The 132,960-nt window shown below is 33.5% G+C and overlaps 14 protein-coding genes and 2 non-coding genes across 20 annotated transcripts; 9 read left to right on the forward strand and 7 right to left on the reverse strand.

The window, feature by feature from the left end:
• Positions 1–3,604: 3,604 nt before the first annotated feature.
• LOC129875350 (U4 spliceosomal RNA) lies at positions 3,605–3,756 on the forward strand. The gene has a single exon (XR_008763150.1). It is a non-coding gene; the product is annotated as a U4 spliceosomal RNA (small nuclear RNA).
• Positions 3,757–8,920: 5,164 nt separating this feature from the next.
• On the forward strand, positions 8,921–10,592 carry LOC129873466 (protein FD). The gene is made up of 3 exons (XM_055948566.1): positions 8,921–9,552; positions 10,019–10,097; positions 10,216–10,592. The coding sequence occupies exons 1-3, from the start codon at positions 9,053–9,055 to the stop codon at positions 10,285–10,287; spliced, it is 651 nt and encodes a 216-aa protein (XP_055804541.1). The 5' UTR covers positions 8,921–9,052; the 3' UTR covers positions 10,288–10,592.
• Positions 10,593–15,518: 4,926 nt separating this feature from the next.
• TRNAE-UUC (transfer RNA glutamic acid (anticodon UUC)) lies at positions 15,519–15,590 on the forward strand. The gene has a single exon. It is a non-coding gene; the product is annotated as a tRNA-Glu (tRNA).
• Positions 15,591–17,881: 2,291 nt separating this feature from the next.
• On the reverse strand, positions 17,882–24,180 carry LOC129873465 (protein MID1-COMPLEMENTING ACTIVITY 1-like). Of its 2 annotated transcripts, none has more exons than XM_055948565.1 (10): positions 24,059–24,180; positions 23,601–23,681; positions 22,630–23,419; positions 20,057–20,469; positions 19,815–19,924; positions 19,547–19,618; positions 18,679–18,785; positions 18,490–18,583; positions 18,161–18,266; positions 17,882–18,067 (listed from the first exon to the last, which is right to left on the reverse strand). In XM_055948565.1, exons 3-9 carry the CDS (start codon positions 23,035–23,037, stop codon positions 18,214–18,216), a joined length of 1,257 nt encoding a protein of 418 aa, XP_055804540.1. In that variant the 5' UTR covers positions 23,038–23,419; positions 23,601–23,681; positions 24,059–24,180; the 3' UTR covers positions 17,882–18,067; positions 18,161–18,213. The 2 variants fall into 2 exon arrangements, with proteins under 2 accessions (XP_055804540.1, XP_055804539.1); XM_055948564.1 differs by lacking the exon at positions 24,059–24,180 and adding an exon at positions 23,948–24,022.
• Positions 24,181–33,805: 9,625 nt separating this feature from the next.
• Positions 33,806–39,110, forward strand: LOC129874941 (F-box protein At4g35930-like). Its single transcript, XM_055950335.1, has 5 exons — positions 33,806–34,132; positions 35,080–35,582; positions 38,198–38,272; positions 38,362–38,471; positions 38,555–39,110. The coding sequence occupies exons 2-5, from the start codon at positions 35,214–35,216 to the stop codon at positions 38,814–38,816; spliced, it is 816 nt and encodes a 271-aa protein (XP_055806310.1). The 5' UTR covers positions 33,806–34,132; positions 35,080–35,213; the 3' UTR covers positions 38,817–39,110.
• An 879-nt stretch (positions 39,111–39,989) lies between these two features.
• LOC129873110 (protein FREE1-like) lies at positions 39,990–46,243 on the reverse strand. The gene is made up of 10 exons (XM_055948119.1): positions 45,231–46,243; positions 44,972–45,058; positions 44,758–44,889; positions 43,416–43,544; positions 43,227–43,292; positions 43,013–43,123; positions 41,513–41,602; positions 41,156–41,189; positions 40,936–41,003; positions 39,990–40,406 (listed from the first exon to the last, which is right to left on the reverse strand). Exons 1-10 carry the CDS (start codon positions 45,972–45,974, stop codon positions 40,329–40,331), a joined length of 1,539 nt encoding a protein of 512 aa, XP_055804094.1. The 5' UTR covers positions 45,975–46,243; the 3' UTR covers positions 39,990–40,328.
• A 4,176-nt stretch (positions 46,244–50,419) lies between these two features.
• On the forward strand, positions 50,420–51,912 carry LOC129873957 (heavy metal-associated isoprenylated plant protein 26). Its single transcript, XM_055949158.1, has 2 exons — positions 50,420–50,907; positions 51,337–51,912. The coding sequence occupies exons 1-2, from the start codon at positions 50,815–50,817 to the stop codon at positions 51,727–51,729; spliced, it is 486 nt and encodes a 161-aa protein (XP_055805133.1). The 5' UTR covers positions 50,420–50,814; the 3' UTR covers positions 51,730–51,912.
• Positions 51,913–53,458: 1,546 nt separating this feature from the next.
• Positions 53,459–63,049, forward strand: LOC129871993 (vacuolar protein sorting-associated protein 35A-like). Its single transcript, XM_055946814.1, has 22 exons — positions 53,459–53,710; positions 53,790–53,886; positions 53,986–54,109; positions 55,702–55,887; positions 56,057–56,144; positions 56,344–56,400; positions 56,500–56,589; positions 56,689–56,811; positions 57,287–57,361; positions 57,435–57,494; positions 58,144–58,260; positions 58,532–58,771; positions 58,857–58,922; positions 59,054–59,143; positions 60,623–60,712; positions 60,998–61,087; positions 61,343–61,411; positions 61,492–61,572; positions 61,685–61,792; positions 61,884–61,987; positions 62,121–62,234; positions 62,324–63,049. The coding sequence occupies exons 1-22, from the start codon at positions 53,618–53,620 to the stop codon at positions 62,532–62,534; spliced, it is 2,373 nt and encodes a 790-aa protein (XP_055802789.1). The 5' UTR covers positions 53,459–53,617; the 3' UTR covers positions 62,535–63,049.
• Positions 63,050–63,432: 383 nt separating this feature from the next.
• On the reverse strand, positions 63,433–65,347 carry LOC129871994 (ubiquitin-conjugating enzyme E2 10-like). The gene is made up of 4 exons (XM_055946815.1): positions 65,142–65,347; positions 64,692–64,819; positions 64,461–64,565; positions 63,433–63,973 (listed from the first exon to the last, which is right to left on the reverse strand). The coding sequence occupies exons 1-4, from the start codon at positions 65,209–65,211 to the stop codon at positions 63,830–63,832; spliced, it is 447 nt and encodes a 148-aa protein (XP_055802790.1). The 5' UTR covers positions 65,212–65,347; the 3' UTR covers positions 63,433–63,829.
• Positions 65,348–72,827: 7,480 nt separating this feature from the next.
• Positions 72,828–76,379, reverse strand: LOC129872244 (rac-like GTP-binding protein RHO1). The gene is made up of 7 exons (XM_055947163.1): positions 75,764–76,379; positions 74,899–74,986; positions 74,664–74,773; positions 74,519–74,582; positions 73,579–73,643; positions 73,406–73,471; positions 72,828–73,313 (listed from the first exon to the last, which is right to left on the reverse strand). Exons 1-7 carry the CDS (start codon positions 75,860–75,862, stop codon positions 73,212–73,214), a joined length of 594 nt encoding a protein of 197 aa, XP_055803138.1. The 5' UTR covers positions 75,863–76,379; the 3' UTR covers positions 72,828–73,211.
• Positions 76,380–77,372: 993 nt separating this feature from the next.
• Positions 77,373–82,202, reverse strand: LOC129872242 (3-dehydroquinate synthase, chloroplastic). The gene is made up of 8 exons (XM_055947162.1): positions 81,729–82,202; positions 79,852–80,002; positions 79,595–79,762; positions 79,228–79,454; positions 78,641–78,764; positions 78,197–78,259; positions 77,895–78,038; positions 77,373–77,813 (listed from the first exon to the last, which is right to left on the reverse strand). Exons 1-8 carry the CDS (start codon positions 82,037–82,039, stop codon positions 77,682–77,684), a joined length of 1,320 nt encoding a protein of 439 aa, XP_055803137.1. The 5' UTR covers positions 82,040–82,202; the 3' UTR covers positions 77,373–77,681.
• A 4,680-nt stretch (positions 82,203–86,882) lies between these two features.
• Positions 86,883–94,434, forward strand: LOC129872241 (cell cycle checkpoint protein RAD17). 4 transcript variants are annotated; one of them, XM_055947159.1, is made up of 13 exons: positions 86,883–87,381; positions 88,698–88,755; positions 89,497–89,576; positions 89,656–89,703; positions 90,447–90,500; positions 90,666–90,768; positions 90,883–91,190; positions 91,491–91,821; positions 92,438–92,563; positions 93,088–93,286; positions 93,372–93,432; positions 94,017–94,256; positions 94,370–94,434. In XM_055947159.1, the coding sequence occupies exons 1-12, from the start codon at positions 87,172–87,174 to the stop codon at positions 94,230–94,232; spliced, it is 1,794 nt and encodes a 597-aa protein (XP_055803134.1). In that variant the 5' UTR covers positions 86,883–87,171; the 3' UTR covers positions 94,233–94,256; positions 94,370–94,434. The 4 variants fall into 4 exon arrangements, with proteins under 4 accessions (XP_055803134.1, XP_055803135.1, XP_055803133.1 ...); XM_055947160.1 differs by having other exon boundaries at positions 94,375–94,434; XM_055947158.1 differs by having other exon boundaries at positions 94,017–94,434.
• An 816-nt stretch (positions 94,435–95,250) lies between these two features.
• Positions 95,251–99,206, reverse strand: LOC129872240 (protein ALTERED PHOSPHATE STARVATION RESPONSE 1). The gene is made up of 4 exons (XM_055947157.1): positions 97,859–99,206; positions 97,586–97,770; positions 97,286–97,509; positions 95,251–96,339 (listed from the first exon to the last, which is right to left on the reverse strand). The coding sequence occupies exons 1-4, from the start codon at positions 98,571–98,573 to the stop codon at positions 95,562–95,564; spliced, it is 1,902 nt and encodes a 633-aa protein (XP_055803132.1). The 5' UTR covers positions 98,574–99,206; the 3' UTR covers positions 95,251–95,561.
• Positions 99,207–117,158: 17,952 nt separating this feature from the next.
• LOC129875023 (L-ascorbate peroxidase 3-like) lies at positions 117,159–120,937 on the forward strand. Its single transcript, XM_055950455.1, has 9 exons — positions 117,159–117,424; positions 117,501–117,625; positions 118,340–118,389; positions 118,542–118,607; positions 118,706–118,754; positions 119,527–119,609; positions 119,709–119,788; positions 119,886–119,988; positions 120,499–120,937. Exons 1-9 carry the CDS (start codon positions 117,312–117,314, stop codon positions 120,691–120,693), a joined length of 864 nt encoding a protein of 287 aa, XP_055806430.1. The 5' UTR covers positions 117,159–117,311; the 3' UTR covers positions 120,694–120,937.
• A 3,495-nt stretch (positions 120,938–124,432) lies between these two features.
• LOC129874749 (L-ascorbate peroxidase 3-like) lies at positions 124,433–126,783 on the forward strand. The gene is made up of 8 exons (XM_055950098.1): positions 124,433–124,812; positions 125,273–125,322; positions 125,430–125,495; positions 125,731–125,779; positions 125,870–125,955; positions 126,043–126,089; positions 126,195–126,285; positions 126,460–126,783. The coding sequence occupies exons 1-8, from the start codon at positions 124,518–124,520 to the stop codon at positions 126,670–126,672; spliced, it is 897 nt and encodes a 298-aa protein (XP_055806073.1). The 5' UTR covers positions 124,433–124,517; the 3' UTR covers positions 126,673–126,783.
• A 34-nt stretch (positions 126,784–126,817) lies between these two features.
• On the reverse strand, positions 126,818–129,145 carry LOC129874748 (protein POLLENLESS 3-LIKE 2). Its single transcript, XM_055950097.1, has 4 exons — positions 128,868–129,145; positions 128,326–128,538; positions 128,053–128,208; positions 126,818–127,949 (listed from the first exon to the last, which is right to left on the reverse strand). Exons 1-4 carry the CDS (start codon positions 129,039–129,041, stop codon positions 127,053–127,055), a joined length of 1,440 nt encoding a protein of 479 aa, XP_055806072.1. The 5' UTR covers positions 129,042–129,145; the 3' UTR covers positions 126,818–127,052.
• Between the last annotated feature and the right edge of the window lie 3,815 nt (positions 129,146–132,960).

Raw genomic sequence — 132,960 nt, forward strand, 5'->3', positions numbered from 1 at the left:
TCGAATTCTGTATGTCACACACACACACACATATATATATATATATATATATATATATATATATATATATATATATATACCTTTCTTTTCCATACTATATGTCTAAACGAGTATACTATAAAGAATATGAGTACTCCATTGAATATATTATAGCCACACACCATTGGGAAAGATATTTGGGGACCCACTGATTCTTTTCCTCAACTTTAAGTCAATTTTATCCTATTTTGGTTACTAGGATAAATAGCCTTTCAAGCTGGCTATTTATCATATATATGCAGCATCGATCGACTGCAATCACGTCAACTAATTAGCTACGTATGAACATTCTTAGGATGAACAAATTAGATTAACTTAATTGTGTGGTCCACTTGTTTTAATTAGATGGGCCTCGAAATTTGTAACAATAGAGTGAAGAATTTAATATAAACATCAAAATCTGGAAGAAATGTGTTATTATATACTTGTACGTAAAATGTTAGCAAAAAAACTAAAGTAACCAAAAGTAGGTTCTGAATTAATTATCTAGAGTAGTACAAACCTTTCGATTGTTTTGTTTATAAAAGGTCGCAACTATTTACCAATATATTTTATTTCTGAATGATCAGTTTCTTTTTCCTTTTTTAAAAAAAATTAAATAAAAAACAAAGGCAAAAACCATTAATCAAATTTTATAGGTTCAAATTTTCATCACAGTTCATTTGATTTATCGAATCAAAATTATTGAATTACCACAAAATCCACTCCTAAATAGAAACCAAATCCAAGAGACACAAAAAAAATTACCATAAAATTTATGGCTTCAATACATGACAATACATCACTTCCTCCTCCTTTTGCTTTCTCTTCCTTCCTTTTAATATTTGGTAACTTCCTGATCTTTTTATTCATTTTCTCCCCTTCACTTTCATAATAGAATTTGGCACTGTAACACTTTGAATTTTCAAACTATAATCCGAATCGTTCTTTAAATGTGTACTGATCTCAAATTCAATGATTTTTATTGTTGCATAGGTATTGAAAATAATTTTTTTTACTGTGGTAAGAACTTTGAATATGAATTAAGGTCATAAGGAACTTCCAGTTCAAAGCTAAGTTAAAAGCTTCGATTGAATTTTCGTATAACATTTTACTTGAACAACTTCAAAAGATCCTATCTCTTAGAATATGAAGAGTTAGGTGACTAATAACCTATCAAATCAAAGATTTATGAGTCGAAAATTGGTGCCAACATGGAGACAAAATAGATCTCACTGTCCGCTCAAATTAAGTTTTAGTGAAGTTTCAAAAAATATTATTTTGTACTTGTAAATTCTAAAATTTATTTTAAATACCCATAAGTTTGTGTAATCATTTTATAATGAACATGTTACGTTAAAAAAATATTATAACATAATTGACAACAATAAAAAACAACAAAATAACAATATGGGCAAGAGCAATGCATTAATCAAATTAAAAATAAATTATTTTTTTCTCAATCTTGTCACTCAAACTATTTTTTTCTGGGATGTAATAACAAACTATTCTTTTATAAAATCTTATTACATTGTACGAACAATCTCTTTCCAACAAACTTTCATTTCTAGATTAGATGATCGAAAAGACGAAAAATAAAGTAAGTTGGTAGATAAATATTTAGTTAAAATTAAAAAACAATGGGTGTTTTTATAAAATATAAAAGTTAGGGGGTAATTTTTAAAATTTTAAAATTTCCAAGTTCCCAAGTTCTAGAAAACTATAACTTGGAACTTTGAATTTTTTCCAAATATATTTGTCAAATAATGACAAATTATATGGACAAATACTTCTAAAAATGTTTCAATTTTTTTTCCAAAAATTACTTGGATCAAACGGTTAGTTAGCATTGCGGTGAGTTTTCCATTCTTCAAGTAGAATGTTCTTTTTTCAATCTGTTTTTTATATTTTTATTGAGTGAAGGGTCTTTCGGAAACAACTGTCCTATCTTGATAAGAGTAAGATCTGCGTACATTTTACTCTTCTCAAATTCCACGTTGTGAATTTCACTGGATTGATATTGTTGTTATTTTTTATTATCTTCATCGTATGTCGGAGGCCATGTCCCTACATTAATATTTAATTTGATATTTATTTTGGATTATTTGAATTAAGCAGGTTGGCGTCATGTCATGTTTAGAGTGGGGTCTCGGACGTGACAACCTCTTGAATCTTGGGTAGTTTTGATAGAATTTTTGGCATGGATGTCATATATCTTTTCCATGGTTTGATCATGGATATTTTTTTTTCTCACATTCACATTTTACTTTTATCACCACAATATTTTAGGATTTGGACCAAAAATATCTCTCAATTATAAAAAAAAGTTTAAAAATATCTTTCATTCATTTCTTGGTCTACAAATATTTTTTTATTTATTTTTTGATCTAAAAAAATCATTTCATATACCTTTTTGACTAACTTTAACTCTTGAAACTAACAATTCTCTTTTTGGCCTTTTTTTCCATTTGTCTTTTATTGATATATTTATTAGTTAAATTTTGTTTTTTTTAATGAGCATTTTGATTGAACTGAAATGTTTGTCATTTATTTTATAAGTTCAATTTTTTATCAAAGTCCATTTGATTTATCTAAGTAAAAATTATTGAATTTAGATGAAATTCATAAACTTGGCTGCAAGCATGGTGAATCATCAAAAGTCCTAAAGGAGGGAAAAATTTGCCTTCTAGGCACAAGACATGACGGACCATCGATGAGGACTTTCATGCAAAGTTGTGTTATAACTTGGAATAAATTGCTCACAAGTTTCGTCGAAATAACGAGGGAATAATACACCAAAATTTGCTTTGTCATGAGTCATGACGATTATTAGTGGGGTGGAAGAAATTGCGATATTTACATAGAAATTATCAGATTTTCTTTTTCATGCTGCACGGTTATTAGTGGAGCGTGTATTTTTGAAACAATAGGAGTTTTAATTGTCCTGATATATAACATAGCATAGAAGTAATATAAGCCCTTTTATATGAAATTAATAAATTTGCAAACTTTCTTCGAACAAAGGCCCACCTCAATGGTGGACAATTTTGTGAGTCCACCCAAAGTCCCGAACAAATTGGGCCACCTTTTGCTAGTTCAAATCAAGGTACTTGAAGTTAAGTAACTCGTATAACTTCTTCCGGTCCAATTTAAGTTGAGTAATTCGTACTACTTTTTTTATTCCAATTTAAGTGATGTCGTTTAACCTTTTTGTTGGAATAAATGAGATTCGACATGAATAAAATATTGATAGTGTCATTAAATATTGAGATAATACATAAACGTATCATTCAACTTGAATTTGTGGACACATTTATGCCTTCAACCGATATAGAAAAGGTAGGTAAGCAAGCAAGTTGCTGGGTATATCATTTACTTTTAACCAACGGCGTCCCCAATACTCACCACAGATTTGGAGGAATCGAATCCTTTCACCTACTAACGGCCTTCTCTATTAACTTTGGTTTAGCTACATGGCTTGTGGCACCCATGAGTCGGTTATTAATTCTCTCCCACATCGGACACATCAAGATAACGTTCCAGGAAAGACACATATAAAAGGAGAGGTTAGAAAGATAGAAAATTCATCTTTGCGCTTGGGGCAATGACGCAGCTAGTGAGGTTCTAACCGAGGCGCGTCTATTGCTGGTTGAAAACTATTTCCAAACCCCCTCTTTGGCCTGGGTTCTGCCTTGGCCATTGAGAATTTTTGAAAGGGCTTCCCTTTTGGGTAAAGCCCTCCAATTCTCAGTCTAATATTTTCTTTCTAATTGTATATTCAACTGAAGTTGACATTAATTATAACAAAGAAGCAACAGTGAGATTATGATTTTTTTTTTCCTATTGCTTCTAAAAGATTAAAATGATATTATTGTATCTAAGAAAGCACACACATGACACAAACCAAAAAGAAACTCGCCTTTTTCCTCTTATCACTTTACTGGCCAAAAAACGAATCCTCGATGTTCCAAGACTTTATGTTTTTACTAATTAGACTTTGGGAGAAAACAAGCATTGCAATCCCAAGATGAATAATCTATTAATTAGGAAAACTGTAATTTCTATGTAAAAAAATAAACAAACTATGTTTTGAGTAAATATACTTGAAGCAAATTAGTTGTCTATATGCATCATTTTCTTGAATCTATTGATAAGCGGCAAAGGACGGGTATAATATGGAAGGCAATAATCCGATAGTTGGGCTAATAACAACTAACAAATGAATAGTACTTCCTGCGTCTAATTTAACTGGACATAAAGATTAACAAATATTAAAAAAACAAACTTTGCAATATTTTAAAATTATTCTTAAAATAAACGAATTCATTAATAAAAGAGTTGTGTACTTTTATCCAAGTGACATTCTACGTAAATAAAATATTGATTGTGTCATAAAATATTTGACAAATAAATAAATGTATCATTTTTTTGCAACAAATTAAAAATAAAATGTGTCATATAAATTAACAAATGAGTATAATAAAGAAAGTTTCATATATGGATTAGATACTATTACGATTGAGAAATAGTAGATATATATACAATTCCCTTTTTCTTCTGTTTTTTCCATCTACTAAGGTTGATCCAATTAATAGTTAAATATCTAAATTCGAAATCCTATACTTTGACAGATTCTCTTTTTTAAAAAAAATTATAGAAAATTCATGGACTATAAATTAAGTTTTGTCTGATTAGAATCTGAAAGATTTCTATGAAAAGATCTTCAATAATGTTCAGGAGTTGGTGCCACAATCCAAGAGTCACAAACAGACAATCAAATTTTTAATACCCAATGGAATTAACGCTGATATCTGACATACACCACCCTACTAAATATATTCATACATTTAGATATTCGATATTTTACCATCGTTTTCTGAGTTTAATTGCCTATTTTCTTAGGTCGAAATAGCATAAAATTAATTTGTATAAAATGACATCATTGAACTTTATTAATTTACTTGAAATTGAGACATATGTTTAATTTTTTCATTATGTTTGGATTATTTTATAAGTTGTTTATAACTTATTTTCAATTTTTTTGAGTGTTTGACTAACTAACTTAAAGTCATTTTGTGCTTTAAATAATTGAGTTTGCTTGGATTAACTTATTTTAAACAGCTTATAAGTTGAAAACACCTTATAAATTAAAAAAGACAAATTAATTGTACCTACTTATTTTTTTTAATTTTTAATTTATTTAAAATAAATTCATGCCAACGGAATCTTGAATCTTGTTGGGGTGACAATTAGGATGTGTAACTGACTAAATTGCAACCCAAGAAGGAAACTGGATAGATGGAAAAACTCCTATCAGATTTTCTGCTGGACAAAAAACAGGCTATGAATAGTGACAAAAAGGCTAAATAACAGTTGGCAAGTGCTTCTCTGGATTCTCCAGGGTTATTATTACTTCATTTGGCAGGCGTAAAACTCCATTCTCATAAATGGATTTTACTCTCTCTCTCCCCACTTGTTTCCTTCTCTCTTTGCGTGTATTGAAGATTCAACTAAATTTGAATTACATGTAAATTTATTTATAAGAGATGTTTCCACAAAAAAAAATTATACCCTAGACTTGAATTCGAAATTTTTAATTAAGAATCAAATAGTTTTATTACTGCACCACAATTCATATTAATTCTCTCATTACTCCACCCCTTCATTCATCGTTAGGTGTGTAAAAAAAATCTATCTAACCAATAAATCAAATTGAAAAAACATATTAATAAACAATTTATCATTTTATTGAATTAATAATTTTTAAACGATTTTGTAAGGAAATTTATTGAGTTATTTGTTCTATTTTTTATTTTAAGGTTTTAGTTAATAATTAAATTGCTAACCTAATATAATTATTTTAGAACTATATTTTATTCTCTAATTACTAGTATATGATAGTGACTTTAAATTTTAAATACAAATTCTATTTTGTTTTGCAATTTATAGCAAGTATCTTTGTGCTGCTGTTTTCGATCTGAAGTCGTTGACTTGATGGAGTTCTACCCATCAGCGTGAACTCTACAATGCTACTATATTCATGTTTGCTATTTTATAAGAAAAAAAAGAGTTTGTTTTAGCATTAAAGTATTTTAAATGTGTTTCTGTTTGTAATTTGTGTAGACTTTTATGTACAATACAATGTAAATATGAATAAATAAAAATAAAAAAAGCAAAAAAATTGTAGGAGTTATTTCTTAATGGTTAAATTGAAAATTAAACTATTTAGATCTTAAAGACCAACATTCAAAAAGAAATATCTTATTGATTTACGTGTTTACAAATTAAAATTAATGTAAATATGAATAAATAAAAATAAGAAAAAGCAAAAAAAGTAGAGTAGTTATTTCTTATTGGTTAAATTGAAAACCAAACTATTTAGATCTTAAAGACCAAAATTCAATAAGAAATATCTTATTAATTTACGCTGGGGCGGAGCCACATTGTGGCTAGGGATTAATCCGAACTCCCTTAAGCAAAAAATTATACTATTTATACATGATTAAAATAATCTTTTATATATAAATTGTAGATGTCGAACCCGCTTCGATTAGTTCGTGTGTCTAATTCTTCAGATTTTGAACCCCTTATTGAAAATCATGGCTCCGCCATTAAATTTATGTGTTTATAAATCAAACAAGTAATTAATACATAAAATTGCATCGAACTGATTAATAAATAATACCTTGATTCTTCATCCACCTGAAAATGATAAAAATAACTAGACTGGGTTTATAATAATCACTTAAATAAATTTTTAAGCATTACTAATTTTAAAAAAAATTTAAAATTGAGTGTTTTTGGTCTGTCAAATACTTAAAATTTGACAACTTTTGGGTATTGTGATTTTTAATATTTGACTAGATTTTCCCGATAATTTTTGGCCATTTTTTTAAAAATAAAATAAAATCTAACAGGTAAATTTCCTTGAGAGAGAAAATATAATTCATCTCAACTAACACTTTTTTGTCGCTTTGTAGCTTATTTTCATTTTTATAAAATAGAAGAATTACATTACCTAGTATAGAAAATAATTCATCTAACTTTTTCATCTATGCGGTAGAAGCAGGCTAGCATAGAATTAGAACGACGCAACATTATTGGAGTGGTCCTGTGGTTTTAATAGTTCGTTTGGCCAAATATTTTTACAAGTTGTAATAATTGTTTATTTTTCAAAAAAAAAATAATCGGAAAAGTCATGTTTATTTATTTATTTATAATGTTGAGTTGTTTAGCTTAAGTTATACTCCATTTATTCCATATTAAGTAAATTTTTGAGTAATTTTTTATTGTTCAAAATAATTAAATTCCTTAAAGTTCAAGATAAATATTTGAAATTATTTTCATATTTACCTTTTCATTTATTAAAGTTTTATATTTTTTAGAAAATAAATCACATTACTTGCAAAGTTATATTTATGATTTTACGAAGGACAATAATGAAAACTGAAAAGTATTGTTCGAATTATTTTTTTGAATATTTTTCTTAATATGTATGTATTGCTTCACAAATTCAATTAACTGAAAATTATAATGAAAATATAACAAAAAAGGAAAGAGAAAAAATAGCGACGAAAACACAAAGTCACCTGAAACAAAAGCACGTGGACACCTTTGAATTATGATGATTCCAACTTTAGAAATTCCACAAATAACAGCTGATGAATTCATGTATATTAATGCTGTTGGTCGTTTAGTATTTTAATATTAATATTTAGTGTATTAATTTGCTTATTTTGTAGTTAAGAGTATTGCACATAATGCTGCCGTTGGTACCGTTGGTGCAATTTCAGTGTCATTAGGCATTATGTGCCTTTAAATAACTCCTTTTTGATTCAATGCACTGTTAGGCTTGAATGCCTTTTGTTTACACTGAATGGACGTGGACAATTACTCCATTCAATCTCCATTATCTCATTCTTTATTTCAACATTATTATAGCTTCTAACTTATAATCTCAACTCATTTATCTTCTCTATTTACTTTATCATTATCTTTATATTCATTACTAGAAAGACTTACTCACCTATAAATAGAGATGATCTTTTTTTGTTATTGATACAAAAATATATAAAGTACATAAAAGTTAGTCAAAAAGAGAGTTCATATTAATTGAAGTGAGGTGTTCTTTTGTGGAGTTTTGGACTATATTCTTTTTCGAAATTTGTTGAGTTATAGACAAGTTAAGAGGATTACTGAAAAGATATTCGCACCTTATCCTGAAAAGATTTTATTTTCTTTTTTCAATTATAATATGTAATCTTGTAATTTCACCAATAAATGTTATAGATAGTAAAAAAAAGGAAAATAATTTGGTAATGAATTATCTTTTTCACTCTCTTTAATAGTTGTAGTAGACTAAGTTTGTTATTAGTATTAATTACTTCTTGACATAATATATAAATAATATACATTCAAATTTGTCACATCACTTAATAAGTAAACACTTCAATTTTGAGAATGTTTATATAAACATCTTAACTCAAAAACCTCAAATGTTAAACTAAACACTTTAACTTGTTATCACTGGGTCTCACGAACACACCATGCTCACGTAACACATAAATTTTAAAAAAGTCTAGACGATTATTTTATTAGTTTGAGTGTACCAGTGAATACAAATTAAGATATCTAGATGTACATATTCAAAATTAAAGAGTTTTTACTTGTAAACTTAAAACAAATTAAAGTGTCTTTTTAATATTTGGCCAACAGCTGAAATGAAATGGCTTTTGTTGGCTCATACTGGTTCACTCTTGAAAGAAAAACCCTGTCCCATATGTCTTGTTATCCCAAGTTGGTACTTTTTAAGGTGGTTTCTGAAGAAATGGTACAAAGCGCCACATATTTGGGCACGTAGATCATTGTACGTACCACTCCGACATGACAACACAAAACTTTCTCTTGTAGAGATTGCTCCCTGGTTAGTAGTATAGTAGTACTAGAAAGAAAACAGTAATGGTAGAACATAATAAAAGAGTACGTTCTTATTTTCCCTTTTTATTTTATTCTAAGTTTTTTCAAGAATCAAGTCATGTGGTTATCAAGCAGTGACAACAGGGGACTTTCAGCTTATTCTAAATCAACATCATCTACTTTTTCTTCATCTCATTCTCCATTTTCTTCAAGGGTCAAAACTATGGAAGAAGTTTGGAAAGACATTAATCTTTCTTCTCTTCAAGACCACAATACTAATTACTCTAGAGATCATGATCATCATCATCAAAATGCTAATTTTGGTGGCATGATTTTACAAGATTTCTTGGCTAGACCTTTTGCTAATGAACCATCACCAGTAGCAGCAGCAACAGCAGCAGCCTCCCCTGTTTTAGCAACAACTATGCTGAATTTAAACTCTGTTCCAGAGTTTCATTTCTTTGATAACCCTTTAAGGCAAAACTCAATCTTGCATCAACCAAATGTTAGTGGAAGTAAAAGGGTTGTCCCTGAAACAGAGGACAATTCTACAGGGGATAGGAGAAATCAGAGGATGATCAAGAACCGTGCTTCTGCTGCTAGATCAAGAGCTAGAAAGCAGGAAAGCGACACTCGCTTTATCTTAATCATTTACTTTATACTTGAATGTTTTCGCTTGTCCTGACAAGTTTTAGCAATAAATTATGTTTCTTACCTTTTGTATATGCATGTTTGTGGTTTAACTTATTTTAAGAAGGTGCTACATGTTGAAATTAACTCAAGCTAAAAAAAAAAAAATAAGTCAAACGGACCTAATTATTTTTTTAGAATTACATGCAGTTTTCAGTTGTTTTAGATGAATTAAGCAAAACAGACCTAATTATTTTTTTGGTGCTTATTTTAAGCCTAAAATAATTTTAAGTTGGCGTCAAACACGCAAAAACTTTGAAAACAGTTTATAAGTAATTTATAAGCCAATCCAAATAGATTCTAAAAGGAACTGAATAGGACAACAGATAAAACTACGTTTGGTGTTCTTGATTTTGACAATATGCTGATTTTCTTCTTTTTCCATTGATGATTTACAGGCTTATATAAACGAGTTGGAGATGGAAGTGGCACATTTAGTCGAAGAGAATGCAAGACTCAAGAAGCAGGAACAGGTCCTTTATCTTTTTTTAATTTTATTATGTTTATATCAAATGATTTCTTTAATTAGAACTAAAATAAGGATATAGATGACTCATAATTTATTGGTATTTTTTTTCTTAATTTGGGCAGTTACGCTTAGCTGCAGCTGATAAAGTTCCCAAAAAGAACTCTTTGTATCGGACGTCAACCGCCCCATTTTGAAGGGGGGGACGGGGGAATGGGTTTATTAGTAGTAAAATTTAGAAGATTTGTCTAAGTGATGCTCGTTTTAATAGTATTTAAAACAATTTCTGTTACTCTTCCCATTTTGCTTTTTTTGTTTGTTTGTAATATCAACTCACTGTTGTATTGATGGTGGCCTTGTGGGCCGATGAATATTACTAGTACTAGCAAGATTAAAGAAAGAAGGGAAAAAATAGGTTGTGGTTTAAGGAAAGTGTAGGGCATTATTATCAAATAGGAAGACGGTTTAGTCTTTTATGGCAATGAAAACAATCAACAACAAACAAGCTGGAATTTTTTTTTTTCTCTCTCTTTGTATTCATTTGTTCCAACTACCACTTTCTTTACTAAATTGAGTTGGCTGGTTATTTGTGCCTACTACCATATTTAAATACCACCTTTGATTATCATTTTATAACTTCACTTAAATAAGTTAGAGTTAATTTATATATTATTTTATATATAATTAAAAAATAACAAAAATCTGGCATAGTTAATTTTTGTTATCTAATCAACAACCAAACGATTCATTATTCAATAGTTTCGAGATATATGAAAAATTTGGTTGTGATCCTCTTTGCAAAATATAATTTTCTACGAAAAAAAGTTTTAATGAGACCCTTCTCATCTCTCCCAAATGCACTACGAAAAAGAATCACTATTTTTCCATCGGAACTTTTCAAGAATCACTATTTTTCCATCGGAACTTTCCAAGAATCACTATTTTTCCATCGGAACTTTTCAAGTTGTAATTGAATATAAATTCCAAGTTTGAGTTCAAACGGTAAAAATATAATAATAATTGGGCAAGAATGATATCCTCTCCGTTAGACCATCTTCATCCAAACATCAAAATTTACTCCAAATTTGGTCTCTGAATAGTGTTACATCAAATTTGATGTAATATTATTCATCGCACCAATTTACTTTTTAAATATTTAAATATTATTTTATTATACAATATTTTAATAAAAAAATTATATAAATTGTATGTTTTAATTAAACATTTCATTATTTTTTGTAATTTTTTATAATATTAATTTAGATTGAAAAGTTATTTTTTTATAAATTATTTTTCTATACATAACTTTCTTAAAATTAAATTTATGTTAATTCTACTATAAATTTTAATTTGATGTAATTACAATTAACCTTCACAAAAATTAAAATTTGCAAAAATATAAATTGATGGACAAATAATACAATGTACTTTAGAATTATCGATTTCAACAATTTCTTGCTCGATATAAAAAAATTAAGGACAAAAAGTTCATTTTGAACTACGTAATGCATTAATAGAGCATTTGTGAGGGCACTGTAGTGATTTTGAAAGTTGAATATTCATGTAGAATTTAAAATAAAATTTTTAATTGTGTAATGTTTATTTAATTATTTTTCGTTAATAATTTCACTTTTATTTGTGTTTTTCATTATTATGTATAACATGTAATATTTGCTAGCAATTTATATTATTTAAAAAATTATGATATAAAATAATTTTATATCAAACGACTATAAAAGAAAATAATATGAAAATTATATATAATGAACGTTTTAGAAAGAATTTTGTTTTATGAAATAAGAAAATATAATCATAATGAACAGAGTTAAAAATATTTCTTTTTAATATAATTTTAATACGGTGGATTGAAGTTGATTTATAAATATCAAATTTAATGTAAAATGTAGTGTTTGAATTAGATATGCCCTTATTAAACCCTACATTATGGGAATTCAGTATAATTGGACAATTGAATTTTGAATATTAAATGCATGAGAAAAAAAAGTAAATTGAGTGGTTGGGAGAAGACGAGGCCTTGTATGTCGTATGTGAAGTTGCATCGTACAGTCAAAAAGTTTGGAATCATATGTTATTTGGGGTAGAAATTGCTTTGGCTATCACTTTCATTATTATTTGTCACTAATTTATGGCCCAATATTTTGCTAGGAATATTATTTTCTTTCTTCGTCCATATTATTAGTATTCTACTGTTACTTGATGGTGATGCTTGATGCTCTTTTTTGTTGCATTTTGAAGTATTTCTTCCAAGAAAGAATGATGGTCTTGTTACAAACGTGAAATTGGACATTTATTATTCAGATTTTTATAACTTAGTTTACGTGCACTATAAAGTGTAGTAATTCCAATGTAAAATTTGGGATTCAATTTGCTTAACAAACTTATAGCCTCCATGTTGGAATTTATCGTAAAAATTTAAAAGTTTGAATCTCAAATTTTTAACTGTATCACATAAATTGAGATAGAGTGATTATAATTTCGAAGAAAGCAATCCATGAGTGCGTAAGCCCATCTCCAATCCATGCCAAATTTTGCATCAAATGCTATATTTGGTGCAAAGTTGCTCCTACTCATGTCAAATTTTGCACCAAATTTAGTGTGTGAATAGTGTAGCACCAAATTTAATGCTACACTATTCATTACACTAATTATCCTTTATTATAATTTTATTATACTATATTTTTAATTAAATATTATATAAATTGGTATGTTTAATTAAAATATTTTATTAGTTTTACGTAATATTTTTATAATATTAATTTTAGATTAAGATTTTAATTTTTTTATATATTATTTTCCTTTACTTGAAATTTTTTAAAATTAAATTTATGTTAATTCTACTATAAATTTGAATTGGATATAAGTACAATTAACCTTGACAAAAATTAAATATGCAAAAATATAAATTGGTGAATATATTAACTTCGTGTATTATATTGCACAACATGATAATTGACGATGAGCGTGATCTTAACTCACCAATTCAAGATGCTTTAGATGGTTTAACTGCAGCGATAGAAATGACAGTAGATGAAAATTATAGATTTCAATTATTTCTTGCTCTACATAAAAAAAATTAAGGACAAAGAAACTTATTTTAAACTACATAATGCATTAATAGAGCATTTATGGGGAACTTAAAATAAATTTTTTTATTATGTAATATTTATTTAATTATATTTTGTTAATGATTTCACTTTTATTTGTGTTATCCATTATTATATATAATATGTAATATTTGCAAGCAATTTATATTATTTAAAAAATTATGATATAAAATAATTTTTATATTAAACGACTATAATTTAAAACAATATAAAAATTATATAGTGAATATTTTTTATAAAGAATTTTATTTTATGAGATAAAAATATATAAATAAAATAAATAATAATAATAATAATAATAATATAATAATAATAATAAGAGAAAAAAAATTAATATAAAATTTGATCCAATGATTTGGAATTACTGTACATTAAATTTAATGGAGATCCTAAGAGACAACACAAAACGAGTGGAGTCATTTTCAAGGGGCATAGAGAACAGTCATCCTTATCCATTGTCTATTGGAACCTTAGCCCACTGTCGTCAACAGATATATGTTAATGTGGGCAGCAGGGGGGGCAATTTTTTATTTTGTTTTAAAGAGAAAAGAACATTTTTATTTTTATAAAAAAACTATTTACAAACAGTTATCTTTTTATTTTTAACTAGTAATTCGTGTTTATTATTTGATATCATCGGAGTATATATATATTCTGATAATATCAAAAAGAAGTAGAGAATAATACTCAGTTACTCTTTGAATATAATGCACACATAGTGATTCATTGAATAGAACATGAAACAGACAAGTAAATAATTTGAGTCGTAGCTTCTAGGACCCACTCGGGTAATTAATTCAAGTCGGGTTCAATTTGAGCAAAATATTTTGACTAATGAGTTGAATTTATGTAGTGTTTTCCCTTTCTCTACTACCACAATGAATGTGAACATGCTCTTTCCTTTCTCTTGTGTTGCATCACTTAAATACGACAAAAGCAGTTTTGTTTTGGTACACAACAGTGAATGCATGGGTCCAGTCTCGTCAATGGACTACTTTAGTAGTACCATGCTTGAAGTTGGAGATCACTATTGCAAATGAAAAATATAAAGTGGCACAAAGGTGGAAAGCTTCTACACAAGGAAGCTATTACTATTACAGTACAATCTGTAATATTCGATAAAGTAATAATCTCATTAAATAAATATTTTTTTTAATTTCGATTTGAGCCAGTTATATTAAAATAATATTTTCGCTAAATGCATTTGAGGTCCAGAAAAAAATATAAAGTAATAATTACTAGAATACATCAAAAATTTATATATATTTAATCAGCCAATAATACTAGATTAATAACTATTTCTTTTTTAAAATATGATTCTATAGTTGATTGTTTTTTCTTTCCAACAAAATCAAAATTAATCTCATCCTTAACTTTTTGAAGAGCGAACACAATTTTTGAAATATTTTGTTCGTGTTGTACCAAATAGTTTGACAATGTAGTCATTGCTTGAAATGCCTCCTTTGACGATATATGTGGGACAATACTACTATCATCTTGTTCAGAATCATTCTCATCATCATTATTCATTACAGATTGAATAATCTTTTTCTCTGTAGGTGATTCCATAACTGTATCATTTCGTTAGGGTAGTTGAAAAGATGGTCTACATCCATCATATTTCATATTATATATCCATGAATACAATTAGAAACATTAAACTTCACTAAATTAGTTTACCTTTCCTAGATTTAAATATTAAATATGCTAAGACTACACTTTTTAGTTTCTTAGATTTAAACTTTTGAAATTATTAATTCAATTATTTTTCCTTTCTTATGGCACATACTGCAAAATACTCTCCAAAATAATAATTATCTCGATAAATAAATATTTTTTTTCAATCCCAAATATATGCATTTATAGAGATTTTACTGTACTCCATTTCAATATATTTCCCCCTTTTTTTTTTCTTTTTTTTTCTGTGTTGAAGCTCTTCTTTTATATATAAATAAATAAACTATACACAAAGAATAAACAAATTATTCCTTCACAAAAGAATAGAACATTTTAAGAAATTTCTGAGTTCATACGAACTCGTAAGCAAGTTCATAAAAAGGCTCGAATTCAATTATTTTTTATGTATAAATCATAATCAGAGCTCAACTCGGTTGGTGTAGAATTATTATAGAGTAATATAATTACATAGAGATTAATATACGGCTCGGTTACAACTCTTATCTTTAATACTTCGTAAATAAGTTTTAATTGATGTAAATTTCTGTCTGTCAATTAATTACCAAGGATTTAGTGTGTGACAAAAAGAAAACTAATATCTTTACTGAGCTCACACATCACCAAATTCCGTTGTCGTCCAGCGGTTAGGATATCTGGCTTTCACCCAGGAGACCCTGGTTCGATTCCCGGCAACGGAACCTTTTTTGTTTTCTGCTTTTTATGAAGAAAAAAAAATGATCTGTTATACCTAGGATGTGTTTGTCTTTTTTTCCAAACAATTTGTTCTTGTTTAAATGATACTAATAATCGACGAATCTTTTTTAACAATACTATTGACAATTTTAAGTATCAAAGGTGCACAACGAAAATTTGTGCCTTCTCTTTTTTTATACCAATGTTTCGTGACCAAATATAGTGTCATGGAAATACTTCCCACTGCTACATTGTCAACACGTTATCACTAAGTACAGTTGATCAAAAGCCAGCAACATGAAATGAGGAAAACCATATAACCATTTCCTCTGTTAAATCCTCTGCTCTGAGAGACAACTTCTTTCCATCTTCCATGGAAAACCTACAAACTGGACACGTTCTCCGTGCACCATTTAACCACCTATCGACACATTCGCGATGAAATTCATGTAGACAAGGCAACACTCTATTATCATCTCCATCCTTCAATCTTGATAAGCACACGCAACATCTTTCACCAGCCACTTCATGATGAACTCTTGATTTATTCTGATTATTACTGGCTTGAATCACCTTTAACATCAACACATCCTTGAAAGTACAAATTGAGATGACCAATTTCTTGAAAGCCATTTTTGGTTTAGGAGAAGAGAGGTGGGGAAACATTTTTATGTGTGATTTATAAGTGGGATTAATTTTATATAGGCGAAAGGTCAAGGAAATAATGGTTGATATGTTAATTTGCGTGGGTTGGAAGGGTGGTTAGATCAATTTTTTTTGTTTGTTTTCAACATAGGAGTAGCACCAACAACGACTGCAACTTCTAACCATTATTTTAGGACATGCAACTATTGAGTTCCAACTTTTTAAAATTAATTATTCAAGTCGTGTATCACATAAATGAATTTCTTTGAGTTCCTAAAATTGTCTAAGTTACTTAAAATTATGAATTTATAAGGTTACTTGAACTGTCACTCTCGTATTCATATTTTAAGACATGCGAAAAGTCTTTCCGGACTATTTGGATATTTATTGGTAGAAGTTTTCTATACATATCTCTCACCAAACCTTAGTAGCAGTTAATTAGAAGCATCAAAATTTTCTGTTGCTTGAAAACGACATCATCACTGTTTCACCCTTCCTCTTCTTTGGGTTCCCGTCACATTTTGGGGTTCTAACTAACTTGAATTCAGTTCCACTTTGATATATACATGGCACTCTTTGTCAAGACGACTTTAATTTCAGGATTTGAGCCCGTAACTTCTAGTTAAGGATGAAAAATTGTTATAATTGCATTACAACTTTGGTGGCCACTTTTTCTCATTTCAAAACAAGGATATTTGACGTTAACAAATAGTTCCATATTTGTCTCATAGACAGTATGATTTTGTACAAAGGGGAAGATCAAAATTTGCTCCTGTACTGTAGTATTTGAAATTGCTCAAATTTGCCTTCGGTGAAACTTTTGTTCTATTCATATATTTATCTTTAGCAAATTGTTTCATATTTGTCTTTTCTATTGACAGAGCTTTTAAATGCCCCGATTGGGAAAAATTTGAGAATGGACGGATTGAATTGATAAATGAACTGGTTAACCCATTTAAATGTCATTTGGACTGAAGCGGATTGGGCAAAAATGAGCTAAAATGTGGATTATAACTCGACTCATTCAATTCTTACTAAGTTTTAAATTTAAAATTTGTTTTCTTATAATTTGTTTGAGTACCAAATAAAACTTATTTCCTTATATAAATGACTATAGAAAACATATCAAATTTTTTAAAAAATTAAAATATTTAGACAATTTCTCATGGATCAATTTGGATGGCATATTAACCCAATTTTAAAATGGACTAAAATAAACGGGTCAAAATGAGCTCAATTAACAAAATAAGTGGGTTATTAACCTATCCAAACAGTAACGGATTGGGCAGGTCATGATTATTTGGGCCGACTTTGCCACACCTAGATTATCAGCCATAGTGGACTTACTAATCTTTTTGTCTTGCTGAAATTTCAACATGATCTCCTATGATTTTCATCCCACCTATTGACCATAAGCCATGAATCCTTAGGTATTCCATAATGGCTGGATATGCCTTTATCGGACATGCATTTGTATTAAAATTGGAATTCGAGTTTCATTCCTTGATTTATGCTACATGGCTTCACTCAACAACAGAAAAATGGGTGTTTTTCCTTCTAATTTTGTGTCCCGGGAGGGGGGAGATAATAACTTCACATCGTCTAACAAAGGTAAGAACTGCAATAGTCTAATAGTTGCCGGGAAAAAAAATTTAGCCTAATAGTTGTTATCCTTTATTTTCACAAGAAATACGTCATAATATTTCATCCATCCACCATAATATTCCCTGTATGTACACCATCACGAAACAGATTCTTACATCACATATATGTATAGTCGCCAGTAACCATGTAAACGAATGAACAATGAACTCTGGGTCATTTATACACACTGAACCTGTGCATCAAAGAATAACATTATGTCATAGAAGATTTAAACACACAGAGAAACTCTCACGTATCAAGTAATAACAATAGCAACGAACCATACCTCCGTATAGTGCTTTCTGATATTTTTAATGCTAAAAAGCCAACTTAAGCTTCTTAGGATTCCATGAATTGAGTGGTTGGAGGGCTTATCTTCGTCTTCTCTATACCTGCATGTGGTAATATACATCTGCGTCATTAATCCGTGAATGATTTTATTAAAAATATGAACTTAATACAATCAAAAGGAAGTCAGACTCGGAATCCACATCTGCTAAATGTCCAAAAAGCCAATTAAAAAAATTACTATGCAATTCCCAGCCAAATCTTGTTAAAACATTAAATTATCATAAACATATGAAATAGGGAGTGGAATTTTCCTGTGAAGCATACCATGTGTCCCACGTATCTTGACTTCGCGCAATTCTTGGACAAGAGCACAGCAACAGCACATTAAATGAGAAAGAAAATCATCAACACAACCTCCCTGAAAAGAAAAGAAAAGAAAAACAAAATCACCAGGGCACATGAGGTCACACAGCATGCATGATCAGGTACTTATTTTTAAATAACTCTCTTTACCCTGATGTTTAGCTTTTTCCGAAGCTTCTTTCTGATGCAACATGTGTAACAACAGCAGGATAGTATCAAGGAATAAGCCATTAACTCATTACAAGCATCCGCTGAAGCTGCATCTCACACATTCAAAAGTTTCTTTTTTGTTAGCTTCAACATATCAAAAGGAATAAACTGTAAAAAAAAAAAAAGCAGAATTACAGCAGTTGATACAGAAGGCAAGGAAACAGTGCTTGAATTTTCAATTGAAGAAGATTGCAATGAGATATTTGATTATGCCCACAGAATTTGAATTATAATGCTGAGAATTCAATTTAAAGTTCAAGATTTTATGTGATTCAACTTAAAAGACATAACGATGGCCTTGAACTTCTTTTCCTTGCAGGATCAATGTAATGCTAGTTTAGAAAGAGCTATTGACCAACTTTTGATGGGACCAGTGATTTTTTAAATCGAACTTCAACGAACCAGTTCATCTAGTTCCTAAAGTTGAAAATAGTTGACAAGGCTGCTTATAAATAGTTCTGCTAGATTACCAAAGATCAGAAAATCAAACCAAGGAAACATAAGTTTCATAATATCTGACTGTACAGTACAGTGTAATGTTAGATTTAACCGCAAACTTCTAGAGAAAGAAAACATGACGAGTTACTATATTGCGACAGAGGGAGGGAGGTATCATAATAGAGTCAAAATCACGATTAGAGTCGGTCCGGATAAAAGGAAGAATCCATACCTGTTTCATTCTTTTTAAAGAAAGAGAAAGAAGATTAATGAAATTACGAAAAGGATTGGCTCAGTTTTCACTCCAAATTACTCACAACTAGAGCAATAATAGACAAAAAAGTTTTAAATGGAATATAAAGCCACTTACATATATGCCTGTCCGCAGCAACACTGGCAACTCTAGAAAATGTACCACAAGGAAAGAAAAGGGTTTTAATACCTGCATAGCAAATCGGGCATTACCTATGATTATCTTGATATTGCACCTAATATAATGATATCTTCCCAAAATAATGATGTTTGCTATCAAGCGCTTTCAAGCGTCAAAACATTGCGCTTTCTTTCTTAGCATAATGGGAATTAAAAATCACAAGAAACATGGCATGGAGAATATAAAACAGTATCCTGGAACATACATAAGAGAGGTTCTGAACAGCAGCCCAGCAGATCCGAATGCCACTCTTCATATCGATGTGAACCCTTCGAGGACAGCAGGTCATGTCTTGACGTAACTGATGAAGTATTTCTGTAAATATTTTAAGCATTAAAGAGAATCTGTTGAAAGCAGGCTATGGACCCTAGCCTCACACTTGATTTAAGAGATACTACAGCTTCCAACAGAAAATTACAGTTTAGCTACCATACTTTAGCAACTTACCTTGAAGTGGACTGCTTCTCATCACTTGTAGCATAATCGTCATAATATACCTTCTCATTATCAACATTTGAGTAACTCTGATCCAACTTTTTGAGAGGTTTGGCAGGTGAACTCTTCAATGATAGAGAGTTAGTGGCAACTACTTCTGTGACATCCAGAAGATGCTGAATGAATTCACACTGACCTACATCTAAATTAGCTTGTGAACGCTGTAATTCTAGTTGGAGTTTTTCATTTTCTTTTTGAATTGCCTCATCGATAGGCACTCTTGGGTAAGAACAAGAAAGATTCTTCGTTAGTATTATTGTATCATCTTTAGAAGGCTCTGGTTTCATAATCACTTCTTGCACCTTCATGTCTTCAACCTCCAGTGTGTATTCACGCTGGTCCATTTCAATAAATTCCAACCTTTCCTGTCAACATATGGAAAGCAAGATCTATCAACTTGGAAGACAAATAGATATAGAGTATTGTGAACACAAAGTGTGTGTATGTAAATACTCTTTCCAATTGTGACTGATTGCAGTCAAATAAAGCTTAAACATGCTTGAGCTGATATTAAAAGAACAAGAATACTAGGTAAAGTAGCAGGTTACTCTTATTGTAATAGATGCACTGTCTTATAACCAATGCAATTTTCTCTAACTCAGACATGATAAGAAGCTCTCACTTTAAGAGGAAAGACATTCTACCTAGATGGTTGAAATAGTAAAACAACACTACTGCCTCCTTCTTTATTGTAATTGACTCAAAATAGTCAAGGGTTTAGGATGTGGCCAAGTGATCAATGAAGTTAGTGTAAAACCTTGGATACTCGGGTTTAGATCCTGGCGAAAACAAAAAACTCTAGGTTATAGCTTCCCATCAGCCTAAGCCTAGGTGAGGAGTTACCAGATAGCCATGGGCGCTGAAGGGAGGTAGCAGGTACCTAATTCAAGCTAGCCCAGACACCACCATTATCAAAAAAAATAAAAAAAGACTCATAGTAGCTTCACTTTCCAAAAGTGCATGGACCTGCTATCGTTTATATTCTGAGAAAAGATTGCTTGTCCATATGGAGAAGTACCAGACATTGGTTTCCATAGTAACGAAAAGAGTTGATGGCTGTTAAAAGAACTCTGTACACCCTAGCCTTCAACTGTACACATCATCTGGAAACATAAATGTCTTCAAACCTTTGATGGATGATTAGTTAAAATCAAACAAGTATTGGAGACGAGACAGTTTTTGAGGCAATAATCCCACACATACGCACATGGACCAAAAAATGACGTCAAGCTCTTTATTTGATCAAATGAATCCCATTTCCATATTTTCTACACCAACTTCTTCACCTTGATTGGTATTAAGAAACAACTTTTAATTAGAATGGCAATGCCATGCATTTGTGGAATCCATCCGGGAGTTTCAAAAGGACACATCTAGTAGACCGTCTGCTCAAACGCTCACGTTATTCTGAGAGGCTACAGTTTGACTCTGCTGTCTCATGCTTTTTCTTTCCCTCAATCATCTCACTGATTGTAAACCAGCCCAAATCTCCAACACATGACCTACCTGATAACCTTAATAAAGAAAGGACTATTTATCATAGATCTCTATTTTGCGGCAACCAAAATGTAATAGAAGCTATTTTCCAGTAAAATCTGTGATAGTTGAACCCACTGCATAATTTCCACAGGAAAGTTATTACGAATATAGTTGTCTCATGCTTCTTCTTCTTTTTTTTCCAAAATCATATCATAGATTGTAAACCAGATCCAAATCTCAAACACAAGACCCACCTAATAATCTTGTGGAAAGGGGACTAGTCATCAAATAGCTCTATTTTGCAGGTAGCAAAATGTATTAGAAGCTATTGTACAGTAAATTTATGATAGCTGATGCAGTTTATGCTTTCCATAAGAAGGCTGTAAAGAATATAGTTGTCTCATATTTGTTTCCTCAATTGTCTCGTAAACTGTACACCATCACAAAATCTCAAACACATGATGTACCTGATAACCTTAGTAAAACTGGACTATTTATCATAGAGCGCTAATTGGCTAGAACTAAATATTTGTATTAAAAGCTATTGTACATTAGTTGATCCCACTTTGTGGTTTCCCCTGGAAAGCTATAAAGAATAAACTATTGTATTTACTGTCACTATTGTTGGTTTATTGTTACTTGTTCCCTGATACAAAAATATTCATGTTTTATTGGCTTTGGCAAAGCAAGGAAACAGGGATCAAACGCCAAATCTGTCTCTACTTTTCCTCAGTACCATAAAAGAAATATTAAATAGCAATTAATCGATCAAGTAGTCTCTGATGATATAAAATGGGTGCAAGATTTGCAGGATAGAAAAACCTCATATCATAGCTCATAACATGGTACCAAACAGATGTCCAGCAAGGCTACCTAACCAAGATTTACAGATATCAAACTCATATATATCTTTACCATGTCATCAACAAAAATGAGAAAGAACAAATATAGATCTTAAGATGGAAGAGTAATGAAACAAACAGATAATGAAAGCATATAAAGCTGAAGGGAAAATACAATGGACAAATAGAGCAAAGCCTCCATACCCTGACTCGGGCATTATCCACCAGAGTGATTAGAGGAATAATCTTCAAGTATTGGTCAATCTCATTCTGAGCCCTGCGAAACTGGTATACAATGTTCCACCCCATAGCCAAAAGATAAAGATAGCTCCTGTCCTGGCAGCTGTTGACCAATATATAAGACCTCCTCAATGCATCTTCAAGATGTTCCAATGGCTCTCGGGTTTCCGGATACCTCTTAAGTTCAGTAATCTTGAGCTGCTCCAATAAATTCCCAATCAGCTTGAGATGCTGTGCAAATTGCCTGCAATTCTTCTTGTGCATCCGGGCTGTGGCAGCAGCTTTCACAATCATCCCAATTAGCCTCACTGCATCTATGCCAGTAAGCTGGGCGATATTTGCAACGTCCCCAAAATGGTCCAATGAAGCCATATGTATATCCCAGACTATTCCCACAACTCTCTCTAAATTTCAATTCAATAAGAAGCACATCTCCGGATCAGCAGAATGAGTACTATAACAACAGCAACTCGCTCAAAACTTTTAACAAAAATCAAGCTATCTCCACCAGCTCTTTTACTCGGGTAAGTCGAATTCATTAAGTAAAAATCGGACAGAACAGCATTGCCGACTGAATATAGACTTCTATAAACATCTGTTTTGCATAATTCATCAGATTAAAGCTCAAGTCAATGTCGCAGATATGCAGTACCATCAAAATACACTCAAAAGCACCGCATGTGATCAGAATGCACCCAGAAGGATTGCTTCCAACAGATCCTGTAATAGAAGTGCAGCTATCTGCAGTATTCAGCTGCAGTGGAATCTCAAAAGAATGAGTCAACGAGATATCAAAAATAGCCTCAAAGATTCTATTATACCTGTTCACTTTTTCTTCTCCAAAAAAAACTGAATGAATAATAAAGGAACTAATAAAATGGAAAGGAATTGACACATTTTCAATAGAACTCCATCAAAATTGCAACAAACAATACCTGAATTAACGGTGACGCTGTCAACCTCACTGTACTCCACCGCAATCCCGTGGTCCTTTCAGCATTCCTTCCAAGCTAAACCTATAATAGAATTCAATTCACCATTTACATCAAAAAAAAAATGAAGAAAAAAAAACTGCGCATATCTCCATGCATATATACACACTAATGCTACACTCGATTTATGCAAATGTGCAAGTTTTTCAAACTAAATTACAAAAAATTCCGTGATTTCACGTTTCGATACAGACAAGATATAAGAAATCGTTAATGCAATTTCCTATGAACCGAAGAAAAAGAAAACGTAGAAAATTGAGAGGAAATGGACATCGTTTTCTGTGATTTACAGTCATAAGTTTGCGAGAAGAAGGTTCAGTTTTTGAACGATTTTTAGTTCCCAAAAACTGTTTCTCCGTGAACCAGAGAAGAGAGGAGAGAGAGAGATAAACAGGACTCACGTTTCTCTTCGGTGTCTCTTGTCTGGGAGCTCCGTTATCTGCACTGTTACAAAGTGAGAGAATGGATGATACTTGTGCGACTTCTATTTGGCCGAGACTGCATACATTCATTGTGTTGTTACCTTTAATTGACGAAAAAACCCTCAATTCTTTTTGTTTTTTCGTATATACCATAACCTTCACGGGTTCTGCACTTTTTCTTTTCTTTTTTTAGACTTTTTAGGAATCAGAAGCACGCCTTATCTATTGATCTATTTTCTCAAATGGATATTTAGGGAGGGCTAATTATTATTATTTTATTTTTTTTAATTTATAGAATTTTTTTAAAAATATAATAATTCGGATACATTAATTCAATAATTTAAATATATTAATTCAGTAGTACGAATATATTAATTAGAATTTTATGTATCGGTAGATAATATTTAAAGAAAAAGAATAAATTTTTAATTTTTTTTATAATGAATAAAAATAATAAAAATATAATTAGATCATTTTTTCATTTTTTTCGTAAAAACCGATTTCGCAATTTTTCTCTACCAAAAGAATACGGTACCTTTTGGTCACAGTTTATCTTTTGACTTAATTTTTTTCTATTCCAGACAACATACAGTGAAACTCACATGATATGCTCATATTATTCTTTATTTCTCTATTTTTATTATTTTTTAAAAGTTACATATATAACAGTAAGTAACTAACATTTTGTTGATTTATTATATAATTGTCATCTCAAAAAAAGATTCTTAATTGTTTACTTATTTGACAGTGAAATGAAAATTAAATTGAACGTAAGTAAATTGAAGACTATCCGTAATATTTTGACATTAATAAGCAATTTGAAATTCTTTTACAATGCATTGTTGTTTACCTATGGAAAAATTTAATAAGGTGTTAATTCAGCCAGAATTAATTGATTGAAACATGTATTTTTGTTCTCAACTTATCATAATAAATACAAAGTAAATTCCATTATCCATACTTTTTTTCTGCTCGTTATTGGGGAAGAGAAATTCGGTGTTGAAAAGGGTCAACTAAACAAACTCATTGTCATGCACTTTTAAGTTTCAATATTATCTAATGATATAGACAATATTGAAAAATAATAATAAATCTTTATTGATTTAATAAAATAGACCATTAAAATATTTCTAATATAAAAATCAAATAAAATAGAGCATAAGAAGTAAATAGTAATGTGATATAAATAATACTTTCTCTATCTCAAATTATATAACACAGTTTTATTTATAGTTAGTCCTAAAAAATGACATATTTTTTATTTGATAAATATTTAATAACGCTATTAATATTTTACACATATTGGATTTCACTTATTTGTAAAAAAAACACATAAAGATATACTCTATTTAATAATTTATTTATTTTATGATCCATAAAGGTATACTTTATTTTAAAAATAATTTATTTTATCATCGTTTTAAAATATAGCAAAGTTTTTTTATACTTTTTTAAATTCTGTGTCTAGATAATGTTAATCTACATTACAAAAAAATGAGACAGATGGAGTAACAGTTAATCAATTATACAAATAAAAATATTTATGCTGGCTGTAGTATGATTTTTTTACTATGATTTACAGTACTGGGGTATATAAGTACAGTAACATAGATGAGGAGAGAATATTTGAGTATAGCAGTATTAATTTATTGTTTCCACGTTGGTAAAGAGGACCGTAAGACAGCTGGTCTGTAGTAAATATTTCGATAGTCTCCCCAACCATCCAAATTGATTAAAGGCTCAGTTTCCTTCCCCTCCACCTTTTAGCCTTTTGAATCTTCCAGCATTTGCTTCAAATAGAAATTTGGAACTCAAAATGTGCCTTCATGAGGCATTTTATGTAAGTGTTTAATTCTTTTATTTTTGTCAAATTGAAGGAAAATATTTTATTTATAAACTCAAAATTTCTTAAATCTTACTTTAAGATCTCTTTTGATCTTTCTATTCTGTATTTTCTATATTTTTCTATGTATTGAAAATAATAGAGCAACATCCTAATTTATAATAGTAAGAAATCAAATTAATCTAAGACTATAAAACTTATTCTTATATAAATTAAGACAAAAAAATTCTAACTAGACATTAATTAAATAAATATCAAAAATAACAAATCCTAAACAACTTACGATTCTTATTCCAACTTTGAATTATCATTCCAACATTCTCCTGTAGTTCAAAGTTGTATATTCTTGTCATTGTTGTTGTATTAGAAACACTTCTCTTCAATCTTCAATTTCATTCTTGTCGTTGTTGTTGGATAGAAGACTTCTCTTCAATCTCCATTTTTTTTCTTGGTTGTATTGAAGCACTTTCTCTCCAACTTTCAGTGATGCAAAACATATATGTTGCCATGCAGGTACAACCTGCCCCGATCCATAGGATCAGTCTATCCGGTCCGAAGTCACGATCCACCCGACCCTTAGGCTCGGTCTACCTGGCCGCTAGGCTCGGTCTAGTATTAAAGCACGTCTCCAATTTTCGTTGATGTCTTCCCACCAACTCTTTTATTTTTTTTACTTTCTCCGACTTTTAATTAGAGAAAAGTTTTTTCCTCTTGTACCATGTTTGCTTGCACTTCTTTAACTCCGCAATATTTTTGTAAGTTCTTCACCCTAGCATGGTGTTTTCATGCATATATCATTTGTTCGGCGTTTGCCATCTTGATCATTGGCTAGACGAACGACATATATGGGCTATAGCTGCCCGCCGGCAGCGAAAACTCTTTAATTCTCTACCAGAATCGTAAAAGCTATGATACCAATTTGAAGAAAAATATTTTATTTATAAACTCAAAATCTCTTTAATCTTACTTCAAGATCTCTCTTGGTTTTTCTATTCTGTATTTTCTATATTTTTTGTGTATTTTTGTGTATTGAAAATAATACAGCAAAATTCCTATTTATAATAGTAAGAAATCAAATTAAACTAGGACTATAAAATTTATTCTTATATAAATTTGGACAAAAAAATTCTAATTAAATATTAATTAAATAAATATCAAAAATAACAAATCTTAAACAACTTAGGATTTCTACTCCAACACAAGTTATTTTTTATATAAGGTGAACAGAAATCATATCAGGAGAGATGGAAAAAAGGCATTTGCGTCATTTGGGCAAGCAACTTAAAACATGAAGGAAACTGTTCCAGACTTCCAGTTAGGAACATTCATTTATTTGACTTCCTTACATGTATACATAATGTTGTAAATTCTCTTATAAAAATTCTGATTTCAATACTTCTGGTTAATATGAGTAATTTACAAATTACAGTTGTCAAAATGGGACCATTAACGGATATCCTTTGGAACAAGGGGTACATGCGTCCCTAGGACACGTTCCCATTACTTTAGTGCTTGGTTGTTTTCATCAATTTCTCACTCCTTAATTTCCTTAATTATTCAATTTTTGTTCTTTTATCCTATTTGAATGCGAAGAAAAAACTATATAAGCCATATAATCCCAATCCGCTGCACTAAAGAATCTTTTTTCTAATGTGCATACAATTTTAAATATATATAGAAAAATCAACATAAAAATCTCGTGAAAATATTCACTCTGACAGATTTAGATAATTAACTTTCACTCTGACAGTATACTTTATAGTTGTAGAGCTATATTATTTGGAAAAAAGTAGGCTATTTACTGCATATTATACACTTTCTATCTATTATTGGTGATTAATAAGATCTCATTATTCGCTACATTTATTCTTAATAATGAGAACATTCTCATTATAAATTTAAGGAAGAAGAAAAAATAAAAATAAATCTGATATCTGGCATAATTATAGGAGAACGTGTTTGTGAAAAATAAAATAAAATTACTCCTCGGTTAAATAGATGTGATAGGATACCTGACATAATTATAAATGACTCAAGCGCATCATATATATCCGATCCCTTTAACCTAATATATTAATATTATTTGTTTCATAATCTAGGTTGATTGTTAAAGTGATATAGCATTTCTTTATTAATAGATAATTAGCTTCGACGTACGTACGTATTGAGAAGGAATTAATCCATGATAGAGAAGTCTATAATGTTAATGTAGACTTGTATATAGTGCCTAAAATTTTAATCTAGTATGCAATGAGAAATAAGTGAAATATATAGGTGGTCCAGTTTGTCCAATGCCACAAATGTTAAGAATTTAACAGACTTTTATGTATTCCAGACTTTATCATGTTATTTGGAACGCTTCCACCATATTAAAATTCACAATAAACTCATGCATGATTTAATGGGAAATTAAGGAATTAACTTATAGCAAAAATTAATACTCTGTCACTAGCTAATTGAATACAACTTAGTTACTAATTAATTAATGATGATTGTTTACCGTTGCAGAATGTTAGGTATTGAGGATATATGTCATTTCCAACGCCAAACTTGATTGTGATAAATGCTGATGATCATCTAAATTTGGACTATGTTTAAGAAGATGATTGGTCATCTTTTTTATCTAACATGACAAGTCTCCTAGAATATATCACTAGAAAAAAAGGAAAAATAGTTATTTTGTTCAATAATTGATCATGAAAATAGAAAAGCCCGTTAGAAATGTTCAATAAAAAAAAAAAATTCACCTTCTTTAGTGGTTGCTCGAGAAAGGTTCTAATTTGGTTACTATTTTTGCAATTTGCAGCATAGAAAATGTGCCGACAGAGAGGTAATTGACACTTTGACAGATGCAACAGGATTCCTTGCTTTAGTTATAGTGGATAGGAAGAAAGAAAGGAAATATATCTATCAACTAAAAGTTTCGAATTTGAATATTCGAAAGAAAAAAAAAATCTGATAGAAACCGCTTTCTTCTTTAATAGCTCTTATTTCAAGTGAATCTAAATCAGCCAAGATATGGATATCAAACGCTGAAGGGAGAAGTACCATCATTAGCAGGTACCAGCCTTAGAGCATATTTGGAATAATTTATTTTAGATGTTTTTAAGCTTAAATTATTTTTAAGCATTTTGTGTTTGAGCACTAGTTTTAAAGTCAAAATTTTAAAAATGTGTTTTAAGTTAATCCAAATAGGTTCTCTGAGCTTATTTGGATTGACTTATAGGTCAAAAGTCATAAATTAGAAAGATTTTTTATTTTATTTTATAATTTTAGGTTAAAATCAAGTGTTTATAAACCCTTTATAAATTTACCTAAATACTTCAGAAATGATTAAAAACTATTTTGCCTAACCAATTCGCGCTTAATTCGCTCAATAAACTGTTATTTTCTTCTAGATGCTTCAAATGGGACTTGTGACCAAACTTAGGTAGCTTATCCGCAAATCTATCATGCGAGGATGGTCTTTCTAAACAATTGCTAAAGCGCTATATGATAATACTTCAATAACTTTGCTTATTTATTTATTTGTTGGGTCAAGGAATAATAGATGGGAAAATAAAAAAAGAAAGGAAAATGCTCAGATATACAACCCATCGTTCTATATATTCTCGAGCAAACGAACAAAATGAACAACAAAATACAAGGATTGATTAGTCTTATTTTATGTTTTTGGCTTTTATATTGGGAATACAGTCTGAAAAGCTGTACCATAGTGCCTATATATGTTTAGTTTTTTAAACCTACGAAAGGATGGCTTTTTCTGCTGGCTGTTTTATACTCCAAGTACTTTAAAACCTTTTTTCTAATTTTTAAGAGACTTAAGAAAGGGGACTCTTTCAGGTAGTGGAATATCACGGGTGCGATTCCACAAATGTCGTAACTCATATAGTGGAATTAACGTAACCAAAGTTGCACGCCTTTATATATATTCTGTTTGCAGCTCAACAATCATTGTCTTATTCTACTCTTCCACTATAGTATTAATTAAAATTATTCAGTCGCCTATATTTTTTTTTTAAAACTCAGAATATTTCACAACTACTATAATTTTTGTCCTTTGAATGAACATTTTGTACGCGCTAGATAAATTTTTTACTGTGTAATAGACTAATAGTCTACAAATCACACAGAAGGTGTAAATTGCATTAGGCAAGTCCTCTATGCGGTAGGCTCAATGTCTCAAAAGGCATTGAAAATGGATCGATTATTTTTTGTTTTGTGATTTTTGAATTTATTTTATTTTTTGGAAAAATTAAAGAAGACTAATTCGATGTATGTTAATAACAAATGATTCCAAATTGTATCTTTTCATCAAATTTCCAATTCACATAGAATTGTCAAAACGTAGTCCAAACTCGCCTTCGTTTGGTGATAAATTTAATTTTCTCCCGTAAGTAAAAAATTAGTCATTGAGGTGAAGATTGTCAGGTAAGAAAATCCAGCAAATATATACCCCACTGGTGTGGGATTCAATACTCCCTCCACACGCATATAAACTCCCATTTGAATGGTAGACATCAAAAGTGTGTATAATATAAGTCCTGGACCTAATATCAGGTAAGTAATGAGTTAAATTAAGTTAGACTTTCGTAAGCGTTTGACACAAGTAGTTTTTGGAAAAAAATTGATTTTTTTTTGGGAATTAGTGTTTGTCCATATTATTATTCATTAATTGGCAAATATATTTAGCAAAAATTTCAAGTTCCCAAGTTTAAAAAAAAAAATATAACTTGGGAATTTGGAAAGTTTTAAAATTTTTAAAATTATTTCAAACATTTATATATTATTTATAAAACACCCATCATTTATTAATTCTAACTAAATATTTATCTACTAACTTATTCTATCACTTCGTCTTCTCAGTCATCTGATCTAGAAATGAAAGTTTGTCGGGAAGAGATTGTTCGTATAATGTGGGAAGATTTTATAAAATAATAGTTTGTTATTATCTCTCCCGAAAAAAAATAGTTTGACTAACAAGATTGGGAAAAAGAACAATTTGTTTTTAATTCGATTAATGTATTGCTCTTGCCCATATTGTTATTTTGTTGTTGTTGATTGTTATTAATTATGTTATAATTTTTTTTAACGGAACATGTTCACATAAAATGATAACACAAACTTATGGATATTTTAAATAATTTTTAGAACTTACAGATACAAAATAATATTTTTTAAAACTTCACCAAAGCTTGAAAAATTTTGTGGTCAAACGCATGGTGAAATTTCACCAAAACTTCACCTAAAAATAACTTGCCGATAATATTTGAAAACTTAAGGCCAAACGCAAAAATAATTTATAAAGATGCTCTTTCTAAAAGGCTATATATCATTCCGCTAATTTTTCATTGATTCCATTAAGTATGAAGCAATGAATGTTGTCTTTGTTTGGTAAATATATAATTCACTTTCTTTAGGCGTGATTGTGATAGAACCAATCATATCAAGCATGGTAATGAAACAAAAATTTCCAGATCATGATTCCATTTGGGATCATTCCTTCGTACACAGTGGACCCTTAGTGCTCCAATTTTTTCGTCACTAATTGCCTTATTAACCCAACCTTTTAATTAGGGTAGTGAACAACTTTTTGAAGTAGTATCCACGACAAATTATACAGAGCCTACATATTTTCTTTTTGAAATAATTGAACAATATAGTATATGGTAAGGAAGTTGGTCTAGGAGGAAAATAAAACCGCAAAGTTTTGTCGGTTGTCCCTTTTTGAATAGTTGTTTAGTAATTTCTTTATATTATTATTTATCTTGCAACTTATGACCTTTTAGATTATTGTTTAAAGTCTTGTCTGAAAATCTTAGAAACAATGCTAGGTCATGTTTTTAATATGTTGTAGGCCTAGATGACAATCTAATTAATGTTTTATCAGTTCCAAGGACTATATTGCACAACTTTTAAAAATAAAATTTAAGTAGTGACCTTAAAAGGGATATTTTAGTAATTAGACCTATAAAACTCCTAGTAGACGTGTAACGACGGTCTAACAAAGCTCTAATAACTGATTGTTGAGCCCATTTAGTTATACTGACTTGAACAGATTCTTGGAAAAATCGGACTGTTTATTTCTGGATCTTGGAATGTTTATGGGCCTCTATTGGGCCTTTTGAGCAAGATTGGGCTTTTTTCCAGATGGACTTGGCCAGCTTCCATCACTGCTGTGAACTAGATTCTATAACTATTCCTTCCTTTAGGGTAATCTTTGCGGATGCAAGCTTGCCCCCTATGTTGGAAAGTTGGGAGAAGAGTGCATTTCAATCATGAAAGATTCAATCCAGCCACAGGTTTCATTTGGTATGGAGCATGATAAAGACAAAGTTATTCTATGAATTGATGCATTTCAATTATATTTTATTTATTCTTTTGGAAAAAAATACATTATATATTTAAATACACATAATTAAATGCATCTGTTTAGCATATATCTGAGATACATGTGTCTGGATGAACTAGATACATACATATGGGGCTGTGGCGGAGCCAGAATTTTTATCAAGCGTGTTCGAGAATAATCTTTTTTGATAAATGAGTTGAATTTTATTTGTTTAACCTAGTGCTTGTACCATGAACAATCCTAACATTTGTTACTATCAAATATAAATAATCGAGTTTTTTTCTTCTTCTTTTTTTCTGATGCATTAATTTTATATAATTAAAAATATATAAATTATTGTGTATAAAGTGAAATATGTACAATCCCAACATTTGTTACTATCAAATATAAATAATCAAGTTTTTTTTTCTTCTTTTTTTCTGATGCATTAATTTTATATAATTAAAAATATATGAATTATTGTGTATAAAGTGAAATATTGATTGAACAAATGTGTCTAGTTTTATACGAAACACAAATCACACCATCAAAGAACTTTTTTTCTTTTAAAAAAGAAGAGAAAAGAAGAAGATAATACACATGTATCAATTTTAGCTTTGGATTTAAAGTTGTTTATATATATATATGCGCACAAATTTTTAATGTAAAATATTAGCGATTTGTTTTTTTCACTCTTCGAAATTGCATTATATGTTAGATAAAATTAGAAATACATAATATCTATGATTAAAATAATTTATTCATATATGTTTCTCTATACTATTAAAATTGTAATATTAAGAATTTAAACTTGAGGAGCATTTAAAAATTTCAGGTAAGTTAAAATTAATAAATAAATTTTTTTGATGCAAGAATGATGGAGTGTACAAATGTAAGGTTGTGACATGCTCTTCAAATAAAACAAAAAATATTGTGCGTTCAGCCATGGTAGCCAGTACTCCTAAGACCATAAAAGCAATGTTGCATGAAAAGAAGATTTAAGGTTCGAACCCGGAAACTGTTGGATTTAAAATGAATAATCTTAACCATTGCACCAAATGAAAGGAAAAGATTATATCAAGGGTGTTTGACATTAATTATATATTTGTTAAAACCAAAATTTGACCATACATGATGGCGAAGGGTGTTCAACTAACCAACTGGCTGTAGCGCCGCCCCTGAACTGGGAACTAGTAAATGGTAGGAACTGTGATATCGAAAACTCATGGAGAGATAAGTAATTAGCCACTTCAACTAGTGAGATTTGTGTTGTTTCCTAAGATTATTATCATAGCCCTTCGTGAAATTAGTTATCTGATCATATATATGAGATAATTTATTCTATCACTATAATACAAATAGTGGATTAACTAATACCACTAATCAAGCACAAATTAAATAATTATACATTTTGTCATGAGATTAGTATCATAACCCTTTACAAACTTTGTTATAATTTTATATTTTTTTCTTTTTCTACTCATAAAAGCTTTAAAAATATTATTTTCTTTTATTCTATTTGCTGAGTGGTCATTAACATATAATTTCCACGGAACTCAAAAAAATATGAAAAAGTACAACAAAATCTTAAGAAGTACAACGAAACTCCGCCATAAGCGGAGAAGCCCCAACATAGGATTCTAAATTGAGCCCAGAAAACACTTCCAATAGCAAGACAGCACGTGGAGCATTATGACACACTGACGAAATACCCGAGCCCAAGTGGATCCCACCGTGAAAAGCTTTTTGGCGGGTCATTCACAACAAATTCAAACAAAGCAGACTTTAGCAATCCCTAGGTCAAAAATCTTTCCCTCCAATCCATCAGTCGCTCCTTCGACATCTGCTAGGGCTAGGGTTTTTGCTTCTCTGTTTTCAGGTTCGTAATTTCTTACTCTTCCTTTTTGTTTTGTTTGATGTGTGTGTTTGTTGAATTTTGGGGTTTAGCTGTTTATTTTTGATTGTTTATATGTAGTTAAGTCGTATCAAGTTAATTAGCGAGGAATTCGTGCCTAGTCTTTGTAAGAATTCATCAGCCAGTTATCTGAAAAGCATCAAATTTCTTGTAGTTTCATAATTTGTTGCTTCATGTGAATTTAGGTTGCATTTGGTACTTTGTAAAGTTATTTTCTCTATCAGTTTCACGTTTGACTTGTTATGAAATAAGGCAACATATGGTAGTTGTACGAGGCGTGTGTTATGGTATAAGAATAGCTCTTGGTGGTACTTTTGAATGTCTGAATGCAACAACTTACCCAGTGTAATACCACAAAGTAGTTATGAGAAGGGTAGAGTGTACGCAGAACTCACTCTAACTCAGAGTTAGATAGGTTGTTTTTGATTGACCCTCAGCTTAAGAAAAAAAACAGTCCAGAAAATTAAGCAATGGAAGTATAAGAAATAATAAATAGTAATAAAAACAACAGATGGTAGTAGAACAATACTACAACAAACTTATATGAAAGTAGAAGTACAAGAAACAACAGATAGTAGCAAAAATCAAAGGACAAGAAACTACACAAGTAATAATACGACTACTAGTATGGATGGACAACAAGACAATGCACTCCTAATAAGGACGGTTTGAGGTATTTTTAACGAGAAATGACTTCTTACAGTATATAATAGAAGTCAGTTTACCCTTTTGTTAATAGTGAACTGTATTTTCCTAGTAAAAAACATTTTAAACTATTCAAATTTCAAGGGCAATGAAGCATTGTAAATTTATTTCTTGTGGCAACAATTTTTTATACCAAATAGCTCTGAAAGTAGGAATGTTTTCCTGTGTTGATAAGTCATTTCCTTTTGTCCTTTTCATTTTTTCAGGTTAACATGGAAAGAAATCTGGGTCAAATGTAATCTTAAATTGGATACATTAGAGCGGGAGTTAAGTGAACCTTGAGGGTAAAGGAGATCCCTGAACCTAATTTCCTGCCAAGTATAGAAAACAGAATAGTATTATGGGGAAAGTATCTCCTAAAGATGGACAATCCAACACTTCGAAACAGAAAAGGCGGTCGAAGAGTACAAAGAGCAAGTATCTGAGACCAGGTGCTCTTGCACAACTTCGGAACACCAAGGTTTCCGCTGATAAATGTTGTACTGATCTTTGGAAGGTAAGAGTGGTTTTAACGAATACAGATGATGCTAATAAGGAAGTTCTGTTTCCAAATGATGTTAATGATGAGAGTCCCATATTTCTATCTCCCATGAGATATGGGGACATGGATTTAGCCAAGCAGAATTATTTGCAAATGACACCAAAGACACCCGGAGCTGCAGAAGGCATGTTGGAGTCGAGGCTTGAGTCACTTCCGTTGGATTTGTTGGTATTGAATGCGCTCTTCCTTTTTCTTCAACCCAATCATCTAGTTTCAAACTTTGTTTATTATATCCTTGTGAACATTAGTTTTCTTGGTTTGCAATCTGTTAATGTAGATGTTAATAAGAGTCTAGTTTCACTTTAGGTTGAGAATAGGAAAAAATATTGGCAATCTTTGGAAACACAAGAGGGGGCTGGATGTGCTAATAATTGGTCGATTTTTAAAGTGTTACTGTTGAATCAAATTGAATTCGTTTGATTGTATTCAGTATTTGCTTAGAAAGATTAGTATGTATGGGTTTGAACAAGTTTAACAGTGTGCAACAAAATGTGGAAAGTAAAATTGACATGTGATATTTTATAGTGGTTCAGCAAGCCATTATCCAGTTCTCTTTAGATACAAGGGAGTTAATACTTGAGTTCCTTTGATAATGAGTTTCATACAATTTCTAGTGTTTTTCAAACACTCACCACCGACTTTTGGTGGTTGGTTTTCACTTTCTGATCAACTACGAAATTGGATGTTGGTTTTCACACTTGCACACCAACAATGAGATCCCACATGACTCAATTTTTTCAACTCACTCTCTACAATAGAAGGTCTCTGTCTCCTCTTGTACAAAAAAGGATTACCTTTTTTAGATGTTCTTCAAAAAGCTGTCTTTTTTGTGTGCCTCTCGGTTGCCTTTATGGCAATTCTCTTGAACTTTGAAGCTCAGTGTTTATCTGCAATTAATCATGGGGCGTGATTCAAGGAACAACTGTTTCTGGGATTAGAACTATTTCAGACGTTTCCTTGCCTCCTTGCAGAATCCTCGAACTTCCTTCAACAATTCTGAGACGTGAGCCCTTAGTCTTAAGGAATTTCCTTGATTGCAAATCTTCAAAGTGATATCTTCCCTTTGCAATTTGCATGCATAGATTCTGACTCACCGATTGTGCCCTTATTTGTGTGCTTTTTCCAGCATCTTTCCCTTCCCTATTGATTTTCTAAACCTTCCATAATCTTTTGTTTCATGCCAATCAAGAAATTATTTCACCAGTGCAAGAAAATTCTTGTCAATTATATAATCCTTAGTTCAAATAAATATGTTGTATGTCAACTATTGTCATCATTAAAATCTCAGTACCTTTGTCAATTTTTCAGTTGCTTGTTGACATTTTTAAACTGAAAATGATTCTATTCTGATCTGATTAATTTGATGTAAACACCTTCATGGATGGAAGCTCCTAGCTGTCTCATTCCATTACAACACATCAGTTGCATATCTGTTTTTAATTTCTCTATTAGCATGCTTAATTTCATCAGTTCACATTTTGAAGCAATTTGTGAATGTTACTGCCTCCCCATGCATAGGTCTTTTGGTTTCTTTTCCTCACTCTCTCCACCTAACTTTTAAGGGCAAGTTCTACATAGTGGTGGTTAGACCAGCTATGTTATATGGGGCGGAGTGTTGGCCAGTTAAGGTCTCACACGTGCAAAAGATGAAAGTTATCGAGATGAGAATGTTGAGATGGATGTGTGGGCATACCAGGAGCGACAGAATTAGAAATGAGGCTATTCGAGACAAGGTAGGAGTGGCACCGGTGGAAGACAAGATGCGTGAAACGCGACTGAGATGGTTTGGGTATGTGAAGAGGAGAGTCCCAGAGGCACCAGTGTGGAGATGTGAGAGGTTGGCCATGGATGGTTTCAGAAGAGGTAGGGGTAGGCCGAAGAAATATTGGGGAGAGGTGATCAGACAGGACATGACGCATTTACGATTTACCGAGGACATGACCTTAGATAGGAGGGTGTGGAGGACACATATCAGGGTAGAAGGCTAGTACATAGTGGCATTATTCCCCCTTATCCGTAGGCGTATTAACGCACTATGATTTCTTGTACTCTGATTTATGTTATTTATGTTATGTATGTTATGTTATCTTATGTTATTTATGGTATTTATGCTATTATTTGACGATATCTACTGTTTTTTGGTGCTTTGATTATACTATTGTTTGGAACTCTTCCGTTATCTACTTTCCTACTTTTAATATTCTCGTCTGACCTTTTTTCCTATGCTTCTATTGAGCCGAGGGTCTTTCGGAAACAACCGTCCTACATTGGTAGGAGTCAGGTCTGCGTACACTTTACCCTCCGCAGACCCCACGATGTGGGATTTCACTTGGTTGTTGTTGTTGTACTCTCTCCACCTAACTTATTAGCATCACCCGGTACCTGGCTACTTAATCAAATATTAATGTTGCAGAAAACTTGAATTCTCGAAAAAATGATAGCAAAAAACTGTAAGAGAAATAGGCTGAAAGGATGAGCAGATAAGCTGAAATAGCTATTTGGCGAATGGTATGACCTATACTACAAGGACTAGAGGAGTATTGTGTAACGACAGTTGGTGTGTTACTTATTGTTCATTTGTTTTTTCTGAAATGGAGAAGAATAATCTAAACTAACCCTTATGTCACCGAGGATAGAATTCAATTCCTGTTGTTTATTGCCCACATGAGTTGTCTTTTTGCGGTGATTTAGGAAATTTAGTTGTTTAAAGAATTATTTTTGTTTTAGGTCATATAATTGTCTGGGTTGTTTTGCTAATAGTTTTTATATATATTTTACTTTAGGTTAACATACTTTGCCACTTGCAACATGATCAGCTTAAAGCAGTTTTCCATGTCTCTCAAAAGATCAGGAAGGCAGTGAGTCATTCTCTCTCTCTCTCTCCATTTTTCGTCTTTTTAGCCACATAAGATGCTGTGATGTCTAATTGTTGGTGCAAATGGAACAGGTAATTTTGGCAAGACAATTCCATTTCAATTATACTACTCCAGATAGAAGGCGACAAGATATGTTAGGAACCATGACTCCTCACCCCACTGATCAGCATCCTTTTGCAAGGTAATACTATGATCTTGCAACCACCCTTTAGCTGGCTAAGTGATTTATATGTGTTAAATTGTAATATAGCTGTCACTTTGCAGCAAAGGGGATGGGAAAGGTGCATGGGATCACACCCCTCTTACTCCTCAGGCTCCTAAGCATGGTCCCAAGCCCCCATCTCGACTCAAGTTTATAGAGATGGAGCAAGTTGCAGCTGTTCTTTTCCAGGAATCTGCTTTTCCTTCAAGGCGTTTGGTGCCATCTGTTATACCAAAACCCCTTTGTAAGTCCTTGGGTTCTAATAGAGTCCTATTTTACGAGGATGAATTATGCCAGGCTGTTTCTCAGAATAAACTTCGTTAGCTTCTGTTTTAGTTTCTCATCTCCTAATGTGTATAGTAGGAATCTTGGTAGTAATACAGCCATGACGGAGTTTTGTAATATTATCAAGCTGTTCGTTGGAAGTTGTGGTGTTTGAAGATTGCAATAGGTTATACAGGTTTGCTGGTTGTGATGCGAATAATACATTGATATTGGTCGTGTATACTTCCATATAGTTTCCTTGTATTAGGTGTTGGAGTGGCAATGATTGTTGCTATTATCTGTAGCAGTGAAGTGAAAGGAATATATGCAATGTTTTAGAGCAGTTGATTGTGAGGATGATGCTCATACTTTTTACAACACAGTTTTATATCAAGATCTCCACATTGAAGAATTAGCAACTTCATAGTTGCTCAAGAAATACCTTATAGCACATTTTATTTTTAATATCCAACAAGGAGTGTTGGCATGTATACTGTATGCAATGATAATTGCATACCATTCGGGGTGTTGAAGAGAGAACACAAATTAATTGAAGCCTTTTGCACTTCGTAGCCCTATTGTATCCCAACATCTTTCGACCTTTACATTAACCTTTGCCCTATAATATATCATTTCTTTGTATAATCAGAGAAAATCTCACTTTTTTAACAGGCAAACTAGGAAGCAACGATTAAGAGAACAAATAAAATTGGGTTGTAAGGGAGGCTTCGTTCTCAAAGCCACAACTCTAGTGAAAATAAAGATAGCTCTCCTGTAAAGGATCTGTCTATCACATAAGCTTAGTGCCTTTGAATGGTATCAACAAATAACCATTCTGCTTTTTTATTTAGCATTAGTTGCCAAATTCATTCAATAACATCCTTGGGATAAAGCAAGTCCTTTATTTTCATTTGAGAAATAGGCAGCCACTCTCTCTTACTTCCTTTCATTTATTAGATAGGCGGTGTAAAGGATCCTGCTCGATAGAGACTCTTCACCGACTCAATTGGAATGAGTCTCACCCTCACGTATCTCTTTACTCAGACTCGGAGCTATTCTCCGGCGCTGTGTCTTCTTTCTCCTTTTACTCTGGGAAAGAAGCCATAAGCCGAATAGAATTAAGGACTAGCTTGCTCTATTTAATTCAGGACTTATTGTTGCTGTCCTTAGCTCATCAATAGATGAGTTCTTCTATGGTTTCACAATGATATGAAATAAAAAAAACAATATATGTAAAGGATTCAAAATGCAGAAAATTGATTAATTTGCACAATGAACTGAACAAGTTAGTTTCATGCCCTTCGCATCATATTATGTGGGAATCACTTTTGCAAGTGCTTCACAACATGAAGCACGTGTACTATACATGCACACAACAAAGTAAAAGCTCGTAGAACTGACTACCGTCTATAAATCTACATGATTGAAAGAGAGTTAACGCAAAAACCAATAAATGCAGATCTTGATACCCTTTGAAAACAATCATATAAAAATGGAAGGACCATTGTGGTGGCTTCTAATCCATCCCTGCATATAGGATAATTGCAGAGAAAACCATACAGACCCTGCCTGTCAATGAGCACTAACAAGGAATGGGTGCTGACAGATGCTGCACTCTATCGTTTCTGATCCAGAAGCTGGGACTTCAACCTGCAAAGTTAACTGCATTAGATACTCCCCAAGCGGAAGTTGCTGGGTTAACACTATAAGAAGTCTCAACTAAAGCAAATGTTGTTTGCATTTCATATTTTACCATGACCATGTAATATGAAAATACATATTTCACCATTCTCTTAACATCTTTTTTCATTTGTTAAGAAGTTCTAAAAGGTTTGGCCTCACGTTTTATTCTATATAGGTCCCAAAAACTTTTTCAATCATTTCAACGGTATAAAATCTGCTAAGCTAGGTAGCACTCCTTTCTTTGTTCCCATTTCCCCTCCTTTTGGCCAACTGTTTAAACTAGTAAATTTTATATGTTTAGAAAGATGAATTACTTTCTTAGGGACGTAGACACAACAGGACAATGTGAGCCCACCTTTAGTTATAGCAGATCAAAGAATGTTTGAAAGGGAAAATAGGCAATTTCATTCAATGGAATAGAGGTATGAAGTTATGTAGTGTGAAAATCAATCTGCTAGGTTCAACCATAAAGCAAATAGGGATAAGGGTTCTAAACCTGCAAATGGACTGTACAAGTTGGGCATGCAACCTCTCTCATCCTCCTGGATCCTTGGGATGTATGACCTGAACATAATAGCTATTTTCAGTTCAGGTAAAGAAAATCACCAAATTGCAGACGCCATAGAACTATGCATTTCAGTTCCAGACATCATCAATCCATAGAAAAACTATGTTATTTGAATTGAAAAAGAAATTGTCTCGGCAATGGCTAATACCTGCTGATTTCTTCCACTTTTTGTCCATCTCCTCCTGTCGATGAAATTCAAATCAGCAATATTCACACTAAATGCTTAAGATGCAACCACAAAAAATTACTTTAAATGAACCATCAGCCAAAAGATGCAACTCTAAGATGCTATGTAAACACAAAAACTCATGATTCTGTTTGCTAGTATCGTATATCCTATTTTTACAATTATGTTGTCCAAAAATAGTTATCCTTCAATAACCTCAGAAACTGCTGATGCAATACTACTATGAGTCCTCAAACTACTGTTTCCATAACCCATCTCAAAAGAACGAATCGCTCAACAAAAATAAATAATGATAGAAACTTCGAAGTGCATATCCACCTGGAGTTTTTTGGCAAGATCTACATGACTCGGCAATGCAGCAACTCTGACTGCTGCTTTAGCATTGCTGAGCCTTTGAGTTACCTCAGCCTGCAAAATGAGAAGCAATATTAAGAACACTAGAAACTTTTCGAACTCAGTACATCTTGTGAAGGTACTGCTAAAAGCTCTTATGGCCAATAACATAAAAGAATGCAAACATACATAAGATCCAACATGTTGAATAATGATAACAACAATAAAGAATGTAAACATTGAAAACCATCATCAGGAAAGAGTGGCAAAGCTTTGGATAGTACAATAAACATCATATCAAGATCGTAAAATTCATAAAAAGCTGAAAGTTTTTGATGCCTCATTTTTTTCAGAAAGAAAATTCCCTAAGATCAAGCTGGCTGATGGAATGTAGTTGAGCATCACATCTCTAATCTCAATGAAACTTTTCTGACAAGTTCCAATTTCTCAATGATTACCCAAAGGGTTCTTTTCGGCAGAAAATCTTATGCACATAAATTGTGACCTTTTATAACCCTGTGGTAGAAAAGTTTCTTTAATGAACTTACTGCATAAAAGCAGCTCACGTCTTTCTAAGGCCCCATTGCAAGCCAAAAGAAAAGGAGGTACTGAGATTTGTTGGCTTTAAGCACAAATAAGACTCAACTCTTAACGGAAAAAAGATAAAATGAAGAAGGAAAAAAGATACATAAGATTCTAATAATAATAACTATAGCACAACAATGATTATATAGACAAAAGGAATTGAAAAGATTAAAACTGTATTGCAGCTATCACTTAGTGTTGCCTTCTTTGAGACAAACCCAATAAGTGATTAGATGCACTCCTTAGTACCTTGCTGCCTGAATTGGTGCTCACGGGCAAGACTTGTTTTGCACCTATCTTCAGTGGTAAAAAAAGCCTACAACGAACCTTCAACAACACTTTCTACACCTCTACATGTTTGACAAATTCTACTCTTTCCACTTGTCTTCCTATTAAACTATCAAATCGGTTAGCAGCCAATTGTTATGAAGAATAGACACGTACACCTGACACTAGACATCATATTTGTGTCGCTTCAGATCTGGGCCACTCAGTCCAGAGAGAAAGACCTCAGTGATTTGCTCACTAGACATGTTACGGCTGAAGGATAAAGAATGAGCATGAGTGAATATAATCACTTTGGGAATAATATGGGGAAAGTCCTACAACCAAACTTGATTAGTAGGAGGCTGAGTTTTTTTCCTGCAAAAGAGGAATTCTTCAATGGCAATGGAAAACAATATTGAAGCTCCTATTAAGGGTTCCAGCAAACAGAACCAAAATACTTGATACTGATTGAGTCAATTGAGAGCTCATTCCACCAAAATTGTGAGGAAATAAAGATTTGTTACCGAAGAGAACTAATGGAAAAAAGCTATGTGCTAGAAAAAAGTGCTAAGATGAAAATAACAAAGAAACTTAGAGAGAGTCATAGGTGGAGATATTTTTATGCAGGCATACCATGCATTGGTCACAAACTCGAACTGGTTGGGCATCTTCATCTGCAGTCAAAGCAGTTCTACCTTGAGTACATTTGTCACAGAAGATATCCCCACAATTTCTGCAGTGGTGCTGTAACAAAATTTATAGGAGTATGAGTGAAAAATCCAAACATGCAATATAAGATGCAAATGAAGACATTTAAACCACCAAAACAGTTAGAATAAATGTTTACCCTTCGTACAAAAGCACTAAAATCTGTCCCACAAGCAGTGCACTTTCGAACTGCTTCATCAGGAACCTGTACGAGAAAAAATGAGGCTAGTAGAAAATAGACGAGTTGCCAAATTTACATCTTTGCACAAGTTTCATTCAGAAGAATGCTGCAAAGAGTAAGAAAATAGATGTTAGATTATAATCTAACCCAGTGATCTTTCTCTTCATTTAGTGGCCTCATCAACTTCATCCAGTCAAAACCTTTCTTCTTCTCAGCATCTGACTCGGATCCCTTTATTGCATCTGAAGGCATACTACTCTCGCCCATCTCTTTGACCTAAACACCATCATACCAGCCTGAGTACATGATTATTACTAGTTTGAGAAGAAATATTAGTAAAATAACAAAGATATGAACCCAATATACAGTTGATAGCAAAGAAAGATCAGAAAAGACCAATTTCAAGGTCTCAAAATCATGATTGCATCTAAATCCTAAGCAACAAGATAAGAACACCAACTAAAATTAACACAGAAAAATCGTTAAACCTTTGAAGCTTAATGTTTGTATGTAGTGGTTGCTTGATAGAAGAATATGAATCAACTATGAATCTTATAAAATATCAGTAAGGAGGGCAAGTGGCTACCAGATATATAACGGTTGCCGTTATAAGAAAAAATGGCTACAGGCTATATATATTTAGTTATAACTGAATTCTTCTGATTAAAACCCTGGTGGTTCTCTTTTCTCTTGTATGGATGAGAAAAATTAGATTTCCGTATACATACAGAGTAAACCTCCATAACTCATCTAATTCAACATGTGAGCTAGTCGAAGCATACCCAAGAAGGGGGGTAAAACATCCGGATCTAGGATAAAAATGGGTCAGGGGTGGGGTGTACATGGTAACATCCACAAACCCTCCACCTACATCCTCCATCTATAATGGTACACTGACCTCCTAACGGTACTCATCACTCATAAACATTCAATAAACTAATGTAAAACTTGATACTTTGACATGTGTAACTCAAAAGAATTCGAAAAATCACACATTTCAAGGAAGATATCCCGGAACAAGAAAACCAACAGCTATGTTCACACAAAAAGGATATTACAGTAATCTTTGTCAATATGGATGTAAATATATTACATAAACTAACAGGATGGGTCATGTGGCTGCTTTCCTATATAATGCTTTCCTATATAACATTGACACCCGTCTACCACCTACTGGTCTGACAGAGGCAGGTATTAGTTATTAGCCAAGTTGGTTAACATTTACATCACACGTCAAACACTTCTATCCCTAGTAAGTCAAGGAGAAGTGAGCGCTTCAAATGATGATGCACAAAGTCATCCCAGAAGAAGTGGTTAGTTCTTTGAATCCCAACTTTGAGGAGTTGAATCGGTGTCGGCATATGCTACCCTAGATGCTGGATTAGTTATATAAGTTGCATTTGATTAGGCCTTGGTCTCTGGGGTTAAATGAATTAAAAAAAGACATACACAGAGATGCAAACAGAATTTTAAATACTGATTGCTTAACCTGAATACTTGCTGCTGTCACTGCATCAAGAATATTATTTGTGGTATAGCTATTTGATTTCATCCTGATACGTTTAGCTTCATTGTCGACAGAAGTTTTAGCCCAAAATGCAAATATATATGAATCCAACACCTGACAAAAATAATAAGAAATTAACTTGATTCACAAATATCGATGCCTATCAGAACTAATAAGCTCAACACAACAAACTTACCTCCATTTTTGTCACGTTCTCGAGTGAATATATCCTCAGAGTTCTGCTAGTCGCAGGCTCAAGTATGCGAATCCCGTCTAGACCAATCTGAAACAAAAAAAAAACTCAATCAAAACTCATAAATAACAAGTAGGAGTAATTGCCAAATGGTGTACTAAATCAACATCAATAAGTAGGCAAACTGAAAACTACAAGGCGAAAAGTTAGGCCTTTCTGCCTGATTCAAGATTCAAAGACATCAACAATGCTATACTCTAACCTGACAGAGCACATCCATGTCAGTCTGACCAATGCCTTCTGATAAAAGCTTGACACGGAACTTCAGAACACCACCTGTGACGTCGTGTTGGTCCTCAACCTTAGGTGTAGCTTTCACAACTTTAGGAGTATTCACAGGCCCCTGCTGCTCCCTCCCACTTTGAACATTGATAGGTCTTCCATAATCATCAAACATCAAACCCCTACTTGATTGTGATCGATGATTTCCACTATATGACTCCTCTTTTTTCCCATTATACTTGTAAACACCACTCTCGTATAGCCCTTGGTCTCCATATGAACCATAATTCGAGTTATTGTCAAACGAATTACCATAATTAGTCCCTGTGGACGGAGCTAACGAATTCAATGAATTATAATTAGGTGGATTTGGTGTGTGGTAATTAGCGCTAGAGGCAGTAAAATCATAACTCACATGTGCTTGATTTTGATCATAGGGGTAATAGTTGGGCTGCGGAGGCTCAAGATGGGGGAAACCATAGGACGATTCAGAGCTGGGGTTTGAAGGTAACGGGGCATGATCGGCAGAGGGATGAGAATAAGGCGGATAAGTGGACGCGTAATTGGAGTAATCGCCGGAAGCAACCGGCGGGGCAGAGGCGTATTGGCTGGGAACGGCAACCGGATTGTAGGGTTGATCGGCAGGAGTAGAGCTAGGGTTAGGGTTCTGAAAGTGAGGCTGGTAATGTTGGTAATACGTAGAGCTAGCGTCTCCAGGTTGCATGTCAGAATATTTATAACTGATCGGAGAGAAAGATTTGAACGGCCGGCGATTGTCTGATCGATTGAATTGGTTTTGAGAAGAAGATAGGTATTGAGATGTCGATTATTGTAGTTATGGAGTTGAGATGGAGAATTTGGGTATGGAAGAAAGTAGAAAGAAAGGAAAGGAAAGTTCCTTGACAGGGGAGGGAGGAATCCGGAAAAGGCTTGTTGATCCTTACCCGCCAATGGAATATGGATATCTTCGGTTTGGATACAAGTTGGACCGGGTACAGAAAAGGAGAAGGTGCAGGCCCATTTATATGATGGACCTATTGCCCGTTGCCGCGTTAGGTGGCAACTGTTCCACATAAATCCCCGGGAAATGTCATCACGTAGCCACTTTTGGCATTGTTGTTTAAATTTTATCAATACTTATCATCATCATTATATCCAATTTAATCTAAATATAAGAAAAATGATGTGTATGTAGACTAGAGAATAGAAATTGTCTCTAAAATACCATCACCTCAAGAAAAGCAAACAAATAGATGAAAAAAATAATATAATAGTGAAAAGATAAAAAGAATAGTAACATCAACAAATAACATAATAACCAAAAAAAACAAACAAGTAATGATAAAATTGAAAAATAAGATAGAAAGAGAGCAATAATAATAATAATAATAAATAGACAATGTTCGACTATCTATAATCTTCTACCCTAGTCCTCGGCTTTCATATCCTTTTATTTATGAGTATTTTTTCGATAAACTGTAGGTGTATTATTTCTTGTCTAATTAAACTCATCTCCTCAATATTTTTTCGACTTAACTCTAACTCTCTTTAAACCGGTCACCATAGTCAACCTCTCACACCTCCTCAGTGAGGCGTTTGTGTATCTCCTCTTCACATATCCGAATCATCTTAATCTTATTTTCTTTCATATTGTTCATCATGCTCGGAGGCCACTTTTATCTTGTCTTGAACATTTTTATTCTTAATCACATCTCTCTTATTATGTCCATACGTCCATCTCAACGTTCTTATTTCTGCGATTTGCATCTTTTGGACGTGCGAGCCAACATTTCACCTTATATATATGATGTTAGTCGGTTAGAACTCACTTTTAAGTTTTGATGACACATTTTTATAAAAAAAAATATAGATGTGAACCTCCATTTCATCCCCATTTATTTTATCAATAGTTATAATTTATTTAATATTTAACCAAAACTTTAAAAAGCGAATATATATTGCTTCTTTTTGGCTTCCTCAAACTTCACGTCAATGTGTCATAAAGGTCAGTTTTTCAGTCCAATACTTCAAAACACCATGTTCGAAAGTTCAATTTTTATAGTCATAGCTAGTATTCTGAAGTTCATTTTTTAAATTTCAAAAGTTTAGTTTTTCAGCTAAAAACTTAAAAATACTGTCCCTATGTTTTCCGGTCCAATCCTTCAGAACACTATGTTCGAAAGTTCAATTTATTAGTCCTGAAGTTTAGTTTTTCATCAGTTAAAATTTTAAAAATACTGCATGTCCTTTATTTTTATTTTTATTTTTCAGTTCAAAAAATACTTAGAAGTCATCTGGTAGCTAGTAAAGAAGTAATATATTCACGTATTAATTTTTGTTTAAGTTATATATCATGTTTTGTAGCTAGTTATTAAATTAATTATTTATATATAAAATTAATATGACGTTTGATTTGCAATTTATAAATTCAGATAAAATATATATGTATAAATTATGAAGAAACTATTATATTACTTTATGTGAGGTAAAAAATAAAATAACTAATATCGATGTAATAATAACCAAATAGCTACCAAATGACCCCATGTCCACAAATTCAGTTTTTTTTTTCTATTCAAAATTTCAAACACATTACATCCTTAAGTCGAAGTTTTTAGTCCAAACTTCAAAATTAAGTTTTAACTTCAGCATCCTTAAGTTCAATTGTCATAGTTTATATTTAAAGGACATCGTGTACTAAGCTTCAAGTTTGTGTCCTAAAGATTAGTTCTTTTGGTTCCAACTTCAAGAGGACGACGACTATTTTGAGACAGAATAGTATTTAATAACCAGCTTTCATAATAATAGTTCTGGAATAAATCTGCTTAACCGTTGACTTCACTTTTCTTCTTCTTCTTTTGTCGTCTTGTTTTTATTTTTTATTTTCGTGGAGTTCCGACTAAATTCGAATAGCGCACTGCAGGGCTGATTCGGAGGTGACACTCCAACACAATTTTTTTCATATTCAGGACTTGAATCAGTCTCACCACTGCACGATAACCCTCTTGGTCGTCTTGTTAACATGCCCCACAGTAGGCTTTTTCTTACATTTCTTAGTAGTTAAGATAGAACAACGATTCCAATAAAAAAAAGGACGTGTAGATATTTTAGAGTATCAGTTTTTAATTTTTGTGATTCTCATAATTTGCTCGAGTTTTATCATATTTAGTTGGAATTTCTTGTAAATTTAGTTTGACATTTTTTATTCCCATTTTTTTTGTAATATGTAGTCCAAGTACCAAAGATGGATATGATAAATGTTGAAACATAACTTTTGATCCGTTATCTTTTACTCTTTTCTTTTGGCTGATCCGTATCTAGTTTGTTTTTTTTTCCTACTAAGGGGACCAGGAATAAAAGCTAAAGTAGATTCAACTATGCGGACCTCGTTAAAGATTCTTGGCCTTTAGATGTGGTATGCATGATAGAAGTTAATCTGTAGGGTACAGTAAATGAGAAGAGTGCTTAATTAGTACATGATAAATTGAATGTAAATCCTACTGTTTGACAAAATTAGTTTATACTCTTATTTGTTATTTTAAAAATTAAATTTTATTTTTATTTATCACTTTTAATATTTTAAAAAAAAATAAATATTTTTTTATCTTTTATTGTTCATTAATTACTTATTCTCAAATTTTTAATATTAAACATCAATTTATATGAAAATCATGATAAAATCTTTATGTGATTTTTTTTTTAAAAAAAAAATGTGTAAAATTTATAGTGAATAAGTAAAAAATAAATGGGGGAGAGAGAGTATAGAATTTGCGTGCTCAAGCAAATTATGGTTTTGATAGAAGAGGAAAAAAACAATCAAGAAATCCCTTCTATTTGCCCAGAGTACTGGTTGATGTGACATAGTAATTATCTTTAGAACGGTGCTCAAGTGATAAGACCCCCACCCTCCCTTAATTAAATGGGTGATTAGGTGCCGCTCTGAGATGGAGATAAATCCGCAAACATTAGAATTATATTGAATTTAAATTCATAAATTAATTTAAATTATATTAAATTTAAGAAAATAGTCTTGGCAATTCAAGTCAAATAAATTATCATTATATGTCAAAGTTATGTGGCAATTCAAGTCAAAATAAATGAACCACTAAAATCACACTACGTGTCAAATTTATATGGCAATCCAATTCAAATTAAATGAGCCATTAGAATCATGCCATGTGCCAAAATTATGTGGTAATCTAAGTCAAATTAAATAAGCTACTAAAATCATGTCACGTGTCGAAATTATGTGGAAATCTCAGTCAAATTAAATAAGCCACTAAAATCATGTCACGTATCGAAGTTATGTGACAATCTAAGTCAAATTAAATGAGCCACTAAAATAATGTCACGTGTATATGTGACATGTTCTGACCAATCAAATTAAAACTCTTTACCAAAGAAATCACATCCTCATACCACTCCCTACAACTATAAATAGGGGTCCTCATTATTCTGAGAGAGGGTTTTTTTCAAGAACAAGAAGCAAGAAGAGAGCTCGTGGATCAAAAACCGCAAATTCTCTACAAAGCTACAAAGTTCAAGTAATCAAATTTAAGTTCAAGTTCAAGAAAGAAGAAAAATATCAAGAAGATCAAGATCAAGTTACTTGTTCATATTTACTATTCGTCATAATCATACAAGTGTTCGTGACGAATAATTCATATTCAAATTTGAAGACGAAGATTCAAAATCAAGCTATTCAAGCCCTTGACTCTAAATCAAATTCAAGTTCAACGTGTTTCATATTATTTGAAGAATCAGAGAATTATCCTAGAGATTGTAACACGCACTATATTTTGAAATCAAATATTATACTTTGTTACTTCAATTTTTCGGTCTTGATTATTTATTTTTCTCGACTCAAAAATTTATTGTTTACAACATCATTTAATACGTCTCTGGAACAATTATTAGATGTCTGCCACTATGACTTTTTGGCTAAGATTAGTACCATGATTCGAGTCTACTTGACCGGCCAGTTCCAAATGTCATTCGCTAGCTGGATCATTCTCTCCATGATTTGGTTTTTTTCTAATTACATTAGGTATCTTAAACATATTGGTCCATATATAGTACGATTTAGCTAGACGAGAAGATCTAAGAAGCTTTGCAACATCATTTAATTTGTGTGGTCTAAACAAAATTACATGATTTTAAGTCAAAAACGGTTGGAGTGGACAGAGTCGCAGGCTGTTAAGACTGTGATGACATTTGATTTTCATCATTAACCGCGTAAATGACATAAACCATTTTATTTTTTTGGGTTGCTACAAGAGAGGATAAGGCTAAGATTCTCAGTAGATGAAGTACATGACCAATGTAGGGACCCCAGAATTGCCACATATGGTTCCGCCTGCACGGCACCACCCATGGCTTTTTAACCCGTGGCTTATTTGTAGAAGCTGCACGTACAAATCAATTGTTGATAAGCTGCTGCCCCTACTTACATATATTCTTATAATAAAACCGTCTTGGTTATTGTCCATATACTAGTACTAGTATTTGTTACGTTGCCAAAACTAATTAACAGTACGTACTTGCTGATTTGTGCGCAACAGGAAATGGGTTTTCTAGATCATCTTTCTGAGCTATTCGAATTCCATCGAGGCACCAGCAGAAGGAAGCTCAGCAAACTTAGAAGAAATCAACTTGAGGTATATATGCTCCCTAATTACGTGCATGCTTCAATTCTAGACTAATAACCTATTTAATCCAGCTTCAAATTTTATTTTATTTTTTCAAATAAATGTTAATTATTTAGAGATGATCAAGTTTTTATGAAAAAAATAGTGTTTTTAGATAATAACAAAAGTTATTTTTCACAAGATGAAGAAAATTATTTTTTCTCTTAAAGTAAGTATTCTTTTTCTTTTGAAAGTTTGCACAGCTTTTCTTCACAAGTACTTTTGAAAATTTGCACAAGCATAAGTTGTCATTCTATAATATTGATAAAATTATTTTTTAAATTGATTAGTCAAACACAAATTGTTATTTTTGTCTTCTGAAAAAAATTCAATAAATAGATTTTGAAAACATAGCCGAACATGCTATATATCTTACTTCCTCTGATATTAAATGTGTAGCTAGTGGAGATAAGAGTGAAAATGGACTGCGAAGGATGCGAAAGGAGGGTGAGGAAGTCGGTAGAAGGGATGAGAGGGGTGACGAAAGTAGAAGTGGAGCCAAAGAAGCACAAGCTGACAGTAACTGGCTATGTTGATCCAGATAAAGTATTGCGAAGAGTAAGACATCGTACGGGAAAGAAGGCTGAATTTTGGCCATACGTTCCTTACGATCTGGTGGATCATCCTTACGTGCGCGGCGTGTATGATAAGAAGGCTCCGGCTGGATACGTCCGCAACGTCTATGATAACGCTAACCCGCAGGTTTCGAGTCTTGCGAGGGCGAGCTCCACGGAAGTCAACTATATTACTGCCTTTAGTGATGAAAATCCTCAGGCGTGCATGATTATGTAAGAAAAGATCAATTTAGCAATAGAGGTACAAAAACTAGTACTACTTAATTTCTTACTGTAGATTAGGGAGTGTGTGGATTTTAAACCCCGCAGCTGCTAGTCATGCGTGCAATAAATTAACTAGTACGATTGTTAATTAAGCTCTACTTATTTTGTAGTATATAAATATGATGACAGTTGTATATATCAGTCTGATTTTATGTGTGTTGCTATTATTTCCACAAATCTTTGCTCCTCCCTTACAAGGTGCTTTCGATACTAATTATACACATGTAGTGGATATTATCAAACCTATCATGCGGTCGAATATATTTGATTTCCCCCTCGTGCAAATCAAGTTATATTCAATTGAATTAATTTGGCTCTACATGGGAATAATAAATAAATTGAATCGAAATATATTTTATTAACGTAAATATTTAAATATTCATTCAGCATGATTTTAATATTATTAATGTGGCTAAAATTATTCCACAATTCTGATTCTTTGGCAATCTTGCGCATTACCTATCCGGAGTACATTTAATTACGAAAGGAGACATAAAACATAACTTCCTTAATGATGTAGGCATAAAAAATGAAGAAGCAAGTGATATTATGCTTTATTAATTCACAATACTGAAGGAAAACCATTTATAGAACAAAAGATTATAACTAGTGGGATTGGGGCTTGGATAAAATAAAGAGTACATATTTTAAGTGTTTTAAGTTTCTTAAGACCAACTTAATAGGAAGAAAAAGCATTCAACATGAGCCTTTTAAAGATTGTCTTATAATTTATGGAAGAAAACCACTATTTTTAATATTATTTTTCAAATATCTAAACTATTTGATGAGAACACACTATCGACTTTCTAGGTTTCTTTGGTCATGTTTAACAAATAGATTGAGATTATTTCATTTTAATGAGAGATTTTTATTTAAATCTTACAATATTTTAGATTTATTATTGATCAAAAAAATAAAGTTTACTTATTCAAATAAATATTTAAATTATATATATATACTACTTGAATCAACGAATAGCTCCATCTTAAAGTGTAATCATCGATCCCTTTACAAAATTAAAGTTTTTGAATATATGCTTTAGACACAAGCAAACAAATTGACTATATATTACTTGATATATAAAATTATGTCATGATACCAAAAAAATAATATTTCTTCAATCCTTATATATTATTATATCATATTATTTGATATTATTATTCTTTTACTTAATCTATATATAAATAATCAATATAATTATAAATAAATGGACAATATTCAAGTGAACCTCAATTTTATTTAGTGAATAAGCAAGCAAACATGTTGACCGTTGCTTGCTTATTCACATATTTTAGATAGTAAAACATTTAATTAGTTGCATCGCCAATGGCATATACCTCATTGGGATTGTGACCACCCTTCTTCTAAAATGAAAAGACATTTGACAATTTCTAATTACTCATTTTAGTAGTTTCAATATATATGGTTAACTTATATGTCAAAAAATTCTTTAATTTCTAAATATTCACATTCAATCAACATAAAATATCACCGAGAAAGCTCTATAAAAGGAATCTAATATAATATTTTTAATGTAACTTCTTAGAAAATATAGCATTAAAATAAAGGATTTTTGACAATACATTCCATCTTTTAATTATTTCCGAACTTCATCATCATTTTCCATATTTAAGAAAAAAAAAAGTAAAAAGCAAATGCTCCAGCGAAAGAAATGGGTAATTTGACCCCTGACCCGCGGAAGAAGGAAAAATTAGAAATCGGGTTTTAACGTTTAACAGAGTTTGGAATCAAACTTCCAATACAGAAAAGCACCCTTACTAGCAGTTGCAGCAGTAGAAACCAAACTCCAAATCTCCCAAATTTGCGAGGAACGATCCAATATGATAACTAATGGAGTCGAAGACGAAGAGAAGTGGCTTGCCGCTGGGATCTCCGGCCTTCAGCAGAACGCATTTTACATGCATCGCGCTCTTGTATATCCTCAAAACCTCTAATTTTACATGTTAAATTTGAGATATTTGGTGTTCAAAACCCCTAATTTTGAGTTTTCAGGATTCGAACAATCTGAAAGATGCATTGAAATACTCGGCTCAGATGCTCTCGGAGCTCCGAACTTCCAAGCTTTCTCCTCACAAATACTACGAGCTATGTAAGTGATTTTCACTGATCCGATCTGCTCTTGGTGTATAAGTTGGAATTTGAAGATCCTTTGACCGCAGTATTGGAATTTTGCGCTTTGATTTGTTAGATATGCGGGCATTTGATGAATTGAGGAAGTTAGAGATCTTCTTCAGGGAGGAGACGAAGCGTGGCTGCTCCATTGTTGAGTTGTATGAGCTCGTGCAGCACGCTGGCAACATTTTGCCCAGATTGTAAGTTGTTATGGAGATCCACTTTTATGTTACTCCAATTTCTGGAAGCTTAATTGTAGAAGGAAAGGAACTTAAGATGTTTTGTAGGCAGTTTTAATCCAATTTGGAATGTAAAATCTTACTGTCTAATTTTGTTTTCCACTTGGTGTGAAGTGGACTAGTGGAGTATGGAAAATAGGTTGAAGCTTTGAGAGACACTATAGAGTCCTCACAAGGACAGGTTGAAACATATCAGTTTTTTGCTTTTTAATCCTACAGTAGATATCCCATACTGCTGTTTGGTCATCAGTGTAATCTTATTTTACTGCTAAAAAAGAATGTGCTTAAAATTGCAGTCTTAATATAAATATTTAATCTGCTAACACCAATAGTTCAGCACCAGAATGGGTTAGTCCAACTGGGTTTCAACCTACATGGATCAAGGAAGAGGCTACCAGTTGGACGGTTCAGTCCTTACAACTCGGACTATTATTAGACTAGCTGGAAAAACAAAGTCCACAAACAACACTTCCACATTAAGCAAAGAAGTTACCACATTTGACTAAACCTCATAAGGTGTTCACCACTAGGTGGACCTGGTCAAGTAATTACTTCACCACAACTTGGGAAGCAAGAGCCGCTGGCCAAGTTCTACCAATCACGTGATTCTATTTTGGTCCATTTGACCTGTAACACTGAAGTGCTTTTGAACCTTTGGTTGTCTTCTCTTGAACTGCTCACTGACAGCAGTCTCATGTTTTGTTTAGCACTCAGTTGTCTGCAAGTTTCACTGCTCTAGCAGTTTGGGAACTGAGAATCTGCTTGACGTTGTATTTAGAGTATTTCTAATTGGAAAACGTCCATTATAGATATGTGAATTTTTAGGAAAGCAAGCCATAGGGTAATTTGTAGGTATTATGCTTGCTTTGCAGTACTTTTTAGATGGCAGCTGGAACAGGAGGTTGTCACAAGTATAGCTGAAGACCTCAAGTTTCCTGTCCAGGGATGTTGAGATACTGTCTCAAATGCGTTATAGATTTTTTTTTCTTAATAAGGTAACTTTTTGTTGATATCCTGGGGGAATGAAACCTCGTAGCAAGTAGTATACCAAAAAGTAGGGAACCTATTGCATTACTAGTATAAGAGTTCTGATTGCATTCAAGATCATGATACAAAATGGTTTTCGGTTACGCACCTTGAATAAAAAGAAATGCTATACTGTACTTGATTTCATTGTTCCTGTGATCTTCAGTTAAGAGAAATATTGGGCTACTAGTATACTAGTCACTAACACCCAAGGGTGTCGCCTAGTGGTCAATGAAGTGGGTTGAGCACGATGAAGTCTCAGTTCAAATCCCAGCAAAGACAAAAAAACACTAGGTGATTTCTTCACATCTATTCTAGCCTCGGTTTACAAACTCTGGTACCTGTTGCTGGTGGCAGGTATTCCGTGGATATTAGTTGAGGTGGGCACAAGTTGGCCCGGACACCACGGTTATAAAAAAAAAGTATACAAGTCACTGGTTGCCTTCTGAATCTTATGCTAATTTTGCTCTTATATCACTTGCATGTCAGTATTTTCATGGTTTTCATACCTGCCTTCTCTTCCTTAGGTATCTCCTTTGTACTGTGGGTTCAGTGTACATTAAATCAAAGGAGGCTCCTGCCAAGGATATTCTCAAAGATCTGGTGGAAATGTGCCGTAGCATACAACATCCATTACGTGGGCTCTTCCTAAGAAGTTACCTTTCCCAAGTCAGTAGGGATAAACTCCCTGATATAGGATCTGAATATGAAGGGTAAGGGTATCACCCAGCTGCTTTATCATCGGCTTTAATTATTACTTGTCAGATTCCCGAATTAGATGGGTCACCTAGCAATAGTCGAGTTGCAAATTCTACGTGCTCCGTAAGAAAATTCACAAAAACGAACATTTAGTTGGATACCCCTGACATGCTGTTCCAACAGGGATGCTGACACTGTCATGGATGCAGTAGAATTCGTGCTCCAAAATTTCACAGAAATGAACAAACTTTGGGTGCGAATGCAACATCAGGTTGGTACAAATGTCTATGAATGCTGTAACTGCTCTCATACTTTGATATGAATAACGCCACAACGCCTGCATGTCATGAAGGTAAAAGAAAATCATGAGGGCATACTTTGTGGTCATGCAGGTGTTTTAATGCTTCTGAATGATACATACTCTTTGCTGATCATGAGTTGAGGGTTGCGTCGGGCTTTCTGGTCTGCAGGGACTTGCACGGGAAAAGGAAAAACGGGAAAAAGAAAGGAGCGAGCTTCGCGATCTTGTAATGAGCTGTTATTTAGGCATGATTACTAGCAACTGAAATAAACAACGGATGTGCGCACTTATGTGAGGATTTTCGTTTTGCTCTTATATTTGGTAGGTGGGGAAGAACCTGCATGTTCTAAGTCAAATTGAGGGCATTGACCTTGATTTGTACAAAGATATGGTGCTTCCAAGAGTTTTAGAACAGGTATTTGCCTCTGGTGGCCGACTGGTCGTTCAGGTTATCATACTTGAGCCAAAAAAAATTCAATATTCTAACTCATGGTGTACCTCATGTTATCTTTAGGTTGTCAATTGTAAAGATGAGATTGCACAGGGATATTTGATGGATTGCATCATTCAAGTCTTCCCTGATGAGTACCACTTACAAACTCTTGAAACATTACTTGGTGCTTGCCCCCAGTTTCAGGTACGTCAGATTGTTCAATCATAAAATTGGATTTTCCTTTACTGCAATATCAAACAGTAGAAGCAAAAATGTCATGCCTGGTGGGATCCCTGGGGTATGACTTTGGTTTACCATCTGCAAGAATGTTTAAGATAAAGAAAAGATAACCTTTGCGTTATCAAACAGAAATATTGGTTGTGGAGGCTAATGAACAATGCACTTCGTTTCTCATGCTAGAAGATAGGCTGTAAGAGATTAGGTAGGCAAAAGTTGGATATTTTTTTATCGATCCAAAGAAAAAATCTAAGACCATATCTGCATCACTTATGGATTTATATTAAAGTGATTTTTTGCTACTTGTAACTATCTCCGTGACAGTTCTAAATAGTGGGCAATCAATGGTTCTTTATTATCAGAACTTATATTTGCTATGTCATTTGTGTTATCAGATCATTTCCTATGTCTTTATTAAAAACTTATGTCTTTGTGTTTTCAGCCATCTGTTGATATCAAGACAGTGCTTGCTCGTCTGATGGAAAGGCTTTCAAATTATGCTTCTTTAAGTGCAGAAGTAAGTAACAAATCAACATTTTTCGGAATAAGAGATTTATACCTTCTGGTTTCTGAATAATTTCTTCCTGCAGGTCCTACCTGAGTTTTTCCAGGTTGAAGCTTTTGCAAAACTCAATAGTGCTATAGGCAAGGTAATTGAGATTACTATTCTTAAATATATTAAAACTGCTATATGGGTTCGGGAATGCTTTGAGAAGAGACCTTTTTTATATCGAGGATTTTCTACCTCCACTTTATAGAGATTTAGTGGATATTTCTGAAGTTTTAGAATTTCAATAAGAGATACTTATTTACCAGCAACCGTTGCGTCCTCCCTTGTTGAATCATTGCTTCATAGCAGAAAGTTTAATTCAGAAAGATTATCATTTGTCACAGTATAGATTGATAATATTGTACTTTAGTCATGACCAGATGATTCTGATCTGTTCTCCATTTGAGATATTTGACCAGAAAGTTTTCCAAGAAATTCTTGATTGTTGCGTCTTGCTTGAACAAAGAACAATACTGTTGTTTTGTGAAGGAATTATCTGGTTTTCAGAAAACAAAAACTTAACGTAAAGGCTGTTGTGCATGGTAAACCGATTCTTACAAAATCATATTGAATGACAGACATTATTTTCCGGAGAAAACAAAACAGTCCCAAAAACGAACTGAACAGCACGACTTCAAAGTCCTTGCACTATGGTTTTTTTCCTCCTGATCTGTAATGAATTTTAACTATGTTTGCTTTCTTTGATTATGATGATGGGCTTCGTTATGCCTGTCTCTCTATTGGTGCAGGTGATAGAGGCTCAAGAAGACATGCCTATTGCCGGAGTGGTGACTTTGTATTCATCCCTTTTGACATTTTCTCTTCATGTCCACCCTGATCGCCTTGATTATGTAGATCAGATTCTGGTAAGTTCTCTCTCTCTCTCTCAATAACTAGTTGCCATAGTCTCTATGGTTTTATGTTTTGTGTCTTCCAAATTAGTGTATTGCGTTTATTAAGTCTGTTGCTTTTTCTGGATCCAAAATGAACATGTGAAATTTATAAGACAGAACACTAAAACAAGATATGTTGAAGTTGAAACTTTTCATCCTTTGAAAGCTATGTCAATTTAGACGGCTTTCTGGCATGCCTGATTTATGTGCAGCCTGTAATGATCACGCTCTTATTCACTTGCAGGGTGCATGTGTACAGAAACTTTCTGGAAAAGGAAAGCTCAATGACAACAAAGCAACAAAACAGATCGTGGCCCTACTAAGTGCTCCTCTGGAGAAGTATAAGGATATAGATACTGCACTAAAGTTATCAAATTATCCTCGTCTTATGGAGTATCTTGATGATTCAACTAGTAAAGAGATGGCTAATGTTTTAGTTCAAAATATTCTGAAAAATAAGTCTTGCATTTCAACTGCTGAAAAGGTTTGATTCTAGTTAATTTTGTGTACTTGAATTTATTGCTTACAAGTATTTCCCATTTGTTACTAGAAATTACTGGTCTTGTCAGGTTGAGGCACTTTTCGAGTTAATGAAAGCACTGATTCGAGATATGGATGAGGGTGTTAATGATGAGGTTGACTGCAAACTCTCTGCTTGCTTAACAGTTACCTTGGTTCTTTCTTATAGTTTCCTTGCATTCTCACTGACATACTTTTTAAAATTAGTTTGTGCTGTGCCTTAAATTTTTCATCCTCCAATTTTCAGCTTGATGAAGATGATTTCCAGGAAGAGCAGAATTCTGTTGCACAGCTTATTCAAATGCTTCACAATGACGATCCTGAAGAGATGCTGAAGGTAATTATGATTGGCTTTCTTTTGAATTATTTGTATACTCCTTTTATGGAGAGCCTCTGTCCTTGTTATTACTGAACATGTGTCCTTGTAACATAAATTTTTTGCCTTTCTGAATTGAGGTCGGTCAAGAGTATTCTAATTCATATTCTTGGTGGAGAATGTGTACTTATTTTTTTGATTGCCCTTGGCTTATTGCCACATCTGGATTAATGAGACCTTACAAAGATACTTCTCTTCTCATAGAGTTTAGTTTCTACCCTTCACCAAAAGTTCAACGTCATTGTTTGATTGGCAGAAAAATAAAGCAGGAAGGGTGTTTAGTTTTTTCCTTTGTATTTCTTTTGCTTCTCTAAGTAAATGGTTTAAACGTAGGCTTGGCACACCCTTTCATATTATTACAATATTCAAACAATAATCTGTGTAGTGTCAAAAATAAATTTTCCAGGACAATGGCAGTTGTTGTTTGACATCCCAAAGAAGTAACCAGGAATATGAATTTAGGATAGAAACTATTTTTCATCTTTCTTTAAAGTCATTTTTCTTCTATGCATGCTTTTTCAATAGAAATATCCAACAAAGATTTATATTTGCTTGTGCACAGTCACAGATGCACATGCGCGCACAGTCACAGAGATAGAGATAGAGAGCGATAGAGAGAGAAGTGCTGAAAAAGTTCTTGTCTAGATTAGGTAATCAGTACCTCTTGCAAGAGAAGACAGTAATATTCCCTATTATCCTAAGTTTCTAACCAGAGAGATGAATGAGCTCTTTAGTCTTGACATTAATTGCAACTTCTAAGTGATGAATTGGATGTCCTGATATTGATGTATATATAAATTATCTACTGTATTGTTAATGTTTTCACTTTATTATTAAGGAGGACGACAGAAAATGGAAATGATGAAAAGTCAATGACTGCCAACACTTGAGGAGAACTTTAGTATGATCATGATTTGCTAGTCAAATATTTTCAATTGGAGGATAATTTTACAGAAATAAGAAAGAAAAAAGATGTCAAACACATAAAAGTCTCGACTAGCTCCCATATCGTAACACTTCCAAACGTACATAATAGTAAATATAAAAAATAATAAAATGAAAACACTGGTATTTCCATTTGATTAAAATGTAAGGTAACAATATTAGAAGTGTGACATGTGATGTAACATGTGCTGCTTGTGTGTGGGCTATCTCCAAGACATGTTATGCAAGGTCCGTCTTGTGTGGACTCTGGAACTTCTCAGCCTTGTATCCATGTACAAGCCCAGCTTGTAATCAAAATGAACAGCTCATGGCTCTGGGGTTATTCACATTTTCTTTTATATGATTGTTTTGCTCAAGCAAAACATGCATCTGATGATAATGTTGTATTGTTTGCTTCTATGTGGCTACAATGTTTGTTTTCGTGGTTGTATAAAAAAAAGTGTTGTTTTCTTTCTTTCAGGAGTTTATATAGTTTGCTATTTCATTAAATTGCAGATGATTTGTGCTGTGAAGAAGCACATTTTGACAGGAGGGCCAAAGAGACTTCCTTTTACCGTTCCTCCCCTTATTTTCAACTCACTAAAGGTTTGAATCCGCAACTTAAGGGCTATAAGAGGAGGCTGTTGCTCAATATCCCTTGATTTTTCTTTGTGCAAAGCTAACTGAAGGAGACTTGTGCATATGTAGCATGTTGGAATGATCCTTCACCTATGGAACTACTCATTCCAAGAACAACAAATATTATATAGTAACCCCTGATGGTCCCCATTTAAGAGAGGATTGAGTTTCTTCGTAAATTAAGAGAGGATTGAGTTTCTTCGCAAATAAATTGACCTACTTTTGTTGCACTGCTGATTTTTTTTTTCCTAGTTTGTTAGGCGACTACATAGTCATGATGAAAATGTGCCTGAGGAAGAGGCATCTGCTATGCGCAAGAATTTTTTTCAGATTCTGAATCAGGTATTTTGACATAATGAGGATGTTATGTTATCAGTGTAAATCTTGTTGTGTGAGCTGTGTTGTCGGACTGGTAACTTGCTGCAGTTAAAGCTGTTAAGACACCTCTATTATTTGCAGAAAAAAAAGGGAAAAAGTTTCTGCTTTTCTTATTCTTCTATTCCTTCCTTTATTTAGCTTGCCTTCATTTGCAGTAATTCGTACAATTCTACAATACTTGTGAATGTTCTGTTACTTATAAGCTACCCCTTGGTCTAGATTATTGAGGCGCTCTCAGTTGTTCCAGTACCTGAACTAGCATTGAAGTTGTACTTGGAGTGTGCTGAGGTACGGGATTTCCCTTCAAACTGTGGAAGATAGTTCATGAGTATTTTTTTTACTGACAAGCAGTTGTCTTTGTTGCTCAGGCTGCCAATGACTCTGACCTAGAGCCTGTTGCCTATGAATTTTTCACTCAAGCTTATATACTATATGAAGAAGAAATCTCGGTAGTGTTAATTTTATCATGTCTCAATTTTATATTCTGGAATTCCTGGCATGCTACGTGTTTGCATGAAAACTTTAGTTGATTTTTCTAATGTTAATTCAATTGTTTGGCAGGACTCCAAAGCACAGGTGACTGCAATACACTTGATGATAGGGACTCTTCAGAGAATGCACATCTTTGGTGTTGAGAACAGGGACACATTAACACACAAAGCTACAGGAGTAATTATTTTAGCATCTCCTATTTCCTTTTGCTGATTTTAATTTTATTACAAATAAATTCTAACCTCTCTTGCCTTTTTTTACCCTCAAGTACTCTGCAAAGCTCTTGAAGAAACCTGATCAATGTAGAGCTGTGTACGCTTGTTCACATCTTTTCTGGGTTGACGATCAGGACAATATTAAGGATGGAGAAAGGTTCATAGCTATGCCATGCATATTTAGGGGATAAAATATACATTCAAGTCTGCTAAGGCTCTTTTGAGTTCCTTTGGTTTCATGCTTTTCTGTTGCCATCTTTTTATGTGTTACTTTTCTTATTTTGATCCAGGGTTTTGCTTTGCTTAAAGCGAGCCTTAAGAATTGCAAATGCTGCTCAACAAATGTCCAATGCAACCCGAGGCAGCAGTGGATCGGTCTTACTCTTCATAGAAATTCTAAACAAGTAAAACCACCTCTGCGTTCCTGTTCTTTTTACCTTCTCAACTGTTGTTCTTTTGGAACTCATTCACAATGGAATCATTTGTATAACAGGTATCTATATTTCTTTGAAAAGGGGGTCTCACAGATTAATGTTGCCTCCGTCCAGAGCCTGATTGAACTAATCACAACTGAAATGCAAAGTGAAAATACAACAGCAGATCCTGCAGCAAATGCCTTCTTTGCAAGCACCCTGCGATATATCCAATTCCAGAAGGATAAAGGTGGTGCAGTTGGCGAGAAATACGAGCCCATCAACTCATAATCAAACAGAGCATTTTTCAACGAATTAGCATTCTTGGTGTCACAGAAGCAGAACATTTTTCTTACCAGTACAAAACTGATTCCTTTTCAACTTGCTCTAGAGAAAAATGCATTTGACAACAGACTAGAAGAAGCAGCTGCAAAGATGCATATATCCTGACCACCCCTTCTGGGTATATCCCAATAAAGATTGTGATTGTTGTAACAATTTTCTCTCCAGCTATGACTTCGAGCGCCTGCCACTGGTATTTATTTTAGTTTTTTTTTGGGTGGGTGGGTGGGTGGGGTAGATATTCTTTTGAGGTGTAGAGGATTGGAGAGGTAGGTTCATGAATATCTAGTTCAAATATGTGATTATGATTAGTCCCGGGAATAATTTGTCCTGTAGTTTTGTATAACATGCTCTTAAAAATTTTGCTGCTTTACCTATGACTTTTTAAACAGATATCTCTCTAATGGTAATTGGAGCAATCTTTTGGTGGAAAATATGATATCACAAGTCAAGTCTTCATTCGAACCAATCAATTTTTGTACTAGTCTTTATCTGTTTTGATCTGAAGGACAATAGTAATCCTTCTAGACTACTTGGGTTTTCTCCCCCATTTTGGGTCAACCGAATGTCTTTAGGTCAAGAAGAATCATAAGCGCGATCATTTTACTTTTTCAGCTTTTGTTGCTACTGGAACATACAGGTTGGTAAATACCCTGATTGATTTATTTGGGTTCATTGTTTATCAATGTGATTTGGTGTTAATGTTAGGCTAGCAAAAAGATCTTATGTAAAGCCTAGTTTAAATTTTCTGAAAGATAAAGCACTATTTAACTGCTATACATGCTTTCTAGTTTCTACGAATACCAAACATATTCTTCCAAAGAGCATAACACGATTGTCTTAAACAATAGGAGTACCTTCTTAAAGAGGTTATCTTCTGGTATATATGTTCGCCCAGAAAATCATAATACACACTTCTCACAATAAGACCTTAAGATCATTCAGTAATCAAGGCAGAAAGAAGAAACAGTATGGTTTAACAACATTTAGACTTAATAGTTACTTCCAAACTAAATCATGTACCTATGACTTGAAGGAAGGAAAGGATTAACTTAATTACAATTCTCTTGTTTAATAAGAGAAGAAGATAAAATCACCCCTTTATTTATATTTAAAACAAATTCCGAGATTTAAATACATCCAACTGTCACTGAATTCTCATTTTCATAGAGCAACAATTCTCCTGAATATATTATGTATTGCTTGAGAGCAATAAATCCATGTTCATCACAAATTCTTGAGAATCAGTTCATGGCATACTTTTGAGTCCAACTACGAGCCATTGATTCATACTTGATTTTATCATTCTTGCACATATGAGCAATTTCTGGAACCAGTGGATCATCTGGATTTGGATCTGTCAGCAGTGAACATATGGACAGCAAAACCTGCACCATCCACAAAACCAACAGCAAATATATCAAAATTGGCACAACTGTACAAGTATGCACAACACGATGGTAGAATGGATTTTACTTATATATATTGACAGTCCAATTAAATGATCATTTAGATTTTTTTTATTACAGGTAACTAATTTCACATGTTATGAGAAGTTATATATAGTTATTTTTCAAGTGAACCAAACTTTTATATTGTCATTTAATATTTCACCCTTTCCATTCATTTAGTATATCATTATTTCATTTGTTAAATCACGTGGCATACTTTCTTTTTTTTAGACTCTGTCGGACATAATGTTATATTTCCTTTTTTTTAGAAATATTTATTTTATTTCATGCTAAATAAGATGATTTATAGTCATACATTTGTCTACTACTTGTTTTAGACCAAAAGTTTCAACCTTCTTTTTAAAAAAAAAATCATGTTCAAACAAACAACGTCACGTAAATTAGAGCTAGAAAGCAGTAGCACCTTGGATATGGTGAGGGCAGGACTCCACTGATCCTTAAGAATGTCCAAACAAATATTTCCATTATTGTTTATATTTGGATGGAAAACTCTAGTCCTGAAAGCCACCTGCCAATATATGTGAAAACTTAATTAATATCATTAGTCCTTTATTATTTCCCCTTCTTTTTTTCCTCTTTTTTTTGGGGGGGTGGGGGGTGGGCTGGGGTTGTGTGAGATTAATTTAAAACATACCTTGGGAGGTTTGAAAGGGTAATCAGGGGGGAAATGGATGGTGACTTGGAAAACACCACCAGCATAAGGGCTGTCATTTGGACCAATAATAGTTGCTTGCCAATGAAACATATCCTGAGCTACTGGACCTGAAAAATATTATAACAAATCTTGAAAACTGTCTTCTACTTGAAACTAGCTTTAAATTTGGCAGAATTCCTCAAATTACTATTTTGCACTTGGTAAATATTACTACTAGTAAGTCATAGGGTTAGCTTAATTAGTAAAGGTTGAAGGACTTGTCTCTTAATTTTGAACACTAGGCCAAGTGAACTAAGTCTTGTATATAAGTGGAGAAGGGTAGAGTAACAGGTTCCTCATCCTGATTTCAAAGACTACAATTTGCCCAAAGATAATAGCTGTAGACGAATTTTTAGGTCATAAAAAAACGACTAGTGATATTTTGTGTACCTGCACTACATGAAGTGGGAGGGTCTCTTTGCAAGTCCTTTAGCTCCTTGAGGATTCTCCTGGATGCCATGAATACAACCACCACCACCACTTAAGTTACAAAGAAAAAAGAACAAGAATGGCAATGAGAAGATTTTAAAAGTTGAGAGAAAAGATCAACTTGATGAAGAGCTTATGAGTTTTAGATATCCTCATAAGTGGTGAAATGGAAGGGTGTATATATAAAGGAGCTAACACAACTTTCTTGTCCGCATCTTTTATTAAGTGGTCATACACAAATTGACATTGTGGTATTAGATTCTGTAGCAGAAAGCACTGTACTCTACAACTTTAAAAAATGAGGATAGATGATTTTCAGCCTAGTGGAAAAAAAACAAAAAGATTTTTCTTCAGCACAACTTTTCTCCGTTTTCTAAACAGACTTCCTAATTTAAAAAGAATAAAATTTTCCTAAGTAGTTTCCCAATTCAGCATCATTATAAATATATATATTCGCTATTTGATTCATCCATTTCTCTAGACATACTCTGTGCATTCAAGTTCTGGTTTTCAAATCGAAAATTGTAAGTGAAAAAATTAAACCGGCGAAGGCCTAATTAAGTACGTCCTAGTTATTGATAGATATTTTCACGATTTGTCCGCTTATTGTTGGTTGGATGCTTAAAATCGTTACATAAGATATACTCTAGATAGAAGATTTTAATTGATATTCTTTTTAGAAAGGGAGTGGGTGGGGGAGGCATAAGTTTATTAAATGGACGGTATTACATTATTCAAATATTGTGAGGCTACAGAATTTCACTCCATTTTTTGAGTGAATATACACCTTTTCCCCACCTTTCTGTACCATTTGCCTTTAAATTTTGAAAGAAAAACAAAACATACTAGAGCATGAGTATTATCAACCAAGTAATATCAACCAAGTAAAATGGTTGTCCACTTAAAATGGTGGATAGTTCATTTACTTTTTAAGTGGGTAAAATGCCCATTAATATTTTCCTCCACTTGTAAATATGGCTATAAATATAGCCTTAAACTTCAATGTAAAAATACACAAAACATATAAAAGAAGAGAATTACTATTACTCTCTCTATATTACTACTCTCTCTATTAATACTTTATATATTACTCTCTTGTTCTTCTTTCTTTACAAAATTATCAAGTAAGTTAATTCATAACACGTTATCAGCACGAAGCTCTAATTTTTCAGAAAATTAACTTCTATATCAGGTATATCTACTAAAGAAATTTAATTTTTAAGTTATCTTTGTTACTTTCAAATTAATTTTCATCATGTCAAACTTGTCAAAATTGGAATTTGTGGCACTTGATATTTCTGGTAAAAATTATTTGTCATGGGTACTTGATGCTGAAATTCACCTTACCGCTAAGGGTCTTGGTGATGCTATAATTGAAGGAAATACAGCATCAAGTCAGGATAAAGCAAAGGCTATGATTTTCCTTCGTCATCATCTAGATGAAAGCCTAAAAATGGAATACTTGACAGTGAAAGATCCACTTGAATTGTGGAAAGACTTAAAAGGGAGGTATGACCACCTCAGGGCAACGGTATTGCCAAGGGCTCGTTATGAGTGGATGCACTTACGGTTTCAAGATTTTAAAACCGTAATTGAGTATAATTCTGCTGTATTTAGAATAACTTCCCAATTAAAATTATGTGGGGAAAATATAAATGATGAGGACATGTTAGAAAAGGCACTAACTACTTTTCATGCCTCTAATGTAATATTACAGCAGCAATACCGTGAAAAGGGTTTTAAAAAATACTCTGAATTGATATCATGCCTTCTGGTGGCTGAACAACATAATGCCCTTTTAATGAAAAATCATGAAGCCCGTCCCACTGGAACTGCTCCGTTACCGGAGGCAAATATGGTAAAAGCACATGGCCAGTCTGAAAGAAGACATAATAAATATCAAGGTCACAATAATGTGCGTGGGCGTGGCAATGGCAGAGGACGATATAATAATCGTCGTGGTGGTGGTCAACATAAAAGGGAGAACAATATCAGTTCTCAAAATGACCCTTCAAAAAGTAACTGTCATCGTTGTGGCATGAAAGGCCACTGGAAAAATGAATGTCGGACGCCTGAGCATTTTGTAAGACTTTATCAAAATTCTTTTAAAAGAAAGGCAAATAGAGGTGGTGCCTCTTCTTCTAATGCTCGGATAGAGTCACACTTGACGTTCGAAAATAATGTTGAGGCAAGGCCTTTGAATAATGATAATATTGAAGCAAATATGGCCTTAAGGGATGATGATTTTAATGACCTCAATGATATTACTCATTTGGAGGTTGAAGATTTTTTTAAGGATCTTAATTGATGTTTAATTTCATGTTTTTCAATATGTTATCATGTACTTTGAATTATTGTGTTTTTACGTTTATGTATTTGAAGAAAAAAATAATAATCAAGGTTACATTTTTATGATAATTGTATATTATTTATTACATTGTGCTATTTTACAATGTTGTAATTAATTACTATTAGTGTGCTATTATTTAATCTTAATATCATATTGTTACTAAAAATAATATTCGCCTTATTTAATGTCATTATAATAACTATTTATTCTTGTTAATGTTTTAGACATTAATAATATATAATGATTGTATTATTTTTGTCAATAAACAAATTATCTATACATGATGAATAATATTATATTAATGTTTTATAATATTTTATATTTGTTTTTAATACTTGTGTATAATATTTATTTAAGGTTAATAAGTATACAATTCCATAAACTAAATTATTGTAACATTCATCATAATTGAATCATATAATTTTTTTTAATTATAAATTACCATAATTTAACTTTAAAAAAAAAAAAGGACTTATGTTTTTCTAGCAAAATTGTTACTTATTTTATTTCTTACAATGCATTTTTATTTTATGAAGATAAATAAATTTATCAGTCTTCAATTGGATTCAAGATGAATAATGGAGATATGTGCATTTTGGATAGTGCCACAACTCATACGATATTAAAAGAAAAGAAATATTTTTGTCATTTGATTATGAAAAAGGCCTATGTCAATACAATATCTGGTAGTACAAAATTAATTGAAGGCTCTGGAAAAGCAGCCTTATTACTACCTGGAGGAACGATATTGGTAATTGATAATGCATTATATTGTAGTAAGTCTCAAAGAAACTTGTTAAGTTTCAAGGTTATTCGCCAAAATGGCTATCATATTGAGACTGCAAATGAAGGAAAGGTTGAATACCTTTATATAACTACAATAAATATGGAGAAGAAAATTGTGCATGAAAAATTACCTGCACTTTCTTCTGGGTTGTACCATACAAATATTGGTACTGTTGAATCACATGCCATTGTAAACAAAAGGTTTACTGATTCTAATGATTTTATCATTTGGCATGACCGGTTGGGCCATCCCGATTATAATATGATGCGCAGAATTATTGAGAATTCACATGGACACACTTTGAAAAATCAGAAAATTCTTCAATCTAAGGAATTCTCTTGTGTTGCTTGTTCCCAAGGAAAACTGATTATCAAACCATCAGCAACTAAGGTTGGGATTGAATCCCCTGCGTTTCTGAAACGTATACAGGGTGATATATGTGGGCCAATTCACCCTTCATGTGGACCATTCAAATATTATATGGTCTTGATAGATGCATCTACAAGATGGTCACATGTGTGCTTATTATCAACTCGCAACATGGCTTTTGCGAGATTGTTAGCTCAAATTATAAGGTTAAGAGCACAATTTCCAGATTATGCAATAAAGACAATTCGTCTTGATAATGCTGGTGAATTCACATCTCAATCATTTAATGATTATTGTATGTCGATTGGAATAAAAGTTGAGCATCCGGTCGCTCATGTACATACACAAAATGGTCTAGCAGAATCATTGATTAAACGCCTCCAATGGATAGCTAGACCATTGCTAATGAGGACAAAACTTCCTATTTCAGTATGGGGGCATGCTATTTTGCATGCAGCAGCACTTGTGCGCGTAAGGCCAACAAATTATCATGAATTTTCCCCATTACAGTTGGCGTTTGGAAGGGAGCCAAATATATCCCATCTTAGAATATTTGGGTGTGCGGTATATGTCCCAATTGCTCCACCGCATCGCACAAAGATGGGTCCCCAAAGAAGGTTGGGAATATATGTTGGGTATGAATCTCCTTCTATTATAAAATATCTGGAACCTATGACTGGAGATTTATTTACGGCAAGATTTGCTGATTGTCATTTTGATGAATCAGTATACCCAACATTAGGGGGAGAACATAAGCAGATGAAAAATGAGATAGATTGGAATTCATTGTCACTATCTCATTTAGATCCTCGAACAAATCAATGTGAGCAAGAAGTTCAAAAGATGATTTATTTGCAGAATATTGCAAATCAACTACCGGATGCATTTACTAACCTTCCATGGGTTACTAAATCGCATATCCCAGCTGCTAATGCTCAAGTTCGAGTTGATGTCCCGGTAGGACAACTTATTCAGGCAAATGAATCTAGACCACGCTTAAAACGTGGAAGACCATTTGGTTCCAAAGATAAAAATCCTCGAAAAAGGAAAGGAATGAATGATCAAGATGATCATAATTTGGAGGCGAGTGCTCAAGAAGAGCCCAGAGACACAACAAATGGTGATACCACCGAGGAGGTCCAAGTACCTGAAAATAATGAGAATGAAGAAATCTCAATAAGTTATGTCTCGACAGGAAAACGGTGGAACCGAAATAATATTGTGGTCGATAATATTTTTGCTTATAATGTTGCCATTGAAATAATGCAACAAGATAAGGATCTTGAACCAAAATCTGTCGATGAATGCAGACAGAGAAATGATTGGCCAAGATGGAAGGATGCAATTCAAGCAGAGTTAACTTCACTTGAAAAACGTGAAGTTTTCGGATCAATAGTTCGAACACTTGAAGGTGTCAAGCCAGTAGGGCACAAATGGGTTTTTGTGCGTAAACGAAATGAAAAGGGTGAAGTCGTAAGATATAAAGCACGATTTGTAGCCCAAGGTTTTTCGCAAAGACCTGGCATTGACTATATGGAAACATATTCCCCTGTGGTGGATGCAATTACTTTCAGGTATCTAATGAATTTGGCAGTTCATGAAAAGCTTAAAATGCAGTTAATGGACGTGGTCACTGCCTATTTATATGGTTCATTGGACCACGACATTTTTATGAAAATTCCCGAAGGGTTCAAAGTGTCTGAAGCATACAAGGATTCTCGAGAAAATTGCTCAATAAAACTTCAAAAATCCTTGTACGGGTTGAAACAATCAGGGCGAATGTGGTACAATCGTCTTAGCGAATATTTGCTAAAAGAAGGATATAAAAATGATCCAATTTGCCCTTGTGTCTTTATGAGATGGTCTGGATCTGAATTTGTCATAATAGCAGTATATGTTGATGATTTAAATATTATTGGAACTCCAGAAGAACTTTCAAAGGCAGTAAAATGCCTGAAAAGGGAGTTTGAAATGAAAGATCTTGGAAAGACAAAATTTTGTCTTGGTCTACAAATTGAACATTTTACAAATGGGATATTTGTCCATCAGTCAACATATACTGAAAATATTTTAAAGAGATTTTATATGGATAAAGCACACCCATTGAGTACTCCAATGGTTGTGAGATCTCTTGATATTAATACAGATCCGTTTCGGCCTTATGAAAATGATGAAGAACTTATTGGTGCTGAAATACCATACCTTAGTGCAATTGGTGCATTAATGTATCTTGCCAACAATTCTAGACCAGATATAGCTTTCTCAGTAAACTTGTTAGCAAGATTTAGTTCTTCACCAACACGCAGACACTGGAATGGAATTAAGCATATATTCAGATACCTTCGAGGTACCATTGATATGGGATTGTTTTACTCAAATGATTCCACGTCACAATTGATTGGTTATGCAGATGCGGGATATTTATCTGATCCCCATAAAGGTCGATCGCAAATAGGCTATTTATTTACATGTGGTGGTACAGCTATATCATGGCGTTCAACAAAGCAAACTATGGTTGCCACTTCCTCAAATCATGCAGAGATAATAGCCATTCATGAAGCAAGTCGAGAATGTGTTTGGTTAAGATCAATAACTGAACACATTCAAGAAACATGTGGTCTTTCTTTGACAAAAGACGCTCCAACAATATTGTATGAAGACAATGCTGCATATATAGCTCAACTGAAGGGAGGATACATCAAAGGAGACAGAACAAAACATATTTCACCAAAATTCTTTTTCACTCATGATCTTCAAAAGAAGGGTGAAATAGATGTCCAACAAATTCGTTCAAGTGACAATTTGGCGGATATATTCACCAAAGCATTGCCAACATCAACCTTTGAGAAAATGAGATACAAAATTGGAATGCGTCGTCTTCGAGATATTAAGTGATATTTTTCATCAGGGGGAGCAAAATACGCGCTGTACTCTTTTTTCCTTAGTCAAGGTTTTGTCCCACTGGGTTTTCCTGATAAGGTTTTTAATGAGGCAGCACTCAAGGCGTATTATCAGATATGTGTACTCTTTTTCCTTCATTAGGCTTTTTCCCACTGGGTTTTTCCTAATAAGGTTTTAACGAGGCACATTTCTCGTGGACATCCAAGGGGGAGTATTATCAACCAAGTAATATCAACCAAGTAAAATGGTTGTCCACTTAAAATGGTGGATAGTCCATTTACTTTTTAAGTGGGTAAAATGCCCATTAATATTTTCCCCCACTTGTAAATATGGCTATAAATATAGCCTTAAACTTCAATGTAAAAATACACAAAACATATAAAAGAAGAGAATTACTATTACTCTCTCTATATTACTACTCTCTCTATTAATACTTTCTATATTACTCTCTTGTTCTTCTTTCTTTACAAAATTATCAAGTAAGTTAATTCATAACAATGAGATCAATCAACTTTAGCTTTATCTTTTGGCACTGTTATTCACTGTTCCCAGATATATGATTTGCATTAAATATACGGATTTCGTACCTGTATTAATGCTTACCGTAGAAAATCACTATGTAGTGATTTAATTGTACAACAGTTTTTACACTGCCAATGCATAGAGAACTCCTATTATATATTAGTAGAATCTCGTAATCCATTATAAAATATGACTACAAAGTCGTAGGATCGATACATTTTTTTCTCAATTAAAATAGAAATTGTACCTGGCCAGCTAAGATATGACAAAGAAGAACCTAATCAAACTGTAATTTGATATCTGGCAATCAAGTTGCCACTTTATGCCATGTTTGTAGAGTCAACATCTCCCTATTTGATTATAATAATTGGTGTACAGGTTTCCTAAGATGAAAAGATTGAAATGAGAATATATCACAGGACTAGGGTCAACTAATAACATGCAATGTATTTGTTGTCCAGACCATTACAGAAAGAACACCTAGTAGTGGATCACCTCGAATTAATTCTGGTATCTTATCTTTTTAGATTTTTCAACTTCACAAACTTATTCCTTTTCCCTTCTAACATAGAAAAAAAAAGTCAAGTGAAAGGCAGAAAGGTATCTTTAATGATCAGGCCAAGAAAATAAACTAAATTCAGAAAGAACAAACATTCTAACTTTTTCCCCTTTCTCATACCATTTACAATAAGAACTTAATGAAGCAAGAGCAGAAAGATACTTGAAAGGAGCAGTAATATATTTCATTGCCACAATATCTAAGAAGAAGGTCAAATATGTTTAAAGAAATATGCCGTCAACATTGCCGGGAAAATTTCTCCTTTTTTTTTTCTAACTGGATCATTCGGTCATTAATACATAAAGCAAATCAAAACAGAGAGGGCACAATACAGTGGCCTACGACAAGGTGCTGTGACTAAACAATTAGAGAACACAGCATTACAGAAAATCGAGCCACCTGACAATTCAAGAGATCACTAGTAATTTTAAATGAGACATACAATATGGACCTCCTACTTCCTCCGAGACAAATGACAAAGGAATATGATAGAGAGGTTACAAGGAGAACTGGGACCAGTAATAACATTGGACCTACTGTTGATCACAAAATAGAACATGCTTTTTGGGACTTCCCCTTCTTTTTCTTCTGCTTGGGCGGCTGAAGCACGACCTTGATAGCGGCATCAAAGACTGCTTTCACGTTCTGCAGCAAGGACATTTCAACCACACACTTAAAAAGATGCATATAAAAAGTTACTTCAGTGCAAAAAATAAGATGATTCACAGAAAACATACCTGCTGTGTCTTTGAACTACATTCAATGTAAGCAGGTGCACCAATTGTTTTCCTCAGCTCCTCACCCTAAAAGTTGAAATTGGGTCGAGTTAAAATAATAGAAAAAAGAGCAAGCAAGGTATAATAATATCCAACAAAGCATCAAAATGAGAAAGATTACTGGTGATCCTTACCTGAGCTGTAGTAATTGGCACAGCACCAGGATGGTCTACAAAGAACTGATTGTCATCCCGAAGATCTGCATCCAAAACAGGTATAAAGTAGGATAATTAGGCTTTGATGCTTGAAAATCGTCATCAGAAAAAAGAGAAACAAAAAAACAAAAAACTGAAACACAAGTTAGACATAAGTCATAACATGTCGAGCAAACTAGCACATTTCAGAGCATAAAGAGAACAAGAAGAGAAACATAGATACATGGCAAATCATGCCAGTTAAAGCTTGCCCGGTATGGTGAGCAGAGATTGCACTACTTCAGGACAAGGTGGTGGTTGCATTCAGATTCAAATTCAACTGCCAGGGCTCCTTCTTGATTTAACTTTTATCATTTAAAAGAGAGATTAATTCCTATATATTAATTAAGCATTGCATTGATACCTATAGGAAGAGTTAATTCTTTCAACTCAATCATAAACGAGTAAATTGAGCAAAAACAACAAGATTACCCACATCTACTACCCACCAGCCATTCACCAGCTTCACAAAATAGAAAGCCCACCATTCTCTTCATTTTCTCTTCAGCAGTTAACATAAATTTTCTATCATATACTAAGATCAATCAATCAATTAACTACACCTTAATCCCAAATTTGTTGGGACCGGGCTACATAAACCATCTAGATCTATTCCACTCTATTTATGCTCATTCACAACTACAGGCTTTCAAAGTTCACTTAACCAAGCAAGTTAGGTCATATGTGCTGAAACATCCTTATATTTCCATGGTATTTTCCCTCTTAGTTCTTTTTACCACTCAGAATTGAAGAACCAATAGAAAAGCTTGAAGAGACCAACTTGATCATCATCATATGCACATATTTTTTTTGAACTTAAACATCATATGCACATATATGAAACAAAATAAGATCAGATCATGCTTAATGGAATTCTCACCAAGTTTTGTTCCAACAAGCACTATCGGAACACCGGGGGCATAATGCTTCAATTCAGGAATCCACTGGAAATATATAAACAAATCAAGCTCAATATAGGAAATAGAAAACCCATATACGCAAACGAAACAGAATGAGAAGCTCACCTTCTTGGCAACGTTTTCATAGCTGGCTTTACTAATGAGAGAGAATGCCAAAATGAAAACATCAGCTCCACGGTAACTCAGAGGTCTTAATCTATTGTAATCCTCCTGTCCTGCAATCCATATATAACTCATCAGGCTCAATAAAATGTGGACACACAACTTTTAACATTAGATATATGTATCGAATCAGAAGCTCAGCAGCAAATGCATAGTAAATGGTGTCTGAAATAGTTACCAGCAGTATCCCACAACCCTAGGTTGACAGTACTCCCATTGACGACCACATTTGCACTGAAATTGTCGAACACAGTGGGCACATAATCCTGTCAATCATTTCAATAAACAAGACGACAACAATTTATGTCAAGTCTTAAAATAAATGACCAAGAACTTTCTCAGAATAAACAAATCCACGATATGATAACACCACAACTTTCTTCAAAGCCACAATGATGTAAAAGGCAGCAAAGAGGGAACATTAATTTAAATGATCCAAAAATCAGCAATTTAACGCAAGAGAGCATTACAACCCTTGTTTTTCTCACATTTAGTGCTATTTATCACTGCTAGATTGCAAAAGGGCACGTCATAACTTTGCAATAATGGAATAACTCAGCATATAATTACAAAGGTGGTGTACATGGAATAACTCAGCATATAATTACAAAGTTGGCGCAAAGCAAACAAATTTAGAGAACTAAGAAACTTTCTCCTAGAGAACAAAGAAGATGCAATTTTTATCACCTAATAAATTTCTAATAAGACAAAAAATATGTATAGGTTAAAAAGTGGTCTGAAGCAAACAAATTTGTGAACCTATAAATTTCACCAAGATACCATCTTTATACCCCATATAGAGCTTGAATAACAAAAGAAACCCCACCAGCTTGCAAATAAACAAACAACAATTAAATCCCACTGGGCTGGTTTCATTTCCATTACTCAATAGTTTGAAAAAGAAACAAGAGGCGCCAATTTTTTTTACATTGAATAACGTATAAATAAACATAATGTTTTCGATCAATCTATTCGTAAAGCAAGAACTACATTAAGGTAAAAGATGCAAAAGGGAAGAAATTGCGTAAAGAAAAAATACAAACCGTGGGGAAGGTATTGCTGGTGTAAGAAATCAAGAGACACGTCTTTCCAACGGCACCATCGCCCACGGTGACACATTTGATAAACCTTGAAGCACTCATTTTTTCCTGGCTAGCTCTAAATATTCAGAAAACCAACAACAACCCTCCTCTTCTCAGATCTTCTTAAGAAGACCCGATCCTAAAAAAAAATATTAAAAACAAAACCAAAAAAAGATTGAAATGTGGTATCTTGGGGCTTCTTGTTTTCTTTTCCTTTAACCTCTCCAATTCCTTTCACTATCGTATCTGTAGAATGGCATTAAAACCCAGCAGAGAAGAAAACCGAGACATGCCAATGGTGTTTCTTTTTTTCCCTTGGTGAAACCCTAACCCTAATTCCACGAAAGGGGAATTCAGAGAGAATTGTAGAAGAGGGGAAAGGGAGTAAGGTGAATGAAAATGAGAATGGGAGAAAATGGTAAAGAGAAAATGAGGAGAAATTTGGGGATCCCAGATCTAGAAAGATAAAGTTTGAGGTAGAGAGAGAAAGGGTGAAAATAAATGGGTGTTCATCTCTGTTTTTTTCTTCTTCTATTTCGTATTATTATTATAAGTAACCCTATGTTTTAGCCGGGAAATAATGCCGTTGTACTGTTCATTCAATTGTGTTTCCTTTTGTGGCTATTATGATTTTTTAAATGTCTGCACCTTATATTCAAATTAAAAGTCTATTTGAGATATTTTAATTTCATTACTATAATATCGAAATTTGGATGTATAATCAAATACAAGTTTTTTTATCGTATATTTATTTATAAAGTATATTAATTTTAATTTTCTTATAACCTTATCTCCATCAGGATAAATAAGAGTCATTTTCAATAATAAAATGAAGGCAATAAAATATATTCTTTATGCCCAAAAGTTTTGCCGTAAGTAAAAGAAAATAGTCAAAATACTTTTGAGTCTAATCTTGCTAAGCCATGTTCACGTTTGCCTCTCTTAATTTTCAAATAGGTCTCTCACTTTAAAAAATAAAATCTGGACTTTTTTGTTTCTTAATTTTCACATTCCTCAAAAGAGAAAAATACAATTCTGGCCCTTTTATTTCGAAAGGTCCCACCATATCTTTTCTAAACAAAAAGTATAAATCATGGTGACACTGTTGTAATTAATTTCCACCAACTAGTTAGTGCCTTGTATTAATGTAAGTACCTGAAATTCCAAATAATCATTGAAATATTATGAAATTGATTTGCGCTACCTAATCATAGTGGATAGCATTTCAATGAAAGATGTGCACCTACCCTTTTCTTTTTCATTTTTTTTTCTCTTCACATGTCATTTTTCCATTGAAAAATAATTTGAGACCATTGAACGAAAATAATAGTAATAATATATTATTTTTAAAAAATAAAAGTTGCGTAGTATGTAGTAACTATAAAATGACAGCTTTTAATACGATTGTGACCACCGCAATAATATTAAAATTTGACAAGTTTTGTTAGGTACAAACTTTTTTAGAATGAAAATTTGGTGCAACAACTACAAGCACGTTCTCATGGATTTGTTTGCTTAATTTAAACAGCTAAAGAGAGCATCATTTGATTCATCAGCAATTATATTAGTAGTTGAAGAGACAACTCATCCATTATGAATATTATTTGCAGATACAACAGTTAATGGAGCTCCACTGTTAAGCCAATGTCCAAATCAATAAGGCCCTACAAGCTACAAGTATAAAGAAGATTTGACAGAGTAAAAAAAAACACACACTTGAGATAACATTACACTAACCAAAGAACTAGTAAAAAGGCATCTGGTATTTCATGGAGGGCATGAGCATACCTCCAAGCGGAAACAGAACTGCCTACAACCTTGACCAACCAGGACTTGTATTTTAATCGAACAATTACTTTTATGTTACAACCATGATTGATTAAGATTTGGAAAATGCATGGAGTGTTTCATCGAGGGCCTTCTGGTCATAATCACCGGTGAAGACACAGTTACCAAGTGGACCTTTTAGAAGGATAAGTCTTAGCTTCCCATCTGCCACTTTTTTATCAACCTGACACCCAAAACAACAGAATCAATGGTTGAAGGAATGACTTCTAGCTATTAGGAGCTAAAAAAAACTATGGACTCTTACAGCCATGATAGACTTGAACATCTCCACGGTCATAGTTTCTGGAGGTGAAGTCGGCAGCTTTGCCTGTTGTAAGATCTTCTGCACCCGCTGTACCAGTGAGTCATCAATCCAACCAAGCCGGCGTGACATGTCAACAGCCATGACCTGAAAAAAAATTGTACCTAGTTTATGCATCATGGATACTAATATGAATTTATCCCTTTATTTTCTTATGTATTCTCCTTTCACGTTTCTCTGAAGAGCTGTCCAGTAGGGGGAAGAGATCACTTGGATAGGAGGTGATGAAAGTATGAAACCTATACCATGCCAGCAGCAACTGCTTCTCCATGAAGCCACTGCCCATAGCCAAAGCCAGTCTCAACTGCCTGCAAATAATAGCTCTTCTAGTGAGAGGACGTCATCTCAGAAAATGACTTTAACAAGCCTATGGAACATTCGATATTTTCCTTAAGATGCAATTTGACTGTTTCACCATCAACAAAAGCATTCTTTTCCAGACAAGGAAGTAGAGACTTCCAGACAAGCGTCAAATCCCTTGAGCATTTTAAGACGAAGAGAAATAAAACAACAATTGAAACTTATGAACTTTACATAAAGCTGTAATGACACAAATCTATCTAGTTTCCCTCAACTATGACAGTCTTCACAGGCAAACAAACTATTAAATGATGAGACACCATGAGATGGTCATCGAGCTCATGTAACATAGCAGCAAAAGGAATGCACAACAACTGTCTAACACTTACATGACCAAAGGTATGACCCAAGTTCAAAGTTGCCCTCAGTCCGCTTTCCTTCTCATCTTGAGAAACAACCTCTGCTTTGTTTTCACAGGAACGCTTGATAGCGTAGGTAAATACAGTGGGATCCCTGGAAAAGGATAACCATTTTCAGTAACATATGAAAATGTATCAGATAGCCAGGTTAAATTAGTCTTAGTAAGTGTGAAAGCTTCAGGTTATGATATGAGTGATTCAGTTCGAGTCATACAAGCACTGCTGTATATACTTGTGACACCAGCTTGATCTTTAGAATGACAGTTACGACTTATCCAGAAAAGGTTATGATACTTCCAATTGAAGCCCAATATAAAGCTCAAAAGACTTGACAAATTCCTAAAAATGGGTGGGGGTAGGGGTGGAGAGGACACATAACTCCTCCACTTGGATTCCCCTATTTCTCATCAAGGTGTTCTTACATTCTTAATGGGCCATATAAGATGGCAGAAAAATTGAACTTTGTGCCTATGTAAATCTCTAGAGATGAAAGCTAGACAAACTAAAAGTTGGCAATTCAACTACTCAATGACATACAAATGATTACGATTGTTTACCTTGCTAATAATAATGGCATATTCTGCTCTTGCCACTCGAAAAACTCAGCATCTCTAATGACTCCATATTTTATCACCTCTGCAAGGCCAGATGCTAATTCTCTCTCTGGTAAAGTATTTAGGGTATCTGTGTCTATAAGCACACACTGTGGTTGGTAGAATGCTCCAATCAAATTTTTACCAAGTGGGTGGTTTATTCCAGTTTTGCCTCCAACTGAAGAATCTACCTAAAGACAGTGGGCCAAAGAACATGATACAAAAGTTAGTATCACTAAAGAGAAGAATCCATACTCATCAAACTAGCAAAGATAATGCACATTTCAAGTCACATGTAATTGATTCTAGAAAAGAGAAAAACTCATTGAACCTGTGCCATAACAGTGGTAGGAATCTGAATAAAATTAACTCCACGGAGGTAGGAAGCGGCGGCATATCCACACATGTCACCTATAACTCCACCACCGAGAGCGACGAATGTACAACGACGATCCAGCCTTGATTCGATGGCTTTATCAAAGACTTTCATAAGAGTATCCTGAAATAGCATATTGACAACATCACATAAACCTTAAAAATAAAATATTTCTCTTGAAACTCAAATTCTTAAAACCCAAAGCTGCTTACCATGTTTTTAAATTGCTCGCCATCTGGCAAAATGACACTTTCTATGGTAACATTAGGGTTTCCATCTGTCAAAGCGCTTATAGTTTTATCAAGATATAGAGGGGCAACTGTAGTGTTAGTAACTACAAGGACTCTCTTCCCATGAATATGTCTGCATATAAGAACGGAGGAAATTGAACATGGAAATTCAGAAGAAGTCGCAAACGAATATAAAGACAAACGGACACAGACACACACACAACAAAAGAAGTTAAAATAAAACTGGAAACAACTCCAAGTTAGGCCAAAAATGTTATCATGATAGATCAAATTGATTTCTTAATTTCCTCTGAACAAGTAAAAACAACCAATCAACAAGCAAATGAAACCAAGACTCTGAGATTTTCATTCTGAAACCTTATAATTCAATATCCACACAAACCAGCAAATGAAACCATAACCTTGAGAGTGAGAAATATCTTGTATTAGTGCGGAGCAACCCGGACTAGCACAATCAAAACTTATTTGGTCCTCCCAACCACTTGGCACTCGGCCCTCTTTTATAGGAAAGTGGGGCTCACCGTGACTGGCAACAGTAGCATTCGTTCACCTCACTGCCTTTTTATTTTGTTGTTTTCGGTGTCCATTTATACTTGGTCATTTTTTGCTACAGAAAGCAAAAGCTATTGCTGTAACAACATCCTAGGATTTGCTAATGGATGTAACTAAGTTGATTTGAATACATCTCATGTTGCAAAGTGGCAGATTAACTAATTGTGACTCACTTTCAAACTGTACCAGCTTGTAATGGACTATGTTTCCGTGAAGATCATTGGTTCAAATAGAGGTGGTTTGTGTAGAAATTGTTAATGTTCATTTATATGCCCCTTCACCAACTAATCCTTATATGCATCATAAAAATAACACATTTTTAGCGCACTTCTCTCCCTGCTTTATTTTTAAACTGGTGTTGCATGTGCCAGGAGTACGAAAAGGAAGGTGATCAGTTGCTGTCACACTGTAAAGTGGCCTCACAGTTTTGGGAGGTAATTCTCTTTGTTTGACATCAATGGAGTGCATTCATAAACAGTGTAGGAGGCTATGGCAAGTAGAAGGACAAGGGAGTTGGGGAAAGCATAATGGAAGACTAGTCCACTATGCCTTTTTGGTCTATATGAAATGAAATGAATGGAGGATGTTTCGAAGCAACAAGAGAAGCTTAAATAACACCGTTTCTATAATTTATACTTAGTGTGAAGAAAGAATTTTTGTAAAGATGGTTGTATAGGCTTAATGGAAGATCAAGATTAACCTACATTTCCACTTTTGTACTTGTTTTTTCCTCTGTAATCTTGGTCAATTAATGGAAGGAATTTCACTTATCCAAAAAGAAAGTCCTACACACTCAACCACTACCACCAAAAGAGAACTCCCCTCTATACAGCCTATGAAAACTGAAAGATAGTGGCAATGATGACATGGTGCATATTACGGAACATTAGAATCGAGCAGACATATGATTCTACCCTCTATACTACCTAGGATATCACCAGAATGATAATTGAGAGCGTCATAAGAAACTGTTATTTTGCCTTTAAAATTAATAAAATAGTCGTATCCCGCACTCTATGCCAATTAACCAGGTATATTTTCTTCCTGCAGATGTTAAGAGTTCTTTCCCCACACGGGCTTTTCAGGGAAGACTTCCAAGTTGCTAAATTCACTTAACATCATCTAGTATTCAATTAGAAGAAGCTATGTTCTCTCTGTCAGTCAGGCTGATACTAAAGAATGCAAAAGCTTTCCTTTCCTTATTAAAAACAATGCCTATGAATAAAATCTAAGCAAATAAGGAAGAGTTGGTGAAATTCAAGTAGCAGATAGCACAAGTAAGTTACCTTTGAAGGAGGTCAGGTTGATCAAGAAGTCCAGCCCCAATATAAATCGGGTAGCTCCGATTACCCAGATCCACTTCAACAACAGTGGGAGCCTGAGAACTCGCTTTACTCGACGCCTGATCCATCACTTTCGTCGCAGAAGTTGCCAACACCTTCAATCGTGTGGTGGCTTTCAACTTCAGCCCACACGTGGAAGAAGGTGAGGAGGCAGAAGCAGGGAAACACACGTGGATGTCACGTGGAATTGCTCTGGATTGGTGGGCCGAATTGGTGAAAGATAAAGCCTGTTTTGGGCAGAAAGACGACGCCATGGAAGTTGGTGTGGCGGAGGAAGAAGAGAAAAATCGTGGATGGCTGGGTAGGTGTTTAGGGGACTTTCATTTCATAGTGTTAGATTGATTAGGTGAGAATAGCGATGGAGGGCGTGGTAGGTGGAAATTTGGAAAAATGCTTTTCTGGTACAAGTTTTTCGAGGCCCCACAAGTAGCACTTCTTATCGAGCAGATAATTTATACATAACAAATATACTATTCTATTAGGAATCTTGGTTTGAATTGATTAGTTATAATGGGATAAATTATATTAAAATTAATTAAGATGAAATAAGTTATGTTGAAATTATTTTTTATTGAGTATTTGGTTTATTGTATTCAAAATAATATGCATTGCACAAATTTTAAGAATAGGTGTTTGTTTACAAAAATATCATTTCTTTTATTTAGTTTTTTATATTTTCTTTTTGCAAGCTTTAGTTATTTAATATTCGTTCTTAAAATAAAATTTAATCTTCTTTACCTTAAATATTTTTATGTGTGCATTTCCATGATGTCCGTATGTATTTAAAAATAAAACTTTCTTCTTGTTTAATTTAAAAATAGAATTTTCATTTTAAATTTGTTAAAGTAAAAAATAATTTATGAGAAATCAGAATATAAAAAAACATAAGAATTAGTCAAATAAATTTATATATAAAAATTATATTATATAATATAATTTTTAATAGAAAAAATATGAAGAATTATTATAAAAATAAGGAGTGAATGTTATTATATATTACATTAAAAATAAAGTAAATATATGTGAATGTGAAGAGTGAGGTATGAAAAATATTTAACAGGATATATTTGTCATTTACCTATTTTATCTCGGGATAAGTTATTTCGGGATTAGTATACCACCCAAGAGGAGGGATAACTTATTTCGGTACTATTTATTAATCCCGAGATAAGTTATCTCGGACTTGTCAACCAAACACCAACTTAAGTGTCGCTATAATTTAATCCTGAAATTATTTGGTGTTATCTTTCACACCAAACGACCCCTTAGTTAATCAATAAGATATCAGTTGATTCGATATTGGGTTAATAATTATCGAGTGATTATTAGATTGTTTATTAGCTCAATCATTTCGTACTCCCTTATTTCACTTTTCATCACCAATATATTGATCTCCCTTCAAACAAAATAATTTTTCTATCGCTACTTAAGCCACTAATTCAGTAGTTGTAAATCGCGTTAAGGAATACATGAAAATCTAAATTATGAGGGTGTATGAATATAAGCATTTATTTAATAAATATTCACATGTACACCAATTTAATATTTCAAGACTAAGATATACTTCAAATATACATTTTTATACAATGAAGATTCGTCCATTATGATCAAGACTGGTCAGCTAATAGCCCAGTAAGAAATCCAACTCACAAATACGTATCAAGTCATATAACGAGCGGCAAAATATTAAATGGGGCTTTAGGGTATGTATTTTACATACTTAGGGTAAAAATATAATGAAATGATTTTTAATGTTTTACCCAATAAGGAACTTGAATAATTTGCCCTTCATCGAAAAATCATTAAGTATAGAATTTTAATCTATTTACCAACCGTTGCTTTAATTAGGGCTGGGCATAAAATACCGAAAACCGAATTACCGAACCGAACCGGGTATTTCGGTATTTCGGTATTCGGTATTCGATAATTCGGTTCGGTATTCGGTATTTATAATTTTACTGTTCGGTATTCGGTATTCGATATTTTTAATTTTACTGTTCGATATTCGGTAAAATACCGAATACCGAAAATAAATTAGTCTGTTGGGCCTAATTGCCTAAAGAAGTAAAGGGCTAAAGGCCCATAAATATTTTAAGACCAGTCTTGTGCCCCTCCAGCCCAAATCCGTTGCCCCTGCAGCCCAAATCCATAAAAATCACCTACATCTACATTCCCTTTCTATTCATCCAAATGCCCAACCCTAGACAGCAGCTTCTTCCAAATTTCTCATCCAAAGCAAAGAATCCACTTCGTCAGGAACCTTATCAAAGAAGTCGCTGAATTTGCTCCATATGAGAAGAGGATTACTGAGCTTCTTAAAGTTGGCAAGGACAAGCGTGCATTGAAGGTAGCCAAGAGAAAGTTGGGTACTCACATGAGGGCAAAGAAAAAGATAGAGGAGATGTCTAGCGTTCTCCGTAAAATGAGGGCCACCGGAGGTGGTGAAAAGAAGAAGTGAAACCTTTATCCTTATTTTGACAATTGAGGAACTGAGCTTATTAGTTATTATACATTATCTTTTTAAATTAGCTATGAAATTCTCTAGACTCTCTGTGACAGCTACTTGTGGCTTTGAATTTTTATTAAGATTATGACATTTTGCTAAAAAAAAAAATACTTCAGTTAATAGTTTTGCCTTCACCTGTGGGCTGTGGCGCTGTTAAGACCTTAATACTTTAGTATTCCCATACCTTTCTATGCTTGTGAGATATGTATGTTTGTGTATATCTGGATGCATATATCGACCCTGATTTTTCTGTGGAGTTATTGGTCCTATATTAGATTCACTCTCTGGGTATGCTATTATTGATTACAGCCTTTAGCTGATGCAGAAGGAGCTAAGAAACATGGCATGATTGATTTGTTGAAGTTATATAGTGGCCTATCTTATGTGAGTTCTTTTGCTTATCTTGTTTAGGCTAAACTGGATAGATTTGATGTCTCGTTATTTTTTTTTACGCAATTTGGCAGTCTTGTGATTTTTCAACACCTTAATTTTCAAGTTGTATTAGGGTCAAAAATACCTTTTGATATGATATTTACTGGCTGCTGACTCTATTTCCATCAAGGTCTAGGTACTCATCTATCAAAAAGCATATGAACTAATTAATCTTATGTTGATTCTTTTTCATAGTTGTTTTGTTCTCTTAACTTTGTGATTGATTATTTTCTGTGACACATGGTATATTCTGCATTTTTTACCCGTCATATTATTAATGTTGCAGCAGTGGTGTGTTTGCTGTCAAGAGACTGAAGAAACTACAACTCTACAAGTGGGATTCAAGGAATTTTCGCAAACGATGAAAAAGATAAGGAACTTGAAGCATCAAAATGTACTTCCACTTGTTGCTTATTACTCTAGCAATGATGAAAAAATGCTTATCTACAAATATCAGAACAGTGGAAGTCTACTAACACTTTTCAAAAGTAAGCCAATTATAAGTAGTCAAGAACTTCAAATTTCTCATCTTGTAATTCTTTATCATATTGTTGTTCTTTATTGTTGTAGATTATGTTGAGGGGAAATGGAATTTCCCATGGAAACAAAGGCTGTCAATTGCAGTTGGCATAGCAAGGGGTTGTGAAAAAATATTTGAAAAAATGTACTTCAATATGGTATTACCGAATACCGTACCGAACCGAGGTTTAATTTACCGATTACCGAATTACCGAACCGAAGTTTGAAAGTTCGGTATTTGGTATATATTTTGAATTACCGATTACCGAATTATCGAACCCTGACTTTGAAAATACCGAACCGAATACCGAACGCCCAGCCCTAGCTTTAATATTTCAACAGCATTAAGTTAATTTTGCAGTTGGCTTATCAATTACAGTTCGATTTTGAACAACTTTAGTGGTATATAAATTTTAGAGTTGTGTAAACGATTTGTGAGTTTGAGTATTCAACAGACACAATAGAGACAAGTTAAAATGTCTAGATGTGCATACTCAAAATTGAAATATTTACGTAATGTCAAATTTAAACTTTGTTTATGCATTATGTCTAGAATCTTATTATTAAAGTTTGTTAAATTTTTGGAAAAAGGGCCTAAAATGCGCTTGAACTATTGAAAATAGTACAAAATGTCCCTCATCCATCTATTGGACATAAAATGCCCTTGACATCCATCTTTAGGTAAAAAAAATGACCTTTTCTTTAACGAAAAAGGGCATGAGGGGCATTTTGTACCATTTCTAATAGTTTGAGGGCATTTTAGGTCCTTTTCCATAATTAAAAATCTGTTAAATAAATTTTGATTTATAATTAATTTTAAATAATTAAATTATAACCAATAGATGACCACCACGTGTTTAAATAAATTATTTAATTAAAATTCTGTTAAATAAATTTTGATTTATAATTAATTTTAAATAATTAAATTATAACCAATAGATGACTGCCACGTGTTTAAAAAATCCCTCAAATTATTTAATTAAAATTACGTTAAAGAAAAGGTCATCTTTGGACCTAAAGGTGAATGGCAAGCGCATTAATTTTCAGAATTTTATATGATAATCATCCACCTTTAGTTCTAAAAATGATCTTTTCTTTAACATAATTTTAATTAAATAATTTGAATATTTTTTTTAAACACGTGGCGGTCATCTATTGGTTATAATTTAATTATTTAAAATTAATTATAAATCAAAATTTATTTAACAGAATTTTAACTAAATAAATTGAATAATTATTTAAACACGTGGTGACCATCTATTAGTTATAATTTAATTATTTAAAATTAATTATAAATTAAAATTTATTTAACAGAATTTTAACTACGAAAAAGGGCCTAAAATGCCATTAAACTATTGAAAATGGTATAAAAATGCCCTCCATGCCCTTTTATATTAAAGAAAAGGTTATTTTTGACCTAAAGGTGGATGTTAATAGTATTTTAAGCCCAATAGATGAATGAAAGATATTTTTATACTATTTCAATAGTTCAAGGGCATTTTTGACCTTTTACATTAAATATTTAACAAAAATAAAAAGAATGCTCGCTTCTCACAAACTTAAAAAGGACCAAAATTTACTCAAAAGTATATTTAACGGACTTAATATGCACTCAGCATCAAACATAAAAGACCATTGTCATTATCTCCGAAATGCCCCTTTAGTTTTATATAGAACGCGGGCATCAGCTTCTCGTCTACGCTTGCGGGTATTGCTCTGAAAAACACCCGCCGTTTTTTGCTTTCGAAAACAACCATTTCTACTGGAAAAGTTGGCCATTGCTGTCTGCAGTTGGCTTAATATATTATCTAGGGTTCAATAATCTTATTCTCGTTTCATCCCCACCGTAATCGCGCAATTTCCCTGCTTTTGAAACTCTTCAAAGTTCTCGTTATTTTGAGAAGAACATTGATAACCGTTCCTGTGGTAATGAAGAAAGCCAAGAGGAACGTGGCCATTGTAATTTCATCGTCCGATGACGATGAAGACTTTTCAGTGAAGTCGAATTTCACCCACACGAAATCGAAAGCGAAATCGGAATCGGAGTCTGTTCCGAGGAAGAACCCTAAAAGGGCTAAAACGGCGATACTTTCGGCATCATGTCCACGCCCATCTAAAGAGGGTAGTGTTTTCGATGAGGTAAAACATAGGATTCGTTGGACTTAATTATAGCATTGTTTAGTAAATAGGACTACTTTTTTTATGACTATGCTTTTGCATTTGAGTGAACGTTCGTTGTATAAACGGGAGAACAAGTTTGATCTATACCAGCGGCAGATGTAAAGTAGTGGCAATTGGTGCGGTTGCATCCATTGCTTTCCGTTTGATCTATGCATATATAAGTTAAAAATTACTTATATGTTTGTGTTACGTTCAATCTCATTTTGAACAAATGAGTAGTAGGCGCAGTGCTATTATGTACCACCAACTAAGATTTTTTAGTCCCCCTCTTGTCTATAGTTCAAAATTGTGAACTACTCTTATCACATTGATAGCTGAACTGATTGAGACACTGATAAAGATTGATGGGTAAAGGTTGAATTGCAAAATTGAGAGTTTTATTGAGGCTAGTAACTTTAAGATAGGATTATCAGGTTAATATTCCACACGGCCTTTTTGCTTCTTGCTGTCTGATTGTGGCAAATCATCATGAATGAACCTTTATGCAGATTTTTTTTAACCTATAGGGTCATTTGGTTAACATACTAGTGATAGGTACTTTAATAACATTTTCGTTATGGATAGTTTTGTTCACCTATTGTTAATACACATTCTATCTTCCATAAATAATATATGGATTCCCTGAGAAGTTATGTTGGGTTTAATACTTCCAATAAAACACTACATTAGTTATGTGGAAATTATTTCTTCTTGTGCGGCCAAGCAAACATTGCATTAATTATGTGGAGATCAATTTTTCTTATTTGACCAAAACGAACATTGTATTACTTATGCAAAATTGTATGCTGGAATATCTTTACTCATCCAGCCAACCAAATGGCCCCTTATCAAAATATAGTTTACCTTCAATCTATGGATGCTTAAGAAGGGCTCCACATTGAGTTCACATGAAGAGGAACAAACATAAATAGCCTCAGTTGCTATGCTTAACAACTATAGAACAAACTTCTCCCCCTAATATCTTGTTTCATAGAGGTGAAAGAATGTATGTTACCTGGAGAAGTTATAGGAGTTGGTTACAAATATACCTTGAACCTATGCAAGCATAAGTAAAAAAGTCCTGGGCTTTACGGAATATATTTATTCAACAGTCTTAATTAAGAACCTTGGGTGATATTTGCTTTATGGATTAAGTTCTCATGTCTCGAGTAAACTGATCTTCTTGGTGGTTCATTAGCTATATTTTCTGTTGTTTCTGGGATACTCACTGTTCTGCTACTTTTTGCTTTTGAGTACCTCCGACCATTAATGACATATGGTTTAACTGATTGCAGATGAAACGGTTTTGTGAGGAGTTTGATGATGATTTCACAGGCATCAAGGTATCTGCTGGTATGCTAGTTTCAAAAGATTTTGTTTTAGTGTTTATCTGTATTGATGTCAACAATGAACTGGGATTTGGTTTTGCCTCTCCGTATTATGAAGGCTTCTGACCGTGTGGGTGACATTATCTTTGTCAGTATGAATGTTAGTTTGTCATAGGCTAACCCTTATTTACATATCAAAACATTTAGCAACGTTTGCACCTTTCTTATACATCCATGTTATCACTTCTTGGTCTCATTAAAATGTTCTGCTGAAGTTGGACGTCCTAGTTTTATCATTTCGTTTTGCAGCCTGCATTCATTAGGTTTGCAGTGAAAGCTTCAGTCGTGATATTGTACTCTTGCTCATGATGCTATGGTCTGTGAACTTAACAGTATGACCTCAAATGGAAGCACTACCTAAGATGCCCGGTTTAGAAATATTTTTTACTCTGTGTTTTATTTCTACTTCACCTTTACGGTGTCTGATATGGTTTTCACATGTTGAAATGTTGGAGCCGAACCATGACTCAAGTATCATCTAAGTATGCAAGGTCTTTAAACTTCCTGTTCCTGTTGATAATTCAGTTGGGAATGCTTGTTGGCATGATTTGCAGTGATTTCTCCTGCAACTCCTCCTGATTTTGTGTTGTTTTGATTGCCAGCCTCTGTCTTCTCCATCAATGTATTTATTTTAACAGTCCTCCCAACCTCTTCATCTTCAGTTATCATCATTGCCAAAAGACTAAATTGTATGAGACTGAATCAGGTCTTCAAAGCAACAATGACATGTGGATCGACAAACATAAGCCTCATTTCCTGGAAGAGCTTGCAGTTCAAAAGAAGAAGGTAAAGATCTGTATGTTTTTCTCTTAAATCTTCTCAGACGTGAAGGTTTAATGAATGTTTCCTGTGCTTGATTTTGCAGGTCGAAGAAGTGAAAACATGGTTTGAAGAAAGACTAAAAGCTGCAACGGTACTTAATTAAGAATGTTTTAAAAGCCTTATTAGTTTCTTTCTTTTCTTAGACTTCTAATATTGTGACAAGACATGGTCAGTAATTCCTGGTTCAACCGAGTGAATAGTGCATTTCTATCTTCCTTTTCCTTAAAATCTTAAAGAAGTTCATTGTTTCTTATTCTTTGGTAGTGTTCTTAAAATCGCATTTTAAGATATTGGAAATAATTACTTATTGTTGCTTTGCTGGGGAACCTTGTCTTGTAATGAAGGTTGAGTGGAACATTAAGCATACATAAGCTCAGAATAAAGTCTCTTTTTCTTGTTTCCCTGTTTGCAACGTGTTGCCTGGAGATCCATGGGGGTGCGGGATATAATTGGGATTTTACAACAGTTTGTGGTTGTCAGGTGTGTCTTGGTTACCATGCTTTGTTTTTTAGCATATCTGGAATAAATTTTGTATCATAGTTTGGCTGGCTTGATCCGAGAAAAGTTTGCGCTTGCCCTGGTCATTGTTTAGATGTGTAAGTGGAAATGATAACTAGTTATGGTGCTAAAAGGAAGAAAGTTTGATCCAGGAAATTGTTGTATGATAGTAGTAATGGTGACTTCTTCCTGGTCTGACATTTAGCATCCGTAATTTTGAGGGTTTGATCTTTCCAGGTGCACATCTTTTTACAGTGTTTTTGACATGACAAGTCTTTTCTGCAATATTCAGACTTTACATCATCGGAACTGAGATTTTTCTTCTGCTGGATGCAGGATGGTCATAGTAATGTTCTTCTTGTTGCTGGACCTTCTGGTATTGGAAAAACTGTATGTCACTGTTTCCTTCACTCTTTTATTTAATCTAAACACAAGTGAATGGGGCAATTTAGTTTATTTAAGAATTCTGAATCAGGAGTGCCATGTTTGAAACTTGTCTTACTCCTTCGAGGTCTGTAAACCTTGCATGATCATTGGGTGCTTGTCATCTTCTAGGCGACTATCCATGCTATTGCTTCGCATCTTGGTGTCACAATATGGGAGTGGACCACACCTACTCCAACAGTTTGGCCAGAACATTTGCATAATTCTAATTCAGGTACGTATTCATGTTTGAATTAATGGAAGACGGAGCTGCTCCAAGCTCTCGGGTGCTTGTTCAGAAAATTGGTTTCTTCATATAATCATTTCATTTTTTTAAATGTTGATCTAGGGTTAAAATACATGTCAAAACTAGATGAGTTTGAAGGTTTTGTTGAGAGGGTGAGAAAGTATGGATTAACTTCTCCAACATTGAAGGGATCACAGGCTTCAGTCATACTCTTAGTGGATGATCTTCCTGTGGTAAATGTAAGAGCTGCATATGGAAGGCTTCAAAGGTGTTTGACCCTACTTGTGCAATTAGTCCGCATTCCAACAGCCATAGTGATCACCAACTATGACAAGGATGACTCTGCAGACTTTAGCACACGCTGCTGGGAAGAACTCCTTGTATCCCTTCATAGTGCTGGTGCCTGTAAGGTTGCGTTCCTTGACAGACTTACTTTGGATTTTGAATTCTTTTCATCTGCTTATCTTGAATCAAATGTCAACCCCCCCCCCCCTATGAGTATGAAAACACGATAAAGCAGCTTCCTTGGCTAATTTTAAGCAATTTGACCTGCAACACGCCAACACCACCCACAGCCTGCAGGCCAAATAGCGCTCTCTCTCTCTCTCTCTCTCTCTTTCTGTGTGTGTAAAACACCAGGGGAATGTCAACTTAAATTCTAAGTTATAAGGGTATGTAAACTTGTTTTTAGTTGAGTTCATGGTTTTCAGGTCAACTTCAACCCTGTCACTGTCAATTCAATCAAGAAAACACTTACAACTATATGCAGAAAGGAGCAGCGTGAAGTTGGTGCTGATTCGATTGATCTAATAGCCAAAGCGAGTGGAGGTGATATCAGACATGCAATTAATTCTCTGCAGTATCTCTGTCTTAAACCACATAGAAGGCCTATTCTATCGTCAAAAGAAAGACTGGATAGTGTTAGTTATTTGGATGATGTGTTTTGTTTGCCATTCGGAAAAGATGAAACCCTCTCTCTATTCCATGCATTAGGCAAATTTCTACACAACAAAAGAGAAAGTGAGCACACAATTGCATCAGGTATATCTGACTAAACTTCATTTTCAGGATACAGTGAGTTGCAAGTGCTTACAGAACTTAGTAACTTGGTGCTTCCGCACCTCTTTTACAGTTAGCGAAAAATTACTCCATCTTTGCAAGTAATGCTTCCTAGTTCCTAATGGGGAATGCATATCTTAGCATCTGTTCGAATGGTCTAATCTTGCAATCTTGGTTTACTATTTATGAACCACATATGCTATACTGTATCTTCGAAGAGTTTTTCAATTGCTAAATGTGGTTTCATTGCTTGTAGACACTGTTCAAATAAAGTTGTTAAGCAGATTCCCTGAGATGTAATAATGAACATTATTTAAGAATGAATGATATGAGCATTGGTGATTATCCAAGGAGTAGTCTCCCAAGTGATGGTAATTGGAATAATAGAAGATTAACCTTTTCATCTTGTGTAAATTACTGCCATAGGTATGAACTTACACGTTAAATGTGAGTTTTTTTCTGTTACAAAGCTACCGCTCTTCTTTGATTATCTTTTGCCCTTTTGGAAGTAAGATAATTCTCTGCCAAGTGAATGAAACTGAATAATTGAGAGAACTGTTTTTGGCAAAGCCTCTGATACAAACTCATTTTCTTGTAGATAGAGACGCATTCCTTCTGAAGGAAAACTTTGTGAGATTTCCTCTGAAAATGGATGCTCCAGAAGTTATTCTTTGTCAAGCACATGGGCAAGCGACGACTCTTTCTGATTTTCTGCATGAAAATGGTAGATTTCTTTCTTAAGTTGGATGTGCTTTCCAACTTATCTGGTCTGATCTTTGATTTTTGCATGTTCTTTTGGAATGAACTTCAATGGCGGGGATGCTTGACTCAGGGTAACAACTTTTTTGTTCAAGCACCAAAATCTGCCATTCTGTGGCATAATGCTATTTCTGGATCATATTCGACCTGCTATGTTTTTGGGCTATTCAAACAACACTAGATTCAGACTAAGTCCCAATAGTATGAACTTCTTCTGGTCTTCTTAGTTTTTCATTTGCCTTTGTGGTGAATTGTTTTTCATTTGCCTTTGTGGTGAATTTCACTGGCAAACTAAATGTTGACAGAGTATTTTTTTTTAATCTTCTTTCCGGTTTCCTAGATTAGAGGAGAAATACTGTTTCTTTTGTTCAAGTAAAAATTATGTAGCGCTTTTTCTGCAGAATTACTTCTCTAGAAACTTAGCTGATGCATTTGATAATGATCCTTGTGTTTGTCTTATTTAATTATTGATTTTCAATTTTGTTGCAGTTTTAGACTTTCTGAGTGAAGAAGCAATAGATGATGCGTGGCTTGTGGCATCATATTTAAGCGATGCAGATTTTCTTCTCTCTTCACTTAATGGACATCTATCTAGAGACTTTGGAGCTGAGAACATCATACAGTCAGCTGCCGCTTCAGTTGCTGCCAGAGGAGTATTATTTGGGAATGCTCATCCAGTGCCTTCCAGGTATAAAGACATTACCTGCTTCGTTATGTTTTTGTTATATAAAGTACCTGAAAATAATTTCTTACAAATTCCCGTGAGAAATCAGGTGGCATGCTATTCGACGTCCCAAACTGTGGGAGGTTGAACAATCATCACGCCGCAATAAGGTAAGCTTCTTGCTGTCACGTTCTCTGCACTTTGCTCTTGATCTTGCTCACATAGCTTCTTATAACATGGATTTATCTGGATCCAGCCCCGAAACATAGTGTTCTCCACTAAAGTAGTTGTTTCGGAAGCACTAGTGCACTACTTTAATTTCCTAGTGATCCTTTAGTTGGTGCTGTAGGAGATTGTCTCCACATAAAATCCAACATTATTTTTCTGTAATGTTTGGTTGCTATTCTTGTTTTCCTTGTAACCAATACATACTTACGTATGTGGGAATCTATATAATATTTTATGTGGGATATAATGTAGATTGTAGAATAAGAATGCGGGTATAGTAATACATGGATTAAGAACATCAAAATGACAAAATTAATCCTCATAATATTAAAACAGACCTTTTTTTGGTTCAAAAATGTAGACATATATTTTAAACAATACATTGTAATAGTATCAAACTAAACATCCAACATGACATAATCCCTACTTTACTACACTGCATTATTTGTCTTCAAACCAAACGACCTCATGTTGTCCACTGATTTTGGATTTTGATTTCATCCTAACTAAGTTGATTTGCTTGCAGTGTCAAATGTTTAGTCAGAGGGGTGACTTGTATAATAGCCTAACCATATCAAATCAGATAGTTATGGCAACCGAGTTTAGGCCTTCCTTAAAATGGCTTGGATGCAGAGTATCTGAAGGTTTCCAAGCAGACAACATGGTTGAATATGACTCAGATAGCGCCTGTTTGCATGAGAATAAGCTGGATTTGTCAGACGATGAGATAGAAGATTGGTAGTTTGAAGCAGTGTATCAATATATGGTACACGCGGGGTCTTTTTCAACTGTAAATTATGTACATGGCTGAAATTATGTAAATTTTCCAGAGGAAACATACAGCTAAGTTCATACTAATTGAACTAATATTTTGGACAGTGCAGGATTTGTGACGGAAGACCTTTGTTTTGTAGTTTGAGGAATATTCAACAAAAGTTTACTGACCTATCACTTTACAATAAAGTGAAGACGCTCAATTAAGGAAAACTAGGTTACTGCTTGATCAGAGCTAGTAGATAATTCTTTCGAAATATTTCACGTTTCCTGGGAGGCACGTTTTAATCAAGTATGGCATAGGACATTATAATTTAAAGTCTCATTTGTTCTTCCTGGTGCGCTTAGCATCAGACTCCCCTGTGGAACAGATGTTGACATAAAATACTGTTTTGTTACTATCTCAGCTGGCATTGAAGAATTGTATCTGAAATTTGTTTTGATACAAAAGTTATTCCATGAAAGAAAAAAAAGATAATCTCACCGAAAGGATAATTATTAGTTTTATCTTCTATCTATTCAATCATTTATGCACTTTAACCATTCTCCAGTGTATATTTCAAATAACCTCACAAACTGGGAAACGAGCAAAAATGATAAATCTCACAAATTTGTTTGTTTCGTGAACCTGTGTAGTTACAAGAAGTTCAGAATACGTTCACTCCACTTTCTTGTAGTTAAAACAAATATAAGTTGTTTATTTATTTATTCTGAGAAGATAAATCTAACTTGTTTATTAAAGGCAACACACTTTTTAAAACCACCTCTCTCTACCTGACCCTCCCTAAATCTCATTATCCCGATCCTTCCCTCCCCAAACCGCATTATTCCAATCTAATCCAATTTGACTTGTACGAGGATGCATTGTAATCCCAACGCTGGTGAATGACCTGCAGTAAAGGGAAAACTGGAGAAGAAATTACCACGCCTCGCACACGCACTCATTTAAAACTCGAAAGTAACAAGTGAAACTAGTGAGTACACGATTGAAAACAACGCAGAAAACTACAACTTTCACAAAACTATTTTTCCCAACATCTAATCCAAATGGAAAACACTAGTAACAGTTTTCCGAGCAAATCTAAAACATACTTCAAAAATCTTAACATCCTTTAATACAGTCGATGATCGCTTATAAACTGTAATCAACTCTTTTGTTCACTCTTAAGAAAATCTGCATTTCTAAGTTCCCCAATAAATTATAGCACATACTGGGAAACCAGTAGGGGGAAATTCAAGAACACATATATACATTTTTCCTGCTGGCTGACTGGACCACAATGAAGCGCTCTGTATCTCAAGGTAAAATCCTCTTCATTTCATTCACCTGATCAGTATTTTTAGCTTGATTATATACCGACTCAAATGCATGTGTCCACACATTGGCAAAACCCGTCACAGCCTGAAAAACATGTGGCAAACCCATCTGTAGATTGTTCAACGTCATTGCCCTTGTTACACTCACCGCTTTGTCATACTTGGCCTTCTCGTCCTCAGCTTTTGCTCTTATTGCATCCACCTTAGCTCGTTTCTCGGTCACAGGGTTCTTGCTCCTGCTAGAGGAATCAGGTATAGAATAGGGGCCATACTTGGATTCTAATGACCGAAGCTCAGAAGAGCTCTTGTCAAGATCTTTAAATGCCATCTCTGACTTCTTCTTTTGCTTGAGCTCTTCTGATTGCTGCACCACAATGGCATGGATAACAGTTAGTAAACTGTTGATTCCTTCTGATGCTACTTTATCTGGAGCATTGTTGACTGCAAGATGCCACTCTTCACAGAGGGTGTAAACTGCATTGTCCTGGTTGGTCTTATGTACAGGGTTGTTGCCAAGTTGGAAGAGACTAAGTCGGAGCCAGCCGGTAAGGGACTGAATATAATCCCGGTGAGATTTCACTAGGTTGCAAAAAGATAGGTGCCATTGTTCCAGTTCAAGCTCAAGTTGTAGTGTTGATTGTCGATGAAGCTCAGAGGTAGGATAAGTTGATGGCACAGTATTGAGATACTTCAGCTGCTGCACTATATGCGTTTGAACGTGATGGCACTCATACATGCTTCTCCACATGTACATCAACCTGTAAACCACAAACAATAAGGAGACAAAATAGAGAAGGAAAAGTTCAAATGATTCTTGCAATATTATCCTTTTTGCTGAAACTTGAAAACTTGTTTCCCTTACAAGCTGCTAGTTTGTACATTAATTATTTATGAAAATTAAAGATTGTCCCATGAGATACAAAGGAGCAACATTGAATTTCATTAACTTTATCCCAGTGCCAAAATCTTGCTATTAATATTGCCAGTGTTTACTTTGCAACTGAGGATAGTGGGCCCTTGTTTCTAGCTATTTTGACCCCCACCTCCAAAACATACCCCCACCCAAAGATAAGAGGGTAACCTTAATTTCAGTCAACTATTGACCACTTTGAAAAATTTAAAAGGCAGCTCTTAGTAAATGAAAGTCCCACTCTTAAAGAGAGTTCCACCCCCCCCAAAAAAATAAAGAAGTAAAGAGTTCTTCCTGCATCTTGACATAAAAAGCAAAAGGCAGCTATTATGACCCAATTAATACTAGCAACTCTAAACCATTCGCTAATACTATAGGTTACTAATCTTATTAGGAATGATGATTAAAATCTTGAAAGAGTCAATCTGCCAGATTTAAAAGATAAATATCCCAGGGAATGGAAGGGCAGTCCCACTCCTAAGAATAAAAATCCAATCTTGAAACGATAAGAAAAAAATTAATTGAAGTCTTTTCACGATTTTTTAACAGTAGAGCAGACTGTTATATGCTGCTTTCGTATATTTTTAGGTAGCAAAAAGGGCAAATCAAAGACATGGACCGAATCAGTTAAAGGAGTCAAAAGTTTCCTATTGTGTACGGAGAGTCATTCGTTGCTTTTTTGTACAAAATTGCTAGAGCTGACTTTGACCCCTCAAAATTGTAAACATTCTGCACAGCCAAAATAATATAAAATTGATTTTTTTTTCTACAATGAACAGGTGAGTAGGACTAACCCTTTGACTAGTTCAACAAGCTGTGGGTAAAGCTCTGACTCCCTTAATTTGATGATTTCAGCTGATGTAGTTTCAATAGCTTGTGCAGCAACCATCATTTGTGATTCCAACTTTTCTACTTCCTTCTTGGCTTTCTCTGTCTTCACATAATCAGCTCTCTTCATCTCTAGTTTCCTTGCCTGACCTCCCCTTTTCTCATGCTCCAACTTCAATGCCTCAGCATGCTACAAATCACAACCAAATAATTCATAAAAAAAATATATAATTGGGTTAGGACACAGTCTCTAAAAGTTAATTTACCTTGACCTCAAGATAGAGTTTTTTCTCCCAAGCATATAATCTTTCCACTGTGGAACAGTGGGAAGCTGCTTTGGTACCATTTGCCCCATTGATGGATTTGTTCATTGGATCATCACAAAATCTTCCAATCCCATTCCATCTTGAACTTCCACCAAATGACCATGAAAATGGACTCATCAACTTATCTACAAACACCCCAAGAACCAATTTTAACATATTTTGGGGTAAGCAGGTTGTACCTTGTGCAGTTACATGTGTACATTAGTTACATACCTGAAGATCTTTGTTCGGAAAAAGCACAATTGGGAACTTCCAAAAGCAATGAGAGTTGTCCACCTGCATCAGCGGCATTAAGAAAGTACTCATCGAGTTCTTTGATGATTTCCACTAAGTCTTTGCTTTTAGTAGAGACCACCACCGCCAGCTCACTTGTAGAGGTGGTCTCTTTAGAAAATTGGCTCACCGCCGACGGTGGAGCCGCCACGCTAGCCGCTCCAACAGTGGTGGTGACGGCCGCCTCCGACGTAATCGTTGTCTCGTCCCATTCTTCCTCCGTGACTGACCTCGAAGATGACGGAGGAGGCACAAACGGGTCCCAGAAATCCCAATTTGATGCCGCCGGAGGAGGAGGTGGAGGCGGCGGCGGTGGTGGTGGAAGGGCAGAGGATGTGGTGGTGGAGGTTGTCCAGGATGTGGGACTCATCGGTGGTGGTGGAGGGGGTGGCGGCGGCGGTGGGTGAGGGGTGGTGAGTCTCCGCGGTGGCGACGGCGGAAGTGGTGGAAGGTGGTGGTTTTGGAGGTGGAGATCAGTTTCTCCGGCGGCAAACTGAAGCAAAGCAGAGCCAGTATTCCTCAACGAACGTAAGTACATTGAATGAGAAGCAGAAAAAGCCTGTCTTGATTTTATCAACTGTTTCATATATCTCTTTCGAGCTTTGCATCTTGAAACCAACTCTTCTCTCTCTAATCTTGAATACCAGCAACCCATTTTTTGATTTGATTTTTTTCTCCTTCTCCTCTTCTAAAAACAAAACTCAAAAAAAGCAAAGCTAACTAAGGCAAACCACACTTTAACCTTTTCTCCTTTCTTGAATTATCAACCATGTTCCATGTGTGTTGTACTCCAAAGACTGACACAGCAATTGCAGACTAAAAAGAATAATTAAAAAAAATATTCCTCTTTTTTTTTGCTTACTCAGACAGATCAAAAATTGAATCTTTACACCAGCTATCCCCAATTTGAGAACACCAATAAAATCACCATTTCAAAATTCTAATATGTGAGGTGAAAAAGGAGATGTGTGAGAGAATGGGGGAGGAACATAAATTTGGATTTATACAGAGGCAATAGGTGTTGGACAGAGTGCCAATTTTTTTTAATTTTATAATCCTAACAGGGTGAGCCAAAACGCCCTATTTGAGGATGTTATGCTATATTTACCAAATAAGACATTCTGTTGTCAAATGCATGAAATCTTGCAAGTTGCAAAGCATGACCAGTGTGAGGAAGTCAGGGGTAGTTTGGTAATATAAAAATTACAACGGACACGAGTCAATTTATAAGGTAATAAATTGAGTTTAAATTCCAGAAAAGGGAGGGATTGGGTCATGACTCATGAATGGGATGATAAGAGGAAGAAACAAAAGCGGTTACGAGTTCAATGTGGCTAAGGATTGAACTCATATTAATCTTATGGTCTCCTCCCTGAGACAATGAGCCTGTTTGAATGGGCTTAAAAAAATAATTTTTATGTATAAAGTGTTTTTAGAATTTTAAATTGCTGAAGGTTATTTTTATAAATAAGCAGTTGAGTGTTTGAATAAAAGTGCTTAAATGAGAAAAATGATGTGAATTTTAGGGTTAAAAGAATGAAAAGAGTAATTTGAGAATTTAGTTAAAATATAAGGGACATAAAAGTAATTTTTATGGTCAAAGAAAATGACTTAAGAAAATGACTTTAAGCACTTAGAAAAAAAAAGTTAAAAATCCTAACTTTTCATTTTTGACTGACTTTAAAAACTTTATGGCTTAAAATTAGCATTAGGCAAACACGTCCAAAAGCTAAAAAAAGACTTTAAATTTGTTTTGACCAACTTATAGCTCATCCACACGGTCTCAATATTTCCCAACATATCTCTCTCTATTGTTTTTCCATTTAACTAGAATTAGTCATGTTACAAATGGCAGGCAATAGTGCAGCCTAGGGAGTAGAACACCTCTTCATTTTTTGAAACCAAGTTGGTTGAATGAAATATAGGGGGTTAAATTGGCAATTGAGTTAAATTTTGAACGGGTTAAATAAGTAGTTGAGTCAAAATTTTTATTTAAAATATAAAAATTACACGAACTAATTAATTGAATACATTTATTATATTAAATAATTTTAATCATATTTAATTTTCTGCCCAACTTCTAGCTGATTCCGCCCCTAGTTAAAATAAATTAATTATTGATCTAATTAAATCTTATTCGAGCTTAATAGGTAAAAGTGGGTCACAATCAAATTCGCCCATTCTTATTAAGTGCTACTTTTAAATTTTCAAAGTGTGATAATTTTTTTCTGTAAAAAATATATTTTAAACACTTTTTAATAATACTTTTTCATTGATCAGTTAAAATTTTATATAGTAGATTCATTTTTAAATAAGTGAATGGAATAGAACAAAATAAATTATATCAATAAATAAGTGATTGATATTTTTATGAGTTAAATTTTACTGTCCGATTAAAAATGATTTTCCTCTTGAGAAGAAGATGGAGCCTTTGTTTGATCAAATAAACATTATAATTCTCGATTCAAATACTATATGTATAATTTAATAAATTTAAAATCATGAATTCATAATCTTGAAAGAATAATGACTTCACAGTTTAAAATCATAAAAGTTGAACTCATTTTCTTTAAATTTGAATTTCGCCTATGTTCTTTGCAATTTGCTTTAACTTCAAAATGTTTGTTTGCTTACTTCGGGAAATAAAGAGGTATTTACTATTTACTCCCTTCGTTTGAAATGGGAAAAGAAAATAATTAACATTTACTTCACTAATATTTTTTCCACTTTCCAATATTTTATTCTTTACATTTACTTCACTAGTAATATCATTTTTTTTCCTTTCGACATTTTCGAAAGAGCAGGCTCTTTATCGAAACGTATAATTTCTATCGCCTCTTTATAATAAAAATAAATAGAAAAAGTTCATTAATTTTAAAGTGCATAATAAGTTGCATCAGTATCATATTGGTAAAAACAATACGAAATATCCAATTGTAAAAAAATTACTTGTATTTATAAGTGTTTAAGTTACTACAAGTTTATATCGGTCGGTTCGATTCGATTTTAAGTATTATCGGTTTGGTTTATCAATTTTTAAATACACTAAATTGGTAACTAAATCAATAAGATATTTGTTATCGATTTTTGGTTTATCGATTTTTGATCTTTAACGATTAGATTTTCGATTTACCCAATAAGAAAAACTTTTAAAATAAATATACAAATCTTGGAGCCGTCATCCTAGCAACTTATAAACCTTTACTGCTGAACCTAAAGTGACAAAGCCTAAAGAGTAAATACTAAAATACTAAATACTAAATAGTATTATATAGTGATTAATTGATTATAAATTTATATGAATATTTTTTGTTTGATATTTGTGTATGAGTAAAAATAAAAAATTAAATTAGTAAACTATTATAATCTGAATGGTTATCAATTTACCCAATAGTCCAATATTATAAAATAATATCAAACTGATAACTCAATAATTATTTTTTATAAAAACATCAAATAACTGTTAACACAATAAACTAATAGCAATAAATCAATAACACTTTTTTCTAGTGTACTCTATTTCTAATCATTTTATTGTTTCTATTGAAAACCTGCCACTCTTGAACAATTCAACAAATTTATTCACTTCGTAATAGAAAAAGACAAAATAAATTAAATGAGATAACTTACTCACATATGCTGTTCATGAAAAACTTTCTCGAATCTCACTTAATTACTATAATATGTATAAATACTCCTATTAATACTAATTAATTTATATAAATATCAATTGTGAATAAAACATTTTCCTTTTGTAGAGTATCCCCTTTTGCCGTTTGGCGGGATAACAATTAACAAGTGGTTTGCATGAGACAATGCGGTGAGAGGATTTAATTAGATGGAAGATTATGTTTACAAATGTTTTGCTTTTCATAGGGAACTGTGACAGTGGAATATACAGGAGAGGTCCACTTTCTGACATTTTTGCCCTCACACAATTCATTTTACAGAAAAAAAAATTCAACTCTCAGGAAACCTACCTTCGCTTGTCTTCGGATGCGGAATGAATTGATCTGCTCGTGTATACTTCCTCAATTTCATATTAATCGAATTTAGGAAGCAATACATATTATTTTAAAAAATATTTAAGAACATAATTTAAATTATATTTTTTATTATTATTATTTCTAAAACCATAAATATAATTTTATAAATAATTCAAATTTTATTAAAAAAATGATAAATATGAAAAATAATTCAAATATTGATCTTGAACTTTAAACAATTTAATTTTACTTGCATTAAGAAGCTAAGTAAATTTACTAATCTAACCTTATTCAATGTTATGTAAAGTCAAGTTTTCAATCAATGAACATAAATTAATTTATATTGATTAATTAATTTATCAATAGACATGAATTATTTACTTAATTTTTCTATGTTGGTCAAAAAATATATTTTCAATGCTAATAATTCATAAGGATAAAATAGGAAGAATAATATTATTTATGCATTGATTTTATAAAATGACAAATATTAAAAATCATTTCTTTTTAACAAAAACGACATATAAATAAAAACAAAAAAAATATTTTGAATAATGAAAAACAACTCCAAATATTCAATTAATATGAAATATAAAAAATGTGAATCACAATAAATAGGTCCGATGTAATAAGCTAAATTGAAAAGGCGTTAGCGAAGAAATCAATTCCTATTATCAACCAAGTAAAATGGTTGTCCACTTAAAATGGTGGATAGTCCATTTACTTTTTAAGTGGATAAATTGCCACTAATATTTTCCTCCACTTGTAAATATGGCTATAAATATAGCCTTAAACTTCAATGTAAAAATACACAAAACATATAAAAGAAGAGAATTACTATTACTCTCTCTATATTACTACTCTCTCTATTAATACTTTCTATATTACTCTCTTGTTCTTCTTCCTTTACAAAATTGTCAAGTAAGTTAATTTATAACACGTTATCAGCACGAAGCTCTAATTTTTCAGAAAATTAACTTCTATATCAGGTATATCTACTAAAGAAATTTAATTTTTAAGTTATCTTTGTTACTTTCAAATTAATTTTCATCATGTCAAACTTGTCAAAATTGGAATTTGTGGCACTTGATATTTCTGGTAAAAATTATTTGTCATGGGTACTTGATGCTGAAATTCACCTTACCGCTAAGGGTCTTGATGATGCTATAATTGAAGGAAATACAGCATCAAGTCAGGATAAAGCAAATGCTATGATTTTCCTTCGTCATCATCTAGATGAAAGCCTAAAAATGGAATACTTGACAGTGAAAGATCCACTTGAATTGTGGAAAGACTTAAAAGGGAGGTATGACCACCTCAGGGCAACGGTATTGCCAAGGGCTCGTTATGAGTGGATGCACTTACGGTTTCAAGATTTTAAAACCGTAATTGAGTATAATTCTGCTGTATTTAGAATAACTTCCCAATTAAAATTATGTGGGGAAAATATAAATGATGAGGACATGTTAGAAAAGACACTAACTACTTTTCATGCCTCTAATGTAATATTACAGCAGCAATACCGTGAAAAGGGTTTTAAAAAATACTCTGAATTGATATCATGCCTTCTGGTGGCTGAACAACATAATGCCCTTTTAATGAAAAATCATGAAGCCCGTCCCACTGGAACTGCTCCGTTACCGGAGGCAAATATGGTAAAAGCACATGGCCAGTCTGAAAGAAGACATAATAAATATCAAGGTCACAATAATGTGCGTGGGCGTGGCAATGGCAGAGGACGATATAATAATCGTCGTAGTGGTGGTCAATATAAAATGGAGAACAATATCAGTTCTCAAAATGGCCCTTCAAGAAGTAACTGTCATCGTTGTGGCATGAAAGGCCACTGGAAAAATGAATGTCGGACGCCTGAGCATTTTGTAAGACTTTATCAAAATTCTTTCAAAAGAAAGGCAAATAGAGGTGGTGCCTATTCTTCTAATGCTCGGATAGAGTCACACTTGGCGTTCGAAAATAATATTGAGGCAAGGCCTTTGAATAATGATAATATTGAAGCAAATCTGGCTTTAAGAGATGATGATTTTAATGACCTCAATGATATTACTCATTTGGAGGTTGAAGATTTTTTTAAGGATCTTAATTGATGTTTAATTTCATGTTTTTCAATATGTTGTCATGTACTTCAAATTATTGTGTTTTTACGTTTATGTATTTGAAAAAAAAAATCAAGGCCACATTTTTATGATAATTGTATATTGTTTATTACATTATGCTATTTTACAATATTGTAATTAATTACTATTAGTGTGCTATTATTTAATCTTAATATCATATTGTTACTAAAAATAATATTCACCTTATTTAATGTCATTATACTAATTGTTTATTCTTGTTGATGTTTTAGACATTAATAATTTATAATGATTGTATTATTTTTGTCAATAAACAAATTATCTATACATGATGAATAATATTATATTAATGTTTTATAATATTTTATATTTATTTTTAATACTTACGTATAATATTTATTTAAGGTTAATAAGTATATAATTCGATAAACTAAATTATTGTAACATTCATCATAATTGAATCATATAATTTTTTAAATTCTAAATAACCATAATTTAACTTTTTTTAAAAAAAGGGACTTATATTTTTCTAGCAAAATTGTTACTTATTTTATTTCTTACAATGCATTTTTATTTTATGAAGATAAATAAATTTATCAGTCTTCAATTGGATTCAAGATGAATAATGAAGATATGTGCATTTTGGATAGTGCCACAACTCATACGATATTAAAAGAAAATAAATATTTCTGTCATTTGATTATGAAAAAGGTCTATGTCAATACAATATCTGGTAGTACAAAATTAATTGAAGGCTTTGAAAAAGCAGCCTTATTACTACCTGGAGGAACGATATTGGTAATTGATAATGCATTATATTGTAGTAAGTCTCAAAGAAACTTGTTAAGTTTCAAGGTTATTCGCCAAAATGGCTATCATATTGAGACTGCAAATGAAGGAAAAGTTGAATACCTTTATATTACTACAATAAATATGGAGAAGAAAATTATGCACGAAAAATTACCTGCACTTTCTTCTGGGTTGTACCATACAAATATTGGTACTGTTGAATCACATGCCATTGTAAACAAAAGGTTTACTGATTCTAATGATTTTATCATTTGGCATGACCGGTTGGGTCATCCCGGTTATAATATGATGCGCAGAATTATTGAGAATTCACATGGACACACTTTGAAGAATCAGAAAATTCTTCAATTTAAGGAATTCTCTTGTGTTGCTTGTTCTCAAGGAAAACTGATTATCAAACCATCAGCAACTAAGGTTGGGATTGAATCTCCTGCGTTTTTGAAACGTATACAGGGTGATATATGTGGGCCAATTCACCCTTCATGTGGACCATTTAAATATTATATGGTCTTGATAGATGCATCTACAAGATGATCACATGTGTGCTTATTATCAACTCGCAACATGGCTTTTGCGAGATTGTTAGCTCAAATTATAAGGTTAAGAGCACAATTTCCAGATTATGCAATAAAAACAATTCATCTTGATAATGCTGGTGAATTCACATCTCAATCATTTAATGATTATTGTATGTCGGTTGGAATAAAAGTTGAGCATCCGGTCGCTCATGTACATACTCAAAATGGTCTAGCAGAATCATTGATTAAACGCCTCCAATTGATAGCTAGGCCATTGCTAATGAGGACAAAACTTCCTATTTCAGTATGGGGGCATGCTATTTTGCATGCAGCAGCACTTGTGCGCATAAGGCCAATAAATTATCATGAATTTTCCCCATTACAGTTGGCGTTTGGAAGGGAGCCAAATATATCCCATCTTAGAATATTTGAGTGTGCGGTATATGTCCCAATTGCTCCACCACACAGCACAAAGATGGGTCCCCAAAGAAGGTTGGGAATATATGTTGGGTATGAATCTCCTTCTATTATAAAATATCTGGAACCTATGACTGGAGATTTATTTACGGCAAGATTCGCTGATTGTCATTTTGATGAATCAGTATACCCAACATTAGGGGGAGAACATAAGCAGTTGAAAAATGAGATAGATTGGAATTCATTGTCACTATCTCATTTAGATCCTCGAACAAATCAATGTGAGCAAGAAGTTCAAAAGATGATTTATTTGCAGAATATTGCAAATCAACTGCCGGATGCATTTACTAACCTTCCACGGGTTACTAAATTGCATATCCCAGCTGCTAATGCTCAAGTTCGAGTTGATGTCCCGGTAGGACAACTTGTTCAGGCAAATGAGTCTAGACCACGCTTAAAACGTGGAAGACCATTTGGTTCCAAAGATAAAAATCCTCGAAAAAGGAAAGGAATAAATGATCAAGATGATCATAATTTGGAGGAGAGTGCTCAAGAAGAGCCCAGAGACACAACAAATGGTGATACCACCAAGAAGGTCCAAGTACCTGAAAATAATGAGAATGAAGAAATCTCAATAAGTTATGTCTCGACAGGAAAACGGTGGAACCGAAATGATATTGTGGTCGATAATATTTTTGCTTATAATGTTGCCATTGAAATAATGCAACAAGATAAGGATCTTGAACCAAAATCTGTCGATGAATGCAGACAGAGAAATGATTGGCCAAGATGGAAGAATGCAATTCAAGCAGAGTTAACTTCACTTGAAAAAAGTGAAGTTTTCGGATCAATAGTTCGAACACCTGAAGGTGTCAAGCCAGTAGGGCACAAATGGGTTTTTGTGCGTAAACGAAATAAAAAGGGTGAAGTCGTAAGATATAAAGCACGACTTGTAGCCCAAGGTTTTTTGCAAAGACCTGGCATTGACTATATGGAAACATATTCCCCTGTGGTGGATGCAATTACTTTCAGGTATCTAATGAATTTGGCAGTTCATGAAAAGCTTGAAATGCACGTCCATTAAGTGGTGGAGCCATATAATGAATTTTCCTGATAAGGTTTTTAATGAGGCAACACTCAAGGCGTATTATCAGATGTGTGTACTCTTTTTTCTTCATTAGGCTTTTTCCCACTGGGTTTTTTCTAATAAGGTTTTAACGAGGCACAACATCTATGGATGTTCAAAATAACAATGTATATTATTTTATTTTTTGTAAAGTTTTAACGAGACACATTTCTCGTGGACATCCAAGGGGGAGTATTATCAACCAAGTAAAATGGTTGTCCACTTAAAATGGTGGATAGTCCATTTACTTTTTAAGTGGGTAAATTGCTACTAATATTTTCCTCCACTTGTAAATATGGCTATAAATATAGCCTTAAACTTCAATGTAAAAATACACAAAACATATAAAAGAAGAGAATTACTATTACTCTCTCTATATTACTACTCTCTCTATTAATACTTTCTATATTACTCTCTTGTTCTTCTTCCTTTACAAAATTGTCAAGTAAGTTAATTTATAACAATTCCTAACTTTTCTCATGGAATATCATTTGCCTGATCAGATCAGTCATACAGATTATCTTTAAAGTAAATTTAGAAAATTTAAATAAAAAAAATAGTAATTTCTCAGTTTCATAAAAAATATCTGTTTTTTTTAATTTGTTTTAAAAAAATAATTTTTTTTGTAATATTTTAATTTTAATTTTTTACGTGACATATTTAAGGCCACAGAATTAAAAAATATTTTTAAAAATTTGATATAATTTTAATTTAGGACTATATGATTGAAAATTTTTCTTTATCTTTTTAAAATTTCATCCCAAATCAAACTAGACCAATTTTTTTAAACGAAGAAAATACTTATTTTTGTTTTCTCTTAGTTAAGTATTGGAAAAGGAGAATCTGCTTAACTTGCTTTTCTTTTGTCTTCGTCCTTGTCCTATTTTTGTTCTCCTTTCCCATATTTTTACAAGATCAACGTTTCCCTTTCGAAATTGAAACGTAGCAAATTATTTCATTTTGTTTTTATGTGATTTATCTGTTTGCAACAATTTTAATGTTACGAAAAATAAATTATAATCACGAATAAAATATGAAGAAACATAATTTTATTGATAAAATATGTGGGTACAAATCGCTTTGTTCTCTTTATTCTTCTCTCTGAATTTTCTCCTTTATTCGAGGGCCGTTAGTGGCTTATTTCTCGAACTAGCTAGGGTGATTTGAACTTGATTTCTATGAAAGAGTTTGTGGATCTTCTTGAAGTATTTGATTATCAAGAAGAGTTTTAGCACCATTAATTTGTGGAATTTTCGAGATGACTTTTCAAGGGAATATAATACCCTTTATATAGGCATGAATTAGGGTTTAACGTAGAGTAGTCTCTAAGTAATCCTAACTGAAATAAGACTCGTCTTGTATAATCCTACAAAATTTTGATGTCTACAAATGCCCCCTACATCATGGCTTGTCGGAATATAGACTTGATGAAGCTCAAAGACGAGCCTTGAAATACTCATTCTCAAAGACGAGCCTTGAAGTACTCATTCTTCCACCTTTGAGATTTTATGGCTTCAGATTTGCATATTTGATTTTGTGAGTGAAGAGACGAAGGGCAGATTTGGTCCCACTGGGCGTGCCAATTTGTTTGCAACAAATTTTAAAGTGATAAAAATAAATTGCAATCACGAATAAAATATAAAGAAACATAATTTTATTGATAAAATATGTGGGTACAAATCTGTTTGTTCCCTTGTATATTTCTCGAATTAGGATGATTTAAATTTGATCTCTATCGTGATTCGAGAGTCGTTAATGGCGTATTTCTCGAACTAGCTAGGATGATTTGAACTTGATTTCAATGAAAGAATTTGTGGATCTTCTTGAAGTATTTGATTATCAAGAGGTGAATATAATATCCTTTATATAGATATAAATTAGGATTTAAAATAGAATAGCCTCCAAATAACCCTAACTGAAATTAGACTCATTTGGTAGAATCCTACAAAATTTTAATATCTACCTGACCATTATATTTATTAATTATTTTTTGTTATTTCTTTTGACCAAACAAGAGAAAGCAAAAGTACTTTTCCATTTTTCTTCTTTATAATAATGACAATTTTGTCTCCATGCCCACTATAAATTAATTTCAATCATAAAAAGATGCTGCAAAAAGTGAAAATATGCTATTGCAATATTTCATCTAATAGGAGAATTGTGCGGTGATGTACTATTTATTACTATAAAAATTTTCCATTTACAATTGTAGACAAGGGTGTATTTTATACTCAAAATAAAACCTCTCTACCGCTACTACTTATGAATCAACAACAACAACCCAGTGTAATCCCACATCGTGGGGTCTGGGGAGGGTAAAGTGTACGCAAACCTGACTCCTACCAATGTAGGACGGCTGTTTCCGAAAGACCCTCGGCTCAATAGAAGCATAAGAAAAAAAGGTCAGACAAGAATATTAAAAGTAGGAAAGTAGATAACGGAAGAGTTCCAAACAATAGTATAATTGAGATTATGCTCGCTAAAATTATGCTTTCCTAGATTTCTCATTATTCAGTCTGATCGGCTGCTCTACCAAAAGGTGCTTCCACAGCAGTTTATCTAATAGTCATTACTACCAAATTTGATGAATTAAGCCCATCAACAATATAAGAATTGCTCTCTAAATTTCCCCATATAGCAACATTGTTATTCCAGTTTGAATATTCAAGCCCAACTGCAATACCACTAGTTTCAACTTAAAAATTGCTTAAAATAAATTCATCCAAATAAACCAACTATTTATTGAGACTTATTTTAAGCACAAAGCGACTTTAAGTTGGTCAATCAAACACTCAAAAAAGCCTTATAAACCAATTCAGACGGTCTCTAGAACTAAACGAGGTAACACGTGAGGAGACCTGCAAGTGATAATCCAATTATTCTATTCATTTACAAATTAGAGTAATTAATTCTCTAGTAATAAACTCTTACTAAGGTATAAGATATGATTCGTGACTCATTTTTTGGAAGGTTCTACTTTGATTCTTCCAACATTTGAAATACTTGAGACGCTTCATTCCTTAATAAAAACTTAATACTCTATATACATAACACTAAATACATCACCTTAATAAAAACTCTATAGTCTATATACTTAACACTAAATGCATCAAATTTCCCTGATGTTGACAGTAAAATTTATTTTAACATTTTAACTATATGAGTATTTAAATATTTTTTTAATAACTTCGAAAAAAATTAAATATCATTTTGAGATTATAATTTCACTCGTGTAGTTAAAGTGCTAAAATAAATTTTGCTCTCAAATTTGGAAAAGATTTGATGCAGTTTCTCTTTTAATAATGTCAAAAAAAACTTCATGGATTCTGTTGAAATGGAGGCTGAAGGACATGAATGAACTTGAACTAACCTAAGAATTTAGAGAGAAGATTGAGAGCTTTTTATTTCATCCGAGAGAAGAGAAGAAGAAGAGCAAAAGTAAAGTAATATCCTCACCTACCCACATTTTAATACATATACTTACTCTACTAACAACCACACAAACTTAGTAGGGCTCACACTAACAACTAACTAATTATACACTTACACAACCAACTACACAATATACACAATACACTACTAACTACTAACTAACTAATTAGGAGAATATATCAATACTCCCCCCTCAAGTTGGAGGGTGCATGATGTCCAACACTCCCAACTTGTCCATCAAATAGGCATGTTGTTGTCTGCTCAGTCCCTTTGTCATAAGGTCTGCTTGTTGATCATTTGTCTTCACAAATGCCGCCTTGATGATACCTTCCTTTATCTTGTCCCTTATGAAGTGACAATCGATTTCAATATGTTTCGTTCTCTCATGGTAAACTGGATTAGCTGCTAGTTGAATCGCTGCCTTGCTATCACTCCAAACAACTACTGGCTGATGAACTTCCACTCCAAGTTCACTGAACAGACCCAGCAGCCAAGTAATCTCCGCAACAACAGCTGCCATGCTTCTATATTCAGCTTCAGCTGAGCTCTTGGATACTGTTTGCTACTTCTTTGACTTCCAAGAGATAAGTGGCTCTCCAAACTTAACAGCATAGCCTGTGATAGATCTTCTTGTGTTGGGGCAAGCTGCCCAATCTGAGTCACACCAACAAGTGATCTATTGTGTAGGTTTTTCTCTGAAAATAAGGCCCTGTCCTGGTGCATTTTTCAGGTATCTGACTACTCTAACAGCTGCTTCCCAGTGGGATGTCTTAGGCTCTTGCATGAATTGACTCAATGTTTGGACTGCAAAGCCGATGTCTGGCCTGGTTAAGGTGATATACAACAGTCTTCCTATCAGCCTTTGATATTTTAAGACTTCTTCCAAAGCTTCATCTCCTTCAGCTCCAACAGCCTTATCATATTCCACAGTGGTCAGCTTGCTTCCAGATTCTAGTGGTGTAACAGCTGGTTTTGCACCTCCTAGGCCCATTTCTGATATCAGCTCCAGTGTGTACTTCCTTTGATTAAGAATGATGCCATGTTGTGATCTCAGAACTTCTATGCCAAGAAAATATTTGAGTTCTCCCAAGTCCTTCACTCTGAAGTCATGTTGCAGAATCTGTTTTGCTGCTTCTATGAGGCTACTGCTATCTCCAGTGATGAGAAGATCATCTACATATACAAGTATTATGACAATGTTGTTACCTGACTTTCTTGTGAAGAGTGAGTAGTCATGAAGGCTTTGTGTGAACCCTGCAGATATCAGTGCATCAGTCAACTTGATGTTCCATTGTCTTGATGCCTGTTTGAGGCCATACAGGAACTTCAACAACCTGCACACTTTGGTCTCCCCCTGTCTCTTGAACCCTTCTGGTAGCTTCATATACACTTCTTCATAAAGATCTCCTTGCAAGAAAGCATTGTATACATCCATTTGATGAAGTTTCCATCCTTTTGAGGCTTCCAGTGAAATCACTGATCTCACAGTGATCATCTTTGCCACTGGGGAGAAGGTTTCATGATAATCAAGGCCTTCCTTTTGACTGTATCCTTTTGCCACCAACCTTGCCTTGAATCTTTCTACTTCTTCATTTGCTTTATATTTGATCTTGTATACCCATTTAGATCCAACTGCATTTTTACCACTTGAAAGATCAACAACCTTCCAAGTATGATTATCCTCAAGGGCTTTGATCTCCTGCTGCATAGCTTCTAACGATCTTGCATCCCTTGAAGCCTCTTTGAAATTTTTTGGTTCAGTTAAGGCAGAGAATTTTGCTAAATAACTTCTATAGTTTTCTGATGTTCTAACATATGTCAGATATTTACTGATAGAATAGATGTGATCCTGACTGGTGTTGACAACATAATCATTCAACCATCCAGGTTGCTTGGTTGATCTGATTGGTCTGTTGTCAGTTACAGCAGGAGTAGCATTGCCATGTTGCAATAGATGTTCAGCTGCTTGCAATGGTTCAGCTGCAACAACCTCAGCATCCATGATGTCTGTATCTGCAGTAGCATCACCATCATCATTGCCAGCTGAGTGTTCATCTGAGTATGCTTCCCTTGCTGCTATTGATGGAGGCTGGCAAATGTGAGCAGGAACAGGGGAATCATATAGAGGATCAACATGGCTCAGTTGAAGGAATGTGCTCTCCTCTAAGTCTGCAAGTTTGCTAAAAGGAAAGTCAGTCTCATGAAACACCACATCCCTGCTAACAAAAAAATTGTTAGTAGATAAGTCAAGCATAATGTAGCCCTTTTGTGTTTCTGAAACCCCATGAATACAGTCTCCTTGGCTCTATGAGCAAATTTTTCAGACCTGGGCAGTGTAGATATAAAACATAAGCAGCTAGGTACCCTTAGATGATCAAGGGATGCCTTGCTGTGATGCAGCAATTCATAAGGAGTACATCCCTTCAGAACACTGGATGACAACCTGTTCATAAGGTAAACTGCAGTTTTAACACAAAAACCCCAATACTTTGTTGGAAATGCTGCTTGAAATTTAATGGCTCTTGCCATCTCTAGGATCTGCCTGTGTTTCCTCTCAACCACCCCATTTTATTGAGGTGTATAAGGACAGCTGCTCTGATGAATGATTCCTAGACTCTGCAACAACTCACAACTTTGAGAGTTAAAGAATTTAGTGCCATTGTCAGACCTGATGGTCTTAACTTTGCAATTAAACTGAGTATTCACAAGAATAAGAAATTGCTTCAAAACTACAATTACTTCAGCCTTCAACTGCAACAAATAAACCCAAGTATATCTGGTATGATCATCAACAATAGTGAAAAAATAATTCTTCTTATCAAAAGTGGGAGTTTTATAAGGACCCCACAAATCTAGGTGCAATAGTTCAAAAGGCTGATTTGCTCTAGAAATGCTTATAAGAAATTGTAGTCTGGTTTGCTTTGCTAATGGACATATTCTACAATTGTTATGTACATTTCTGCCAATCTTATTTTGGAATTCTGCCATAGTCTTCATGGTGGATATGGAAGGATGGCCCAGTCTTCTATGCCACAAGCTGCACCTTTCATCAGCATTTGCTAGATAGACTTGCCTCATATCTTCTATGCTTTGTTCATTTAAGTCTTCAGCTGTCCCTTGGAAAATGTACAGTCCTCCTTGCAATCTACCAATCCCCTTCACCCTGCCACTGTATAGATCCTGAAAGATGCAGTGATCAGGGAAAAAATTGACTGAGCAACATAGCTCTTTGGTTAATTGTGATACTGATAATAGATTGTATTTAAAATCAGGCACAAACAACACATTTGTGATTCTCTCCTGGCCAAATAGTTCTACACTTCCTGTGTGTGTAATTGGCACTGTGCTTCCATTTGACAGGTGCATCCTTACTCCTTTACTATTATGCAGGCTATGAATATCCTTGAGCATTTTGTCATTTGAAGTAACATGATGAGAGGCTCCGGAATCAACTATCCAGTCACATCCTTCTAGTTGGGACATCAAACAAGTCACAATACCTGTCATATGTGCTTGATACTCCTCAGATGTGCTGTCCTGATGCTTGTATTGATTCTCTGAATCATGATGATTGAGCTTGCCATCACCTCTTCTGTTGTTGTCATCAGCATACTGGTCATCCTTACCTGCATATCTCCCTTGGAACTAATCTGCATTACTAGCCATCGCAGCATGTGTTTCTTTTCTCCATCCTTCATTGATATCCCTCTTGTACCTTTCTCTATATCTATCCTTCTTCCATCCATCACGATGGTTGTTATCCTTCCTGTAGCTATCATAGGTACCTTCCCCTTTTTTGTTGGCTCTGCCATCCCTTTCTGAAGGATAGCCAATAAGCTTGTAACATTCCTTCTTTGTATGGTTTCGCATATGACAGTTCTCACAATACATTGAATTGTTTCCCTTATAGTTATCATTTTTTTGGCTTGCATTGCTATGGGATTGGATCTTTCAACATTTACTTGTTGACTTTCATCCTGCACAATTAGAGCATAGGCTTGATTCATAGATGGTGCATTTGACTTCATCAAGATCTGTCGCTTAGCTTGGTCATATGCTTCATTCAAACCGCTCAAGAATTGCATTAACCTCTGCTCCTGTAGATACTCAATATAGTCCCTAGATTTTGGACAGCCACAGTTCGGAGAAGGAGCTATTAAATCAGATTCACTCCACAACTCCTTCAATTTGGAGAAATACACTGACACTAGACTTGTTCCCTATTTGAGATTTGTAATGGCTGTGTGTACTTGAAAGATTTTTACTCGATTTACCTTGTCAAAACTTTCCTTCAGATCCTCCCACACTAAATGTGCATTTGATGCATATACGATTCCGCTCAATAGATTCTCTGATACTGTGTTCATAATCCATGAAAGCACGATCGCATTCACCATCTCCCACTGTTCATGAAGCGATTCGTCTAATGATTCCTTCGTGCATGTACCGGCCACAAACCCTAGCTTCTTCTTAGCTAGAAGGGATATCCTCATAGCTCGACTCCACACTCCATAGTTTTCAGATCCGGTGAGTTTCACCGGTGCCAATACACACCCTGATGTGTCCGATGGGTGCACATACAAAGGATGCCCGTGTTCTATGACTATCTTCTCACTTGATGTTTGTGGCTATGAACGGTCACCCATGGTTTTTCAGCTCCGAGCTTCAGCTTCGTCGGCAATGGCAGAGCTTCAGCTTCAACGGCGAGTTCCTCAATCGATGACCCGCTCTGATACCATGTTGAAATGGAGGCTGAAGGACATGGATGAACTTGAACTAACCTAAGAATTTAGAGAGAAGATTGAGAGCTTTTTATTTCATCTGAGAGAAGAGAAGAAGAAGAGCAAAAGTAAGTAATATCCTCACCTACCCACATTTTAATACATATACTTACTCTACTAACAACCACACAAACTTAGTAGGGCCCACAATAACAACTAACTAATTATACACTTACACAACCAACTACACAATATACACAATACACCACTAACTACTAATTAACTAATTAGGAGAATATATCAATAGATTCAAAATTCACTCTTAAGAAGAGTATTACCCTCTTTACTTAAAAAGTTCTAGGAAACAGCCGTCCTACCTTGGTAGGAGTAAGGTCTGCGTACATTCTACCCTCCCCAGACCCCATGTTGTGGGATTTCACTGGGTTGTTGTTGTTGTTGTAGAATAGTATAAGAGAAGTCATCAAAAAAAAATTAATAGTATGAGAGAATGTTTTAGCCAATTGAGTGTGTTTTAAATTATTCAAAGTTAGTATTGTGCTATAGCCTATACAATAATCGCAAATAAATCAGAGATCTGAGCCGAAAGGTGGATTCACTATTTGCCCTATTGACAATTTGATGGCCTTGTTTATGATATGCAAGTCGATGATTTGAGATGCTACAATTGGAACCTAATGGCCTTCTGACTCTAATCTACTTGTGTTGTTTTCCATTATTTGTTAATTATGTGAAGAAAAACAAGAGCAGAATCGTATGGCCTAGTGAAAACGAGCAAAGTATACCGTCGGATACCTGATTTTGATGTCATATTTAACTTGTGCTTATTTTATTTTTTTTGACGTATTTTCGAACAATTTCAAATTTACGTATTTTAAGATAGTCTTGATAAATGTCTAAAGTTTTAGATGATTGAAGTTCAAACATATATAATTGAAGTTGAGCAATTTTTCATGATATCAAATATTTTTTGCTCGAACTTCACCCATACATGCTGAAGCTCAGTGATAATGCATGAATTTCACTCATATGCAACATCAAATGATTGAACTTCACTGATAAGTATTTTCCGATACTATATGATTAAAATTTGAATTTTTCAATCCTAACTTCAAATACCACATATTTGAAATGTATACCTACAAAAAACATAAAACGCTGAATAATGATTAAATGAAAGTATCAAAATAGGCTTACCAGGAATATCATTTTGGAAAAATTACGGGACAGACAAATATTACTAGTGTATTATTTAATATAGCTATAGTTTCACATAATTATGAGTTGCGTCTACAGTTTAATGAAATTTACTATTATACAAATTTGGAGAATCATATACAAATCTAAAAGTAAATTTAGTGGTTCATATACAAATCTCTAAAGCAAATTTGTATTTTCTTTTGTATTTGTATATTTTGGGGCTCATATACAAATTTGTGGGGACTTATATACAAATCTCTAAAGATTTGTATTTGTATACAAAACGAATTTAGAGGTTCATACACAAATTTCTAAAGCAAATTAGTATTTATATATACAATATCTTTGAAAGTCCAATTTGTATAATGCAGTGAGATATACAAAAGAAAAAAATTCAAATTTGTATAACACAACGAGATATACAAACAAAAATTGGCATAACAACTAAAATTAAAGGTATAAAATATAATTAGATAAACGATAGCTAATGAGCTTTATTTTATTTTAAGTTTTTTTTGAAAGTTTCTCGATTATTTTTTTACTAATGAAAACATCTTTGACTGTGCTAAAAGAAAGAAATTGACTCTTACGGGCTTTCTCTCTGAGTTTGGTGGAGTCCGAGTTCTAAAAGCCCGTAAGCCAAGCAATCGTCATAGATGAGCCTGCTATAGTGACCAACAAAATAAGCTGACGCCAGCACACGAGTCTCATCGGTCAGCCAATAGATAAGAATGCCCACGCCATTGCACGCATATCAACACATTCTCCAACAATACCCCACGCTTTTCAACTCCTACGATCATCCACGCGCCAATCAGCTTAGTAATTATGACGAGTTTCCTTAACACGCTTGAAGAAAGCGACTGGGATCATCTTTTTGGGTTTTCCCTCCATATTAGAGAAGATGCAAATTCGTTTCTTGTGTTCTTCCATATTCATTGCTTCTTCTCTCCACTCATACAAAAAGTTCTCTCTTCATCTGTTCTTCTATATAATATAACCCTTGAGTCTCATAATTTCATTCGTAAAAGTTTACGATCTCAGTGTCCTATCGCATCGAATTGTATCATCAATGGCAGCACCAATAGTAGATGCAGAGTATCTGAAGGAAATAGACAAGGCACGAAGAGATCTTCGAGCTCTCATCTCCAGCAAAAACTGTGCTCCTATTATGCTTCGTCTAGCGTATGTATGCAAAATCATCAAATGTTTGTGGGAATAAAATTTTGATCCAACATAATAAGGATATTTTAATTTGCAGGTGGCATGATGCAGGAACTTATGATGCTAGAACAAGGACTGGAGGACCTGATGGATCAATTAGGAATGAGGTCGAGTACAAGCATGCCGCTAACAACGGCCTCAAAATCGCGATTGATCTTTGCGGTAAGCTTTTTAACCTCAAGAGATCTATTATTGATGATCCGCTGGAAATGAATTTGTGTTCATTGATAATGATTGTCAATGCGATGGTTAATGATTAATGATTTTAGTTTAAGTACATGAATACTTTTGATTGATTTTGGATGTTAACAGCTAATCACGTCACGTTTTAGTACATCGCTCTGCATACTGTTTTTGAGTTTCATTGGAAGATGAAAAGTTGATCATATCATGACTTTTAAGAAATAAGTCTGCTAAGAAATATCCTTTATATATTAAGTGATTAAGTCAATTTTTTCTGCATATAATTGGAGTCTTGCTCTATGTTGAATAATTTCTTATGCCTCTTTTTTCTTTATTAGTATCGGAAGTGAACTCTACCATATTTCAGTTTAAAGCATTTTGGAGGAGTTAGAATCTGTGTAATTTTACAATAGCCACATAAATTCCTTTACTAGAACATGTTTTTTAAGCGGCTTGAAAACTTTGTATATATCTATCATTTCTCTCTGTTTAGCATCAAATTTTACTATTTTAATAGACAATTTCTAAGTTTGTTCTAAATTAAGATACACTGGTCATTGTCTGCTGAGTACACATCCTCCTCCAATGCCCATATTTTGTTTACATTAAGTGCTTCTTTTGTCAGTTTATTCAACTTTGAAGATACCAAATCCTATCTTCTAATAACTTTTCTTTTTATTATATGGAGTACAGAAGAAATTAAGGCCAGACATCCTAAAATTACGTATGGTGACCTCTATCAGGTGAGAATACTTGTGTCAAAGATTTGTTTTCCATTTTGGGAAGGTTCTGCTTAATATTAGTTGTATTAATAGTAGTAATGCAGAAGAACAAAAATATTCTGGTTTTTACGGATTTGAGTTGTGCGTAATTACCTTTTTATTCGGGACTGCAGCTTGCTGGAGTTGTTGCTATTGAGGTAACTGGAGGTCCTACCATTGATTTTGTCCCTGGTAGAAAGGTATAGAAAATATGAAGCCATGCCTCCTTTTCCTATTTTGAACTTTAAATTCATTTGATGGACTTGTCTTTAGTTAGTAACTTCCACCTTTCTATCAGGATTCATCAAGTTCGCCAGAAGAAGGGCGCCTTCCTGATGCCAAACAAGGTTAGTCTTCTAAAAAGGTTGGCTTAGCTGATCTATTATTTGAAATTAATATAACAGATAAAAGGTGAATAACTCAAAGTTTGATCTAATTTAAATGTGAAGTTTACCTTCTGGGATTCTTCTCATTTGATTGAACAGGTAGCTTACTCTACTCAGTATCATAATTGACAAGGGGAAGATATCCTCATTCTCTTGTAGGGAAAGAATCCAGGATAAAAATAATGAAAAATAGCTATCTTGTTTAAGAATAACCTTAGAAGTACAGAAACAATACAGACCAAAATTGTGAATATATGGTGCCAATGAAAAATTGAGTTAGACTTGATTCAGTGCATAAAATCAAGTGGAGCTTCATCGATCCTATTTGCTTCAGTTATCCTCATTGTGCCATATCCAGTGCCTGATTATTGTTGTTGCATTGTATTTGTTTTGAACTTGAATATAAGAAATTTTACTTTGCTAATTTGCACCAGTTGCCTCCTAAACATGTTTTACGTGTGGTTCCAATTATTTCTAGAAGAAAATTTTGTTAAGGAAAATATTTTCCAATTGGTGGGAGCTCTTGAATTTATGAATGATGACATTGAACTGGACTTGGTGATATCCTATTGCAAAAATTGTAAATATTTTTAAAACTGCTGCCAGCTACCTTGGAATAATTAGAACAATTGGTATGATTTTCTGAGAGGGCTTTACAACTCAGTGCTCTGATATTTGAAACATATTGTCAGCATGTTCACTTATTTTGTTCCATATTTTAATGCCTCTTTAGGTCCACCACACTTGAGGGATGTCTTTTACAGAATGGGACTCTCCGACAAAGATATAGTGGCATTGTCTGGTGGCCACACACTGGTATTAAGTCTTATGAATCTGCATTTAGGTATTGATATATTTTTCTCTTATGAAAATGTTGTTTGTCTTAAAGTTCCTCTTTTGTGTTATCTGTTGCAGGGAAGAGCACATCCAGAGAGATCTGGCTTTGAGGGTCCTTGGACTAAAGAGCCTTTGAAATTTGACAACTCATACTTTGTGTAAGATTTGTCTATGCAATAAACCTTTTTTATGTTTCACCACTGTTTAAAGAAAGTTTTCATGACTACTTGCACAAATGATACAATGATCTCTTAGGGAGCTCCTCAAGGAGGATTCAGAAGATCTCTTGAAACTTCCCACTGATAAAGCTTTGGTTGAAGATTCACTATTCCGCCCTTATGTGAAACTTTATGCAAAGGTATTGTAGCTCATATTCCCGTGCATAGTTTTAATGGTCAATTGTTGCAACACATCGTTTAAATTTGTTACCGCACTACATTTCATAATGCAAAAAGGAAAATAACATAAAAAGCCTGCAAGGCTGACTTAATTGCGGGAAACTTATCTCCACTCATTTGTCACTCTGTCGATACACATTGATGATTACTAAGGATTTGCGTGCTAGAACATTATTTCCTATTGATGGTGTGACAAACATAAAACTATGGGAAGGGTACTGGAATATTTTTCAACCTTATGTAGTTCTGTTTTGCTGTGAGACACCTGGTGTTTAAGCCTATGGTACAATGCTTGACTAGTCCACCCAACGCCAAGGTCTTTCACTTCCATATATGTTTAATTTGTAAACAAATGAATAAACAATGCATATATCTTTTTGGCTAATGAGCTGCACTATTCATCAAAAATTCTGGCGATCTCACTGGGAAAGTTTTCTGTAATAGTTTATATCTACTTATTTCTGTGACAGGACGAAGAGGCTTTCTTCAGAGACTATGCGGAGTCACACAAGAAGCTCTCAGAGCTTGGGTTCGCACCACCTTCATCATCCTTCAAGTTAACATTAAAGAACAGCACGGTATTGGCACAAGGTGCCGTTGGAGTTGCTGTTGCAGCAGCTGTTGTAATATTGAGTTACTTCTATGAACTCAACAGGAGAAATTAGCATTAGCAAGCACACAAGTTCCAATACATTGGCTAACTCAGTTGTAGAAAGTGAATAGCTCCATAATTCAATGGCCTCAAAATTGGTGATTGTTATTGGCACCGCAAAGAATGATGCTAGTATTTCTTTATGTTTCATCAATAAATCTTGGGATGTGCTGATTGTAGCTACTCAAGTGTAAAATAACAACATGTCTTTGGTGACTTTGAAATATCATAAGTCTACTGATTGAGGAAGAATTGTTCACAGATTGGCATCACATTTTAATTCTCTCTGTTTTCTACTAATTGTCAGTTTTTATAGTTTATTGCCAAAAGAACAAAAACGAAATAAGAGATACCGTTGTATCAATCAAGTGAAAACTAAGTAGCCTTTTAATTTAATTGAAATGCTTGTATCAATTTTGAAATGGGTCGGTTTAGTCGCAAATGGGTTGATTGAATTGGATTTAGATGGATTGAGTTAAAATGAATTTGATCACAATCTACTCATACAAAATATGGGTAAATATGGATATGGATAACTGGTAAAGTTGCTGCCATGTGACCAGGAGGTCACGGGTTCAAGCCTTGGAAACAGCCTCTGGCAGAAATGCAAGACAAGGCTGCGTACAATAGACCCTTGTGGTCAGGCCCTTCCCCGGACCCCGCGCATAGCGGGAGCTTTAGTGCACCGGGCTGCCCTATGGATATGGACAAATATGATTTGGATAAAATAATTGTAACCCACTTTAATCTCCAAAAACATATTAAATCAAAGCTAAATTGTTAATACCTCAACTCCTACCATCCCACTCCATCCCTATATTATTATTATTATTTAAATAATTTTTCATAAAAGAAGATTTTTTTTTTTACTCTGTACCCCCATCCCACCTCCCACCCATACCCCCCCAAAAAAAAATCAAAAAAAAAAAAACAAAAAAAAATATTGCCCACCCTACTCCCACCCCTCACCCATGCCCCTTCTTTCCAAAAAAAGAGAATTTTCGCATATAGCCACTAAAATATATCTTAATTATGCTCTATAATTATAGTTTGCTAATTACAATCCGTAGCTATAGTTATACCAACTTTTGTATAATTCGCGCAATATTTGTATACGTTTGTATAATTCACTATGCAATTCATATTTTTTGTATAACGTTTATATATTTCACTATACATTCATGTATAACGTTTGTATAATTCGCTATACAATTTGTAGTGTTTGTTTATATCGCTATATAATTCGATTCGAGCACAACGTTTGTATAAATCGTGCGAATTATACAAAATTCAAACTGTAATGACAACTAGATGTTTGCCGCAAGTTTTAATTAATTCAAACTATAACTATGTTAGCTAATTAACTAGTATATGTTTGCTTATCCGCGTAATTTCCCCCCCAAAAAAAAAATTCAAAAAAATTTTAATTTAAAAATTGCCACCCTACCCCAATCCTACACCAATTTTTTTTTATTAAAAAACTTTAAAAATTTTCAATTTTTTTTCATCCCCACCCCACCCCACCCAACATCCACCCCCACCCCCCATTTTTTTATTTTTATTTTCAAAAACAAATAGTGCAATTAGAGATTTTTAATTATAAGTGGGTGATATATGAGTATATATGAATTTTCATGTTTAATTCATTTTGTTCATATTTGAATGAGCTTAAACAGGTTGAATCCCATATTTACCCATGTAAGAAAATATGAGTGATCTACTTAATTTAATATTCCATATATTCCATATTAATTGAATTTTTGAGGAATTTTTCATTGTTCAAAATAATTGAATTATCCAAAGTTCAAGATGAATGTTTGAAACTTTTTTCATATTTGCAGTTTTATATTTTCTAGGAGATAAATCACACTACCTGCAAAGTTATATTTATGATTTTACAAAGGACAATAGTACAAATTATGGTTCAAATTATGTCATTGAATGTTTTTCTTAATATGTGTGCATTGCCTTACAAATTCACTTAATATGAAATATAGAGAATATGAACTAAATGAACCCATTTCACTTATATGGGCTGAAATTGCCATTCCTAATTTAGTCCAATAAATGCGATCGACCATTTTAGTCTTTTGCTTGTGTTGTATCAGGTAAATTGAAAATTTGGGGCATGAATGCACGACTAGGATGAAACAAGGTATAAGGGAGGTAATCACATATCTGCAAGTGATTTTCAATTATTTGTCGTGGTAGTTCTCTGTTCATTTAGGGTTGTTTGGTTAAGAGACAAATTATACATGAATTGTGGATTGTAATGCATGTACGTATTATATTACTGTAAAAATAACTTTTATTGGATATTCGATGAATATGCGAGTATAAATTAGTAGTATACAGTTTACAATTTAACTACAATTTTTTTTTATTTTTTTTAAAAAAAGTTATAGAACTTTCTTTACGATGATGTGGGTTAATTTTCATTTTAGTGCCTTTTTAATCCATTATTTATATAAGTTGTGTGAAAATCTATAATTTAAACCGTTGAGTTGAATTTAAAATTTGAAGTTACGGATTTCGGTAATTGTCACCGGAATCACACTCCATTCATACTATTGGGTTCACAATTTATTTTACATTTGAAAATTAAATATAATAACAACTTCTAAGACAATTAGACAAAAATATCCCTAGATAAAACACTGAAAAAAAACTCCAAAATTTTGACAAATGAAACTCAAAATTTTTCCAAGTTTCAAATTTAAGTAGTTCAAACTTCAAACTCCATTTCCATGGAGTTTTAAACTGTGATAGTTCAAACTCCAGCTTTTTTTCTTGAAGTTTGAACTGCCACGAAAGTTTTCCATTCAAACTCCAGGAATTTGTTAAGTAACATAAGTGAAAACTTCATGATAAAATATAATATAAGTGTTGAAATAGGTATCAGAAATGAAATCAAGTTAATAGATTATATTCACTTATGATACCTCCTAATAATTAAGTTTTAGTTTGTTTGGATTGACTTATTTTTAAACAGCTTATAAGTTGAAAACAGCTTATAAGTTAAAAAAAAATAGTAGGTGCAGACTAACTTTTTTTTTTTTGACTTATAAACTGCTTAAAATAAGTTCATCCAAATAAACTCAACTATTTATTGAGGCTTATTTTAAGCACAAAATTACTTTAAGTTGGCCAGTCAAACACTCAAAAAAACTGAAAACAATTTATAAGCCAATTCAAACAGCCTCAAATTCTCAAATAATGTAAACGTATCAATTCATGGTACGTTTATGAACTCTAGTTTCAACTTCTACAAAAAACAATTTCTTTTAAGTTTAAAATTGTGCAAGTGGAACTTAAGGGGATATATGAAATTGTCCCAAAGTTCGAAAATGAGACAATTCAAATTCCATAAATTGCACATCTTAAATTTTAGGATTTTTTTTGAACTATCCAACATAGATAGTGTGAAGTTTCACATGTAAAAATTTCGAATAATGGGCTGGATTTTTCATATATTTTCATTCAAATTTTATTTACAAAGAGCTCAAATGTTGAATAATTTTGAAAATAATAATTAGTGGTACGAAAATTAATTATTTTCCAATTTCTTCCGTCTTACGAAATTACAAATGATTCTTTTCTTTTTCCTCTAATGAAAGGCCCAGGTGTACTTCCTTTTTTTTCCATCAACGTTATTCACGAGTCATAATTCGTTTCTTTTGTTGTTCCATATTCATTGCTTATTTACATTACCCTTATAAAATTCCCCGCCCCATTGCTCAATATATAATCCCCGTTTGCTCTATATCTTCATTCATCAAATCAAAGTTAAACCAAAAGGCGACGATCATTTAGTATAGTTTCAGTGTACAACTATTAATGGCAGCACAAACAGTTAAGAAGTTTCATGAAGAGATAGATCACAAAACACGATTAGTGGCAGCAGAATTAGCTAAGAAGTATCATGAAGATCAGATAGACAAAGCACGGGAAGAACTTCAAGAACTTGTAAATACGGGGAAGTTGAGTGCTTTTGATATGCTTCGTTTAGCTTACGCATCTCAATTCTCAATTGCCAATCATCATCATGATGATGCAGGACGTACTACTTCTACTGATGATAAAACAAAGGAAACTGATCTATCTGCAAAAAAAAATTATCTCGAAACAATTGGTGAGCTTCATTTTTTTTTTTGCATAAGCTGTAAGTTTTTATTCTTATTGATTAGTGCTTAATTATTGATTTCATCGTAAAATACATGAAAAATTAGTCAACTTATTCATTTTTTCTTCATATTAAGTATTCTTTTGCAATAGTAATGTATACTATTCCCTTGTTTCAATTCTTTCGTCTGCTTTTGATTTGACACATAATTTAGGAAAATAAAGAAGATTTTTGAATGTTGTGGTTTTAAACTAAATATACATGGAATATATCAAAATTTTCTTTTAATTTTATGGTCTTAAACATATCATGACGAAAGTTGAAATTAAAGAAATAACAAAAAAAGAAAGAGATATATTATTTTTAAAATGGACTAAAAATAAAAATAAGACAAACAAATTGAAACGGAGGAGTATATATATATCATGCATGTACCTTCTAATTAATGCCTTCATATTTTATATTGCAGCAAAACTCAAGGAAAAATATCACAGAATAACGTCTCGTGACCTCTATCAGGTGAGATATATACTTCCTGTCCATTTTGTAATTTGGCGGTTAGCTAGTAATTGAAAAAAACAGAAGACTATATATTACAGAATTGACCTTTTTATTTGGTACTACAGCTTGCTGGAATTGTTGCTGTTAAAACACTTAAGGGTCCAGACATCGACTTTGTCCATGTTAGAATGGTACGCAAAAGAAGGATGAAAAATTATTACTCTCCCCGTCTCAATTTATGTGACATCATTTGATTTAACACAAAGTTTAAGAAATAAAGTAAGACTTCTAAAATGTGGTCTAAAACATTTGTGTGACTATATAATATTGTTTTTATGACAGACAAAAATAAAAAGTGTCACATAATAGTAGTACTACTTTTATTTATTTTAAATCCTTCACTAAGTTTTACTACCTTTCTACCAGGATTTACCAATTTCACCAGATGAAAGCTGCCTTCCTGACATCACACTAAGTTAGTCATATGTTAATTAGCTGATCTATCTATCACTATATTCCTCCATATGTCTTGTTGTATTACTGTGTTTCGATGCTGTTTTTTTAGGACTACCCGAATTAAGAGATGTCTTCGGCAAAGTGAAAATCTCTGAGCCCAAGCATATAGTAGCATTATATGGAGGTCTCAAACTGGTATATGGATCTGCATCAATATACTCATATTCTCACACATAAATGATGTTTCGTCTTAAGGTTCCTCATTTCGGTTTGCTGCTGCAGGCCAGAGGTGGAGCTCAGGATGCGAAGTTGAAATTTGACGACTCTGCGTAAGATTACTATACAACCAGACTTCTTCTATATTTCATAGTTGATTAAACGAATTTTTTTTCATGTTTTACTTTCCCAAATGATATATATGATATAATCTTAAGGCACCTCTTCAAAGAGAAGGATTTAAGTCCCACTGAAAAAGCTATGCTTGAAGATAAGGAATTCGGCGAGTGGGTGAAACTTTATGCACAGGTATTACCATGTCTATTCTCTAAGTTCAATTGTTGCAACAAATCATAAAACTCTTTACTAATATTATGAACATATATACTGTGGCCGCAAAACAACTGCATTATCTACAACTTTCTAGCTAAATATACTCAAAAGTTTTTTCAGTAGTAATTGATAAAATTAAAACTTGGACAGAAAAATGAGGATTTCTTGAAGGACTATAAAGAGGCACACAAGAAGCTCTTTGAGTTTAACTTACCATATTCAGCAATTATTAAAGAGAAACTGTCACAAGTGAAGAAGGCTGTTGGAGTTGGAGTTGTTGTTGCAGCCGCTGTTGTAATATTGAGTGTCTTCTATGTAATCAACAGGAGGAGAGCTAAGCATTCGTCACAGCAGTTCCAGTAACATTTGTGGCGAACTCACGAGACAGCTTGGAGATATATCTTATCAATGTAACCTGAGTATGCAGATGTACTAATATTCAAAATTATTCCCTTATTGAGCAAGAATTGTCCACAAATTGTATATCATATACTTGGAATCTATAACATGAGAAAGAAGAAATAACTTTTTATTGAAGATTAATTGCCAAGGCACCAACAATATCAATAATTAGACACCGCCACCTAAAGACATTAGGGTGTTACAACATAACGACCTTCTTGAGGAAGTACGGAGTAAAGGAGAACAAGTTTATCTCCGATGATAGTTAAAAATCAATGATGTTACCGTGATTTAAAAAAGCAATTAGATTACTAATCATAGGTATAAATAAATAAAGTTAGTCAGGCTCGTGGACTCGGACTCATAGACAAGGTAATGTCTTGAAAAACCCTCAATCTTTTGTCAACTTTCCTTGGAAGGATTCCAGTATCTTTGCTTCCTTCCATCTTGAATGTTTCCTGACTTGAGCCCAAAGCAGCAGCAATTATAGCATCTTCAAAATCCTGGCTATCTGGTAGCAACCCTGCCCATCTATCCTCTGTTTTCTCTGGTGAAATTGACTGCTTTCTCATCTTATTTTCTGGTTCAGTGATTGTCCCCTGAGACTCTTTTCTCATCAATTGAGTTGCATTTCCGGATCGTGTTCTCTTCAGACTTTCTGGAATCGGAACATTTGCTGGTTCCTTTGTAATCTTGGTCGAATAAAATGGTGGAGCGTCGATATTGAGTAGGTTCCCGTATGAAATATTTGGGTTCATACTCTTTGGCAGAGAAGGAACTGTCTGGTTTCTGATAATGTTAGTAGAATTGATGTTCTCATTAGCAAATTCATCTTGAGGCTGGCTTGACTTGGTAGGTTTACACAAAGTGCTAGTATTATGTTCCTTGCAAGGCTGAGGTTGCCAGATAGCAGAAGAGCCCAAAAAGGCATCAAACAGCTTGCTTTGTTCAATTCTATCACCACCTTCATTCATCATTTCAGACTCCAGGTCCCGGAGCATCTGCTGTGCTCTTTCGTAGGCCTTGAGATGGGAATCTACACCTCTGGGGCCGTCTACCACCGCTGGTTTAACTCTCCGAAGTGTCTCTTTTGCCTCGCCAACTCTCCCTTGTTTCATCAAGCAAATACCCAAATTGCACATTTTATTGTTGTCTGGTGCAATCACTAGTGCCCTACGATAAGCATCCTCTGCTTCAATGTAGTTATTTTGCTGCATCAGTGCCCACCCCAAATTCCCCTGAAAGATTGACAAATAATTGTTATTAAAAAATATTCATCTAAACAGGCGAGATCAAAACCTATAAACCTATAAAGTACAAGTCTCACAGTTGTGTATTTACCAGTAATCTAGTTGCTTCTTGCTCCACAGAAACCTGAAACTTCTTCCCCTGGGATCTTGCTGTTTTCGTGCGCTTTCCATTAAAGGCCAAACCTTGTTGTATCAAAAACAATTTGTGCCTCAGCAAAACTATTTGGTCATCCAATCTTCCACATCTCTGTATCACAAATTTTGCAAAATTTTAAAGGTAGGATATAGAAGAATTGCATTTGTTTGAACAGTAATACGCTTCTCAGATACCACAGATGATAATTTTTTTGAAATTGTAGCAGACCTTATATAGGTCTAGCAGGATGTTGTCAAGAGCTTCTTGTGCTTGATCAGAACACCTACTTCTCAAAGATTTAACAGCCTCAATGGCTTCTTCAGCCCTATTTTGCTGCTTCATTACAATTGCCATATCTTTGAGAGCACTATCCACTCTATCTCCTGCATTTATAGCTGCCCAAAACAATGGAATCGCCCTTTCTGGATCTTTTTCGACCAACTGCAAGTATAAACAAAAATTAAATGACATCAATTTCATAGTAGAATCAACCAATCATTTCAACAATAAAATGATTGGACTTTTCCTTTCTAAGATAAGCAAAAGATGCATTTAATCAGAAGTGGATGTAGGATTTGAATTGGGCTTCAGTTCCAAGCCAAAGTGAACTAGGTTAGAATAAACCCATATCTTACCCCAAGTACAATAACAACAAAATACTCGGAATAATTTCACAAAATGAGGTCCGAAGAAGATAGAATGTACGTAGAGCTTATATCCAAATGATTCAAAAAAAAAATAATCAAAATGGGGTAGGGGAAGAAGCTTACTTGAACATTTTTGGCTCTGACATAAGGGCTGTCACCAACGGGTACTTTGTGGGCAACGTGAAAGGATTCGGAACGAGTTCTGGAGACTCCAAGGGGTTTCGCCGGGGAAGATGGAGCCGATTTCGTGGGTCTGAAACCTGGGGGTGCATTCCACATATCTTGCAACATCTTCATATATGAAAATAATATGTGGAATATCAACAAAAATGGAGGGTGAGTTGAGAGGTTGCTAGGAGAATTGTAGAACAAAAATAGAGAAGAGAAGAGGCGAAGTGAAAAAGTCACGAGTTGGGTTTAATTTAGGGAGAAAGTTTCAAATTATTTGACCGTTGCAGGTTACCGTTTACTTACTAGCCGTTGTCTTTTTCTCATTATTTTTTTACGCGAAGATGCGCCGGTCTCTGTTTTTTTTTTTTTTTGGAATAATATAAAATAATTCATGTGTAAAAAATACATTTTTCTATCTAATTTGTTCTTGATTTTTAATACGTAGATATATATTACTTTTAATTATTTACTAGAATTTAAATATATCAATTAAACAATATGAATCCGGATACTTATTTAAAACTCAAAAGAAATAATTAAGTCATAAGGGACTGTTAAAATAAAAAGAATTAACACTTTACCAAATGCTTATATTGCTTCTGAAATAATGTTAACGGTTCTTGTAACAATTATCTTAGTGGAAAGAAGTTTTTTTCAAAATTAAAATTGATAAAGTTTTACCTAAAATAAACAATGTCTCAAGAGAGATTAAATTTTAAAAAAATCAATTATAAAACATTATTTTATAGTTTTTTTATCTCAATAATTTTGAAAAATAGACTTCAAATAAAAATGCAGTATGAAAGTATATTTTTTTTGCTTTTTTAAGAAAAAAATTAAGGCCTCTAGTATTGAAATTAGCTTTGGGCCATCAATAGTGTTGAGCCATCTCTCCTGTTAGTGAAAGTTGGCATGCCTAGCAATAAATAGTGTTTCGCTTATTAGAGTTACGTGATACTATTTCTTTATTAATTTATTTTTAAAAAAAAATATTTCTATATTTGAAACAATTTGATTTTACTATTCTATTTTATCCTTAAAAAGATCATTTATAACCATACAAATATTATAACATGTTTAAAATTACAAACTTCATTTGTTTTCAATTTTATATTTTGTATGAGGTTAAGCTATAATACATATATCTTAAAAACAGAAGGATAAGAAAGATTTCCCCTATAAAATTAGACTGTGCACTAAGAATTGCTGACTTGAAAAAGTCATTATAAATATTTTTTTCTTTGGTAATAAACTGTAAATAATTACCTTAACAATCAAAAAATAACAAACTAAAATCATACTTGATCCAACCCCCTTCCAGAAAGGTTATTAGATTGCTAGTGCCTCAGTAAGCAGCTACACAATTCTTCAGTCTCAATATCCTTCTAATTGATGTATTAAATTCCTACAACTATATGCTTTTTTTGTACTCTTATAGCATCCTATTCTTTCCTTCACCTCCTTTTGTATTTGGTTGATCACCTCTACAGCTTGGATCATCAGATTCTTGAACTGTTTTCAATTTTTAGCTTTCCAAGTATGATATACCTTTTCCATTTTCTTCTTTTTAGCCACCACAGAGTATGTTGGACTGCTTGATGTTTGAATGGAATTGCTAACCATCTGGACAAAGATTGTTGTACTTTTTTGGTCTATGCACACTCGACAAATAGGTGTTGTTGCGTCTCCACCTTGTCATCCACACATAAGTTACACTTCTCATCTCCAGATAGGATGTTCAGCCTTTAAAGTCTTGCCTTGTTGAGTAGTCTGTTCTGGTAGGCCAATCAAACTATGAACATGTGTCTAGGCATCATAAGAGGATTCAAAACTAGGTCCGCCTCTTGCATTCTTTTCCGTCTGTCTATCAACACATTGTGGCTTTTAGTAGCTGAATATTCTTCATTTGCAGTCAATGAGTATACTCCATCGGAGAACCAGTGGATCATGTCTCTTTTGGGAAAGTTTATCTTCCTCCAATACCAACTAAAATCTACAGGAACCTGATGCTTCCAAAAGTCTTTATCATCATCTTTCATAGATATGCCATGCACCCATTTGATCCACAAGGTGTCATTCTTCCTAGCAAGCTGCCAGATAGGCTTGCCCACAGAGGCAGTATTTCATTCTTTGCTGTTCTTAATGGTTAGACCCCCATACTTCTTAGGTGTACACACTGTGCCCCAAGAAACCAAAACAATCTTCCTTTTATTGGTTGAGTATCTACATAAGAAATTTTTACTAATCTTATCCACCTTCTTAAGTATACTTTGTGGTAGTGTAAACATGCTCCATAATCCGTGGTTACTCTATTAGTTATCTTCTCCACAAGTACATGACAATCTATTTTGCTCCACTTCTTTGATGAAAATGGTAGACCCAAATATTTGATTGGTAGAGTTCCAGCCTAGAACCCTGTCAATCTTAGAAACTTCTTCTTTGTTTCATCATTTATCCCACCACAATAGAAGCTAGATTTATCAATATTAGACACCAATCCAATAGCATCACTAAAATGGTTTAACACCTCCGTCACTCTTGTGATGGGTTTCTCCTGTGCTTTCAAGAATATCATCAGGTCATCTGCAAAGATTAGATGTGTGAGTTTAGTACTTTTACACATTGGATGAAACCTGAAATCTGATAGCTCACTCATCTTACTCGAGATTCTTGTAAAATACTCCAACACCAAGACAAAGAGTAGGGGAGATATTGGGTCACCTTGTCTTAATCCTCTTTTCCCCTCAAAATAATCATACCCATCCCCATTAACCTTCATAGTGAATCTTTTTGACAAGACACAATTCATCACTAAACTAATGAAAGATTCTGAAACCCATAACCTTGAAGTGCTTCTTGAGATCAATCTTCATTAGACACCTAGGTATAGTTTTCCTATTATAATGACTTAAAAATATAGTGACATATCAATACATTGTGGACTACTGATCGACCTTCTACAAAAGCTGCTTGATTTCTGCTATAATGCATGCTACATCCCTTCGCAACCTAAGGCAAATAAGCTTTGAATGCACTTATAAAGCACATTACAACATGAAATAGGCCTAAATTGCCCTGCATTCTGAGGTACAATTATCTTGAGGATTAGTGAAATCATTGTGGCATTGAGCTGTTTGAGCAATTTGCTTGTATGAAAAAACTCCAAAATTGTCTGTCACATCCTTGCCAATTATTCCCCAAGCAGCTTGAAAAAAATCACTACCATAGCCATCGGATCAAGGACTCTTGTTCTTATCTATGCTGAACATAGCTTGTTTCACCTTCTTTTGTCTAATCAACTGAAGTTATTCTGTGATGTCCAGGGTTCTTCCAGCCTTAAGAAAACTAATGAAGGCTCTACTTCTCAAGGCTCTAATCTCAGGGTTTGCTTCCTTCCTAATAGTCAGTATAGCCGCCAACCATAATAGCAACAATAGCTTCCTGTTTATGTTGGATCACTCCATGGTTATCCTCTACCTGAGTTATTGCATGTCGTAGCCTTCTATGCTTGATAACTAAAGAGTAGTACTTTGTGTTATCATCCCCCAATTTGATCCAAGTAGCTTTACTTTGTTGCAGAAAATCTGTGTCACGTAGGATGAGTGTCTGAACTTTGCATACTTCTCTTTTTCCTCTTGTTGTAGAGCACAATCATCATTATAAATATTATTTTTGTCTATTTATAGGATTTTAATTTCTTTTCAAAATTGTAAACAATTTTTTTAAAAAAAACAACATATTTAAGGCTCACGCATCATGCGTGCCTTGGAGTTTACCGTCCCATCCATTGTCACAAGGGCGGGTGGTGCCTGCTACAAGTTTGATTGAATCTAATAGTCTTGATTCAAATTTTGTATGCTTTAAAAATATATTATATATTTATATTTTTATTAATTTAAAACTCAATAACTTAAAAATATTAAAATTCAAAACTCATAAACTTCAAATCTTGATTCTGGCATTGTCTAATATAATTCCTCCACCCTATGCTCTTCCTTTTAAAACACTCTGCGCTCCCATCTGAAAGAGCTAAAGTCCAAGACAC

Source organism: Solanum dulcamara, chromosome 11, assembly GCF_947179165.1.
Source record: "Solanum dulcamara chromosome 11, daSolDulc1.2, whole genome shotgun sequence".
Classification (NCBI taxonomy): domain Eukaryota; kingdom Viridiplantae; phylum Streptophyta; class Magnoliopsida; order Solanales; family Solanaceae; genus Solanum; species Solanum dulcamara.

Coding starts and splice junctions, on each gene's coding strand:
- LOC129873466 (XM_055948566.1), top strand. CDS start 9,053: ATGTGGTTATCAAGCAGTGACAACAGGGGACTTTCAGCTTATTCTAAA. Junction 9,553..10,018: donor GCTAGATCAAGAGCTAGAAA/GCAGGAAAGCGA, acceptor CATTGATGATTT/ACAGGCTTATATAAACGAGT. Junction 10,098..10,215: donor GACTCAAGAAGCAGGAACAG/GTCCTTTATCTT, acceptor TAATTTGGGCAG/TTACGCTTAGCTGCAGCTGA.
- LOC129873465 (XM_055948565.1), bottom strand. CDS start 23,037: ATGGCTTCATTGGACCATTTTGGGGACGTTGCAAATATCGCCCAGCTT. Junction 20,470..22,629: donor TGGATAATGCCCGAGTCAGG/GTATGGAGGCTT, acceptor ATATGTTGACAG/GAAAGGTTGGAATTTATTGA. Junction 19,925..20,056: donor GAGAAGCAGTCCACTTCAAG/GTAAGTTGCTAA, acceptor AAATATTTACAG/AAATACTTCATCAGTTACGT.
- LOC129874941 (XM_055950335.1), top strand. CDS start 35,214: ATGGGGAAAGTATCTCCTAAAGATGGACAATCCAACACTTCGAAACAG. Junction 38,273..38,361: donor CTCAAAAGATCAGGAAGGCA/GTGAGTCATTCT, acceptor CAAATGGAACAG/GTAATTTTGGCAAGACAATT. Junction 38,472..38,554: donor GATCAGCATCCTTTTGCAAG/GTAATACTATGA, acceptor GTCACTTTGCAG/CAAAGGGGATGGGAAAGGTG.
- LOC129873110 (XM_055948119.1), bottom strand. CDS start 45,974: ATGCAACCTGGAGACGCTAGCTCTACGTATTACCAACATTACCAGCCT. Junction 41,603..43,012: donor GAGTTTGTGACCAATGCATG/GTATGCCTGCAT, acceptor CTCATTTTGCAG/GCTGAGGTAACTCAAAGGCT. Junction 41,004..41,155: donor AAAGTGGAAGAAATCAGCAG/GTATTAGCCATT, acceptor TATTATGTTCAG/GTCATACATCCCAAGGATCC.
- LOC129873957 (XM_055949158.1), top strand. CDS start 50,815: ATGGGTTTTCTAGATCATCTTTCTGAGCTATTCGAATTCCATCGAGGC. Junction 50,908..51,336: donor TTAGAAGAAATCAACTTGAG/GTATATATGCTC, acceptor TTAAATGTGTAG/CTAGTGGAGATAAGAGTGAA.
- LOC129871993 (XM_055946814.1), top strand. CDS start 53,618: ATGATAACTAATGGAGTCGAAGACGAAGAGAAGTGGCTTGCCGCTGGG. Junction 56,401..56,499: donor GGAGCGAGCTTCGCGATCTT/GTAATGAGCTGT, acceptor TATATTTGGTAG/GTGGGGAAGAACCTGCATGT. Junction 58,261..58,531: donor ATTATGTAGATCAGATTCTG/GTAAGTTCTCTC, acceptor ATTCACTTGCAG/GGTGCATGTGTACAGAAACT.
- LOC129871994 (XM_055946815.1), bottom strand. CDS start 65,211: ATGGCATCCAGGAGAATCCTCAAGGAGCTAAAGGACTTGCAAAGAGAC. Junction 64,820..65,141: donor TCCCACTTCATGTAGTGCAG/GTACACAAAATA, acceptor AATATTTTTCAG/GTCCAGTAGCTCAGGATATG. Junction 63,974..64,460: donor CTGCCCTCACCATATCCAAG/GTGCTACTGCTT, acceptor TGGATGGTGCAG/GTTTTGCTGTCCATATGTTC.
- LOC129872244 (XM_055947163.1), bottom strand. CDS start 75,862: ATGAGTGCTTCAAGGTTTATCAAATGTGTCACCGTGGGCGATGGTGCC. Junction 74,774..74,898: donor AGGGTTGTGGGATACTGCTG/GTAACTATTTCA, acceptor TATGGATTGCAG/GACAGGAGGATTACAATAGA. Junction 74,583..74,663: donor ATGAAAACGTTGCCAAGAAG/GTGAGCTTCTCA, acceptor ATATATTTCCAG/TGGATTCCTGAATTGAAGCA.
- LOC129872242 (XM_055947162.1), bottom strand. CDS start 82,039: ATGGCGTCGTCTTTCTGCCCAAAACAGGCTTTATCTTTCACCAATTCG. Junction 79,455..79,594: donor CTACCACTGTTATGGCACAG/GTTCAATGAGTT, acceptor CACTGTCTTTAG/GTAGATTCTTCAGTTGGAGG. Junction 78,765..79,227: donor ATGCCATTATTATTAGCAAG/GTAAACAATCGT, acceptor ATCCTTTTCCAG/GGATCCCACTGTATTTACCT.
- LOC129872241 (XM_055947158.1), top strand. CDS start 87,172: ATGAAGAAAGCCAAGAGGAACGTGGCCATTGTAATTTCATCGTCCGAT. Junction 89,704..90,446: donor AAAGACTAAAAGCTGCAACG/GTACTTAATTAA, acceptor TGCTGGATGCAG/GATGGTCATAGTAATGTTCT. Junction 91,191..91,490: donor ATAGTGCTGGTGCCTGTAAG/GTTGCGTTCCTT, acceptor CATGGTTTTCAG/GTCAACTTCAACCCTGTCAC.
- LOC129872240 (XM_055947157.1), bottom strand. CDS start 98,573: ATGGGTTGCTGGTATTCAAGATTAGAGAGAGAAGAGTTGGTTTCAAGA. Junction 97,771..97,858: donor TTCCGAACAAAGATCTTCAG/GTATGTAACTAA, acceptor GGGTGTTTGTAG/ATAAGTTGATGAGTCCATTT. Junction 97,510..97,585: donor AACTCTATCTTGAGGTCAAG/GTAAATTAACTT, acceptor TGTGATTTGTAG/CATGCTGAGGCATTGAAGTT.
- LOC129875023 (XM_055950455.1), top strand. CDS start 117,312: ATGGCAGCACCAATAGTAGATGCAGAGTATCTGAAGGAAATAGACAAG. Junction 118,755..119,526: donor CCTTCCTGATGCCAAACAAG/GTTAGTCTTCTA, acceptor ATGCCTCTTTAG/GTCCACCACACTTGAGGGAT. Junction 119,610..119,708: donor TGTCTGGTGGCCACACACTG/GTATTAAGTCTT, acceptor TATCTGTTGCAG/GGAAGAGCACATCCAGAGAG.
- LOC129874749 (XM_055950098.1), top strand. CDS start 124,518: ATGGCAGCACAAACAGTTAAGAAGTTTCATGAAGAGATAGATCACAAA. Junction 125,956..126,042: donor TATATGGAGGTCTCAAACTG/GTATATGGATCT, acceptor TTGCTGCTGCAG/GCCAGAGGTGGAGCTCAGGA. Junction 126,286..126,459: donor GGGTGAAACTTTATGCACAG/GTATTACCATGT, acceptor AAACTTGGACAG/AAAAATGAGGATTTCTTGAA.
- LOC129874748 (XM_055950097.1), bottom strand. CDS start 129,041: ATGAAGATGTTGCAAGATATGTGGAATGCACCCCCAGGTTTCAGACCC. Junction 128,539..128,867: donor TCAGAGCCAAAAATGTTCAA/GTAAGCTTCTTC, acceptor TTATACTTGCAG/TTGGTCGAAAAAGATCCAGA. Junction 128,209..128,325: donor TCCTGCTAGACCTATATAAG/GTCTGCTACAAT, acceptor TTTGTGATACAG/AGATGTGGAAGATTGGATGA.